Source organism: Vidua macroura, chromosome 12 (assembly GCF_024509145.1).
Source record: "Vidua macroura isolate BioBank_ID:100142 chromosome 12, ASM2450914v1, whole genome shotgun sequence".
In the NCBI taxonomy this organism is placed as follows: domain Eukaryota; kingdom Metazoa; phylum Chordata; class Aves; order Passeriformes; family Viduidae; genus Vidua; species Vidua macroura.
The window spans coordinates 16,777,844-16,922,022 of record NC_071582.1 but is presented as its reverse complement, the minus strand read 5'-3'; the positions used below and the strand labels follow the sequence as shown (position 1 = coordinate 16,922,022).

Below are 144,179 nucleotides of genomic sequence, written 5' to 3'. Positions count from 1 at the left end.
TGTCAGATTAAAACCTACATGGACTTTTTGAGTGGAATGTGAGCAGAAATCAGACAAGACCCAGACACCACAAAACAGACTTTGCACTTATTCTGGGACCACATCTGAGTGCCTGATCATTTTGCCTGATTTTTTCCATTTGATTTATAAAAAGAGAGCAGTGAAGTTGGGCTGGGATACATCAGACCGCAAATTACTCCGGACTTTGAGGTCTCACTGGTTGACTCTCCGGGGCTTATCTGAACTAAGTGCACATTGGGTTTGCTCAATGGAACCTTCTCCTAAATGTAGTTTCTCACCAGGTTCCTGATGTGTCCATACTGGTGTGAATAAGAGATACCTTCTGGTTCAGTGGAGATACAAGTGTGCCTGCAAAGTTACTCAGTCAACGTCTCCAGTGTTCACTTTCTGCTTTAAAGTGAACTAGAGGACTTTTTGGACTCGTTGTTTCCTGAAATCTGAGATCCTGAGTGACTCTGCCTAGAGATCAGCCCTTTAATATTAACTGAAAAACAGTTAATGTTAAAGCAAACTTTCATCCAGTGGGGACCAAAAGGGAAATTAGATTCACAACTCCAAACTAGAAATGTGAGTATACTGCCTTCCTTATTTAAGTCACAACAAATACCAAACTCTGTATATTCCATCTCCTTAAAAAAGGCTTTATGGCACTATTCCTTGTCACACAGGTGATGGTGTGCAGTGGGGTAACAGAGATCAGCCTGCCTTTCCTGTTTTGGATCCTCAGCTATCCCAGATCACCAGCTAGGTGACAGGTACCTGCCCTTAGCATCTCTCATTGTGTTACCTGTTAAAAGCAAAAGTCCAGCAGCAGCAGCAGCTTTAAAATTTTTTGAAAAGACACCTTATGGTTGTTCTTATCAAAACAGATCCAGAATCTTAACCTGTAGCTTTTACCACTTTACACAGCTGAGGCATTTGTTTCCTTACTGCTCTGACCATCTCTTTGGGCAAAAGCAGATAGTCCAAAGCCTTCAACTAATGACAAACACTACAGAGAATAAAACAGTGCCAGCACAGACCATTTCAAAGAAAACCAATGCAAACTTAAAATATTGGGATATGGCATATGGGAACTCAGCACTTTACTCACTTTCCTTAAAGAAATACTAATAGCAATAAAAACCCCAAACTATCAAGAGATCCAGAAAAAAAAAAAAAAAAAAAAAAAAATCACCAAAAAATAAACCTATATCCTTAAAACATTAGAGATCCTGGCTGATGCAGCTTAGCTCCCCCTTGGATCTGTGTCTGATTAGTAGATGTGCACATCCTGAACTCTGAAACCTCTCCTGCACCCTAATTGTGTGTGCTCCATGCTCCATCCCAGTTCTGCTGCTGTGGGTTTCAGTGGCACTGGCACAAGCTGCTGGCAGTCCCTGTACCTGCAAGCTGAGCCCATGCTGAGCCATGCACCAGTAAGCTGTGCAGCTTACCAGTGTGTTACTGCAAGCAAAACCCTGTAATGTAGCAGCTTGGCAAGGGAATAGTTTCCCTTTTATCTCTTATTAAAGGGGATCAGGTGTTTGCCCATGAGAACTGCACTCTAAGCGACATGATTCTTTTTTTTTTTTTCCCTGGAATATGCCCATAAACTAGATATGTGTCTGTTTAAATAAGCATAAAATTATGAGTATCCTGCAGCAAAAATGAGACAGCAGCGTTCAGGAGTAATGTGGATAAAAAAGCTCATTCTTTTCCCCTTCCATGACTTTGGGGGTGAACTTTGAGCCTGTGGAGAATTTTCAAGGACAAAGAGGAAGGGTCCCTTCAGCTGACAGAGCCTTTTTCAAATAAGCTTTTCAATGTATTTGATTGAGAAGAAGCAGTATAAAAGCTGTGATCTGTATTTATGTGCACAGATAATCCTCAGTATGCTGGCAGCTTTCTGTGTTGAGGAGCAGCATCTCCCTCAGGTTTGCCATACACCCTCCACTTCTCCAGACAACGGAGAGGACTTTACTGCTCTCTGAGTTGAGACCAAAGAGCTTTATTAGTTGCACTGAACTGCAGGATTCTCATGTTCTTGAGCCTTCTTATTTTAAAGCCTTTCATTTCCCAAGACAGCTGCAAGGTGTCCCTTCAAGGATTTTGCTTTTTTGATTTATACTTTTATACACTCAAATCTCAGTCGAGATATCCCAGGCTCATTCCACTCCTGACCTCACGCTATCAAACTGGACTGACCCTCCATCTCTCAGGCCTGGGCTGGATTCCAGCCCAGGTTATGGAAGCACTGGGGCAGACCTGCCCAGCAACCCATCAACTGAATCCCAGGGAGACACTTCACCCAGAGCCACTGCTGGCCACGTGAGCCTGCTCAACTCTCCACCCTCTGAACTCCTGACTCCAGCCTTGTTTTTAACCAAGGGTTCGTCCTGGGTTCACTTTGTTTTTCTGAGAAAATCCTGACCGAGCTGAGCATGGTGATCCCACAGATGGCATGGAAGTGGATGACATGGGGCTGAGAACTGCAGACAATAACATGAATTTTTCTTTTTTCTTTTTTTTATTTTCAAAAAAGCAGCAATTTCAGCTAGGAGTGAGCTTGTTGGCAGTGAGTTGGAGTTCCTGAGAGCCAAGGCACCTGCTTCTGGTCATTGTTCTCCATCTACCACACCTGTAAGTGTGAGGATATCCAGGTATTCGATAAGCCCCAACCTCAGCCAAGAAGATTCAGCCTGCAGACAGGCTACACCCAGGGGCTGACAATTTTGTGTCACAAATCTGCAAGTGAAACACACCCAAATGAAATAAATACCTCCACATTACATCATCATGCTTTTTTTAACTTTAAAAGAAAGGGAAAAAAAAGGAGATGCTTTACTGGAATAACCTTACTGTCAGTATCAGACTGGAAAAATGCAGCTGCTGAGTAAACCTCTTGCTGAAAATCCTTTCACTGTCAGAAAGCCCCTGTTCTGCACAATATATTTCTCTTAAATTAGCACTTTTAAAAAAAAATCAGTAGAAGTAAGAGAAAAGCAGCTCTTATTCAGGAGAAACTGAGGCAATTCGAGCCAGTATAGGCTGGATTAGCTTCCAGCATGGAAGCCATTTAAATAAACCTCTAAACAGTCCTTAGTACTTGCTTAAATAATAAAGGGGGGGGAAATAGAGGTTTTAAAGCTGGAGGTCTATAAAATCTCTATTCCTGCCCTATTCAAGAGCCACCCTTAGCTGCTGCTGATGAGAGCAAAATTGGGAGCAAATAATACTACCATCCTGCTTCCTCAATAATGCCTTTAAAACATATAAGTGCCAGTTGAATTAGCCTATTTATAAGACTTCTTTTTTCCCCCGACTGTAAACTCCTAATGACTCTCCGTTACACAATGCAATTCAATATGACTCAAGCTTCCAGGGGTCTTGATCCCCTCTAGATAGTGTACCACAAAAGTGATTTATAAACTACAGTCTGAGAAAGTCACAGAGACTGAAGTGATTTGAGAAAATAGTTCAGGCTTGTAAGTGAATACAAGTGCTATGAATTCCAATGACAGAATAATACCCCCTCCCCAAATCTTTTTTTAGCTCATTTCATACAACAGAGAGAAAGGTAGTGTTGAAGGAAAGAGAGGAAAGGAATAAAAAGCTCAAAGGGGATAAAAAAAATTGAGAGCTGTATGGTGAGGGCTAATCAGGCACACACGAAAGTAAGATTTTTTTTATTTTTTTTTTTTTAGTATGAAGAAGTGTAATGAGAGCCTGTTTGCATTGCAGATCATATCTCTGAAACCAAGCAATTTTGAATGGAGCACTCTGGCTGGAGGAGGCAGGGAAAGAGCTAATGAAAGCAGAGACCACTGATAAGCTGAACTCAGACATCAGGTGTATCATTGGAGGAGCAAAATACATATTTCTCATCCTTCCTTTCCCCCAGACAAGTGGGCAGCAAACCTAGGTTCTTGTATTTTACTTCTCAAGAAGGACTCTGTATCTCAAAAGTTATTTTGGCTTGAGCCAGGGCTGGGGGGAAACAGAAAGAATCCCAGAGCACACAGATCCTTCTCACAACACAGATTTTCCTTCCCGAATTTCAAAAGGGGCTGTTATTTTGGAGTCTGTTCCCTTCCCCCTCCCCTTATTGCCTCTCCCAGTCTTTCATATTGAGGCGTTTGGTCTAAAGACAACCAGGGAGCTAAATATATATTAATTAGAACTCTTGAGGCTGCCATCAATGAGATACAATTATCCCAAACTGTTGCTATTACAGGCTCTGATAGCTTCATTTAAATTCCTGAATAAAACATGAAATATCTTTAATGAGAAATGAATATAGTTGTCAGGAGGGAGTAGTTGTGATATTGTTACTAGTTGAGATATAGAAGATGAAGACATAATATGAATACCTCCAAATTTATATAAAAATGATGGCTGTTAGCAAAAGACAGATACTCCTTCAGAGACTTCATTTGGGCTGCATATCAAAAAACATGGAAAATAGCAACATATCTCTTGCAAGGAAACTCTGCTCTCCAAAAGGCAGCTGGGACTGCTGTCATGCTGCAAACCATATCAGCTACAAGGTGTAAAACTGGTCTAAAAAAATCTTTACCATTAAGGGAAATGTAAACAAATCTGTGAAGCCCAGTGAGATTTTCCTTTTGTCTTGTTACTCACTGGCTGACCAGGGGGTTCAATGTGGAAAACTCCCACACACAACCACACACTCAGTTGTTTTTCTTACTTTTTTTGTCTTTTTTTATTTTTAAGACAAATGCCAGTGAGGGAGCAGAGACACGGTTCTCTCCCTTTCAAGGCAACTGAAAGGCACAAGGGCAGGCTAGCAAAGAGCAGCTCTTTAAATCACACTGTCAGGGAGAGAGGAGCTGCAGCACCTCTTCATTCCTCCACAGCTGCTTGATGGACTGCACCAGATGTACTAAAAATTCACCCCTAAGCTGCAGCCGAGGTTTCCTCATCTGCTGTTACTTTACTGCAGTTAATGACTCTCTCCTCCTTTCCACAATCGTGTATTTGTCCCTTTTTTCCTTAAAGTGAGATCTCCTGCACATTTTAGACTTTTCATGCAGGAGAATTTCTGAAATAGCTCACAGAGAAGGGGCAGCTCTGACTCCACCACTGGAGTCCCTCACTTTCCTTGGTTGCACCAGATGACAAAGCTCTCCCACTCTGGCATCACTCCTGGAAAACAGTGGCTCCTGGGGTGGAGCACAGCAGCTATTTAACATCATGTACCATCACTTACACTTCAGTGTAGGTCGCAAACTGGAGATGATTACCATACTAATTGAAAGGGCATGGGAAACATTAAGGAAGCAGAACATAATTATCCAAACTGGAAATTGCCAGGTCGTTCCCATTCTTGAAGGATCCTCTAGTGACCACAGAGAATGGTCAGGACCTCAATTTAAAGTCTCAGCACAAGTTTGCATCAAGCTTTTTTTACATTAAATCAATTAATATGCATGTCCTAACTATTATTTTTGAGATACTTGTCGTGGAGTGTCTCTGTTTCTTCTTCAAGCATTGGTGTTGCCTATATTCTCTAGACACAGAGACAGAAAATTATCTCAGGGATACAATTCAACTTCTCTTAATCAACACCTCTTTGCTTCATCGAGTAAAGCATGCTTAATCCATTTAGAGTTAGTTGTCAAGGAACACACACTCTAATTAATATTTTCCTGAAGATGTTCATACATGACAGTATAATAAATTAAACAAAGAAAGTGAAGGATTGAAGAGGTCTTAAGTGCCTCTTTCAGACTGGACCAGAAGGGAGACCTCCATGGATTCTGTTTTTCTTCCACGCAAGATAAGACCTCATAAGAAGTAAAGGGAATTCATATAACTAATATATCTTCTATTCTTGGAAGCCCTCAGGGCTAAGTATGCTGCAGTTATGGCAATGAATTGCTGTGCCTCAAAACTTGCCCTTCCAGAAAGGGATCAACAATTACTGGCAGATTCCTGGGATGAGAGAAGAGCTTCCCAATCTATTGCAAAGCTTATTCTGTCCTTACACTTGCCATATTTGTGATTTTGAAGGCTCACAAGCCGACATGTATGTATTCACGCCCCACAATAAGAAAATGGTTATAATTCAACACTCCAAACCTGGCCACAAAGTACCTTGGAAGCAGTCACAGGACCAAGAGTACAACACAACCTCAACTGCAACACAACCAAGAGTAAAATACAAATGCCTGAATGTCAACCTGAATATTTATGCCACGTTCACATGAGTTAGATTGATATGAATAACAACCATTAATGGATCAAAAGCCAGCTCTAAGGTGAAATATTACAACCCAAAAGCAAATAGGTTGTATTAACAAGCGAGTTCTTTTCCTTTATAGCAAATTTGGGATCCCCTTGAGATAGTCAAACCTGCTGAAGCAAACACTCACCCCTGACTGCATAAGTCATCCTTAAGGAACAGAATTAAGGGCCTCAGAGACTGATACCGTGAACATCAAGTGCAATTTACAGCCCTAAAATCAATGGTACCAGAGCGATATCCAATTATACTCATTTTATTTATGTAGTTTGTTTCCTTCAAAAATTAATTTTATGTTCCAAAAAATTGCTGGATTAATAGCCCTAGTAACTGAGGCCATCCATCAATACCAAATATACAAGGCAAACAGTGACTCTGCAGATTTTACCTTTCATTTAAAGCAGGACTTGGTCAGAGCACATTTGGAGAGTGACAAGAACATCCAGAGACCTGTTCAATATTTTTACCCTTTTCTGAGATGACATCTGTGGTGTCAGCCAGCTATGACCAGCTGCAGTGGTGTTATTTCTGATGGGAACAGGCATTTTTTCCAGGAGGCAGCTGACAGCAATGACTTTTTGACTGGCCCCTTCCAGTTGCTCAAATCTTAAGCTGTGGTTAAATGGCAAAAAACAAGGAAGAAAAAAGATTAGTGTTACCCAAAAGATGGATGCTTACTTCAAAACCACAAGTTGTTTTCTCCCTACACTAGATTTAACCCAAACTCCCCTTTTTTTTCCTCATCCCAGAACTGCTCTGTTTAGGTCCTGGCAGCTTTTGTCCATATTTCTGCTATGTCCTGGGCAAGGCAGGGAAGTTTTCTGGGAGAAAGAAACATGAACATGAGAAAGAAAAGAGAAGCCAGGCTGTGGCACTGTGATCTCAAGGGTGCTGACAGATATAAAAGCTAAGATACATAAGCTGTATGCACAGCAGCAAATCTGAGAGTTTACAGCTGGGTATGGTGACAATAATTTGTTTATGTTATTTGTACCAAAATCTTGGCTTCAGAGCTCCTCCAAACTCAGATTTCACCTTCCACACCCATTGCAACCTCTCCCAGATTCAGCCCTTGTCCCTGGGGCTCACTGGCACCAGTGGGAGGGGGCAGAGTGCTCAGATAAGACACCCACCTTTGGCCCCATCTCAGAAAGATGTTGGTTTTCCCCTCTTTTCTTCCATTGTTCTCTTAATTCTTAAAATAAAATCCCTTCTGACTGAAGGTATGTATCAGTTTGTTCCTATATCCTGAGAAGCCTAACAACAAAGCACTTGGAATTACTTATTGTTATGGCTTGGGGACAAGATTACATCTCTAAGTTTATAAAGCAGCGGCTACATTTGCCACTAAATACAAATGATTTTAATAATCAGCATTATATTTGCTTCCTTCAGCAGGGTGCCTTGTCATTACTTTAACGATAATAATACTCGCTTTTCATTTGCTAAGTGTTATTATGATTATTATTCAGAAGCTTTACTATAATTAACTAACTGAGCCTCACAACACCCCTGTGAGTCAGGTAAAGAATTATGACTCCTTGCTTTTTTACCTGGAATTGCTGCAACAGGGAAGCTGAAGACTGGAACAGAGAGGAGGATTAAAACCAGCAGTTCTTACCTCAAAATCCCATACACAACCCACACCCTGAATTCCCTGCCTTCAGTTCACCACCTAGTGATGTTGTCAATTCAAATTCTCCAAGATGACATTTTGGAGAGGCAATAAAAAGAGAAGAAGAAGGAAGAAGAGATGTGGCAATCCCTAACAACGCTGAGACACTTTGCTCTCTGCAGCTTTAACAACCTCCTCTGGCAGCTCCCGCTCCCGGCTGGTGTCAGTTCCCAAATCCTGAGCACTCATGTTCAGTGCATGCATTACACACATCTGTATCTATACAGGCGACAGCTTCTGTCTATAATAGCCACCTGTGAGACCAGGGGAGGGGCATTAAAAATTAAAGAACTGCAGAGTAGATTGGAAGCCAATCTTGGGTTTTATAGACAGGGAAGTGTTTGACAGGTGGTCCCTGCAAAAGAAGTGGCCTTAGAGACACATTTCTCTTGATTTTATTTTTTAATTAACTTTTATTCTCAGTATTATCATACCCTCCCCACACACACACACATCCTTCCTTCCTCTTTTTCAGCCTGAAATGCTGATTAACTCACCAGACTCTCACCACAGTGCAATTATAGGTACCTTCAGTGTTAAAATCCAGCAGGAACGTTTTAAATATCTTTTCATCTATCTACATCCTGATGCCATCCATCTACCCAACAATCCCAAAGACCTTGACAACCACACATAGTCAAACTGCAGTGCTTATCATCAAATTAAGGCAAGTGGCTTATCCTGTAACTCTCTGTAGTGACTGTCCAGCAAAGCCTGTAATTACAGGGCTGCTCAGTGATGAGCAATCCAAGCCCTGGGTCAAGCATGTGCCTGTTAAGCTCTTCCACATGTGCCATTCAGACCCTTCCTGTTTGGGTTTCATGTAGTGGTTCTGTGCCTCTCCCTCACATAAAACCAGATGACCTCAGAGACCAGAAGGGCCATCTCCATCACTGTCTGTGGGGTAGACTTCACCTCCTGCCATAAAAACGCTTCCTCACCTTCCCTCCTGCTCAGCCCTCGCATTCCCGCTTTCAAGTTAATTGGAATAACACATCTGCAGCCCAACAACAGAACCCAGTGCATCCCCTCCAGGCCCCCCCTGCCCTCTCCACCCCCCCAGTCCCGCTTTGCTTCATTGACTCCTCCAAACCCACCGCATTTCGACAGGAGCACTTAACCTTCTGCAGAATATCTTTATGCTCCATTTTCCTTTCCATTAGGAAGGAGATGAAAGCAAGCAGAGGATGCTTTTGTACAGCTGCTGCTGCTGCCAGCAGATGTGCTCTCCCAAGCCTGTATGTGTTTGAATACTTTGGGGTGTGAGGGGTTTTGGTGTGGAAGGGATGTTAGAAGAAAGCTTAAACAATGCTGAGTTTAAGCCAAATGCAATGACTTACACCCAAATCAGAGTAATTTGTATTCATGCTGTCCTCCACGTTCTTACCAGAGCTAACCAGAACTGCTGCACTTGCTGTACTTTGAGTTCGATTTTCCAATTTCTAAATGTATAAACTCAAGACTCAAACTGAGACTAACCATAGGCCTTTACCACCTGAGGAAAAGATCTGTTATGAACCTGCTAAGCTTTATTGTTGTATTCACTTCTTTACTTCCAATTTAAAAATCACTTCTGAGGTTTTCTTCATAAAAATTAATTCATGGCAACAATAGAAATACATCCATGTGTATATACACATATATATATATATATATATACATATATATATATATATATATATATATATATATATATATATATAAACCCACTTTCTAAGTAACTTTTAGAAAGATAAAAACAAGCCTTAGGATCTTCTACACTAAGAGAAAAATATTCTGCTCAAGTGACTGATGAGCACCAGTAACTTTTTGTTCATGTGTGCTCCTGAAAGACCCTGTTGCATCCCAGGGACAACCAGTTCTGAGTTAAAGCTTGGGAAGCTCCAAGTGCAGGAAAACTGGCTCTAAAAAAACTGTCCAGATTGTGTCCTCCCAGGAGTCATTTCACCCACCAAAGATGCAAGCACATCTGGGGTAGGCAGCAGCTGAGCATAAATATAATATAGAGGGAAATGATGCGTCTTTTTTGCACCTGAACTGCTGAATGCATTTCAGGAAGATTCTGTTTGGAAGTTCTTCAGTCCCATGTCTACTCTTGCTTGTTTGCCGTGCTTTAAAGCATGCCTGGATGCGACCTCTCTTTTTCATCTCAGGTTGGGGGAAAGAGAATGGTGTGGGGATGGGCAGGGCTTAGCTCAGGACCTAAGTTTCCCCAGCTCAGTCCTTTGCTCTGTACAGCCTTTGTGGATGTCTTGGGGCAAGTCAGTTAAACTCAATTTCCCATCTCTAAACTCACAGTATTATTACAAATGCAAACACTGCTGGACCAGGGAGGAACGGAAAGGAGCCAAGTCACCAGAGCAACAGCAAACACCACTGTGATAATGGACTGTAAGGAAAGTGTCCCTCATTCCCTGATACCAACCCGAGCCAGCTTGAGGTGGTGTTAATGAAGCTGTAGCATACCCAGGCTTTGGGAAGGGCATGCTCTGGTTATAGATTTCAGGCAGAAGCTGTCCTGCAGCGGGGCATGGGGGGACTGTAGCAAGCAGGGCAGTCAAAGACCCCTCAAAAACCACTTTGGTGTCTTGGCCAGCTCCAACAACAACAATCACTCCTCCCTCCTTAGTGCCATCAGGACCAAATCAAATCTACATGAATCTCTGTCAATCTGTCCTTTCCCTTATTGAACCAGAGGCTCAGAGAGCCTGGCTCTGCCTTACCAGTCTCATTGTATTAGTTTGATAAACCACCCGTTTACCTATAATTCAACAGACTGTAAAAATCCTTGTGGCTATTGCACAATAAGGAAAATAAATAATAATATGCCTTAACAAGCATCAGTCGAAATAACCAGGATTTGATGGACCCGGCGATAAACAGCAGATTTACTTTCCCGGGAATGCAGACAAACTAATCAGATTTAGTTGGCAGCTATGAAAACACAACTGATGGGAGGCTCAGCACCAGCTCACAGAATCCCCTCCGTCCCTGCGAACGCAGAGGGGCATGAAAGGAACAGACATTAAAAAGATATCGTATCCTCATGTCCCTGTGCTGGATGCAATGCCCTGGCACGCTGACAGCTGGCTGGCAGCTTTCCATCCCTGGGAAGGGGGATACTGGTCTGCACAGCCCAGACAGCAGTTTAACCCCAGGGTCAGAGGCCAGTCAGGCGTTATCTACCGACTGGGCGCATTTCCTCCGCATCTGTGGCTTCAATATTCCCGAAAAAGACACTGACAGGAGGATGAAAGCTAATGGGAGCTCCTCTGGTATTAGGAATTTAAAGGCCTACATTCATTTTTAATGACCTTGGAAACTCAAAAATAAATAAATAAATAAATACCTAAAAACAAACAAACAAATAGTCAAAAGCAATTTATGTTTTGTGAGAGGAAGGAAATTACTCCCAGCCTGCCTTGCCTACCTATTTTTTCAGGACTTCTAGCTGTTGGATGAGAGGAGAATTGCTGTGTGCTTTGTTAACTAAAACCTAATTTTCAGGATAACATTCAGACTACGTGATGAATTGTACAGCTGTGCCTCGCATGTACACCATTAAGCTTTTACTGCACAGGATGAAAATAATTCCTACCTTAGCAAGGTAAAAACCATCATTATCTCCTCCCTGTTCTTCTGCACAGGTAAGATTTTGACAGACCCTTGTCAGTCTGCATGAGGCACAGGGCCAGTTTTTGAGCTAAGCTCTTATTTGGTACATCTCTGTGATGCTTTAAAGCCACGCTTGCTTTCCAGCTGTCTTGGAGGTGCCAGTGGTGTATAAATTGGAGCAGCCCCTAAATGCGATCACATTTATGGTGCCCGCAAAAGCAACAGGGAGCTGCTCCAATACCTCATTGCCAGGCAGGCAGACGGGGTCCTTGATTGTGTCCCATCTGCCAGGCACCAGGGTGGAGAGGGCAGAGATGTCCCCAGAGCCCTCCTGCTCTGCCAGGGACATTCTGCTGGGGGGTGTCCCAGGTACCAGCCCTCCCACCAGGGTGGCAGCTTTGTGGCAGCAAGAGCCACCAAGCAGCTGCTGATGCTGCCACAGACCACAGGGCCAAGGTGTGTCAAGAGGGATAAAATAAAGCCCTTTCCCATTACCCAGGTGGAGTTGAGCTCCTTTTATTGATTATGCTACAGCATTAGTTCTAGAGGAATGCAGCTTTGGATGGAGACAAGACGACTGTCTCTAGTGGATGACGCCCCAATGTTTTTGGGTATACTGCAATTTAATCTTTTTTCTTTTGTTATCTTTTATGATGACAAAATCCAAACACTACCTGATTGGGCACTATTAATGGACCAAATAGCTTTTCCCATGTGCTTGATTATTATATAGACCTCACCACAAAAATAGTGACCAAAAGACAGGTCAGAAGGACTTTTTTTGCCAATTCTTATGAGTCACTGATATTTACTGTCTCCTTCCCAGCCGTATCACAAAACCATCTCTACAGTTAATATCTTTACTGGCATCCTCTGTGGAGTGGTAGCCAACACCAACATAGCGTCTGCATTTTAAAGGTGACAGAGATGGATGAGGTCATTTTCCCATCCCTCATGTCATTTCCCTCTCTGTCTACAAGGGTGCTCCTTGGGAGAATATCCTAATGGAGGGTTTGTCTAGACTAGCCTTTAATTGACTCTAGCAACAGGACTTCCTCCATTTCTCCAGGGAGATCATTCCACCACCCGACAGACCTCACTGCCAGGAAATGCTTCCTGATATTCACCCCACCAACTCCTTCCTCAGTGTTATCCCTGGAGCTGTGCTCAGATAATGTTACGTACAACGAGAGCTGTAGATCCCACCCATCTCACCAGGGTATTCTCAATTGGACCACACTTCCAACAGGCCTGATAACTTTCTGCTTGTCAACTTTTTTCCTTTCAAAGCCCTAGATCAACATAATTATTTCAGTTTTCTCCCTTGGCTGCACATTAATTTGATTAGTTTATGGAAAAGGGTTTTGATAGCAGTGACAGAGGAAACAGCACTTTTTGGGTAGCCATTATAAACAGTCAAATGTTTTTAATTTCCTACAGGGACAAAAAGGTGCTTATGTGTATTCTTCAACAAATTCCAAATTCAGTGTGCAGAAGAATGACTTTTCCAAATGATTGTTTAAAAAGAAATCAGTTTAGATTAATTTATTGCCAGAGCAATCACATAAATAGTGAACACATTAATAAGGCAGTAATAGATATATTAATACTGAGTAAATCGATTGTTATGGGCGGTTCAATACTGTGCTTATTAGCCAGGTTTATATTCATCTACACTACTAGAACTGATGAGCTTTAAATAATCTATAACATGTTATTCATGACTTGGGCATTCTTCTCTATTAATAATTTACTAACAGTTTATAAACTATTCATAATTGCATTCTTCATCTCAAAATATGATCTTTGATCTAAAAGTGAATTATGACTTAGGACAGTCTCCACTGGTCTGACCTTATCACACACAGGGGAATCACCCTGGAGCTGCTGGAGCACCACCTGAGCAATTCCCACAGTCCCCACCACTTGCTTCAACTCGTGTTGTGGCTCTTAGGAAACCAGATAGCCAACACAAGTTTGATTTGTAATTTTGCAAAACTCAGTAGCAAAAGATGCTTAGAGCATAGCTAACACTCTCATTGCATTTGCAAATCCCTTTTCACCTGCTGGTTTGGAAACATATGAGGAAGAAAGGCTAAGAGGGGCTCACCTAGACTACCATGTAGGTATTATTACTATTATCATTATTATTATTATCATCGTGGTCATGGAATTTGTATTCATCTTACCAGTTCTGTAGAGGTACAGAAACAAGCCCTGCTCTTCTTGGAGCACAAGTTGTGCAGAAAATGGCTGAAGAGATGCCAAGAAGAAACGGAGTTTTGAGATTTCGCCAACAAGTGAAGGTCAACAACCAAAATTCTGGCTTCCTCAAACTGGAATTTTCACACCTGTACTCTTCCAAAGATTCATCAAGTCCTGGAAAGACAGATGCCAAGTCCTTGGAAAAAAGTACTCCAGGGAAATCCAAAGGAAAGAAAGGATCTGGTTTATTGGTCATTCAGGGAATGGCTAGCCTGTGTTAGGAGAGGTGTTTTTGATCTAAAGCTATCAATGCTCAAAGCTTTGATAAAATCTTGTGGAAATATTCCATCTAGTTCTGGTATTTAAGAACAGACACCTTACTGGGACAAGTGCAGAGTAGGGTATAAATATGTGATAGGCTCCCTCATGGAGAGGTTAAGGGACTTTGTCTTATTTAAACACCTAAAGATTGAAAAAATCTTACGATGATTCTTCTTCAATGCATTCAGGATTCAGGATGGTGAGACCAGGGGAACAGTAAAGAAAGATTATGTAATTTGGAGGACACCATTTGAACTAGATCAGTTAATTATAGATCAACCAGGAATAATATCACCATGAAAATAAAACAACACAAGTATTTATTATTTGAGTATTGAAACTCTCCTATCATTTTCTAAAATTAAACAGAAGGGAATTGGAACTGAAATTTGATAAGCCTTTGAAAGAGGCTGTATTGCCAAGGAGACATGAATCCTGCATGTCAGTGTAACCCCAAAGGGCTGAAAGGAGACTGGATTCTTTATTTGCATTGTATGTATCTTATCCATCAGGTTTCTGTGGTTACTTCTGGAGACCAAAAAGGATTTATCCCCTCCTCACCCTTTTTGTCTTCTGACAGGCCTGTGGGATTTGTCTGGGTCCAGTTTGTGCATTTCTTTGAGCCCAAATTGCTGATCAGCCATCATAATGAACAGGATGTAGAAGGATGCAATGATGATATACTTACAGATCCACATGTCCCCAGCTTAGATGGAGGCTGAAACTGATGGATGAACTCTTGAGAGAGGAATAAAGTTTGCTGAATATACCTAGATGACATAAACATGCTTTATTTCTTTAGATAACTCAATAGTACAATATATGAGTGATGGGGCAAAATAGAAAATGGAAAGAAAATTCTTCAGGGTATTTGTAGTACCTAGATTTGATTTTGAACTCAATCCCCACATGCTTGCTAGATGGTCTGTCTTAGTTTGTGTCTGAATGACCTTTGAAGGCTTGAATATCCTGGACCCCTCAGAATCAAGTTTGGGGTTGCAATCCTCCCTCTCTGGAGGAAAAATAATTTCAGAAAGAGATGGAACAGAAGAAAGATTTGTTATGGCTTGTAGATTGGGTGATTTATCCAGTTTGGAAACAGCGACAAAAGCACTATCTCCTGTTTCCCCAGAATAAGTCTGAATGGTGGAGAAAATTAGCCACCTTTTTTCAATTTTTTTTCCCCTTAATTATTATTATTGCCAGCTCAGCCCCATCATTCGACTACACTTAGGAGCTTTTTTTTTTTTTTTTTTTTTTTTTTTACCCTGCAAAGTACTTTCTAACAATACTTATTAATTTTGCCGGAGGAGTGGCCCAAGTAACTGGAGTATTCTCCTGTTCTGTCCTCCCACACACAACTCAATCTTCCCCTGTGCTCGTGGAGGAACAGCAGCCTCCTCTTTCATGCGTCTGTGCTAAAAGTGGAAAGAGAATTTGACTTAAAGGCACGCTGACAACTGGTTTAAAATCTTGAGTTAATTTAGTGTCAAAGTAATTTTTTTAATAAAACTTGGAGGTTTCGTTAGAGTGACGAGAGAGTGAGAGATTTGTTAAATTAAAAGAGAATTCATTATTCCCAGCCATTACTGAAAATACAAACACAGCCTGGTTGCGTTAGAGCAAATGAAATTGATTTTAAACAAAACTGAACCTGACCATTTGTGTTTCACCGCCTGCTCTGTAGCACTGACAGCCACCCTTCTCCAAGGTGGGCTGGCCTCTCCAAACTTCACTTCTTTGACAGAATTAAGTATTAATCTGGCCACTTTTAGAGAAAGCCGAATGATAACCCTTTTGCTCAGACTGTCTCAGCTGATTAAGTCTTGGTTCCAAAGTGATTGGGAAGACAGATGAGGGTGACAAGCTTTTGTCTTGCTGAGATCTTCATGTTCAAAGTCTGCAAATTCTCATCTCTCTCTTACCACTCCTGTTTCTCCATTTAAGCAGACACAAACCTAAACAACAAACCTGAAATTTAGGAACTGAACAGAAAGCTCTAGTTTTTCTCTTCCCCAAAGCCTTTCTAAATATTTCTGGCATGTTTTTCTTAATCTGCCACTTGACGCTATTCCTTTCCTGCTAAAAGATATTAAGATACAGGTTTTGTTGTTGTTTGTTTTTCATGAAAAACATACTATTAGATCTATTTGCATAGAAAACCAACACAGAAGTAAAGGCAGAGTGGGGGGTTGCTAAATGCTGATGAGAGCTGAGGCATATTAACCAGGTATGAATATGCTGCTCTATTCTCTGGCTTTGAAATCATTGCTAACAGGCTTCAAACCTGCTCTCTCACGGCCTATAACACAGACAGAGAGGTGCAGAGGAATGTAATTAACTCCTCATTGGCTCTTCCTTGCCTCTGTAGCTGCATAAGGAAGGATGGTGTGAGACTGATTCAGTTATTCCATTAAAAACAAAAAGAGATGGTGAAATGAAACCTTTCCTGGCAGGTGTTTCCAGGCCCAGAGTGCCCCTTCAGACCACACAGGGACATGAGCCCTGCTCAGGGGGTGCTGTGAGGCAGCAGTGGGGCAAGTGGAGAGGCAGCAGCACTGTGGGGCATGTGGGACATGCAGGACAAACCTCTGGCTTGGTAACCCTACCAGCACCTTTTCCATCTCTTCTCAGCCTCCTCCTGCACAAAAAGAGAGAGATGGTCGAGAGATGGTCAAGAGATGTTATCCAAGGCCATGAAAAGAGCAGCCAGAGGAATTTAGAGGAACTTTGACATGGCTTAGTTTGAGCTCTTGGCACTCTGCTGGCATAACAAATTCAGTGGCCATTGCATCAAAAGAGCTCCAAGGCATCTTGAAACCTTCATCAAGGCCAGGCTTGCCCCTGACAGAAGTGAGAGCTATGCTCCCCACCTGTGACACTTCTCACAAGCAGATACAATCACTCCTGACAGGGAATTTCACAAAATATTTTCTGTCGGGCACCAGCACCTTTTTAAATATTAACTGGTGAGATCTGCTGGCTGCCTCTCTGGAATCACCATCTCTGGTACTGGTGATCCCAGCGTGGCAGCAGAACTCAGCAGCCAAACCCTGCCTCTCAGCCAGCGGCTTGCAGATGTGGATTTTAATTAAAAATATTTAATTTTCAGCTCTGAGTTCCATTTGCTCTACCTGGCATTACATTTGTGGTGCTCATCACACAGACTGCTGCAGTGTTGCTACGGGGAAAGCTCAAGCCTATGGCAGCTTCACCAAATGGCCCTGCTGAGCCCTATTTTGTGTTCAGCCATAACAACCAAAATAGACCTGAAAAAATGAAAATCATTTGTGCCTCAGAACCTACCTTATACTGGAACAATTCCCTCAGAGATCAGCAATATGGAAAAAGCACCTTTCTAGTCTCACCAAGACACATCCCTGTAGAATCTCTTTATTGTTTTTCATCTGCAGGAGGCTGAAAACTCTAGGCATTGCTCACTTCTAGGGGAAAAAAGTTAAATTTAAATTGGCACCTCAGGCTTGTATCACATTCCCATCTCCAAAGCTCACCTCATCCTGTGGCCATTCTTTCTTGAGATGAGATGCTGCATTCCCAGAGCTCCTGCATTTTCCCAGGGTGGACCTCACATGGTCCAGTGGGACCTTCCATAGCTCCTTCATTGTCCTATTTTCCTTGTAAAAAAAAGTTTAGACAGTTGTTCAGTGAAAAGTTGCTGTTTCACTTTTTATTACTCATTACTTAATTTACCTCTTTTCAAGTTATTTAGTGAGTAGCTTTAATTTGTAAATATTTCCACTAGTAAGTTTCTACATCTACAGACATGTAATCCTTAACTGAACATTGTATAACAGGATTTAGTGCAGGTCCTACTCATAAAAAAATGTTCTACCTTTGTCCTCTGATTGCCCCCTGCAAACAACATACAGAGCATTCTTCCATAGATAAACACTTCTTCAGAATTCAGCAGGGAATTTTCAGCATTTTGAAAATTCTACATTATGGTCAATAAATAACTGAAAACCTATTTTGAGTTTACTGTTTAGGTCCCAGGTTTTTAGGGAAGCACGTGGAAAAAAAGAAAGCAAGAAAACAACTCCAGGGCAAATAAGCTTCCCTATGTTAAATATCCAAATATAAATACACTTTGAGGATTTTGATGTATTTCTAATTATTATGAATTTTGATTATGGGAAATATTTTGAAATATTATTGCACTTTTAATGTCCTGTTTTACCTCCAGTTAGGAGGTTTATGAGAGAAATAAGGAGTCTTACACCCTCTAAAGAAACTCCTGTTACAGGGCATGTCCAAGTCAGTGACTGCAGAGCCAGGGAGAGCTCATCCCCAGAGAAAGACTTTGTGAACTGTTTGTGGGAAGGACAGTACATGGTCGTATGGCACCTGATGCAAGGGAGGCATGACATATGACCCTTACTGCAAATGGAAAAATAAACATCAACAAGACAGATTGAAGAACACATCAGAAACAGTAAAAATAAAGTTAAAAATAATCTCTGATAACATTTAGCCTGGAGTGCTTTTCGCTTTGTTATTCTATATTGACAATCCCACCTACAAACGGGTCTCTAAGACTTTTTGACTTGTAGACAGCCTGGTTTGCTCTGCAGACCCCAATGTATCCATTGTCACCCATGGGAGGGCCCCAGGGCCTTTACTATGCTGCATCTTTGGGGACGGATCAAATGGCTCCCAGACGAGAACAGAACCAGACATTTTCTAACCAAATACCTCTCAGGTCACTGAGCAATGCTCTGGTGGCTCTGCCTCGCCAGCAAATGCCCACGCTGAGGCACGTCAGTGAGCAGCTTTGCCTGAGGAACCTTCCTGCCTCCTCCAGGCTTTCTGTGCTGATGGCAGGAGGGACGTGTGCCCTGCTTTGGCCAGTGCCAGCACGGGCCAGCGAGCCCATGAGAAACCTCTGACACAGGCTGAGATCCCCATCTGTGAACTGGGGCACTGGCAGCACACACTGAGGTTTTGACCCACCAGAACCACTGCTGAGGTGGTGAGGAAGTGAGTGGAACTTCCACTATATGAGGAAATTAGAGAAGGTGCAGCTGGTTGGGGGAGAGCAAAGGAGGAGCAGAAAAGCTCCCCTAATTGCCACAGCTCCACAGTCACTGCTGGTGAGCACTACCAGCCATGGCAGGGCACAAACACAAGACTGAAGGAGTTTCAAACTGGGCTTGGGGATGAATTGCACCAGCCTGTTGCTGCTCTGAAGTCCCAGACACCAGAGCCCCTGTGCCAAATGTTGTAAAGCCTAAACAAAGCCCAGTCCCTGATTACAACAACTTACAGCCTTGGGACATGCAATTATTCATTCAGATGAAGCTTTGTGTCAAGAGCTACCAGTTTACAAGACAATTGGGTATTGCTGCAGATGACTGCCACAGCAAGGACATTTAGGAAATCTCTCAAAATCACCCTGTGAGTGCTGCCATAGGATCCAGAGCACAGCTGCTTCATCATTCCGTTCCAGGCTGTCATGTCGAAGGATAGCAGAATAATGTCAGGTAGTTTCTGCTCCATGGAAATGAGCTGAGTTACCTCCACAGGGGGACAAATCTCTTCTATAGCTGAACCAGCCAGGTTTTGCAGGACTCCAAACCCTCATCCCCAACCATCTCACGTGACAGACTGGACATTGGAAGTTACACGTCCCGTGCTCCACACTACAGGATGCCACAAAGACCCTCTGACAACCACTGCTAGCGTTTCTTTCTTTGTATCTTGAAGAGTCCACCAAAAGTGATGGACTGTGAGGGCAAAGCTTGTCAAAGGACACTTTGGATGTCAGACACTTTCCTATCCCTTCAAAGTAGCTCCAGAACATGAGCAAAGATGAACTGCCCAAGTCCCTCTACATGAAAGTCTCCAGGCTGATTGCCAAAGATCCTTGAAGCGGTCAAAGAGAAGTATATCAATGTGTCAGATGTAGAAAAACATGTCAGAGTAAGAACATTCCCCTTCCCCTTCACCTCTTGCCTGCCTTATCACAGCCAGTGGTTGCAGCATCTCTTCTTCTTCCTCACCACCCATGGCATGAGGAACAGACCATGTACCCAGCAAACCCAGGAAAGGGCAGCTCCTGTCCAAATCCAAGCAGTTTCTCTTACCCCAGTCAGAAATGGCATGAGTTTATGGTAATGGTGTTCTGCATGAACTTGTTCTCCAAACAAGGATCAGCTTGTCATCAGACAGAAATGGAAAAGGGTCAACCTTTCCTGCCCTTTCTGCACATAACAATTCTTCCTTTCAAGGGGGAATGACTTGAAAGCTCCAGTTATTGAAGCCTGTTCTCCACAGAGTGACACCTCCAGATCCAGACTCCTCCTCTCCCTTTTTTAGGCTGTGAACTGTCCTTGGTGTTTTGGCCAGGCCACTTCTCTAATGCAGCTTCTGTCTTTAGGAAAAGAAAAAAAAAAAAAAGGCGGGGGGAGGGGGATTAAAAAAAGAAAAATCTGCGCTTTTTTGGGGAAAGTTCTGCAAATATTGAATGCCTCCTCTTTCTTTTTTCTTTCTATTTTTTATATTTTTTCCCCTTCTTACATTCACACAAGCAGAACAACAAGAGGGTCCTCTGATGAATGTGGCAGATCGCCATGGTTACGGTTCAGAGATGCAGCAAAAAGCAATTATGGTGGGACAGAGTAGAGAAAAAAAGGAACAAAAAAAAAAATAAGAGAGAAATGCACCTCTTTGTCAGAATTTCAGAACAGCTGTAATAATACTTCTGCACCCCAACCACTGCAAAGTAACTGAAATATTGTGGCATGCTAAATGCCAACGCATTAAATACCAGGATTTCAATGTCACATTATTTAAAAAGACAGGAAGCATTAATTTCCAGCTGCACTTTCAGCTTGTTAAGTCATCTAGGGGGAATAGGGAAAAAGGAGCAAGTCCATGGCACAGGGCCTCACATTTTGAGGTGTGAAATAAAACACTGTTCAGCAAGGCAGTGGAATGCACTTGTAACAGATTTAATCTGACAGCAGCTGCGGTTTCCTATTTAAGCTTTGTGTGATTTATTTTTCCCCTTGGTGTTGGAGCTCCTGGAAGAGACAGCAATGCTCTCCTGACCTTTCCCAGTCGGAGGATCTCAGAACTCTTCACCCCCATGCACTCAGTGTTGCTTGCCTGTGATGGGCAGGGGAGCTGGGCTCTCCCTGTCCTCACAGAGTGGGTGAGACTTGCTCAGGTCTGCCCTACCAAGGGCCACAGGTGGTTTGTCTTGGTTTGGGCTTCTGCAGTGACTGGAAGAAGAAGGAAATTCTCCTTTTACATGCTGTTGTTTTAATATTATATTGGAAATAAAAGCTGCATGTCACAGGTTGGGATTATGTGTCCCTAACATTTATTTCTCTGCAGCTAATAAAAGAGTAAGATTCACCTATACTCTCTCTCTCACTTGCACTTAATCTTGATGGTTTCCATCATTGGCCTTACAGATCTATTTTTGGTGATAACAGCAGCATAAAATATTTCCCTTCCTTTTCATACCTGTTGCATACTGCAGCCTCCAGCTGTGTTCTTGTCTTCCTGGCTATGAATCACACCAGAGATGAGATCCTGCTGGATTTTACACCATGGAAAGAGGCATAAGGTGAGAAATTACTAAAATGGATCTATCTCTCATCCTGTTCACCAAGATGTTCTGCAAATTGTAGTGCCAAAGGGTAGAGGGAATCATGAAAGGGACAAATGGTGCTGTGTTTGGAACACTTTGGGAGCAACAAAAACAAAGGATGGACAGAGTAATACAACGATGAATAGACAAAACAGCCCAAACAGGACAAAAACTAAACACTTCACAGGTTATTTACCTCTTTTCTGAATGTTTCCTTCCAGATTTGTTTCCTGTCTCTTCACAGAGAAGAGCTCTCAGGTTAAACATCCCAATTCCAGCTTTCTTCCATCTGACCACAAGAGCAAGCTCCTCCATCCAGCCAACATTGACTCAGTCAAAGGACTGAGACAAAAATTAGGTTTCCCCATCATGGCAGAGGTCCACTGTTCCTCTCTTCTTCTTTCTGTTATATTATGCCCAGCAATATTGAAACTCCAGACTTGCTTCCTCACAAAAGAAATCCGAGAAAACCTGTGCATAAGAAGAAGACACTAAATTTGAAGGAAAATGAAGTATTGCCAAGTCTTGTGGTTATATATCACAAGTCTATTGATATTTTGACTTTTTAAATTGCTTTTTATAGCACTGTCTTCTAAAATCAAAAATCATCATGAACCTCTTACGAGAACAGCGGAGAAATCATGAATAATAGAAAGAAGGGACTGCTAAAGGTTTAGTAGTGAGAAGGAGCCTAAAAAAACCCAGAGCTTGAAATCCTCTTGCTTTTTAAAAGAAATTAATGATTTAGACAAACCTGTTGCAACTTCTCAGCACGTATACATCCTGTTAGATAATGTATTTAGGAAGGACTGGGGTTTCACAAAAAATTTGTCATAGGAGAAAAGCTCTGTGGAGTGAATTTGAGAACTAATATTGCAGGCCATGCCTTTTCTGACTTCTGCAAGAGCAGAAGTCTCAAGGGCTAAACGAAGCTCCAAAATGAATGCTCCTCTAAATGCAGCATTTGGATGCACAGGGAAGCTGTGGTGCCTCAGAGAATTCCCCTGCTAATGCATCCTCAAGGCTTTTTTTCTCTCAGCACTGGAAATGTAAATCTGAAAACAAACAGTAAAATTTACCTCCAGTTTAATTTTGCATTGAAAAAAAAAATTAACAAATAGCCTCAGTTTCCCTAGGCAACTCAAAAAAATGGGGTGTTTAAACCCATCAAAACATTTTCCTATACATAAAATTGAAAAAGAAAACAAAAGGCCATTGGAAACTCTTTTCAAATTAAATTCAATTTTGATCCAGAATCACTTCAATTTTTAAACTCTCAGAGGAATTTTCAGCAACCCATACTCCAGGAAGGTGGGATTGACCTTTCCCTTGACAATTCACACCTTTGGAGATTTGGTTTCCAATTAATTTTCTCCTTTATCAGAGCAGTTCCAAAATCAGAGGTACCCTGCCTAAGCAGTGGGGCAGGTTGGATGTCTCAGCCAGCCTGGGGCTTCAAGAGTGTGGTACATGGGCAGCAAACATCAGAGCCAAAGCCAGTGATGAGGTACCAAGCAGGAAGGGTGGCAAGACAGGTGAAACAAGTTCAGTTTCTATTTGAGACTTCAGGTGAAAGCCGAGACTGTTTGCAAAAATGTGTCAAATTATGAGAAAAAAATAAGGTCTGAAAAAAAAAAGGCTGGAAGAATAAACTGGTTTAGGAGTTTCAAAATCCACTTCTCTTTCCAAAAGAGGTTAGAGCGCAAAGCCTGGAAACCTGAAAAGTGAGTCATGTAGGAAGCTCTGGTTTTGAACATGCTGATGTTTCTTCCCAGCCCCTGAACCAACCATGGGGAGCTCCAAGAGGGAAGGATCATTAAAGTGAATGAATGCCAAGCTGCAGATGCAGACCCAACCCTGCAAGGGGCTGAATTACCCCAAAGCAGCAGGATCTACAAGCACATGGAGCCATTTCTATCAAACACCCTGTGCCCAAATGGGGAACTCCCTAGAGATGGAAAGCAGATCAGAACAGCCAAAAGTGCCCCAACCCTCTGCAGCAGCGAGTGAGTGCCATTGCCAAGGCATCTTTTGTGCACTCGACATTTGTATGAGAGAAGATAAAAGAAGGAAATTTAAAACAAAGGTTTCATTGCAGATTGCTACTTTCTCATTGCTTTATTATTTGTTATTTGCACATGTCAGCTAACTGGACTTGCAAATAGCCTTAATTAGAAATGCAGATTTCACTGGGCCAGAACACAGTGGACACTTTCACTCCAGCAATCCTGCTGGGAAAACACATGACCAGTTTGCTAAGAAACAGACTGAAAGTCAAAGTTAGCTTCATTTTTAGGCTGTGTCCTGCTCATAATCCAGCAGCTGTGAATAATTCTTCATTCTTAAAGAATTTAATTGAAGAACTATGTTTCCAGGAGAAACTCCCACTAAGGGAGATCTGCAGCTCCTTGTAGGGGTTGTATGCGTTGAGGTAGAATCAGACATGACCAATCCTGAACTTGAGAGCTGCAACCAGAAAACCAGTGTGCTGTCTCAGACCTGACAACAGGCTTCAATAATTGAGAGCTTGTGTCCCTGCCCACAACTGAGATTAGCATGTCAAAAAAAAATGTATTAACTTTCCTCACGTCCCTTGGCTTACTTGTTACTAACACTCCTCCTAAGAGTGAGACTTCTCCCTCTGAACTTGATGATACATCTAAGCATGATTACACAAAAGCTACCAGTTACTGGAATAAATGGCCATTTAAAATCCTTCTGGCCATTTGATGTTTTGCAGGTGATTTCTTTGAGATTGGCCCATTGCTTCTTTTGATTTTAGCAATGCATAAAATCCTCCATGTATTACTCAAGTTGTGACTTTTTCCAGCTGCTCCTTTGCAATCATTACCAAGTTCAGAAGCAAGCAAAAATGGAAAAAAATAAGGGATGAAAATAAGATGTTTCATGTCATCACACACACTTCATTATAAAAGGACACTCACCATCAGGATGAAAGCTCCAGTCCACCACCGGCTTCCAGGCAGAAGATCTTGTCTGTTCTAGTCCTGGGCATCAGGTGACAGAGCTGCAAGATGGGTCCACAACACAGTGAAGTCCACCTGAAGACCAAATCTGGAAAATTAGCGCTAATAAAGAGGCTGTAGAAATATATGTCTTTAAAAACAAAAAAAGTTTGCTTGGAATGACTGGCTTTGGATGTGCATATGGGGGATATTTTTGCTTTTTTTAAAGTGTTTATTAATCGTTGTGACTTTGTCCAGTGTTCACTGAAGAAATGTAAATATTTCACTAAAGACAAGGATAAAAAATATGCAAAAGGTTTCAAATAAACCAATAAACACATGGACATGAGAGGAAATATGGATATGCATCCAAAAAAATCTGGTGTGAAGATCAAGCCCATTCTCACAAACTCACAATTATACAGAAATCATCATCTCCACTGGCAATGTTCTATGGGTTTGTGAGTGGCAAAAAAAAAAATTAAAAAAAAAAAACTAAAAAAAAAAATCAGCAATCAGCTCAAAAGGATGCTATCATGGTTACAGAAGGCCACAACTTGATCCCTAAACATGTCACAGCTGTCTTGTGTGACCTGGGCAATCTGGTCAGATCCATTTCAGGAGGATTAACCCTGCTGCATCTCCAGCTCCTCAGACAGATATTGCAGCCCACACTGAGTTCCCACAGCAGAGGTGTAGACAATGTTTTGATGGTCTCAAGTAAAACTAAAATTCAGGTGAGAACTGGTATCCTGAGTTTATCTAATTTGCACTTGAGTTGATATAATTTTGCAGTCATGAATCAGAGTTTTAAATGTAATGGACTGAATTTCAGACCTGAACCTGGTCAATCACACATTGTAAATGTGTCATTTAATGCAACAACTGTGAGAAGAGTTGGCAGGTGGACAGAGGGTGAGAAGAGAATTAGCAAATCTTCTAAAAAAAGAAAAGGTACAAGACTTTCAGCACAGAAAAGAGAGCTGTGAGAGAAAGCTCAAGGATCCAGAGTGGCCTTCATGCTCCAAAATACATCCCCTTCCACAAGGCTTTGAAGGAAATTTCTGACTTTGAAACTCTCCCCACTTATTTATTACCTACATTTGTCAGTCCAGGGAGGTCTGTTGAGAGGATGTGCTTGCTCCAGAACTTGGAAAGGAAAGAACAGAGCAGGAGAAGGGAGTGCAGCGAGCACTGGAAATGCACAGACACGTCAGTGAAATCCTGACCTTCCTGACAGCTCCCGGCTGCCCGGCGGAGCCGTGTCAGGGCCAGGACTTGCACGTTTCAGCCTCTGCATCGCCTGCAGCACAGCAGCAACTTCTTATAATCACTGGATTCTGTCTTTTCACTGCATCACAATGGCACCTGGGCAGATATTTTTAGAGGTAGAGAAAGGGAACCTCAGCTGTGGAGCTGCTCAGTTCAGGTTAAATGGAAATTGTTTTGTTTATTATAACTCAGCTTCAATCCAAAATCCACCAACAACTCAACTACTCCTCTCTGCTAATGCAAAAAGTAAGGGGTTAAACATTTCTTCCCTTCAAGTCAATGAAAAAACTCTTTTTGCCTATGGTGGGAGTAAAATGCCATTAAAGTTTTCTAATACTGCTTCTAAGAAAAGGTTTGGGTGGGAAGGATAATTGTTGAGAATTTTTTTTCTGTGATATCTTACATTGACTTACTGTCAGAACTATTGCACTGTTACAAAATATTTTCCAAAGTCTTGCAATAAAATGTAGCTGGGGATGTAAATAAAACATATAACTAAGTTTGTGACTTTCCAATTTAGAAATGGCAAGGAGGCCTCAGCATTTCAGAGAAATGTATAAATTTGTATCACAGTACTTATTATCAGGTTATGAACTGATTTTATCTTTATAAGTATCTCCAATGTATATACTCCACTAAATTTCAGAAAGTATCAGGTCTAGGTGAGGGTTTTAAACAATGTTTTTTAGATATTTCAATTCACTTAAATTGTTTCAGTGGTGCTGATGCATCTTGGGTGTTTTATAGGGTCAATTTTACAGGGAGAGAATTTTATGTGAAATGAGGAAATTTTAGACACTGGAAAAATATGAGCAGCCACTAGTTAACATCAGTGGTAGAAACATGACTTCAAAAATGTACTCAAGAAACCAAAAATCTCCACAAGAGACCAGTGGATATTACATGAAATGCAAGTGGAACTGGCTATGAACAGCTGAAGAACTTCTTTACCTCAGAGTCCAGGACCATGACATTTCAGGTTGCTCATGAAAATCCATCAGGTCAAGGCCTCCATGGGACATCATTTAGCATTTTCAAATGTTCATTTGACAAAGTTCTGAAAAATACTGTCCAAGCTTAATCAACTGAATGTGTAAAGGAAAAATCTAAATTACACTCTAAAAACTATTAATTTCTATGGAATGTGCCAGCAAACCTGCAGAGTTCTCTCTTTGAACAGGACTATGAGCTCTGCCCTGGCTGGTGAACAGTAATTCTCTTTTCCCCCTGTCTGGGAGCATCCAGACCCATTTCTTTTCCAGGAGCTGTTGCAGATCTCTGAAGTCTCCTCTGCCACCATCCCCTGCTCCCAACATGACCCTGCAAATGAGCCCCAGCAAACATCCAAGTACACAACTCAGGCAGGCAGACAACACCAACATGTGGAGAAACTCTAATTTCAAGGGAATGTTGAATTTCTCCCAACAGGAGATGCAAAGCTCTTCTCTCAGCTACCAGACACATTAATTCTATCACACTAGAAAATCCTCCATTAGATTCATAAATAAGAATTAGCCAACAATAAACTATCATATCCATGTGTGTTAATATCTTTAAAATTCACATGATTTTGGCTATCTTCCTGTCTCTAACCTTACATTTACTTCTGTGATTTCAGTGCTTCAATATTTCACAAGGAAACCCAAAGTAAATCTGAGGTTTCAAACAAACTATGTTATTGCATTAATGACGTCTGTAAAAGTTTCTTTTCAGCAAGACAAAAAACCAAGCATTCTTTCCCTTAGGTCTCCTCAGTGAAGCAGGAAGGAAAGTTTACAATAATGAAGCATTTCTGCTTCAGTGTGGCTTTTCCAAAACCCCAACACCTGATATAAGGCACCTGGCCATGGATTGCCCAAGGCCTCAAGGTTTTACTTCTAAAAATGAACATTAAATGTCAAAGCCACGTGATCATGCAGCTTTTTCAAATTTCCAGTTTAATCTAAAACTCTGTCATTAAGGTGGCATACTTGCATAAATTTGGTCCCTAGATATTAGAACCATAACAGGTATCCAACTCTTTTTTCAGAAAGGTGACCACACTTGGACAAATTTTCAAAGTGTACTTTTCAAGCTTGTAATTCAGATATTAATGGACTTGATCTAGTGGTTGGAGTAGGTGAAATAACCCTTAAACAGTAAAGGACAGTGCAAAAAACCAAAACAAATTAAAATCCAAAGACACAAGATTCAAACAACAGGTTCTGTTACCAAGTAGAAAATATTTTTTCTCCCCATTTCACGCAAAGCCAGATGTGAATGTGTTAGGGATCTTGAGAAAGGGGTATTGGGTGACAACCATCCTTAACTACACTGGACTTGAAAAACTGGAGCAGAAAAATGGATTTAATCTAATTTTTGGCAGCCCTATTGGACTGTGTCTCCCTAAAGTTTTCTGTCCCCAGCCCTGACCTTGTCAGAGGTTTCCATCCATTTGGAAAGTATGGATAAAGCAGTGCTCAGCTCTGTAGTTTGCAGCACTGAACATTAGTGATGTTTCAGTTCACCAGGCTGCCCTTTGGTGGCTGTGGTGGTTGGGGAGGGAACCACTGAAGCCCTCCAAAGGTGAGTCCCCCTCAGCTCCAAAGGATATAAATTCATTTCTCAGCAGCATTGCTTGAGAGAAAGTTTTGCCCCATGAAGTCAGTTGTTGGATTTTCAGACAGCAGGCTTCCCACCTGGGAGGGCAGCTGCTCTCAGCACTGGTATTTTGCTCTCAGCACTGGTATTTTAACTTGTGGAGGATGGAAAACATGCTAGCAGAGAGTTTGTTTTGGCCCCACAATACAGGGATGGCTGAGCTCTGCATCCAGCAGAAGCTTGTTGTTCCAACAATGGAAAGCGGAAGGGGGGAAAGAGATGAACTCAGAGCAGGCAGCACAGCAAAGCCAAAACACACATTGCAGACATTTCTGCTGTGGTGGGATGCACAGGTTAAGCCAAGTCAATGCTCTGCAAGTCTAAAAACTCACACTCCAACAAGCATCTGCCCTCGGTAGACCTGGGCAGAGCAAAGGTTTTTACTCTGGCGAAGCGACCAGTTGAGGCAAAGTGCGAGGTTTTTAATAAGTTGCTCCTAAGAAGATTTAATATCATATTTCCTCCTCTGCTGCATTCCCCTCTCACAGCCTACCCCTCCCAGGAGGCTGTGCAGAGTTCACTCATTTGGCTGAGAGACAAAGGAAGAGGAGGGTAAAGAGCAACTGAGGGACCAGAAGATGAGAGAGGTGGGAAGGCAGTGGGGGCAAAGGAAAATGCTCTACGAGGGATGCAAGGGAGCTACTGAGGGCAAAGATGACAGAGAGATCACACAGGAGAAACCACTGGCATTAGCAGGTTGTCCTCCCCCAACTCCACACCACTGTCACAACATGAGGATGTCTGGAGCAAGTCCCTCTGGAAAACGCAGGCACTCACCCGTGGCAAAACCAGAGAGCTGCTTGGTTGTGGCTCACCTGGCTCTGTCAGTGGGAGCAAATCCAGGTGTGTGCAGCCCTGACAGATTGCAGGGGGTGTAAATGGCCAGGGGCTGTGTCCAGCTGCTGGCTTAGCTGCAGGCAGGGGGAGGATTGTCAAAGCAGCCCCATCGAGCAGGTCAGCACACCTGAGCATGTGCCTGCCCCATTCCCCTGTGGAAGCACAGAACCAGCAGTGCCCTTGGACCAGGCTATCCCAACCTTTCCCTTCCCTACCTGAAGCTCAAGAGAGATAATTAAAACAGAACAGTGGTTTTTTTTTTTTTTCCTTCTTCCTCCTCTTAACAAAGAGTGTGAGTTGAGCCTTAGAAATATAAATTTATTCACCCCAAACACAGAGGACAGGACTGTGTGCATTAGCACTGCACATACTCTGGATTTTATACCTCACTTCCTTCTTTCCCTTTGCTCCCTCTCTCTCTCCTTCCATCCTTTCCACTGAAATCAACCCTCCTTCTCCCTCATCCTCTCTCAGAACCTTCACTTTGTCCTCCATGCTGTTACCAAACCTGATCCAACATCCCAGCATAAGCTGAGTTCAAGCTAAAGCACTCAAATATACTACTGTGAATTGGATGCAAACTCAAGCCTGGGAATTCTGCACATCCTCCATGTATTTAGCTTGTACAAACAGCAGTAGATATTTCTGTCCCTTCTACACAAGCACACACATGTTCCTGCTGCTCCCAACCCTACAGGCATTCCCCAAAAGCCATCTAAAATTACTGCAAATGCAACACCACATTATGGCTTTTAAAAAATTAAAAAAAAAAAAAAAGGAGTAAATAAAATAAAACACTAAAAATAAAATAAAATAAAATAAAATAAAATAAAATAATAAAATAAAATAAAATAAAATAAAATAAAATAAATAAAATAAAAATAAAATAAAATAAAATAATAAAATAGTCAAGCCCTGGTGTACCTCCAGAGAGGAAAGCATCAGATCTCAGCTGGTAAATAAGATGTTACTGTGAAGCTTGTAAAGCCAACGTTATTTCTTCTTTGTAAAGGCTCTACCTGCATAACATGAAGGGGGCTCAGTGACAGACACATTAAAACACCATTAAACTGTGAAATAGAACACAGTGTGAAAATAGATTTAACCTTCACAGCATATTGATCTCTACCCCGCGCCGTGCCTAAGTTCTTGGACAACTGTTTTATAATAGGTTTTACTTATTTTCCTGTTGCTATTCTGACTTCCTCAGAGGAGGGTGTTATTTCTAAAAGCTCCTGACAGCTAAGGGAAAAGTGGGCTTGTTTCTTAGTCATCGCTCAGTGCTCAAGCCTTGCTGCTGCCAGCTGCTCCATAAACAGAAATCAGTTTTGTGCAAGTGAAGGATGGGTCTGGGCAGCAGTGATTGCAGTGGGATGGGAGGAGGAGGAAGGGGAAGCGGAAAGGGAAGAGGAGACGGGCTGTGTGCAAGGACTCTGCTGAACAAAACTCTGCAGGATGCAGGCAACCAGGCTGAACCCAAAATGCCTCCTGGAAAGGACAGTGCCAAGATTTATTTAAGCCTGCAGGGACACGGACTCTGTTTGTTAAGATAGGTAAAATAATTGTGCACACATCTGCATATTCAGACGGGAAATCCTTCTGATGAATTGGCTGCCACAGATCACGCTGCTGCCAGCCAGTCCTTAGACTTTCACTGGGAGACAGGGATTTCTCACAGTGATGAGTTATGCCACAGGACCTCTGACCTGCCCGTCACCTCCCTCTGACCATTCATCCATCTCCCAGAGCCTTATGCTAAGAGTTCAAACCCTTTCAAATGGCCAGGTATTTTTCTCTTTCACATCAGTTCAACAAAAATGTTCCACCCGCCTCTCCACTAGGATTTCCTTTCTGACCACCCCAAAATAAACCCAGCCGGAACACAGGACAGATAATGTCCAGCCACTTCCTGTAGCCCTGAACAAGGGTTTTGTAACATCCATGCACAAAGTAGATAAATTTTTGGAAGTGTTGGAGGGGTTGTATTTACGGAAATATTTCTGATGCCTTCCCCACTGTGGTCATCTGGCAAATTCTGGCTTGGCTGGAGATCTCTAAACACATGTGAAAGGGAGGCTGAGCCCATCCATCAGATATCCCTGACATGCTGCACAGAAATCAAACCTCTACCCTGGCTGCTGGGCACGGCTGAAGCACCCCTGGAGCAGAGTGTTGGATCCGTGTACCCAGACCTTGCCAGTAAATTAGCACCATACCAGACACGTTTGCACACACGGTTCATGGGCAATTTGCAAATTATCTGTGAGGCGACCGTGCAACTGCCACAGAGGTCACCACTCAGCAAGGGTGTCCCGGGCTAATTTCAGAAAAACAGCATTGACTCCAGCAGGACTGGCATGGTGCTCACTGAATTTAAGGCAAATGCCCACTGAAAATCTCAGTATACTTCCCCCTCTGGTTAAGTCATCCAGTTTTCCATGACGTCGAGCATTTGGGTGTAGCATGGATGCCGACCATTCCCCAGAAAATCTGCAGTCAACCAAAATGTATGACAATGTTAAATTTATCTCATACACCTGAACTCTAATAATAAGGGTAAAAAATGGACAAACTCACCTTATAATCTGGCAATAGGAAGAATTGTTTCTCATAAAAATTTCTGAGGTTTTTACAGGAATGTCCTGTTTTGAATTACCTTAATCCAAGTCACACTGTGATGATGGAAATGACTGAACATGTGAGAAAACAGAAAATAATTTTGGAAAGAGATTCCCTGCAAAGAAGCCTAACACTCTGCATGTGCAATAGGAAAGTTGCCAAAATCCCACTCCACAGACCCCTCACTTTCTGAGCACGTTCATACCTTGCACCCCTGGGCCCTGCCTCTGGTGGGCAGCAGCCCTGCAGAGCTTCAGAGGACAAAATCCCCCAGAACCCCTTCCCTCTGGGGAAGGAAGGAGCTGGCAAGTGGAAAAGGGGTAAGACTGAATTTTCTGTTGCATGGGGTAAGCCAGGAACAAGTGCTGGAATCATCCAGGCTCTGCTGGTACAAGCAGAACGATGGTGCCCTTTCTTCTACTACTATGCTCAGTGCTGCAGTGGAGGACAGAACAAGCCACTGCTGCAGAATGTGACCTGTGCAGGAGCTTTCTCCTGACTGATTCTATGAAAAGAGGTTCATTCAGAGTGTTCTCAGCAAGCTTTTAACTTAGAAATTTTCAGAAGCTTCTGTGCTGCCCCATGCCAGCCCTGGGCAGATCGGTTTCGGCTGCCTGACAGGAGCTGCATCACATCGTGCTTTGGGCACAGGCACCTTCGGCTGGTTTGTGATGCAGTAAACTCATGTAGTTTGGGTCTTAATGGGTCTAAATTAAAGTATTTCCTCTCTCCTCTAGTGGATCTGGGCATGGGGTCTCCTAATCCTAACACTAGCAGAATCATTTCCATGGAACACTGTGTTACTGTGAGGAATCCTCTTTCAGGGCATCACCATCCTCTCAGCATTAGGGGCACCTAGTTTATCAGCAGCAAATTTGGCCACTGTTTATCCCTTTCACAGAGTTTTGAAGACTGATCCAAAACCTTTGAGCTCCACAGGCATTTGATTTCAGTGCACTTCAGGTGCAGCTCAAGAAGAACACCACTTTAGTACAGCATTGCAAGTGTAAAACCTCAACTGCTCATTGCTTTTTCATGCAGGGAAGTGGTTATATTTACCTACAGGAATCCTGACACTGTTTCTATTCCACTAAAGGAATCTACTTTCCCCCTGTGATTTAGAGAGGGCAAACACACTCTCACCAGCACAGCAGAAGAAGTTGCTTCCATTTTTGATGATGCTGGGTCAGAAGGACAAGCCACTCAGCTGTTTGACTTAAGGGGAGGGGAAAAGAAGACTTTCACCTTTCCCTATGCCTCATCCATTCATGGACATTGCTACTCTGCTTACAGAAATTCTCCAGAAGCTTCTGTCTCACCAAACAGTGCCTTACACAGCCCACTGCTCCTATGGATCACAGGAGGGTGGTACAACCAGTTTACCCCACAAGCGGGACAAAATGTAAAAACAGTGCAAATGGAAGTGGAGAGCTGAGACTGGGAAAGCCTGAATCAAAGTAATCCAGGCTGCTTTTTCTGCCACATACTTGCTCTGTGACCATGGGCAAATGCTCCTTCAGGAAATGGCTCAAGTTTCTCCACTTGCCTTCCAATCAAAATATCAAAATCTTCAGGGTAGCACCTGAAGGTTAGTCATTGTGTTTGGATCTCAAAGTTTAATAAATTAATAAACCCATTTAACTGCAATCTCAATTGCAAAGCCTGAGATGCAAACACCTCATTCAAAACCATATTTTGAAGTAACAGTCACACATGGCTATGGAAAGATGATGATAATTGTGACTGCTTACATCAAATGGTATTGCCCAAATCGGTATCATATCCTATTCAAAAGGTCTGAACAGAAATGTCTGGGCCATCACGGTAGAGTTAAAAACAAGCCCATCGAAAATGGATAAACAATTAAAAATGTATTGAAAGAAAAAAGAAAAAGAGAAATCATTCCTAATTAATTCTAGTGCCCTGTACAACCCCAGACTATTTGTAATCCTACAGGGAACATCTTTATTGATCTGGGGGACGCTGCAGCAGACTTCTGATGCTTATCTCAGCATAAAAATAGGCTCTTGTGATGAGCAGTGATTTAATTACATGACAATCACTGCTAACAATGCATGGCGAATACCAAAAATATGCAGAGCAAGAGTGGCAGTGATAAATGCAAGGGAATGGCATTGACTTTCAGTAAAGTCGTCTACTGCCAGAGCTGGAGGGAGACTTCACCCCCCTCCCAGCCCTTCTTCTCAGGTTGTAGCTGCTGTGTGGTTTCAGATACTCACTCTGGAACAAGCCGACCATGGGTAGACAGAAGATGGAGGGAGAAAGCAGACAGCCATGATCAAAGCAAAATTTAGCACACAAGTCACTGAATCTAACAGGCTTTTTTTGTCTGTAGGAACATATGCTCTTTCCACTGTGCATCTCCTCTTGAAAATGAGGATGAGAGATATTCTTTACTTTGAGAGGTGGCAGTACTGAGCAAGTGAAAAATACGTGCTTTAGCTGTGTACAGATTCAGGCCCATAAAATCAACTGACCTATCCCCATATATGAAAACCCACACCTTACTATCCCCTTATATGGAACCCAGACCCACACACCAAAGCAGCACAAAATTGAAAAAAGAGAAAAAAAATAGAAATCTAAACCCCAAGGTATCATGATAGTGAGAGACCAGTTAAATCCCATGTTCCACATACAGCAGCTAGGATAGAAGTAGCAGCATTTGCTCAAGAAACAGAAATAACTTGGTTTGTTTCTTTTCATGTGATCTCATTGAAAAAAAATACCCAGGATAGAAATAAAGAGTAGTGTCACTAAGACACTCCCCCTTATATTCGCTTCTTACTTACTGAGTGTGAAATTGAAGTATTCACCAGCATCTCTGAAGGCACTGTAACATTACTTGTGAGCAGACTTTGCACTGTCCTGAAGGCTTTAGGATCCTTTGGGACTGAAGGAGAATCAAGGCTGATCATGCATTTGGAAGTGGCAGGCCCAAGTCCTTAGGTTTTATCACCTTCAGTTTGTAGAAGACAGTTCAACATTTAATGTTTTATCCCACCATAAAAGTAACTTACCAAAATGCAGAGATCGAGAGCAAAAAACTTCATTCTTTGATCTGCTGAAAGTCTGATCACATCAAATCCAGCACAGAGGAGAGATCCCCAGCAAAGCAGTCCCTAGGTTCCCTGGGGAAGCATTCCTTAGCACAGGCTCCTTTCCCAAACCCATCCATCTATGCCCCAAACCACTGAGGGCCAGGGTTTTCTGCTTCCTTCTTGGACTGAAAGCCACTCTTTAAATGTGCTGGCTGAGCCATCCTAGCAGACAATAATTAAGAGTGAGAGGCAAGATCTGTTGACCATCTAAACATGACCCTGTAAGACTGAGAACCAAATGTATGTGCCCTGTCCATGAGACTGCCCCACCTTCCTTCTGCAAGAAGTCTTCAAAAGTTTAGATGGCTGGTTGCACTAGGACATCAGCACAAATTTTACACAGACAAGTCTTCCAGCTCTTTCTTTCTTCCCCTGCAAGAGGCACACCACCATGCTCAGCCAAGAGGGAATTTGCAGGTGTTCAATCCAACACGCAGGAACCCACTGGCAACGTTCATTCACGTAAAATTTAACAAGAATCACCAGCCCTCAGGTTAAAGCCACGCTGAGAATTTGAACTCGTGCCTGCCCAGGTGCTGGTGCTGTTGCAAACACTGAGACCTGGATGCCATCTCCTGCTTCCCCATGCTCAGCTTCATGATTTATGTCAGATGAGCACATCGTTCATGCAAAACAAAATGACCCTCTAAATTCCCTTGAAATGCTGTGTTGTTTGTTCTTAGAAAAGTAGACTGAAAATGCTACAATGTTGATTTTTTTTTCACTCCAACGCTATTTCTAAATGCTGGTGAATATTTAAATTAATCATAAATGTATCCTTTGCTCACATGTTCCTTGAGTTACTTAATTACTGCTGAGGGTCTTCCCTTCTGATAAATTTGTCCCAAAATCCTATTTCACCTGACTTAATTTACCCAAATTCGAGAATGATTAAAGCACTCTATCTGCAACAAATCAACAAGAATTTGGAGTATCTCAGCTTCCTTCTGAGCTGGTAACTCTTAGGATGCAGAGGAGCAGATACTCTTATCAAGCCTCTGTGAGAGTTACAGGGATAGATGCACCATGTTCCTGACACAGATAAAACAACACACAATATTAAAATCAGAACAGGATCCACTACTAACACATGCCATAGTCTCTAAAGCCAAAGCTAACGTTTCCAAAACAGTCTAACAGCTTAGTTAAAGGATAGAAAATCTAAAGGTTAAGGTTTGGTTAGAATGTATTTTGTCAATTTTTCAATTAAGGTATCAGAGAAGCCAAACTCCTTCCTGGTGTGAACCTACTGGTCTGATGGGAAAATAACTCCAGTTCCACTTATGGTAACGCCTGCAGAATGTAGAGCACAGGAAATCAAATGGCAAGCCTCTGTTTTCTAGTGGGACAGCCCAATTCAGGGAGTTGTAGTACTCTTACCCCAGGTAGGGAATTAGCAGCAGCCAGTTTAATTTCTAGGGGACAAACAGCTTCCCCTTCCTGTGCACAGGGATGCTGGTCTGGTGGGCAGAGCTCTCCAATGAGATCCCTGGGCAGCAGGACAAAGCCTGGGCTCTCCTCTGCTTTGTGGGTGGCTGAGGAGGTGACTGAGGGAGAAGCAGAGCTGTGGCTGAAGGTTAAAATTTGAGATTTCCAAGCAGAGAAAAAGGAAAGGTGTGTGGCATTTCCAGCTCTGCTTTACTCAGTTATTTGCTTGCTTCCCACAAGGTGTGTTTCAGTGATTGACTTTTACTAACAATGATCCATAGGGAAGCCAAGTCTTCAGTCCTATTCATGAATATTCCAAAAAAACCAAACCTTCAGCAGCACCTCATGTTTGGGCAAATGTGAGTAAATATTGCACTTGCATATACATGTCAAACCCAGTTATCCATACACTGCCTAGTTAATGGACATGCTTTGCATTCCCTTATCTCCACAATTCTACAATCCAAAAGACCCAAAGTTAGACTGGAACTTCTGAATGGCTTCTGCTCTTAGAGACTTTAGACTGCAAATACCCTAAAACAAGTACCTTGAAGTAAAAATGTAATTTTTTAATTTCTATGCTATACATTAAATAGATTAAAAATGTAAAACCTGATAATTTGCATGGGGAAATGGACACAGAGAGATAGTCTTGCTTCAAGAATCTAACCACAAATCTGAATATCAGAGTTTCATAAGTGGAATGTGCAGTAAGAATACATAACCCTCCTTTTCTTGACATAGAGTCTAGGAAATCCCACTGAAGAGTTGTAGGCAGGTGAGATGAGGCTTTACCTCATTTCCTGCTGCAACAGGAGATGCACTTACACTCCTTACTCCAAGCAAACTCCAGTGTGAATTGTTACACTGCACTGCCAAGGGATGTCCTTGCTTACCTAGTCAGATACTAAATGTTATAGCACAGCATTTTGCAAAGAATGTGAAACATATCTCCTAATCCAGACAAATTAAAAGCATCAGCTTAACCTCAAATGTTTATTGCATTTAAAACAGCATTTATCAAAACAAAGAGCTCATCACAACATATATAGGTACTGGGCCATCCAAATCCCTTCATTTGGTATGTCTCCAGCAAAACAATTAACACAAATTATTCTGAAACCCAACATATCTACACCAAAAAAAAAAAAAAAAAGAAAAGAAGAAAAAGAAAGAAAAAGAAAAAGAAAAAGAAAAAGAAAAAGAAAAAGAAAAAGAAAAAGAAAAAGAAAAAGAAAAAGAAAAAGAAAAAGAAAAAGAAAAAGAAAAAGAAAAAGAAAAAGAAAAAGAAAAAGAAAAAGAAAAAGAAAAAGAAAAAGAAAAAGATATCACCCTGTCTCCTGAACAGAAATCAGTTCCACGTGGAAAAACCTAAAGAAAAAACCCCCAAACTACTAAAGTATCAATCTGAATTTCTGAATAAATAAACAGTTTTTCCTGCAGTTGAATGTTTTCACTCAAATCAGCGATCAGATCCCACACGCCTGCTCAAATATGCCTGACTTTGGTCCTTACAAAATGACAAGATTACAGTATGATAAACCAGATGATAGTTTGAAGCGAGACAATGAGGCATTGTTTACAGAGAAGATTGAGAAACTGGTTTAACAAAAGGGTTCCGTGGACATCTATTGTATGTACAAGAAGGAGATTTACTGGAGATTTTGTAATTTCTACAAGGCTCTTTCCAACCAGCTTCATTAAGTTGAAGTAAATCAAATCATGCAGAGATCTGGCTCAGCCAGAGAGACATGCCGGGAAAGATACAAAATGAAGAAGAACAGACGCGAGATGATAAGCTTTAGAATCTTTGGCATTTTTCATAAACATTTTCAAGGTTTTTAAATCTGTATATTCACCCATTTTCCCCCACACACTCGCCTATAAATACATTATACATGTACTCTTTATACACAACTCTGTATATGCATGGGTACACAAGCACACGTGCAAACAAAAAGGCATTTTTGTGGCTTTTTAAACCAGGATAATCTTTCCTCAATCCTTCCATTTGCAGCTACACACAGCTTTGCATAAGCAAAATACATTCTTTAGCCAATCAAGTATATGAAAATGTGCCTGTCCTTATTCAAAGGCACAGTGGGACTTCAAAAAATAAACTTATGAAAAACTACTGAATCTGGCTAATAACCCAGTGGAAGATAGTCTGCTGTTAGTTTTCCTTCTTCAAATTCCTGGAACAAGCCCACAAGATTGTGCTATGGAACCACACACAACTCCATCTAGATCACCAATCCATAAGCAAAGTTTTAACCATTTTACCTTTTATTAGATGACTAGATGACTTTCAAAGCCTTTTTTTTTTTTTTTTTTTTTTGCAAAAAAGAATCCTATCTCTCAGGTTTCTGTATTTCTTTGTACTGTGCTACTAATGTCTTGTGGTGACAAATCATTCCCAAAATGTCCCACAGCACCTAAAGGACCGAGGGCTCTAGTATCACCAAAATTAAGCAAGTTTTACACATGATTCTGTGTTTTAGTTTCCCCAGTCAAACAACCTGACTAATGCTGGTTTTCTGAAATACATAAAGCAAATGCACAATTGCTAAAAGATTGGTAAGCAAGCATAAAATCACATTCTCCACAGAACACAAAATGGGGTCCTTTCTTCTGTCCTTCCATTGCTGTTTCCACTTGACTTCACTTTTGGGTCCTCTCCTTGTGAACCACCAGGAAAGACTGCAAGAAGACATCAGTGGCAGACCAAAGCCTGCACACTATTGCACAACCACTTCTTTGGGCACGTGTTCTCTTTCTGCACAAGCACTTGTCTCTTTAAAGCTATAAAGTGTTGTTTGATTTTTTTTTTTTCTTCTTGGATCTGTAGTGTTGACCCCTCTGGATTTAGACAGGAAAACAACAGCTATGCTGAAAATATCTGATGAGATGGAATTATAAAAGGCAAGCCAACAGAGTCTTTTCAGGTCACTGAGTTAGCCTTTTCTCTTAATCCTTTCATGGCATAAGGTTTTCATGCATCCATTGCCAGCAATGGATCTCCGATGATTCCAGTATACAAAGAGTTAATCACAGGCTGGGCTTAAAAAAAAAAAAAAAAAAAAAGAAGAAAAAGGAAAAAAAAAAAAAAAAAGGAAAAAGGAAAACCCACAAGTGCTGGATGAAATATTGAGATACTGTTGGAGCTCCTAGCTCTTTCTGCTAATTATGATAAAAAACTTTTTAAAATGTACACTGCTTGAACAGAAGATGGGTATCAAAGACTCGTTAATTCAGAGCTTAAACCTTTCTAGGCACAGTGATTTAACTCAGAAAAGAATAGCTTTCATATCTTAATGTAAATCTGTTGGATATGTTAAAAACTGGTTCAGAGCATCTCCTCACATCAGCTCAGCTGATCTGCTACACTAAGCAGAATTATCTCTTCCTACATAACACAGGGAGTGCTGCCACATCCAGCCTTGTCTCTGCAATCAAAGGGGGAAAAAAAAAAGAAAAAGAAAAGGTGCCGTTGCACCATCCTCTCCCATTCTCCTCCCCATCCCACAAAATAATTCACGCTTCACCTTGCTCTTTTTTGGGATTCCGTGCCAAAAAGACAACCCAGAAAAGAAACCCAAGATAGGTGTTTATCAAAAACCACATCTTCCAAGAAAGAGAAAGTCCGTGGCAGTGACTCTAGTGTTGATCTGGAGCAAGAAGGAGGGGAGGGGTGCAGTGTGTGCACACGTGTGCAGGGAGGGAGGTGCTGCATTCCCAAACCCCGCTGCATCCTAGAGCGCGCTCCGCTTCTTCCTGACGGGGCTGGAGCTGCTGGATGGTTTCAATTCAGCCTGCTGCACCTGTAAAAACAAACAGGCATGACGTTTGCACTTAGGTAACTCTAGCTCACTGCAGTGTGTGTTAATGGCTCCCCCAGGACAAGCCCAGGGAAACTAAGGAAGGTTCAAAAGTAATGAATCATTTTCTAAACACAGGAACATGGGGGATTAATTGCAGGAAGGATTTGAGAAGTCATGCATCATTTCTTGAAACAAAAATATTAAAAGCAGATTTTTCTAATGAGATACATGGGGTTCTACCTGATTTCAGCAATCTTTTGGGTTTGTTTTGGTTTGGGAGTTGTTTTTCTTATCTTTCTGGCATTAACCTATTAGTTTAATAAACTTCTCTCAGGAGTCTCAATTCAAGTGGATCCCAATAGACAGTAAGATGACAGTTGTCAAAACCATACACAGACCCTGGGATGCTGAAATACTTAATAATTTCAAAAAAGGAAAGTATTCTCCCAAACAGAACCTGGACAAAGCTACCTCCACCTTTCAAAACAAATTCATACACAATATAATGATTAAAACGTGTGGTGAACTGTCAAGGATGGTGTAATCTCCAAATTGTCTGTTGTGCGAGACAAAAGTATTCCCACTGAAATCATGGGGAAAATTTGGCTGAAAATGCCATCTTTTTCACTCCTCCTCTGTCTTTTGTCCAACACATGTGGTTGTAAATGGGTACTGTACAGACAGCAGTAATTTCTAACTCACTGCAGCACCCCAGTGAAATGCTGATGCATTGATAGCACGTAAAACAAAGCAGACAGAACGGCTTTGGAGCTTCCATGTATGACTTGTCCCTCAAGTGTATGGCTGTCACTATTTTCAGCACAGGTGGAAAACTCCAAGGTTTGTCCCATCCAGGGAACTTTTATCATTCCTCCCATAGAAAATGGTGATCATTTTCCTTGGAGAGCTCAAAGGATCCCAATATGATAGAAACCACTCAAGGAAATGTTTTAAGTGTAAATATTAAATAAAGCATAAATAGAAAAGCAGCTTATCTTTAAACATAAACACTTAAAGGGCATATGCAAACCATCACAGCAAATCCAGTGGCCTCTACAAGAGCAGTGACAACAAATAAAAATACACTGAAGCTTAATGGCTCTATGATTACTCCTGCTTAGTGTTTTTCCTCCCACCAGCCCATGGTGAATTTCTTTCCAGTTATTAGTGCTGCCACCGACCAGTCTGGTGGCCTCTTGAGATAAATGTCACCAGAAGCTTTTTCCAACCCTGCTTCGACCAGATGTCTCAACACAACACATGAGCAATTCAGCTTCTGTCTCCAAGAGCATAAAGTCACTACAGGTGAGACTGTGATCCCCTTATTCCCAGTGAGCAGCACCTCACAGGGAAAGTGCCACGATTCACAGAGAAAGGTACAATGTCAGAGGGATCCTGGGCATCAGGATCAGGGCCTGGGGACACAGATTCCAGTTAGTGAGAACAAAAGAAAGAATCCTTTATATTGTGTGGCTTCATTACCCAGCAAGACTGTTTTCCCTCCTCCAAGAGAAATAAACAGATCTTGACATTCGAAAGGATTTATTGTTCAAATAATTTCCAGGAAGATAGGCGAGATTTTTGAAGACAATGCTGTTGTTTCAAAGAAATGGGAGAAGAGACAAGACTTGACTGAAACTGAGGGAGGACAGATTCTGGTTAGATTAAAACTTCTAATTCCATAATGGTAGAAGATTGATCTGATCAACTGTAGAGTATTTTAAACACATGTCAGGGTTTTCTTTAAAGAAAAAGATGAGCAGGGCATTGTCCAAAGGAGGCCTGGAGCTCAAGCACAATGTCACAGAAATAATTCCCCCCATTCCTCCCCCTATCTTGAGAAAAAGGAGAATTCAGCAAATCCTTTTGGATGGTTATCTCTATCAAAGAGACTATTTTTCTCCTCCCTCTGTACAAATACCGGAGCAGAAAGGTGACGAAAACCATAGCTCAGTAACCACGCTGAGTGATTTTCCAGATCATTTTTAAGTAGGTCTTTTCAGGATAATTTTTCCACAATCATTTTATCCTTCTGACAAAGGATTTTGGCTCCCCTCTCTTCTAACACTCTCTCCCCCTCCCTTTGTGGATTTCCCCCAGATTCCTTATCTCTGTTATTCAAAAGCCTTTGGCATTGTATTCCCAAACGGAGCACCCAGCTGCTCTCAGTGTCACTCCTTGCCTCTGTTGGCTGTGGCCATTCATTACTTACCTTTTGAACATCAGATGGTACCCTGGAGAGGAAATCTAGTAGCTCATTATTGTCGATGGCATAGGGATTTCTAAACTTCTTAGTAAATTTATTTATGCCTAGGATAAAAAAAAAAAAAAAAAAAAAATAAAGGCAAACAAAATAATACAAGCCTTTTCTACTCTCTCCCTCTAAATTTGTTCAGGCAAGGTGAAAAAGGGAAAGGGAATTCGCAAGTAAAAATTAGTGTGAAAACAGTGCCTCAGACTTAAAGCCACACACATGTTCCCTGTCACGTGGAATCACTCACAAGTGCTTCCTGGAGGAAGTAGAGGACATTATGGATAAAGGTATTTTTCTACTTTGGGGATCATGTGCTGCCAACAATGTGGTGAAAAGCAATTGCAGCAAGAATTCATTCTGGGGGCCACTACAGGGAGAATACACACATTGAAAACCAAGCGTGCTGTTAAATCTGCTACCCTACGTGACCAACTGGAAGGCTACAAAAGTAATTGGGAAAAAGACTTTTTTCTTTCTATCTCTACAGAAAATTAAAGCTTCCCTTCCCCATCCCTCACGGCTTATCCCCTTTTTGCAGAGCCACACTGGCCAAACTGCCCATATTATGATGCTGTGGGACAATGTAAAACCTTATCACAAGGTTTACTTTAGTTTGATCTTTGTGTGAATAATTAGGCTTATTAACTGCAGAAACAGCAGTCCATCTCCACGGACTCAGCTGGCAGAGGTGGTCCCTAGTCTGGACAGAAGATCTATGGGACTGTAATGTTCACATTATTGTGAAGTTCATAAAGTCTTCTCTTGCCTCTCTTAAGGTCTTCTAGGTGAAGAAAATCAGCTGACCCATTTTAAAGAATAGCAAAAAAATTCAAATGTTGCTTGCCTCTGAGGATCATAATATAGCATTCAATTCCATCATGCCTCTGTCCAAAATCTCATAGTGCTTTCCCTGAAAGTGATTTCAAATGTGCTGGCTGCTCCAGCCTTCTCCTCTCCCTGAAATGTACCTGCTTCACATCTGAGATTCAGCTTTTAAGCCATATACTTGTAGCAAAATGACAACACAATTTTCTGTGTACCTGATTTTTAAAAAACAGAAAATACCATAAGGTCTTTTGAGGCCTTGCCACAGGGTAGTTGTTTAACATGTATCATATTTGAAGGCCCTGTCACTCCAGATGATGTTGAACGGATGTATAGTTTTCATGTACTCACCATGTCTTCCATACAAGAACAACAATATTTTGTTACTGAACTTTTTACTCCCAGCAATTTCTCCCCTTTCTTTTTGCCCTTTCTTTTGTTTGATTTAATCCTTTATTTCTTTGTTGCTGTTGCCCAAGAATGGCTTTTTTTTTAATGCCACCTTCTCATTCCCTCCCTTTTCTACACCCAAGACAGCAGCTGATGGCTCAGCCCCAGGGGTGACAGGGGGTCCCTATAAGGGTCCCTACAACTCAGAGCCACATCAGGGCTGAGCTTCTGCAGGTCAGTGAGGATTTACCTGCCCTATGTTCTCCACACCTTTCTACCTCAAGGCTGAGATAAAAGTTAGCACCCTAAATAAGACAGGAGGCTATTAGGAGATGTAGAAAGTGTTCAGCACCTGGAATCATAGAATGGTTTGGAGGGCATCTTAAAAACCATCTCGATCTAGCCCCCTGCCACAGGCAGGACACCTTCCACTAGACCAGGCTGTTCCAAGCCTTGGACACTTCCAAGGATGGGGCAGCCACAGCTTCTCTGTGCACCCTATGCCAGAGCCTCACCACCCTCACAAGAAAGGATTTCATCCTCATATCTAATCTAAACCTGCCCTCTTTGTGTTTAAAGCCAGTCCCCTTAGTCCTATGCCCTTGAATGCCATCTCCTTCTGTGAAAGATGATCTCACATTTCTTCATAACGCCACCAGGAAAGCTTTACTTTTTAAAAGCTCCTCTTTTAGTTCATTATGTGTCTTCATACAAACACTTTCTGACCCATGACAAAAGGAGATGCTCAGTGTTTCCCACTGGGCACAGCCTGTCCTGACTGCCAGGATACTCAGACCCAAAAGGCTCCCAGGGTCCAAATCTACTTGGTCCAGCTCTGCAAACACATCTTGTCCACTTCCTACCATTTCCCAGCTGGAGGGCTCCAGCACCAGGAAGCTAATTACTTTCCTGCAGAAGAATAATAACACTGAAAGTAGTTTATCTAGGCTAATGTTCTTCTTGTGGTGCTGTTGGAAACTTATAAAGAACCCTAAGAAAAGCAAATTATCAGATAACCCAGGGGGGAGAAATGGTAATTTTAAGAAGTTCATAACATCTTTATTCACCTCTAAGCAACAGCACTTGTTTGTCTGTGTAACAGGTCGTTTAAAGCTTGTTTGATTTCACTCTGTAGACGTATATTGTATTTATCTCATAGAAATGAGACACAGTGGAGTACTTACCCCAGATTAAAACAATGTACCTCAGTGGTATAAAATACAAAATAACTGTTGCTGCTGCCAGGACCAAGCAGGCCAGGACAGAGAGGAAAGGCACCGTCCAGTTGAATGTGCTGAAAGGAAAAAACACAATCCCTCTCAACATTTCTGTTCTTGGACACTGTCTGTGCTCTGCTACCCAATAATAATTTAATGACCCCTTTGCAGTGCTCAGTGCAGTCAGATATGCTGTAAATTGCAGGCCCTTTGGATAAGTAGATTCCTACATCTGGATTAGGAAGATACCTGAGAGGCAGATATAACAATAAGGAAAGAGAAGAGGAGCCCAGGGGAGCTCAGTGAAGTTGTCAGGCATGTAAGTGAGTTGTTTTTGTTTCTTCTTCTATGTGTGGCACTTGTTACACATGTCTGCTGGCCAGTCAGCTCTCCATTATTCATGAGCAGATTATCTGATCTGGAGACAGGGCCGAGCCAGCTCCACTGGGTCACAGTGGAGGTGACACGAGGTGTGTGCCCAGTGCACGACCCAGGTGTAGCAGGTAGCCAGAGTCAAACCCAGCAAATAACTTGCATTGGATTAATTAGGATGCCAAACTGTGAAAGAGCAGTTTGAGTAATTTCTCTGTATAACATTAGGGCCATAATATTCTATAAAAGTCTGTCTACATATATATACATTTTGTCCTATATCTTTACATTTTCAGCAATTCTTTACTACACTGAGTATAGGAGGCTGGCTTGGATAAGCTGTAATAAGCTAGCAGCAGCCCAAGGTTCTGCATTCCAACAATTTACATCGGATTTTTCCCGAGAGGAGCACTCTTGAAAGGCTCAGTTACTACAGCAGTTTAGACTTTGGCCGCACTATAGTGAAAAACTGTATTTTATTTCACTAAGACCTCTCTCATCTGCAAGCCAATGATAGACTGAAGGTGAGAAGCCACTGCTACCACATCTTTGAAATTACTTTGTCCCCCTGTGTCGTTGTAAGACATAACCCTATGCCCTGCACCAAATGCTGAGGTACCTGGACTACAAGGATGCCCGTTAGTCCAAAGGTGGATATATGGATCTGGGCATCTCTGTTTCACATAATCTGCCTGCTAACTTCATCATATCACAATGATGGGGAGCAGGAATAAAGAGAATGAATCTGGACCACTTATCAGGCTATAAAATAAGACAAACTTCCCTTGACAGATAAAATTAATAGGACGCTTCAAGAATTACATTTAAGCTTCAATAGACATATTAAATATTAAGTAAAAATAGGTGGGAGAGGACCCATCATTATCAATCAATGTAGCTTAAGTTGAAGCAAAAAAAAAAAAAAAAAAAGCAAAACAGCTCAATTGAGTTAAACTATGAAAACTCCCTATGATTGTGTAACTGGAGTGACAGACGGAAACTGTAGCACAATTCAGTCTGTCACTTACAAAAAAAAACTTTGATAGCAATTTTTTAATGGCACATCACTGCTGAGCTACAACAGAATCCTTCTGAAATTACATCGGGCGTCCACATTAATACCCAACGTGTTCTTTAAGACCATTGTTACCAAAATGAATACAAGAATTAATAGTGTTTAAGTGCTTTGAGTCTTCCTGCCATGCAGCTGGGCAGAACAGTGCCCTGTTCATGGACTGGAATACATCTTTGGGCCACTTCCACCCCAGCTGGGGTGTCCAGCGTGGCACCACAGCACATGTGGTTGCTGTATTTTTAGCTTGAACCCAGCTCCTCATTCAAGTGAGGCTCGGTCACAAACCATCACTTTGTGTTCAAAACAGACAACAATATGGATCAATTAAGCTCCAATAAAGACCGAGTTATAAAAGGTCTATGTGTGTTTGTATGTGGATTTTTTTATTTTTTTTTCTTAGGCTCTTCACCTCCCTCCTTTGTAAGGTCAGGAATACCCTCTGTGTCTCCCCCCCGCCATGAGACCCTGAAAATGCCCTTTGGGCTTCCTCGTGGCAGCAGCAGGAAGCAGACAGCTCAAAATGGCAAAGATAGAAGAAGATCAATGTGGTGGCCAGGGACACAAGTGACTGGTAACCCCAACAGCCAGGTCAGGATGGAGAGGGCGTGGGAAAGGCAGCACTGACCATCAGTGCCCACTTTCTGTGATGGGACTGCAAAGAAATGCCTGATGCTTCTGTGACCACCTCTTCAGGCAGTATCTGTGGCATCCATGACTCCCCACCCCACCACAAACAAGCAAGATCAGAAATTCAGGCAAACATGAAAGCTACATTAGTAAGGAACACTGCTTCTCCTCTTCTCTGTGCTCTGCAAAGGTTTTCTGGAATAAAAGATTGTAAGAGAAGAAGCAGTGGTGGGACTGGCCAGCTTATCCTGCTGCACCTTGCAGCCATTTTTGGAGCAAGACAATTATTCCACCTTGATCCTCCTGGTTCTGCTTCATTTCAAATCATGGTCAAGGAAGAAAAAATTATTACTTACTTTTTAATCCTCTCTCCAAACGATGCTATTTCTTCCAGGATGCTTTGAACAGCTATGATGATCTCCTGGACCATGTGGATTCTCTCAATTAGCCCCTTTTTCTCAGATTCCTAATCAAAAGAAACCAGAAAATCAAAACTTTTAGTAATTTGCTAGGGTGTTCACAGACACATGATGAAACCACGATTTCCAGCACTGCTGATCCATCCATGACCTCAAGTATTTCACTGAAGGAAGGACAGAACAAAGACCCTGGGTTTATCACACAGAACCAACATTATTTGTACAGATCCCTGCATTTTCTTCCTTTTCCTCAACACATGGGCAGAGGTTTCTTCATCTTCTAACACAACTTGACTGCAGGATCTCAACCAGGATTTCACACAATTGGATGCCACAGCACAAGAGATGCTGAGCACCCCTGGTGCAGAGTGCTGGCTGCTCAGTGCTCCTCAAGAACAAAAAATATTCTTGTGCAGAACTTCTAAATCTCACATTTCTGATCTTTGCAGGCCCCCCACAGCCATGCTGGTTTGTGTATATAAATTAGCAGCAAGATAGTGAATGCAGTATTTTTGAGCATTCTGTATACAGAGACTTATTCTTTTACTGGGAAAAAAAAAAAGGATCAAAGGAAAAAAAATGTCATTTTCCCTTTGCAGCGGCCATCTCAATTTCATTTCTTACTGCTTATTTTAGGCAACAACATTACAGGACATTACTACACATGTGCAGAAATAAAAAGGAAGCACAGAATGAATTAAAAATCAAAATTACTTAAATCAGGCTTGAAAACCAGTATACAATTATCAGCATTCAGCATTTCTTTGCCAGCAATCTCACACACATAGAGGCATGCAAATTGGCGTGGTTGCAGATATTCTCACAAGAAATCAGCAAAACATTCACTTATTACAAAATGCAGAGCCCTGGACACTGATTTTACATCACATTTAGACACTTAAAAATCAGTCCAATTTAGAAAAAAAAAATATAAAACAACAAAAAGAAAACCAACAAAACATTTTAAGCTGTGTTTTAACCAATCTGTTCCCAGAGAAGGGAGATGATGGTAAAGAGCATTTTGTATCCCTGTTCTCTATGGCCCACACCAGTCAAGGTAGAGGAAAGGGTGGGTGGGAATGAGCAAGGGCCAGAGATTTTGCATCAACATTGCTGCAATTCTGCCTCTGTGTTGTCATCCACATTCCTCCTCCATGCAGGACAGGACTAGAGGCTATTTAAAGTCACACAGGGCCACAGAGGTGAGGGCTCTTGCTCCAGCCTTTTGGCACTACCATGCTGGGAGAGGGTCTCTATGGGGCTGAGACAGGGCACCACTCTGCAGAGGGTGCTGGAATAACCTGTGACCCATCCTTGGATGCTGAGAGGCAGGCACAGGAATGCAGCCCTTACACCACTTTGAATTACTTGCTGCCCATTTCTCTTCCCAGCAATTTTTGAGTTTAAAAAGCCAGCCAAAACCACCATGGAGTTATCAAGCTCCAGACATTTGAATATTTGCCTTTAGGTTGCAAGTCAGTGCACAATGAATAGAAGCAGCATTTTAAATAATCACACATTTGGGTGTGAAAATGAGTATTTTTACATTAATAAAACAACCAACAAAAATGAAACCCTTGGGGTGTGAAATAACCCCAGAACAAAATAAATAAATAAATAGTCAGTTTATGTGAAAATAGCACCAAAAAGTCATTTTCACACAGCTCCAGTTATAATCTCGTTAGGCTCAAATGTAAATGACACATTGAAATTATATTTAACTATTTCCTCACTGGAATGGCACAACGGTCCTTTAGCCATAGCTGGCTTTTTTCCCACCAAACTTGCAAGCAGAAGTTGGGGAGCAGCTCATGGAAAACCAGACAGTGGGAATTTCATCCTGTCCAAATTCAGGCAGAGGGGTAAAGAAACCACTTAAATGAAGTGATATTGCAGGGCAAGCCTACTCTTGCTGCCCAGAGCTGCAAGGCAGATCATCTGCCAGCTCTGCCTGCATCATGCTGACTTCATTTACACGTCCTCGATGGAGCTCAGAGATGTGGTGATAACACAGTTTAACCAACACAACACAACACAACTCCTGCTGCAGCCACGAAGCAGAGCCAGAAATTAAAGCAGAAACTGCCAGTCCCTAAGTTATGATAACTGCATGCCCATGCTCACCTGGCTGCATGCTAAAATCACCCCTGGGCAACAGTGCTTTTAATTTCTGATACAAAATATGGCCAAGCAATGCAAAGGCAGAGAAAAACTAGGATTAGAAAACCTTGTAAATAAAATCAGTTATTCAAGAGAAAAATAGGCTGCAACTGTGTGTATGCACAATGGGCATAATTGTTTGAAAGTCCTGGGAATTTTTCAGCGTAGTTTCTTGGTTATTGTTGTTTGGTTCTGGAAACTACAGTCTAAACACATGGACAGGATTATTAGATCACTGGTTAAGCAACAGAGAAGCAGACAAATGAAGTACAACAAATGGGATTTTCCAAATTATTTAGGTTTTGGAGTGTTGTTTATGCTTTGTGAAGGCAGCACCTCAGAAAACACTGTCAGAAGCAGTAAGAGTCCATCAGGATGACAGCCTGGGCCCTATTTATTAGGAAATGGGCAACTGTCATAGAGAGAGCTATATCTGAACACTACCATGTGTGGTAGTGTTTTTCTTTACATGGAAAATGTAAAGAAAGAATCCAAAATACAAATACAAATACAAATCTTCCACTAAACACACTTCCTCATTTGTGCCAGGTCCCACCACCCAGACAATTCTTCTCTGTCCTCTCCAGGTGTCATCCCTTTCTGATTTCTTTTTGACTCCATGTATTATGCTTGAAAACTGGATTTGGACACTGATAGCTTAAGATCACAGCTCAGAAGCTTTTGCACGAATTGAAAACAAAATATCCTGCCTGTTTCTGGCATTATTTCCCTAAAACCAATTGTGATAACTTCCATTAATTCAAGGCCTTTGTCTCCTTTAATTCTTAGCTGATTACAGCACTGTGGGTGGACCAAAACTAGTCTTCAGCCTCTGGGAAAGAATAAACTCCACCAAAACGAATTTACAACTGAGAATTAATTATATAATCAGAGTGTTACTTCAACTCTTCCTTGCATATCCTAATTTAAGAATCCTTCATTTCTACATTAATTGCCTGAACAAAATCACAAAAGGGGGTTTACAAAAGATTAAGCATGTCAGGGGAGGGAAAAAAAAACCCACAACACCAAGCAAGACCCAGCAATTTCAGAAATTAAGTCTTTTGTCTCCAGCTAACATACATCAACTTGAACTCAGAAATGAAGACACCAAATCTCTGCTGTACTGGAAGATGCTCCTAGATTTTTCTATTTCTCAACTATGTAACAGTTAAATAGGACATATAAACACACTTAAAAAGCTACCACAGCTCTGGGATCTCCCTTCCCCAGAAGGAACTTATGCTGCTCTGAGACATTTAGGGTCAGTTGCAAAAGAAACCTTCACACAACCACAGCATGGAGGGGCTTCCAACGCTGAAGACTTTAAAGGAGGGGGAATATGGGGCAGACCAGGACAGGATGTCCCCAGCACTCACACAGCAATTCACAACGGGTGAGCTACAGCAGTCAGAGCTGGTCTTGCGAGGGAAAATCCTAAGAGTTATGGGGGAAGACACTGAAGGCAAAATTCTTCACTCATCTGCTCTGGAACAAAGGCCAAATGCCACCCATTAGTGCTTCTTCTCTAGCCAAGCATCCATTACTGAATTCAAAGCTTGGATGGTGGAGATCCCCTAACTTCTTTTGATCATTTGTTTCAATGATTAATAGCTTTCATCTTTACAGAAAGCTGTTTCCTATTTTTTAAATCTATCCTTCAAATATTTTTCCTCTGGATACATCCAAACCAGCAAGCAATGCTCCAAATGCACAGACAATTTTTGCTGTTGTTCTCTAAGTGTATTTCTGATGTATACTGCAAGTATCAAATGCTCACAAAGTTAGGAAAAGTTAGGCTTGAAGCCATGGGTAAGTTCTATATAATACTTGATCACTTGGATTTCATAGAAAACACTTGCAGGGAAAAATCTTGCATGCAACTTTCAAACAAATGGTATTCATCAGCAGATTTCTGGCATGCCAAGGGAAACTCAATATATAAAGCTGAGGAACACTTGGGGGCAAAGATGAGGAAAAGGGGAGGAGAAAACATAAATATGGATTAATGAAAAGGAGGAAGAAAACAGGATACAGGCAGCTCAGTCAGGAATGAAAATCCTGAATCTCTTCAGGGACTGAAAGAATTAGTCAGCCTAGCCCTGGGCTGGCCTAACTTTCAGGATTAGCTTTCTTACAGTAGCTGTCTCATTATGCTACTGCAAGCACATTAGGGTGATGTTTTACCAGGATTTATCTAATGTACCAGTTATTAATTCTTCAGTGTATTAGCAACAAACAAGATTGATGGAAAGGGAAAAGAAAGGAAAATAGCTCAGGCATGCATTCCTTTTTGCTCCACTATTATTCTGCTTTAAAAAAAAACCCAACAAAACATGCTGTAGTTATTTAGAGAAAAGCAGAGTTAGGCAAAGTTGGATTTAATTTGCAACTTGCTCTCTGCTGGACTACAAAACTCAGACCTTACCGGTGTCCAGCAAAAGCTGTGCCAAAAACCATCTTAGGGCCAAAATACTCATCCATGAAGAACTTCTGAAACCAAAAGGATTTTATTGGGTATGAACAGCAGACCCCTGGCCTCTCTTGTCAGCAGGGAACCCTTCACTAACGCTCCAGTCTAGCAGCAGAAAGAAGCTCCTGTGGGAGGTGGCAGCCATGGAGTGACAGACAGTCTCTTGGTAGCTAAAATGAATTCCAGGCAGAGCTTTGCAAACAGTCACCACAGCAACCTTGAACTGGCTCCTGCCTTCGGTGGGAGCCAAAGGCTGCTGAGAGGAGCCCAGCAATCTGCCTTGCTGAGTCACTGCCCTGCCCTGAGCTGCAAAGTCTGCTGCGTGTGGAGGAGAGCTCCTCGGCACTTCCAGGAGGACGGGCACGCGGAGGGGACGGCTGCCAAACTCTGAGCAACTGCCTCGTGCAGTCCTGAAACTGTGCATCACAGGATCTTTTTGTTTATTAACACCATGCTGCAAATGTGCCTGCCTGTGGAAATTTAGCGAATCTGAGTGTACTTGAAATAATTACCAAATAGAGGAAATGCAACACATACAGGTCAATTTATGCTCTCAGCTAAAAAGGTGTGAAATCTGGAATAATTCCACCAGAGCCAATAGAATCACTTCAGACTGGTATGAAGGAGAGCAGCATCGGTCTTAAAAGGACACATTTGGAAAGCAATAGCACATCATCCCACAGCTCAGGCTGGAGAACACTCCCTAAAGGGCAGAAGATGACCACTCCATGCCTTGTCCAGCACTTTCTCTGCCTGCATTAGACGAATTTCATCTGTGCCCAGGGGACTCTCCTGGCTCTCCTAAGCCAAGCCCAAGAAAAATCTTATGTGAAAAACCCTAGGTCATAATTCAGTTCCTTTCTCTATGCACAGGCATGAAATGCAGGGGGCTTAAGAAGCATTTCCTGTACAAGCTCACGTTTTCATAGACGTGTAAAGTAACCCAAAGTCCACTGGCGTTGCCACAAGTCTTCAAAGCAGTATCAGCAGTCACAACAGAATAAAACACAATTCGGGTGAGGAACACATGCTTAAGAAGCAACAAGAATCAATCCTGAATGGAGATAAAAAGTCATCAGTCATCTTTGATTTAAAAACCAGAAAGGGAAAGAAAATTAATTTTGTCAAAATAAGTGCTTTCTCCTGGAAACACATGAGACTTAAGAACAATCACATGTTTATTAGACTTAAAACTACTGGATCATCATCTATAATCTAGGTAATGATCTTCAGCAATTTGGGGTACAGGAGAAGGAGGTATCTATTCATATATCTAGTCAATCTAAAATAAAATTTAACAATTTAAATAGTTGGAATTTTTAAGGGAGGAGAACTCCCCAAGGCTCATCTGATAGGTCCAGTGACCTGCCTAGTGCTACTTAATATTTCTCCAGAGATTTAGAGAAATTGCAGTGTTGGCTTTTACCTACATTTAGGTAGGTAATTCTCTTTAAGAGGGAGAATTCTGGAGTGCCATAGGGCTGCTAAGGTTTCTTTGTGAGGATATCTAAAACTCCTCTGCAAGAACCTCCTTTCAACTCCTCTCCCCCACCACCTATAAACCTATGAATGGGTGGCTCATGGCACTGATATAAGAACTGTGCCAATTTATGGGATGCCTACAGATAAGACCAGCCCTAGACAATGCTGCTGTGCAAGTAAGATTTAACAAGAGACCATTTAACTTCCAGTTTCTTGTATAAAGAAAGCTCCCAGGAAAAGAGCACAGCAAAACCAAAGCAACCCCTGCACTGGGTCTTCCTGCCCATAGTTTTGTGGAGGATGTGGATGCTCCTTGTCAGTCTGAACATATCCTGTGCATCATGGGGCATTTTCAAGTCCTTACCATCATTCCTCTTCAGCAATCTTAATGGGGGATGTTGAAATATTATATTGCAATTGTTGTATTGAAGAGAAAAAGAAAAAAAACTAATGAAATTATTTATACTTCCAGGGAAGAAAACAATGAGATGATATTGTCTTGAATGACCTTTCCTAAGTATGGGGATATAGCATCTTACACAATAGACTCTTGGTTCATGTTTCAATTACTGACCTTTACTGCGGAGAAAATTAATGCAATTTTCATCGTAATCCACCCGTACAAATAAGATCCATACGGAAGGTTTCCACATGCTGAATCTAACTCAAATGGAAAATGTCAGCTCTGCTACTGGATGAATTTGACTTTAATTTGTTCGGCTGGAGTCTTTTTGAATTGTGTTCATAAAACTTTGTATATCTTCGGTACCTATTTTTGACAGAGAATTTCCTACATTAAAGGCATTTAATTTTTATTCTTTGGTGATTTTTTTCCACTTCTGCTTTTTTTTTTTTTTTTCCCAATACATGAGATACTAAACATTTCTTAGAAGTTGCCAAATAACTTGGCTTAAAGCCACAGTATCATTTGATTCTTCCCTGTTACACTGCACGAGCCAAGCAGGACTACAGTGCCTCACCACGAGGCAAAAACTCTTTAAAAAAACCCCAAAAGACCAACAAAAACCCTACACAGGAATTGTTGTTGATTTAGTTTTGTTTCTGATTCTCTTTTGAATCAGTTACCAGACCTGAAAATAGTAGTAAATTAAGCTTTGTCTGTGGTGGAGGTGTAAACTTTTATTCAGGCAATGGCTCTTTTCAGTCAGATTGTGCTATGACACAATCATTCACAGGGTAACTCTGCTCTTGAAACTCTACAGTCATTATCAGAAACAGGAAAAAAAATTAAAATAAATAGAACTGGTCAACAATCAGACAAACTGAGTTGCATGCAGCTTGTCTATACCTTCTTATTGGCAGACCAAAGATGCTGCAGTGATGTAATTTTAAAACAATCCTTACTCAGCCTGACAGAGCCCAGAGCTGACAGGACACAGCCTGAACTCTGTGTCCAAGATGGCACAAATCCGAGAAGGCATTTATCCATGGAAGAGCTGGTGCCAAAGGGACAGAGCACTGCTATCTTTTACAGCCCTCCGTGCTGGTATGTGGGGAGGGCAGAGGGGGAAAGGATGGGGGAGTCAGCAATTAAGCCCTGTCATTTAAGACAGATAGTCTAGGTGGAGGGAGTTAATCTGCTCTTGGGTTTTTGAACTAAGTGTCTGTGTATTTATAATTTGTAAACAGTTCATCTCTTCGAGGGTGTGTTACAATTCCCAGAAGCACGGTCTGTTATGTCTAACAGGCAGCAGAACCCAGAAGGGCTCTGTGTGCAAGTATTTTGATACAGCAGGATGACAGGAAACAGAAACAGTGACCTCGTACACCACAACCCAACTCGCAGATTTCAACTTTGGGAACTCTTGTATTAGGGAGGAAAAAAAAATACACAGACTTCTTTTTAAAGTAGACTTGTCTGTTTAAATGTTGACATTGCCATGAGATAGTGTCATGAAATTACATTTTTCTTACACTCCCCAGAGAGCATTGGCCACCCTCAGACTTGGAAAAGTGTCTTAAAATGTACTTAATGTAATTAAAGATGTACCTAATGTACTTAAAGATGCAAGTCAAGGGAGTGCAAGCGTGGCTCATCACTGCTGCACTGGGGTACACACAAGGCACAGTAAAGACATTAAGGCAATTCTGCACAGCACTGGCCATGGGACAAATGTAGGGGCTGGCAATTGTCTCTTCTGGCAACTCTGTGCCAGAATTCCATCCATAACAACTGTAATGTTGGGATGTAAAGTGTTATCTTCATGAGAAAGCCTGATGGGGGTATCTGCTGTGAGAGGCTTTAACCAGTGCTACCAGCTCTCTGTGTCAGAGAGTCCTGGAGTGTGTGTGGAATGGAGAGAGAGGCAGCTCCCATTACAAAATGGTAGGGCCAAACCATCAACAGCTCAACACTGACTCCAGGAGTTTTACCAAACCTGCACACTTTGTTAAAATAAAACAAGAAAGGGAATGACAGTGAAGCTGTTTGGGGGGAGGCAAAAACCCAAAGTCATTAAATCCATATTGAAGTGACCCAGTTGTATTTGTACAGAGAGAAGCAAAGTCACTGGAGTTAAATGTAGGGTAAATGTAACCTAGAAGCAGCAGCAATGAATCTATTGCACACCACAGGAAACAGAGGATTTGATACCTATTCAATACTTTCTTACTTCCCTTTTCCCACCTCAGCACTTGCAAGGGAAAAAACAGGAGTATTAAAATAGAAAAAAGTAAATGAGATTGTTCCAGTGAATAAGTTACACCTTTAGGCATCACACAAATATTATTTGCAAGTGTCTAGAACCAAGTGCCCACTAAATAGAAATTATTGACTTCTACAGATACACAGTATTCGTCTGAAAAACATGAAACTTTCATTTAGCAACTTCTGATGAGTTTCAGATATTGGTCCATTCGGTTGACGAATTTTATGATGCAAAGAATAAATTATAAATGAGAACATTTAAACAACTACTGTGTGTTGCAAGAAACCTGTAATTCAGCTGGATTGCCTCAACTTCACTTTATAACTTTGACAGATTTCGGGTTGCTCATTAAAATATAAGCACAGCAGAAGAGTAAGTTAAATTTAAATAATTATTCCCATCAATTAGTCTGCTGAGCTTCAATCCTAGGGTCTGTGACTGAGAAGAGTTAAGGTGCACTTGCTAGCTGCATTATTGATTTGCTTCTTAATGATCAACAATTTCACTGTAGCATTTTTAAAACATAGAATATTCAAGAAGAGTCTTATTAACTTAGTATGCAATTTGAAAGTTTCACATCCCCTCATGAACATTTTCTTCCTAACAGCTAATGTTCCTTTGCATGCTGTTGCTCGTTAAATAATTCCTCACCTTTTAGCTTTAAAGTATTTATAGATTATCAGATCCTCCTTCACTTACTTATGTTTTTTCAAGCTGTATACATTAAGTTCTCTTAATCTTTCTTCATATGTCATGCCCTCTAATCCTTTTATCATTTGTCACTGTGGTTTGATAAACTTGGAAAAAAATCCAATGAATTTTTCACAGTGAGAAGAATGAGTAAGTATGTTCCAATAAAATAAAAAACAGGCTTTGCCAATTCCAATTCTTTCCACATTTCAGCTGCTGAACTAAAACTTTTTTTTCCCAGGCTCTGAAAGAAATGTTGAGAAAATTCTAACCAGCCCTCCACAAATCACACCAATTCTGGCCTACTGAAGTGGAAATGCCAAATTGTCTGGGGAAAGCCATTAGTAGGGAATGTCAACCAGCAGCGAGGGGGGGTTGCACATCCTTGTGTACATGTTTGCACCTCCTCCACCACACACACCCCTGAGGAGCACATTCATGAGTGTGTGCCCACTGCAAGGCCAGGCACAACCCGGGGCTGCTCAGAGTCAGTTCTCGTTCAGGTCTCGCACAGGTACCGCTGCTCTGGGATGTTACACGAACCAACCCCTTCCTACTTTCAAATTTGCCAAGCAGCAAACTGCTGACAACTGTTTTCCCAGTTAATACAGACAATAACTGAAGATTTATGGAGAGATTATTTGTTTGTGTTCTCCCACCTTCCCTCTGATTCTAGCCAACACAACTGTGAGATATGCTCACCTTATCATCTTCATCCTCATCTTCATCCAAGCCCATAAGCTCCTGCAGAAGCAGATGTCCGTATTACAAAACACAACACTTATTTTTTTAGTGACAGGCAATGTTCAAAAAGCTTATGATACTCCCACAAAGTTTCACTATACAATTTTCTCCCACTTCTATTGAAAGTCATTTAAAAAACCCACCACTTTCTCCTTTCCAAAACAATGTTTTATATTCAAGGACTTTTCTTTTTTGTGGTATTCTGAACAAAGCATGCAATACCCTATACAAATTTTAAGTCTAAATAAAGCATTAGTGGCTGTGTCCAGTAATCTGAAGGCAACAGCCTTTCAAACACATTGCCAACTTTTACTATCTGTAAACAGCTTTGTTCTCAGTCTTGCAAATGAACCAACTGGTATGTCAAGGCTGAGGACTCTATACTCAACTTGTTCCATCTCCACTGCCACAATGACTGCTCCCTCCCTTTAGGGCCATTACTGAAACATTAGACCTTAGAAAACACATTAGTATGAACATAATCAATCTCACATAGAATCCCAGTCAGATTTCTATGCAGCATTATTTCCTCCCTTTAACTTCTGTGCTGACAGGTAGGACAGAAAACAAAAGACTTGGCGAAGGCTTGGAATTAGGAGCACTTGGCTTTCAATTCAGGTATTTAATAAACTGAGCTTTTAACAGGGTCCTCCAGTTTTTTTCTTGGTTATTTAATAGCTACATTTGAATCTGTGTACTACAAGTTTAAATACAGCAAACATGCAAAGAATGTGAAGAATCACAATAAAAAGATGTTTTGAATTTAGGATTTCTTAGGGGGTTGGGTGTTTCTCTTTTGGGGTTTTTTAATTTCTTTTTTTCCCCCTGAATAGCAGTTTCATCTCGGATGTAAAAGGTACTGGGAGTTCAGATAGCCAGATTTATTCTTTGGCTCTTTGGAATACCCTGAGCAGCTGAATTAACACTGATCATGGTTTAAATTTCTATAGATGCTCCCCATCTGTAAATCATAAAACATTTTACCAATATTCACAAATTTAGCCTCCTGGCAAGTGGATCAGGAGTACAAGGTTAATACTGTTATTCACATTTTATAGCACAGAAATCAGAGAGAATTTGAGGTTCACTTTTGCAAAGACTCTTGCTTGCATTCCTCTGTATACACAAAATGTGTGTGCTGGCACACAAAAACCAAAGGCAGTGAATATCCAGCCAAGGCCTGAAGAAGCAAAAAACAAATAAATGACTGTGTAAAAAGCATTGGTATTTTGAAGAAAACCTTTTCTCATCTGCAGGACAGATGTGACTGGGGCTAGCACCTGATTGTCTATTTTTGACCTACAGATGGTTAGAATCATAGACACACATAAAAAAGAAATCAGGTAATATTAAAGGCACTTTGACTACTTGTTCCATATGATCCCAATCCTGCAAAGCACTTTGGCAGACGTGTGATTTTGCTTATGCAAAATGCACCCCTGAATTTCATGGCATGGCACTGCTTACAGAATGTGTGACAGGAAAAGAGCCAAATTCCTGATGGACCTTTCTTTAGTTTTATCACAATTAGCTGTATTTTTAGAAATAGCCTTTTTGCAGTGTTCATCTAAATGATGCTCTGCTCAATTTTTCTGTCTCATGTGAGGCTCTCCTCACCTGAACATGCAACAAACTCGCCACAGGATGAGGGAAGGGACTGGAAGGCACTCTCTGTGTATTTTTTTTTTCTGGGTAGGTTATTATTGTTATTTTTTACTGCCCTTTGTATTAAAAACAAAAACATCTGTTTGCCTGGGATTCTCCCACATGGGAAGTTCTGTTTTTCTTGATGAAATCAAGTAGTCACTGAAGACACACTGTATCTTTCTGCATTATTCTGGACTTGGCTGAAACTGAAGAAAGGCATTTCTTTTACTGTGTTTTCAAATTAAGCCTCCCCTGGTCTGGATAATGCAACTTCTCCTGTTTTCTAAGAATCTTTCCAGTTGGGAGTGGATGAAAAATAAACCAGGAGCAAATTTTCACGCTGAAACTAAGAAACCAGGCATTGAATTCTTTAATTCTAGGATATTATGCCTTTGTGTAAAATCTACTTGACTCATTCAGGTAAAGGTATTCTTCATGGTTACCAATATCAATCATCTTTTAATCAAAAGTTAGAAGGAAGCTTTCCTTTGACTTCCATTTCATTACTGTATTTATTTCACTTTTAAAACAGAATATTATGGATATTCATGAATTTACTCTCTTTCTAGCTCTATTCACCATTGTTAAAGACAGTGGTCAATATCAAAGAATCATTTCATACCCCAACAGTAGCACTTTGTCACACTTGGTGATTATTTCTGTGTTTAAACCTTTCTTTCTCCCAAGTTAAAAACCAAAGCCTACATTTCTAGGGTAAAAAAACCCCATTTGTCTTTTAAGAGCTGAAAATGGGAAAGAGGAATAAAAGCTTCTTAAGACCTCAGATCACAGGACAAGGTTTAAAAGAACTACATTCTCTCTTGGATTCTATTGACTTTCCTCTTCTGTGAAACGTGAATCATTAGTGTGTTGCAGAGTGCAATGGCAGGAAGGGAATGGCTTTTAGGAACTTGCTGCTTTGCAAACCTTTTTTAATTCAACTTAAAAACACTTGTAGTTATTTTGTAAGTGAAATCCACCTCCTACACACTCTCATCTTCTTCTCCTACCACTCTGAGTGGTTTATTGCTTTAATTGAATAATGAAAATGGAGAGGGTTGAGGTTTCTTTTCAGTAACTTTGAAACAAAAGTGTTGTTTAGCTACACAACCAACTTAATGCCGTTAGAACGCGTGACACTTCGCTTGGGGCAAACCAGGGCTGCCAGAGATGTTACTCTACTTGCCACTCTACTTGCCTGGGCATCCTGAGCATTATTGACCTTCCCTGTTGTGACGAGGGAGAAGTTGTACGCAAAGAGCACCAGCAAAGCCAAGGGTACCATGTACAGCTCCACGGTCCAGACGGTGACCACAAATACCTGGGAGAACACAGACAAGTGTGGAAAGAGACAGACATGTAAGAAAGGCTGTCAGTCTTGACCACTCTGCACATTCATCCTTGAATCTCTGCTAACCCCACTCAGATTATTAGTTTGGCAAAGAAATCCACTCCTTCTGTTCTCTGTGAGCTCATTAGGCTGCTGCTCGTTGGCTTCTCCTCCTCTGTACCTGGGGAAGGAGAAGCCATGAACATGAGGTCAGCCCAGGGCTTCTCCGCTCCGTCCTGGGATCCCTCCAGCCTGAAAGCCTTTTGTCCTTAGTGCTGGTGCACAACAGATGCACTGAGAGAGGTAAACCTGCACCACTCATCAGACTCTAACTGCCAGGGGGTCTTTCCCAGGCTAGGGAAGAGCATTTTCCTCTTGTGCAACAGGAGCCATGGAGCTCCCTTGTCATTCCACAGGGGATGATCAGCAAATGCATCTTCACCATTAATCCACCTATCTTCTTGGCACAGCAGCACAGAGAAAGGACTGTCACCTTGCAGGAGGCAAGGCCTTAGGCTGCACATGATTCATTGTTTTGGAAAGGGATCCAGTCAGCCTAGTCTCCATTCTCATACTCTTGCCATTTTTCAGCACAGTATATTCTGATTTCACTGGTTCTTTGGAGTCTCTTTTCCTAAAAACCAGTATGAGTCTGTGTGTTTGGACTGGTATCTGACAAAACCCACTAGAAGCAAAACCAGAAGCCAAACTGGAACTACAAAACACACAAGTAACATAATGGGGATCTAAAAAGCACGTAGGATTTTTCAAAAAAAATTGTATCAAGCCAAACTGCAATCCTATCTTACAAGTACCAAAAACACCTGAACAGACTGCAGACTTGGAGGGGTTGGCAATGCAAAGTTAATAAACTAAATCCAGAACTGCCATAAAATGTATGCTGTGATCCCATTTCCTTTTCTACTCATACACAGTGTTTCCAGAAGAACTGCCTAATGCTGGTAGCAACCTGAAGCTATTTTAGGCAATCTCCTTCAAAGACAAGGCACAAACATATTTTTCTGATTTTTCTTTCCCCAAAAGAAACTGGCTTGATCAGAAACAACCATCACATTTTTAGAATAATACAGGTAAATGGAATTGAGTCAGATCCAGTAGAAACAACAACAACAAAGGGAAAACCCTATGGATGATGATGAAATTAAATCTCTACCTCCCCTCATCCTTGGCCTGCCAAATACTACATATAAAGACAATGCTGGCAGTTGTAGAATGGGATATTTATGGCAATGTATTTTGTGTTATGGACCTGAAAGTGTAACCACACTGTACCAAAGAAACATTTCCCATTGCATTCAGCAGTGTGAGAATTTACACCCCCACAAGACAGCAGCTGTTTTAACTTTTTAAACAAAAAGACTTGTCTGACATCACACAAATGGCCAGTTAATACCTACCATGGGCCAAACATAAACTAAGAAACAATGCCTGTATCCATAACCTTGCCCAAACAGCACTTGCATTTTCTGGAGTGCACCTGATTTCATGTTAGCTGTTGCTATGCAAGGAATTAGACTGTCATCCTGTTCTTGGCATTTGTTGGTCTGTAAAGCAATCTTCAAGATATATTAATTTATAAAATGGGCTGACATCCAGGAAGTATATCCCCATGCTATTGATTTGCAGCACAGGAATGTGGAAGATGATTTGGTTTTGTTTTTTTTTTTTCCCCTTTTTTGATCCTTTTGTTCAACATACTAAAAAATTAGAAGTGATAATGATTCACACAGCCACATTTCATATGTAAGCAAGGCAACAGAAACACATGAATCCAGGCCAAGAACTGGTACTTGATTTGTCTTATAGGAGTCTTGCATAACTTTAGCTAATAAAACCTTCAATAATTTTGATATTCACAGTTAAAACATCCCCCATAAATGAAAAGTTGTAACCTGAAAAAGTTCATCTGAAGTTATTCCAACTCCCTTGGATGAATATATGCTTGAATATATATGAATATATAAGACACAGTGAAGGTGATAACAGCTTCTGTCCTACCCTAAATTTTACTTCAAAGAACAAGGACCTGTCATTGCACATATCTCCACAGGTATCTTTCTCAGGCACACATAGATTAAAAAAAAAAGACATACATATAAACATACATCCAATCCTTCTATAAATTCCTTTCACAGAAATTCCTACTTCCAGATATTCATTCAAAACATTTGCTTCAGCCCATGGGAGTGGGTTGCAGCTGCACCACCTCCTTGGGGTATGAGCAAACTCAGCCTTCTCTTGATGCAGCAAAAAGACCTCACCAGCAGCCAGCCAGGCAAAGTCCTACAAGGACTCAATGAAGCTCTTGAAGAACCTCTCTTCATTCACTCAATTGCAGGACTTGACCCAATTTTAGTGCATCTGTCACCATCCCATGTGAACATCACCCTGCTCAGCTGCAAGCGCAACACAACCTTGCAATCACAGGTCATTCAGGCAAGCTACAAAGTCAAGACCTTGGTGATTTTAGATCTTACAGTACATTCTGTGTATTATTAAGTTTCAGACCTCAAATAAAACTTCATTACAAAATCTCACTGTAGGCTCAATGGGTAGCTGAGGCATGCTGTCTCCTCCTTTCTAATGCTGACTAGTTAATCAGCTGCTGAGTTATAACTCAGACAGTGAAGCTTTGATAGAGCTCCCACATCTCCTAACAAGAGCTGCTTTGCAGCTATTGCCACAGTACAGGGAACTTTCATTACTGTGACACGACACAGACACAAGACAAATTGATTTAGCTATTCAGAAATTATTTAGCCTCGGAGGTATGGGAAATGATTGCTGTGAACATACAGTACATAATAAAAGTTCAGAGTGTGTTTATAGAGCGAATAGAAATATTTCTGCTCTTCTAACAGCCTTTTGAGTAGTTCTGCAGCATCAGTTTTCAAAGCAGATCCCAAGCAGGCCCATGTCCTGTTTTATCAACTTTTAGGCAGCTCCCTGACACTGACCACAGCACCAGCAGCCCTGTGACACAGATACCCACTCCCCAGATGACAAAGTCCTCAATCATGCATGCTTTTACTCTCTCCTCAGTGATACTTTATGCCTGGGCAAAGGAGTTGAACTCTGCTCCCTTAATTATTTTCTTATCAGTATTTTTATGCCAAAACTCAAGAATGCTTCAGCTGCTGATGCAAATAACGGCTAATGCAAGGAAGAGTATCTTGATTTTTTGCCACCCCAGTCTGTTTTTGCCTAATCCATAAACTAGAAAGACAATGCATTAACAGGTTCAGATCACTTTCCCAGTACCACAGAAGTCAGGGACACAAACCATGGCCCTGCTTCAAATGATCCAGTTTCAACAAACCATTCCTTTTTTCAATGTTTCTTGTTGTTAGACCAAGTTCTGTAAGACACAATCCATTACATTAATTGATACTTTTCCTGCTGGGCTTCACAGTGTTCATGGGAGAAGTTAAAAGCACAGCAGCCAATTTCTAAACTAAGAGTTAAAGTAGTAGAAGCGAGTTTTCTACACTACTCCTTTTAATGCAGTTTGAGAGTATAAAAGCCTATTATAGAAGTGAGCACTTTAATTCACAGCATTCTAAAACAATGATCAAAATAGAAACAGGAATGGGATAGAGCTATCTTGAGGGAAAGAAAAAAAAACAGAGCTCTTGAAACTAATATTTAGACTAGAGCTCTACCTAAAATACAACAGCAATATCACAGCCTTGGAGAAAGGACCACTTGATTTCAGCTGATTAATGTGTTGCTATTTCAAAGGGCCTAATAACTACAAGTTAAAGCTCTGGAGGTTTGGGAGCCGTTTCATCTAAAAATCATTGAAGAGGGGTCCAACTGTTCCTGTCAAGAAGCATGGAGTTTGAACAACCATGAGAGTGGCCCTTTTGACAGCAGTACAAAAGATGAGAGAAGGCAGTCTCAACTGAAAGTAAAAACAAACCCTTAGAAACACGTTTCAAATCTGGTTTTTCTGCCGCTCTGGTTCCAATTTAGCATCTGACTATTAAGACCAGATTTTAGACGGGTGTCTACTAAAATATGCCCATAAAACATTTGTCACCAGCAAACCCACAGTCATGGGATAGAACAGTTTTAAGAGGCTTAGAAACCTAGCATAAGATAGGATTTTCTGCGTGATTTTTCTACACAATAATTACAATTTTTCTAACTGTAAGATTAACAGGCTCTTTTTGACCTGGCAAGCCTTTGTGGTGCAGTGAGGGATGCTGTTTTGTGTGACAGAATAACTCTTGGATAACACCAGTGATGGGAGGAGAGTGATACATTCCATCAGATGGAAGAAATAAAAGTGAAAAGAGATTAAATGCATGCGAGAAAGTTATTTTCTTGGTCAGTGTAGGCTCCAATGCTAATGAAATGCCTCATCAGCAGAGTTGTGAAAAATATTGTTTGAAACGCCAAGTTTCAAAACCCACAATTTAACTGAACTCTAAACTTCTAACAGTTTCATCAAAAGTTTCCTCGCGATTTACAAACATGTTCTGTTGTAACTTGTGAAGGCAGGAGAAAAACTTGGGCTGATACTGCTGTGAACGTCCAATTTTGTTTTGAACTAAACGACACTAAACCAGATCAGTGAATTTGATTTGAAACAGGAAGACGTGCTCCCCCTTATTTACAGGGGAGAGGAATTCTTTATTTTTAAATTATTTCTGGGCTACACACTTTCAAGTTGCCATGTACACACAAATTAACTCCATAAAAAATGAGAAATTTTTGAGAATAAATATTCAGGGACTAATTCTCTATTTTTGGGTGTTTCTAAGCTTTCAGTCCCTCTGCTCTAAACAAAATACAGGATATTAGCCAATAGCATAAGATACTGGCTCCCCAAAAGGGCACTCGAATCCCTTGGAGGCAATAAGCCTGTCAACAACAAATTATTTCTGACAGATACTTATTCCTGCCCTTAGACAGGGAGAGCACAAGAACAGAGGAGAGAATGAACACACTCACAGAGAGCAGTAGATTTGTGCATATGTGCATATATAGCTGTGCATATGGAGACATCTCTTCCAGATATGGGCAATATGGATGGAGGAACACAGCAGTGCTGAGCCTCCACTGACAAAAATCAGGTTGCCTGGTGAGGGCCCAGCCTGATTGGAGTGCAGCAATAAGGTTTGTGCTCTTGGGCTGGCTTTGCATGGAATAGTAATAGTATTAAAAAAAAAGATGTTATTAAAAAGAATGGAAATTATCTTAATACAGCCCCATCTCAAGGCACAGCAAAAAAAGGTTGAGGAAACCAAGTAGCACGTACTTCCCACTAAAGATCCTCCACTAAATATGCATTCCAGAGTCATTGTGACTGAAACTCTCCTTCCCACATCTACCTGATGCTCCCTCACCTCACAGTGTGCTCTTACTGCACTTCACAGCCACGAAACTGGAGCTCAAGGAGGGTCAGCTCTGAGCAGAGTCACTTCCTCATTGCAATGCAGTACTGGAGAACGTGGCAGGAAGAGAAATTACACTTAAATAAACCAGCACTGGCAGAAGAAACCTATTTACTTTAGATTCAATTTGTTTTTTGTGTCCCTGGCAGAAGAACGGGGAGCATCTCAACGGCAGCGTGGAACGTGCGCTGTATTGAACGGCAACGACCAAAATCAAAAATGACCTGAAGGAACAGAGGGCTTTAAATATTTATGCCACATTACAAATCATCTCTGTATTGCTCCACACACCAGCACACAACTTACTAATTTTTTTAAGGGTGTACCACAAGGCAAAAAGCTCTTTGAAGCAAGTGTGAGCACAACCGGAATCTAAAAACAAAGACACAAAAAATCCACTTAAACATCCCAAAAGCCAAACCAAAGAATCAAACTGTGCCCCAAAAAATCTCAGTCTGCCTAACGTGTGACTGCACAGAAGCAAGAGGTAGAAATAAAGGATACGTTAGCACAATTTGTTACCATGTGCGTGAACCGAATGGGTTTTTTCCTCAGGTAATGCTTTGGATAACAAACAAGCCATGGTTGTCTGCACAGGCTAAATGACACAAAGCAATGTTCTGCTGCCATATCCACATCCCAGCTCTTCTTTTCCCAACTGCATCTTGCTGAGTGAATGGCCCAGGATGAGCTCAAGGAGGAAAAGGGGGGGTCCAACTTGCTGGAAAGTACCCAACTGGTGCTTGACAATTTATATCACGTGTGAGGGTTCAACAAGAAAAAGGAGCAAAAGAATAAAGCCTGTGGAGGAGGATGGGAACTCTGGTCAGCATGGTCACAATTTTACCAAGTATTTAAAAGCTAAAGAAAAAAAAAAAAATGTTCCCCAGTCCCAAAAAAAAAAAAAAAAAAAGAGAGAGAAATGCAAAACCAACAAAAATAGTCCCAAAAACATGCAAAAAAACTCATACTGTTTAAGTCAATATGTGTTAGGGCCTTTTTTGTCATTGCCTGATTTAGACTCTTCAGGGGGATCTCATTTTCTCTGCTGCTGGTAGGAAGTAGAGACTCATTTGTGTTTTAAATGAAAGCTGTGATTCATGTGCAATCACAGGACTCTTAAGAAATAGTGCTTTAAGAAGAAGCATGTTCTGCAAAAGTCGCAGAGAAATCAGAAGAGCTGACAATATTGCAATCTGTTCTCCACCATCCTCTTGGGACACTGCCGTCGGAAACTCCATCAGGGAAGGTTGGGATGCTACACTCAAGACTGCAAACACTTACAAAATGTCCCCACTCTGAGCCTGAATTACTGTTGTCATTAACACGTTCAATGGATTTATCCCCTACTCATAACAATGCCTGGAATCAGAAAGAGATAACAACAAAACAAAAACTAAGCTAATTAAAAAGCGACGCTTTTCTTTTATTCTGATTATTTTCATTACGTTAATGAGGTTACCCAGCTGAGAAAAGTGGAACCAAGATCCGTGGATATATTTCTGTAATGAGGAGGTCAGGGAAGAGGCACTCAGTCTAAATTTATTTCACTGAACTTACCACTTGTAAAGTCTGTGTGTAAGTTAAGATTTCTATATTGCATTCCAGCTATTTGACAATTACCTGGCACATTGGTCAGTGTGGATGATAATTTCCAACACAAAGGGGTGCATGCCTGGGGGTGTCACCTCTGTCCTCTAAAATATGTGCATTTAACCCTCAAAGCCAACACCCATGAGTCCAGTGGGTGTCCCTGTCCAATTTTCTTGTGGCTCCTACTTTATCTCTAATCCCTATAAGAGGTTAAACCAAAGTCAGCTCCAACACGAGTTTTTGGTTCTATATTTATGTATGTACAACAGTTTTAGAGTAAAAGATTTCAAATCCTTTTAGGCGGCAGACACTGAAGAAATAGCTGTTTGCCAACATGCTGACTGGTCTAATTTTTCCCTCATGCTTTTATCTAACGTATTTTACATTTCCTGTGCCAAGGAAAATACAGTTAAGACCCTCAAGCAATAAAGCTTAAAATCAGAAAGAAAAGAAAAAAAAAAGTATTACAACAATTTTCTATGTTTTGGGGTAGTCCTCTGGGGATAGGCCAGGAGAATAAATCTGCATGCTATTTCTAAATGGGGTTACTATCACAGACTAAGGTGACTGGAGAAGATCCCAAAACAAAGAAGGGGTGGCATGCAAGTTAAAAAAAAAATTCTGTGGTTTTATATCATGGATAAATTAAATAGTCATTTTTAATCCTAATGTTTTGGTTTGTTTATCAGCAGGGTCATAGCTCTAGAATTATTCTCATACACAAAGTTATAATCTATTTGCAGGGAAGACAGGCACTATGCAAGTTAAAAGCCTGATCTTATAGTAAATAATTCTTCCAAAAAGCATCAGAAAAAAATATTTGGGCTATTTAAAAGAAGGCAAAAAATGTAGGCAAATTTTATTTATTCTGGATAAGGTGAACACCTTAAAAAGGTCATGAAAAAGAATTATCATTAGCTGAGCTGATAAATGTCCACTTATTTGGAGATGTATTTGTTAACATTTTGAGAAACATTAGCAGCAAGGGACAGATGGTGACGTAATTGCTCAGCAGTGGAAGGAGTGGTGGTAGAAGTGCTCTTAAATTTGGGCTCTCAACTGGGTTCCAATTGGTAACAAATGGGAGTCTTAAATGATATGTTTAAACTACTTTAATGACTCTCCCTTCACGTTCATAATGTAAATTAGAGCTGAATGGGTAAAGGAAAAAGGGCTCTCTAATAAAGCAAACATGTTAAATTAGACTGTGTTCAGTGAGAATCACACATAAGGTTACTTCCCTGGCATCTCTGGTACAAGGGAAAAAAGAAAAAAATCAAAACCCAGGTTTGTAGAACCTGGCAGTAAACCCAGTCAAATGAGGAATAGATGATTAAAGCGCCATTGGTGCAAAATTGCCTGGTATCCGCTTTTCCAAAACCTCCAACCCAAAAAAAAACATTTCCAGAAACAGAGCAAAGGAACAAAACAATAATTTTTAAAAATCCCAGACCAGTAAACCAAGACCACAAACCCAGAAATCTAAAAACACTTCTCAAGTACATACATTACATCCTTTCAGGCAAAGAATTCCAGATTATTTATCCTCTGTCCTTAAGCTGTACCTGGGATTCTCCAACATAACCCCATGCCAGAGCCCAGAAAGTCTCTTTATCTGCCTGGGATAGATTTCCCACAGTGAAGAGGAGAAATGCAGTTCACAATTGAATCCCAGCCCTCCCCACACCTGACACACACCCAGGACACCAGGAAGAGTGTGATTACACAACACTTAAACAATTCCAGCAGGTTCATAATCTGCAGTGTGACAAAATTGCTGCATTACGGAACAAATGCATGGAGCTGACTGAGGCTCACTGTAATTATACCCTGGATATGTTACCATTGTAAGCTAACAGCAGTGACACACAAAAACACCCCCTGTATATTGACAGCATGACTATGTAATAGAGATTTTCCACCAGCAGACCTGTAGCATCTTCCTTTCCGAAACACAGAATAATCTTGAAAAAAAAAAAAAAAATTGCAAGACTCACGCAATTTCAGGCAGCTGTTCAGGTAAAACTAAAGCCAGAAGATTGTTTATTTTAATAAAGCTATTATAGGTGCAACTCCAAATTAGGAATGGCAGGAGACTGGGGGATGCCTAAACCATCACCACCTGTTTGCCCTGAAAATCAATTAAAGTCACACTATCACAGCAATCCCTTCCTAGCTAATAAAAGTTATACAGCCTCAACATGCAGCTTTAGGTGCTTTGAGGGAATGTGCCTGAAATCTAAATCCTGAGTCTCACATTACTTCAACACTAAACACAACTCTGAACCACTGTAAAACTTACTTTTTTGGGGTTAGAGAAGGTGTTAGGAGAAAAGAGATCCCGAAATGCTGTTTTGATGCAGTGGATTGAACTAATAATCGGTAAATTCTAACGATTCAGCCAAGAACAGTATATAGAGTTTGAAGTAGGAGAAAACTGAAGTCCTTTATGACACATGCCTGTTCAACATATTCTGTGCTGCAGAACAGATCCAACTTTACAAGTTGAAAGCAAGGGCAGTAGAGACATCCCAAGTGTTTTAGTAATTAAACGAATATGCATAATGAACCATATGCCCAAAGGGCCTGTTCTTCATGTGGGCCAGATTTTTGTTTGAATTTTTAATTTTTATATACAGATGAAACATTTCATGTAATATAGCAACAGTGCAAAGGAACATGCTATGCAGGAAGGGAAGGAGGAACTACCCATCTGAGAACGATCAGAATACACTTGATGAATTCTGCTCCTCAATTTCCGATTCAGAGCCAAGAGGGCTTTAAAAAAAAAAAAAAAGGAAAGAAAGAAAAAATCTTTTTCTCCTTTGAACAGCTGTATTACTCATCTGCTCAGAGTCTAGAAAAGAGGCATTGAATATATGTATATTTATATAGGTCATATTTATACATTTATGTGTGAAATGGATTCGATGCACCAACACATTTAGATGCTGCAAGACTAGCAAAACACAGACACTATCAAATTGAAATGCTTCTGATCCACCATAAAAGAAAAAATAACTACAGGATGGCTCTCTGGTCGGCAGGACCTGTCACATTGTGTGAGCTGCAGTGAAACAGGACACACTCACATCTGTCTGTGAAACAGGAACGGGCATTTTGAAAAAGATGGGTCAAATTCCACTCTTGTTACAGTAATGCTACCCTACTGTGAACGTGAGGATACCACGGCCTTGTTGCAGAAATATTAAATCTCCCAAGTTCTCCTGGGGTGGAGCCATGCTTCTCCTTTGTCAGTAACATTTACCTTTTCTTTCCATCCCTTGGCCTTAAAGTACTTTCCAAGCAAAAGCAGCATCCTTTGCAAATGAAAGCTATTTCAAATATCTAGACTGGTTCTAGATATAGTTCAAATATCTCTATTTCAAATATTTATATTTCAAATAATAAACTGGTTCTGATCCACTGGGCAAATTTCTCTTTTGCTTCAAAAAACCAGTGACACTGCTTTTTTACCACACCTACAGGTACTTCTCAGTATGGACATTCTGGTTCAGAAGCAGAAAAACTTTCCTGCCTTGAGCTTTGCCAGCTTTCTGAGTGCATTTTTGTTTCAGTTTTATGGACCAAGAGAACTCCAATGCTAACCAGACTTACTGAGGGAGAGGAAAATTTTGGGAGTAAATAGCAGAGGGTCTCACAGCAGCTGAGGTGTGGCACTGCCCTGGGATAAACAAGTTGTGGCTGTGAGTGCCTGACTCGGTCCCACAGAGATGTACTGGGGAAGCACCAGCCCAGCAAGAAGGGATGGAGACCATAACATGAGCATTTCCCAGCTAAAAGGGTGACTTTTCACCAAATTCAGCAGTTAAACTTTTAATGGGACTTCAGGAACTCCTATAATCAAAAGTAAGTGGCATGGCAATGTAGGAGCAACCCTGGTCTCAGGACTTATTTAAAAGCTGAAATAGTTGTAAATAGCAGCATTCACTGCTCTCAGTCCTAATGTGGGGTCTGTGCTTTTGCCACTGCTGGGTTTTTGCATGATCTAGTGGTCTCCCTGGAAAGACAGATAAACTTCAACAGCTGTCAGAAGACAAAAATTGACAAGGAGCATCACCTTCCCTGACTGTTTAAATCCTTTAAGGAAGTGTTGCAGCAATTAGAGAGGGAGTTTAATCTTTGCAGAGTGCATTAACACTCTCCGACCTCCCAGACAATAGATCAGACCTCAGACACATAATGCTTCCCTAAGGCTTTTTAACCAGAGCATTTGATCTCATCCCACTCTGTGTCTTACCATAGGTATCCATGAGTGAGAGGATTCATTGGGCACTAAAGGACCACTGGCTCTGCCAGTATTCATATAACTTTAAAAAAAAAAAAGCAGGAATTGCTTTCATAGCAATGCATGCTGCTGCAGAAGTACTACTTCCCAGAAGAAGGAGGAAAAAAAAAAAGAAAGAAAAAGAAACAAAACAAGATTAAAGCCATCCAGAGTAGCTCTGCAAAATGTCTTCATTTTTATTAATCTCGTATTTCCTTTCTACTGCCACTGTTTATTTCCCAGCTTTGGAATATAAATCTATTTTTTGGGAAAAAAAAAGAAAAAAGCTTAGATTATTCTTTTATTCATAGAAACAGTTATCTGATAATAATTTCAAAATACTTCATTTCTTAACCCCTGCAGAGGGACTTAAGGGAAAGGGAATTAGGAAGACAGGTCTAGTTTATTAAGGAAATTGAAATATATCATTGCAACTAATTTTCCCAAATGTGTACATCGAAGTATCTGGGGAAGTTTTCTTAACTGCTAGAACAAGTCATCATCTCATTCCTGATGGGCATGTTCAGTTAAAAAAAAAAGCTAATATCACTGTATCAATTATGCATTTCCCATTTAATATTCTAAACATTTTAAGAAAATTTGCTTAGTGCAAAATTTTTAATGGAATTAGACTGTCTTGCCATCATGTTCTGACAGAAGCCACATCTCCTATGGCCAATACATAATGGGAGGGTAAAATCAGCTCACTGGATTCCCACCCACTGCTAAAAAATGGGTGCTGCAATCTCCCTAAGCACTGGGGGCTCTCCCCCCCATGCAATGCATTGAGGTACCCTTATGGCTAAAAATATTTAGATGAGGCTATTAATGTTTTTCATTAGCAGCAGGATTTTGTTTTACTTTTCTAGACCTACAAAAAGTGCTTTTTTGTGGAGTACCTGCATTATAAAAAGGTTTGGCTGCTGTTGAAATGGGTATCTCAAATTTGCCAAGCCAAGTGCATCACAAATGACAAAAAGGTCACATATACCCAGTATATTTAAAAACAAGCAAGCCTTCAAAGTCAAAGTGTAATGCAGTTATTTCTAATCTGAACAAACAATAGAATGCATCTAATGAAAGCTGACAATTGGCTTTGATACAGAGATGTGCTGCTCTTCTCTTCCATTAAAAGATGAAAGCTGAAGGGAAGTACAGAAGACAGCGACTTCTCCCAAAACAAAAGTAGAAAGTTCTGAACCTGAGCTAGCAAAGTAGTTAAAGGCTGTTTTAGTGAAGCCTTTTGCTCACCTTTGGCACTCATCTCTCAGTAAACATGCTGACTTTATACACGGGTAATGCTAAAGGTAAAATAAATCAGCATATTAGACTGGTACAAAACACTACATGTTTTACATATTTATTAACACTTCTCAAAATCACAGCACTACCTTTAAAAAAGAAAAAAGAAAACACACAGAAAAAAACACCAAAAGAAACCAGCTAAGCTTGACTACAATTAAGAATAACAGATTTAATTATCATGGAGTTGTGGGGGAAGAGATCAAAACTCTATTGATGTTATTGGTAGCAGTGCAAACCTTTACTGGGGAAGCAGTCAAATTTATACATAATTAATAGTAAAGATTTTTTTTTTAAATCAGATTTCTGGGATTTTGCAGTCATCCCACTACTCCACATTTATTTCCAACTGAATAATTAAAAAAAAGTAAGGGACACACCCTGATTTAAGGTATTTTTACTATTACTGCTATCCTGAAACAACCCAAGAACTTTCTGGTTACTTAAGAATTACCTCTACGTTAAAGCACATCTTAGTTGCTAATAAAGTATAGTTAAATGAGACCAGGCTTTTTAAAAAAGTGTATTTGCTCTGCAGCTTCTCTACTAATCTCTTTTTATTTCAGAACTTGTAAAGGATCCAACTATTTCTTATTTAAAAGAAAAAAAAGGAAAAAAAAAAAGCCTGACAAGCAAACGCCTTAAGAGAAATCCCTCAAGGTGTATCTGTCTCCCTCATAAAACCAAATGTTGCATTACCTTCAAATAGGAAATTTCTTCCAGTTGTCACGATTTCTGCAACTAGTGTTACATTAGCACTGAGAGAAAGGGTGAATTAAATTAAAAATAAAATAGTTCAAGCAAGAGAAAGAAAACCTGCCAGAAAAATCTGACAAAAGCCTGAATGCCAGAGCTGGCTCATTCCTGAGGGTCCATCGCCATCTACAGGCTTTTCCTCCTCTCAGAAAACCTGATCATTCTATTCACACAGGATTTTTGCCCAAAACGAGGATGTAGATTTTTAACTGATATTAAAGAACACGTTTGCTGAAGCTAATGGAGTTACAGTGATTTAATCCACCTACAGATGTGCCTCTACTCATTGCCCCATTTTGGAAGAATAAAAACTTCCTCTATGCTTCAGGGGAATGCAGTGTTGCTCTAAGACTACATTTGCATTAAAAAAAAAAAAAAGAAAGAAAAAAAACCTACCTTTTTAAAATTAAAAGAAAAAAAAGCCCACACTGATAGGGGTGTTCCACAAATGACATGGGGGATAATAGTCAATGTCTACAATTTTCCTGCAAAACTGAGTGCTTTAAAGTACTTTCTAAGAGGTGTCAGGTCAAAGTAATGTGAATAATGAAACAAACCCAAGCAGATGCTGACTGAAAGAAAATCAATACACCTGTGGCTCTGGTGGGGAAAAAAGGAGCACACTAAGTATAAGAATTTTTAATTTTAATGCAATTTTTTCTTCCTTATATATACCTTTTTTATCCTACATGGGTTTCCTGCATTTTTTGTTTGTTTGTTTGGGCTGAGCCGTATGTTTTTCCCATACAGCTTGCAGAGTCTAAATCCATGCCAACTTTGGGAATTTTACAAATAAGCTTCTCAAATTCTGGTATTTCCAATAGTGGTGGGTAAGTAGCTTCTGTCTCACACTCCTGTTTAATGAGTCTCACGCAGATGCAACATTCATTCAACTCAGAATACTAATTTCATCTTTGTTTATGCAATTTCTAGTCTATGAATAAAGTGAACTTTCAGAAAAAGCACCAGGCAAATTGGGAAAATGAAAATTACTGAATCCTGACATGGAAAACCATCTCTTTAGGATCAGATAAGATAGCAAACTATTGCAGATAAATTTCTCTTGGTTTTCAACTTGCCACTCAATTCAGAAGAATTACAAGTCAGAATCTTGTGATAAGAATCAAAAATTCAGAAGATGCCCATGAGTTTTAATCTCAAGTTCCTCTAAAGAATTTAAGACTGCAAAAAGAAATACAGCACAAGAGAAAAAACAGCTTTCAGGCAGTGGGCATGTCAGCCTTGTCCAGATTTTTTTGTGGCAAACTCCTAAAATCAGAATAGAGGTTTGTAAGGTAACCATGAAAATCATGAGCTAAATTCACCTTTGACATAATCCAAGTTTTGCAATTTTGTTAGCAGTAATGTAACCAGTGCTGCCTTGCTGGAGAGAGAATTTCACCTTTTCTAAAACAGTTAAATAATAGCCAAAGGTAAAGAAATAAATAAATAATTAAATGCTAATGTGTGATTACTCTCACAGTTGGGAAAACACATAATATCTGCTAGTGAGGCGTTAGATACAGGAGTTCAGCAGTGTTAAATATACAAATAAACCCAGCAACAGGCAAGAGTATTATTTTACTGTGCTGAGCAAAGCAAAATAAATACAAGGCATGCAAAAATAAACAGGAAAAGTACAAAATAGCACAAGATCAACAACAATCTTTTGCAAAACTTCAGGACTTGGAAAGACACAAGATGTTATATATAAAAGAAAGTAAAAAATAAAATTTAAAAAAAAAATTAAAAGGCTCCACAAGTCAAACGGTGGAAGTACAACACAATATAGCAAACTCCAGCCAGACCACAAAGAGGGTTTGCTCTTCATAAACATCAGATCAGGCAGCTAAAATTATTACCAAAGCTCTCTTGTAACTGTCACCTGTGGTGGGTATAATTACAGGCTACTGCTGCAAGCACGCCCACGTCATATGGCAATAAAAGGACCTACAGCTTGCCAAGACCAGGCAGACAATGGAGAACACACACCACCTGACGAGAGCCCAAAAAGATCAGCCAGGGAGACTAATAAAAATGACAGCTTCGAAACAAATGACAAAGCTTCAACAACCAAAAAAAAAAAAAAAAAAGGCGATATCAAATTAGCTGGAAATGCAAGCACTGAGCAGAGTTTCCCAACAGGTTGCAACTTGAGCACAAAGGGAGGAAGAAGAATTTGTGGATGCCTTTAGTTCAGGTTTTAGCTAGAAAGAGCCCTTTTTCATTTGCCTTTTTATTTTTTTTTAATTAGATAAAACGTTCCCACATTTGATGTTGGCTTTGTGGGCTGTCATTAAATAGCCAAAGAGATGAAAACTACATGACAATCTGGTTTGGGAGACTGACAGACACACGTATCTATTCAGCTGTCTTAGCACCAACACCTTCTAGGGATAAATCCACATTCTATAACAAAGCTGAATTTCTTTCTCCTTGCCTTAATTCTCGACTGGATGCCTGCATACACATTCCTGCTGACCAGCTGCACAGAGGCTTATCCTGCATCAGGACTGTTCTTTTACCCAAATACTTGGACCACAGAGTTGAACACACACAGCCAAGGTATTAAAAGGCTTTATCATCAATTAAACCCAACAAAATGCAATTAAAGAGTGAGAGGCAGTGATTTCGGTCTCTCTCATTACCAGGGCTGAGGGAATCATTTCCGTGTGATGCATTCAAGTTTTGAGTACATGACACAGAAAGCCTCAAAAATATCAGCACAGCGTAATTTAAGAGGAAAATCCCCAGCCCCAAAATCAAGGGAATTCCTATATAGGTAAATGTCTTGTTAAGCACACACAGAGGAAATGACTCCTCAGATGCAAAACATAGTTTTGCTTTTATTTTTATTTTGGAACATTCCACTGGTAAGAAGCAAATCCCCAAAACTCCTGAGCTGGAAACATAAGGCCATCCATCTTTTTCAGAGTTAAAAGGGATATTTGTACTGGTCTCTGCTCAGCTCCATCTCACCCTGACTCCAAAGCTTCAAACTCTGCTTTTTAAATCTTGTTTATTGTGTTGTCAAAGCTCAAAGTGGTTATTTCCCTATTAACTTTGTCCTTGTTTGTTCTTGCATTTTTGAAAGAGCTGGAAATAACATGTGTTTACTTTGCTGTGTGTCTCTCAGCATCGTCAACATCACTGTTGCCATTCCAGGAATTTTAACTGCTGCAGCAAAGCAAAGTCTGGGATCTCAAGCTTAAATTGTATTTCCCCTCAACCACAGAAGAATAATAGTGGAAACGTAAAAATTGCAGGGGGAAAGGGTGAAACCATCCCCTTTAATTGTCTGGAGAAGCCTGTTTCTCATCTGAGCAGCCACTTGTGTCAGGTAACGTGCTCCTGACAGCTTTGCTCCAGAACTGGTGCCTTTGCACAGGCACTGCCACGAGCAGCCAGGGGGAAGCAGGATATAAACGTTTCCTCCTTCATTAGGAAAATACTTCTATTGGGATGTAACAGCCTGAAATAAAAACACACCTCTCCACTCCAGCCTTTTCACCGGAGTTCGAGACAACGATTTTAAAGATGTGCCTTTGCCAGGGATTTGCAGAGGGGAAAAGGGGAAGAAATGTTGGGGGCTCTGAAGAATTACTTACTAGGTGTAATTCCTGAAACCTGCCTCTTGCTGCTCCTTCAGCACCAGCTCTAGCCTGAACATGAAGGAATTTCTGTAGCAGGGATATTTTACAGCTCCCCTATTTAAATAGAAACTGCCTTCCTTACTTTGCCGACGGCTTCTTTAAAACTGCAGCAAAACACAAGCTGCAAATGGGCTGAGAACAGCCCTTAGCAAAAGCTCTACAGTAAAGCGGATGTAAAGAGCATCTCTTTTGCATTAATACTTTTTTCCTTCTTCTTTTTTTAAAGTTTTTTTCTTCTTCCAAGTTCCCTATTCAGTGTTTGAAGAATACTCATTCTTCTCTCTTTAGGATTACATCTATTCATTTTATTTAGTTTTTTAATGTGGAGACATTTTAATCTACCATTACTTTAATGCTGTTCCCGAACAGTTTGGGAACAATGATTTATATTTCATCTTCAGCTGTGAGGATTAAAAAACGGGGGGGGGGGGGGGGGGGGGGTGGACAGGGGGAGAAAAAAGACTATACCCTTTCATCAGTTACACTGCCAGTCATGGCAGGGTGGTTTGTGTTTTGTATCAGGGAACTGCTTGTTCAAAATTAGCAGACAATCCATAGGGAAAATAAGAAATATTTAATAAGAATAAGAAATAAGAAAGCTCATGTGAGCACATCTTGCTTCCCCACCCTATAGAAGAATGAGTTATTACCACCTACTAGTAAATACTCAGTCAAATTAAACCTCTCTCCTCTGCTTGGCTGGCCAGAGGTGCAAGAGAGGTTCAGTGACTCAGTCTCTATCTTATTGCATAGCTGCTACTGGTCTCTCTTCTCCATAGATTTCACATGCTCCCTGTGAAACTTTCATCCCAAGAATTTCCTCTTATTGATCTATAACTCCCCTCCCATCAAGGGAAAAATACAATAAAGTAAATCACTGTGTTGCAAAACAATGCAGGAGTTAAATTGGATGTTTTACCCGTATATTGTTGTCATGTCCAGGGTTGAATTATGCTCAGTACAAACTGGGCTGGAACATTTTGTGCTTTGCTCAGGAAAGCCAAACCATAACATGCAGGACACACTCGTCCACATACAGAATGAGAGATTTACCCCAAGTAAACTCCAGAAGGCTCAGATTTTGAGTTAACAAATACCATTCCTGAGGGGATTAAGAACATTTCCCTCTTACTGATAGGCAATTAGCAATTTTAGAGGACACTGTCAACAAGCCAATGGCCTTTTGCCCGTAGTTCATCACTATAAATATAGCCCAGCTCAACAGGGATCAAAAATTGTTCATGTCTAATAAGATGATTGGTATCTTCTCTCTGAGATGAGTTTAGCTGGGCTCAGATCCAGCTCCTGTATCAGGAGCTGAAGTGGCAGAGTGCTCCATCACACACTCAGCAGAGATGCCCAGAAGTTCACAGGCTGCAGGCTCTGTCCTCTCTCTCTGCTACTGCCCCAGGTCAGACCTGAAGCAAACTGGCAGAGCAGTGCACATCCCTGCAGCCTCACCCAGCCAGCCCTGGGGCCCCTCAGCCTTCCAAGCTCCCACAGCCCAACAAGGCAGTGCCCAAAACCAGGCATCCTCGAGCTCCCTCTGGGATTAAAGAGCTTTGGAGATCTCAATGGAGAAGAGTGACAAAATCCCACCTCTGCAGCAAGGAGCACAAAAGTTTATATTTGGGCTGTGCTGCTGGCATCCACAACCCCAAGGGCTTCCTCAATCTTCCATCAGCCAGCTTCCTGGGAAGCCCAAAGCACTCCAAAATGACCCCATGCCTGTCATTTTCCCAGCTGCCCACATTAAATAGCTGCAGGGAGTTTGACCAGAAGCCCCACATTTCCAACACATTATGCTGCATCACCACACACTCCTCCCCTTCCTCCCAGTACGAAGCCACCATAAAATAATTAGTAGACACAGTGCAATGTCACTGCAAAATAAATAAATACTGCCTGTGCCTGCTGCATTCCTTGTCTGGCTGGCCCCTGCTGCCAGCAAGGGATGAGCTGGAAAAATCACTCCCACCTGTCCCCACCCTGGCAGCAGCCTGGATCAGCAAGAAGCCTGAACTTGATAGAGTGGGAAATGCTGCCAGTGAAAATGAAGTATTCTGGCATGGGTGAGTGTGCAGGGACCCTGAAGGAATCCAGCAGCAGCACTGCCAGCCACACCAGAGGTGCTCTGGTGGCTGGTTTCCCATCGTTTGCCTCATCCTGTCAACGTCTCTTGCAACTATCATACAAACTGTAAAAAAATATATATATGATAGTAAAAATTCCAGTCAATATATCCTTTTAATTTGCACCAGCTTATCTTTTTTAATGCAATTACTGTAATTTCATTAAATGGCATAATTACCATTAATGCAGAGAAAACTGTCAATAGAAGGTGTAATTATGTTGTATAAAATCACAAGCACAATGTGCAATGATGCATAATTCCTCATGAAAATCATTGTGACTAAAATTAACTTTTAAATATTTTAAAAATACATATAATACAGTAAGAATGATTTGGTTATTACAGACCTCACTCCCACAACCAGCAAAGGGGGAGCAGAGCAGGCAGGGAGTGTTTGCATACAGAAGGAAGGTTCAAAAATTTTGTTTAAATGTGCAACAAGAAGGTAAGAAGACAAGTTTTTGTATGCATGAGTGGGAAAAACAAACAGGTTATAATCAGACATAAAAGCTGAGTTGTGAGCAGAACATTCCCCCAGGCACATTGCAGGACACAACTCCAGCTTTTGGACACCAGTAATGCTGTGTGGAAGTGATGTCTCAATGGAGGAAAGTGTGACAAGGAACGAGTGAAGAGAACCAGGCTAAAACTACAACATCAAGACTGCAAAATGGTAGAAAATTGTCCAAGGTAGGATATGGAGCGTGTCAGGCACGAGAAGGACCATACAGGGATGTACTGGACTATGTGTCCAGGTATCTTCAAAATAAAGACCTTTTTGTGATGTATGTTTCAATCAAAACACAACATACTGGGTTGAACACAGAGATAACTGTGCCAGGATTAAACAGAAAGGGATGTTTGAAGGTCTTTTTGGTCTTAAAAATCTACAAATCCCCCCAAACCCTGAACTGATGAAGAAGAATACATAAAGTGCTTAAAGGTATCTCTTGGTATATGAACACTGTCAACTCTACAGGCAACATTCTTCACATGGGGGAATATTCCTGATATTCCCAGGCAGACACAACCATGTGTGATCACACCAGATCAGTGAAGAGAGGTAAACCATGAAGAAGCCAGAAATCCTGTGTGACCCTTTCCTCTGACCCAGGATGTTTTCTCTAGTTGTGTAACACCATTTCCACTAAACCCTTTATGCACAGGGCAAACATCACCAGAAGTGAAAATTTGCTCTTCATCTCACCTCCCTTTCAACCCTCTTTCCTAAACCTCTAAACTTGACAAAAGCCTGATTTTACATGTGCTTCAGCAGAGCCCAGTGTCCTCTGTGCCTATACAATTAACTCAGATGAAAAATCATCAGATTAAAAGCACAGAACACTGATGAAAAATGTGATTACATTTTTAAAGCACAAAAAAATTCATCTACTCTACTCACATGTTCTTGGGACTGTCTCCTCTCACCATTACATCCTAAAAAAGAAATTTAGCCTGGGATGATGAATCTTATAAATGAGGAAACGGAGTGAGAGCATTTTTCTCATTCACTCGTGTCCTGCCTGTGCTGTTCTCTGTTTCCTCCCTCTTTACCTGTCCCTCTTTTTCTCTTACACCCCCAAAAGCAGCTGGTGTCCTTGTCACACACACGAGCTGTCGCACTAAGGGGAGAGAACACTGAAACAGGAAGGTGAAAGATTCCATGTCCTTGGCTATTGCTGTCCTCTGACAACCTCACAAACATTTTATCTGTCTGGCAGTGGGTTTTGTCTGACTGTTGAAAAAAACAAGGCTCTCATGATTACACTGCCTGCTTGTCTCCCTCCTCCTCCCTCACTTCATTCCCCCTTGGAAGAAGGGGCATGGGTTACCTGTAGAGGGAAACCAAGGGAAATACCAGATCAAAATGGTAATTGCCAGGGGCCTGAGGGACATCATCTGTAAGGCAAAATGATTTTTAAAAAACACATTTTCTAGTTTGAGGGCCTAACTGGCATCGAACCCAATAAAGGGTTTCATGAACACAGCTGAAAAATGGGTAAAGAAGCTTGGTGCATCCTCCTCACCTCTTTTAATCAGCACATGAGGAGTGGATTTTCCACACAGACTGGGCAGGGAGGGATGCTGCACCTACCATGCTGTGTGCGTATTTTCAATACTACGAACACTCGCTGGAAATAGTGAGAGAGAGATATATATAATTAGCATTTCATTTTTAGAGCCAGAGCTGAATTATCTCCATGTGAGAAAAATCAGATAGACTTAAATTTTGGGTTGTAGAAGAAGGCTGTGGTAATTATTCTTAGAGTTGAGTATTTTTATTCCTTTCCCATTACCCACTTCCTTTCAGGAAACCAGGAGTTTTATGGTATCCAGTAAAGATGCTATCAACCTGTAACTGGCAACCTGCTCATACTCCTTTTCACTGGGAATAAATTCCTTTTTCTATAGACCCATTTTCCCACCTTCTTACTTTTCTGCCTCTCCACCTCTTCCAGACTTTTCCTAGGTTTGGAAAACGGAACTTGACAGCTGTAACTTCACAAGCACTTTGGTGAAAAAGAGCAATCCTTTTAAATATGTGCTTGGATTCCTGCTGTACAATGATGGCAGCACATGGACACTGGGATTTTACCCTCTCTTTCCAGCCCCAGCATGAAGGGCCATCTGATTCCCATGAAGGGCCATCTGTGACACAATCACAGAACCCTTTTGCACGGCCAGTCTTACTTCGTGAGGTACCAACCACTCTGCTCTCCAGCCATTAACTATATATAATATATATAATATAATATCTTCTGAATGTACTTCAAGAAACAGGAAGACAAAAAATTAGAGAGAAAAGACCCTCTTCATCCTACCCATTCATCTGTGTGAGCCATCCCTCTAACCTACAGGGTGAAGACAGCTCCTCTGTCCTTGCTCTGAAGCTTCTTTCAATCAGGATTGGTCTACTTTACCCATCTGTGGCAAATACACTGAAGTGTTTTCCTTAAAAAATCCTTTAAGCATGTTACAATTCACAGACAGTAAATGCAGGAGAAAATCTTAGTGATGTGGGTGTTGTATTGCTTAATAAACACTCAACTCAAAAACTTTCTTTCTGCATGCTGCACCACCACAAAACGATTTTTGCAACCTTTAATGGCATGCCAAACATTTCAAGCATGAAGAAAATGTAACACCGCAGAATAAAGAGCAGGCAAAATCTTTTTGTGCTTGAGTGGATTATGAGAAAACTGCAAATGGGGTGTTTACTACCAAGAGGAAAAAGGAGAGAGATGGAAAGTGGGATAGGCAGGTGGAGAAGTTGGCTTTTGGTTTGCAGAGTGCAGTGACCAGCCTTCTCCTTTTTTTTTTTTCTTTCAAACAATGTATTATTACAGTCAGGAGAATAAATTTGCAACAGGCAATGCCAACACAGGCAGAGCAGGAATTGATAACCTGCAGTGAAGTGATGCCTCACTGCAATGGAAGATGGAAGGCACAAAACCCATCAGCTCACTGCACCACTGAGATCAAAAGCAACTCCCAACATCACCTTCTTGGCCGCCACCTCCTGCCTTTCCTATCCCCCAGCTGCCATGTTTCAAATTAAAAATAATTCAAAATTCCAGAGTCGCCACACATTTACAGCCTGCGCGTGGCGGCAACACCCACCATGGACATGGGCATCCCCAGAGCTCAGTGCAGGAGGTGAATACCTCTGCTCCAAGCCAGGAAAGGCTGCTCCTGAAGGTCTCATTCCCATCCCCACCAGGCCCAGTGTGGCCCAAGCTGCCCTGCAGCCACAAAACAGCAACAACAGCCAACGAGAAAGGGCTTCGCGCTGGTGGGGAGGAAGGCACAGGAACACTGATGGGGAGGAAGGCACGGGAACACTCCAGATCTTAGATCACTCAGCCCCAGGCAATAAAAGAAGAAATCCACTTACCACAAATGCTATCAGGCTCTTCACCGTGGACTCCCAGAGAAAGCAGCTCCAAAGGAATTGTATTGTATTCCATATTGCCATGGTGATTTTTTTCACGCGATCAACATTTCTTGATAAGATCTGATAAATATTGAGTGGGAGGAGGGGAGGAGAAGAGGGGTTTAATCAAACACACTAATATCCTACTATTGCTTCAGAAAAAGGGATAATTTAGGCTACAAATGCATGCCAGGGCACATGTCGCAAATAAAGCCTCTATTTCAGACACATTCGCCAGCTCCTGTCTGCTTTCTGATTACACCCAAACCTTCCAGATTTTCCTCATCTCTTACAAAAAAAAAAAAAAAAAGGCACAAACTGATGCCAAAACTAAATAAAACAGTTATACAAACCTACCTTTATCGTCATTTAATTCTTAAAATACATCAATGTCTCAGGGAAAGGGACAGAGAGAATGTAGTCTGCTCCTCTTTTCTACATGTTTTGGACTAGTCCATAGAAATAAATAGGGATTTTTAGATTTATTATAAGGCCTCTCTCTCAATTTTAGAAAGAATAATGGCCATTGTTCTTAAATCCTATGGACTTTTTACATAAGGAATTTAGCCTTCACAAAGAAGAGAATAAGGCTCTCATTGAGCTTTAAGTGCTGCGAAGTGTGCAAAATCCACAGCTATCATTTTCCCCACTCTGAAGCACAAAGCAGAACTACTGATGCAAGCCAGATCAGAAAGCAATTTCATGTTAACACAAACAAACCTTTTAATATATACAGAAATACACTGAATTTACATGTGTTCAGCATTTTATGCATAAATAGGTTTTGTTCTTGCAACCGTGCTACAGCAATTCAAATCTTTCAGAAACATATACAAAAGCTTAGCCCAGACCAAATTTTCACCTTTTTAGAAAATTTGCGGTTCTCCTCAGTAAAGCGCTTTTCTCGGGGCTTGAATGTTCTAATACTTGCTTTTATCTAGAAAGAAAAAAATTAATAAAAATGAGACCATGTAGTTTTAAAGGAGTTATTTCATCTTCATAGCACCAGAAGTGCTCAGGAAAATTAGGAAATTCAGTATCTCTCAATCTTCCCAGACTCTGTGTGACACAGGAGTTGCTTTTAATACATATTTGCTACAATGAGGATGGTGAGGCACTGGCACAGGTTGGCCAGAGAGGGTGGATGCCTCATCCCTGGAACCATTCAGGTGGACAGGATTCAGACCAACCTGGTGTAGGGGAAGGTGCCCCTTCCCATGGCAGGGCAGGGTGAATGAGATGAGCTTTAGGGTCCCTTGGACCAAACCATTCTATGATTCCACGCTAAGGAAAATGCAGACAACTTAACTTGGGCGAGGCTGGACTCACTTGAGCAGGAGCAGAGCTGTGGCACAGCCCATGATGCCCTTAATAAATAGGAGTTAAACTCAGTAAAAGACTGGAGGGCATAAAGGATTGAGACTGACTCAGCCACCTAAAAACTAACCACTGTGTCCACGCCTCATTAATTTTCCCGTCAACACCCTGGGAAGAGAACATCCCTGGTCAGCTTTTCAGGGGAGAACTAGGTATTAAAAGTAATGTATAATAAAATGAACCTGAAGCCCTTTTTTGGCTGTTGCAACTGAAGCCGTGGCTGCAGCAATCAGCACCTCCTTCCTAAGGTGGCTTTAGGTTATTTGTCCCTCCAGGAATGCTCCTTCTCTGTCCCATCCACCTGAAAGGGCCATAGCTCAGACAGCCCAAATCTTCTTCACTCACAACATCAAACATCCCTCCACCACCAGATGCAACGGGGACAAGACTTTTCTGGCTTGGCTCTTGGTTTTAAAAGCATCACCCCCACCCTCGTCCTTGCAGATTCACACTTTTCTTACACCAGTGATAAGCAAAAGGAAAATACTTCAACTTACAGGATTAAAAAGGACATCCAGCTCCAAGTAAATTACTCCTTTTGAAGCACGGTCCAAGTCTTTATTCTTCAGCGTGTAACAACTTTGTTTACCGTTTCTAATCTATAGTTTGGGGTGGGGAGGAGAGAAAAAGCATCAGTATTTTCCTGGCTGTTATCCTCAATATAATTTAAAGACACTGCAAACAAATAAATAAATAATTGTAACTCAAGCACAAACGAATAAAAAATAAAAACTTCTCCCAAACCCTGATAATATACTCGGCGCCTGAAATACAAAACAACTGTTGGATTAGAGACCTATAAAATCACAGATTAAATCTCTTGTGGTCCAACTTTAATTTTCAGACCTTGTACTTTATAGTAGAGCATTGCACGCAATAATCAGTCTGAAAATTCTGCCCTGGAAGCCAGTGAGTTGATGGGAAGTAATCAGCCTCTGTTATTACAAGTTTAAAATGGGATTTTTCTTCCAAAGTTTAGGAAAAGAGCCACAAACAACAACTTTACCTACCTATTGCACACTCCAGTACACGAAACCACTTCTTAATGCTTAGTTTATTGCAACGTTATCAAATTATTACCCAGCAAACAAATGCAATCCAAAGAAATGAATCGGCTGAAGCGGAGTGAATGCTAATGTAACAAATGTTCAAAATTAACAAATTCATGTAAAAGACTTCTCCCCCCACCTCACCCCTGAATTTCAATACCACTTCTCTGCTCTGATCAACCCATTGGCCCTATCTCATTAAGCATCTATTAAAAAAAAAACCAACCAGCCCAAAAACAAAATACCTTCCTTGCCATTTTGTAAACTATTTGGCTCAAAGCAAAAGCATTCTTTCTTCAAAAATGATGGCAGAAATGTATTTATTACACACAGTGGGATATGTATTGATTAAACATTTGGCTTTTTAGGAAGCAGACCAGTTAATTCTAAACAGCAGTAACATAAAAAAGTGCAGCTTACCAAAAAGCTATACTGAGGGACTGTAATGATCAAAGATTAAAGATAACGGAGGAAATTTGGGGGCATGAAATTGCAACCATATTTAAAATGGCTATTGCTGTTCTGGCATTTAAAAGAGGCACTCATATAAACCATGGTAGAAATGAGTAAGGAAAAAAAAAGGTGTAATAGGAACTAAGTGATTTCACAGGACAAGAGAAAGGTCACTTTCTTTCCCAATGTTGCTCCACCCTTTCTATACCAAAACAGCCTGTCAAAAGGTAGATGGGATTTCTGCCTAAGGACTGAAAAGGAAGAGGGATCTCACAAGGACCAACTTTGTAACCTCAGTGGTGTACAGCCAGGAATTCCAGCTATTTCCTATTTTCTCAAAGCTTTACCATTACAGAGACCTGTGTGGAACTCATTTAATACCAATAAATAAAAACAGTAACACTAAAGTGATCACAAAGCACCTCTGCTTTCACCACAAGAGAGCACACACAGTGCTGGGGCTGGCAGCAAAGGATGCTGCAGGAAAGGGGCAGGTAAAGAAACATTTTGCAGTCCTGCAGACTCAAAGCAGAAGAGATGCCAAAGTGATTAAACCCTTTTCTACGGCCAAGTGGACTGGCATCAGAAGGTCCTCGGGCCAACTGCCACATTCAGCATTGTCAAACCATCATAAAGGTTTCTGTTTTCTCACCAATTCACTTTTCCCCTTTTCAAAAAGAAAAAAAAATGCAAAAAAAAATTTACTGAATGAAAACAAAATTTTGTTCAGAAAATAGTGATTTTGTTAAATTTTACAAATTAAAGGATAAATGATTTTACTGATGGCAGGAATACTGAGACAGAAGGATTTGGTTTGAGGTCCTTGGTGGAAGCAGCAACAGGTTTAGCCTGAGCTTTGATTCATGGATTCTGCTGTGACAGGATAGAATGAACTTTATTCCCACTGTGTCTGCAGAGATGCAGATGTCCAGTATATATCACAATATCCTAATTTTTGATTCCCCACGGTTATTCATTTTGGAGCTGAATTTCCTTGTGTTTCAGGTATATATATTTCTCATCACATTTCAGCCAGTTACACCAGAAGCAACAGCTAGTGGGAAAGCCTCTTTATATTCTTTGGGATATATTTCTTTCTTACATCTTTCAAGAGCATAACCCACAAGGAAAAGAAATGTGACATACAGCTAAGTTGATAGAAAAAGGAAAAAAATGTTTCTGACTATTTGAGCCTGATACTGTGGTATTCTGCACTCAAAAAAATACATTGGAGAAAAACTCTTCATTTTAAGAGCTGGAGCTGAATCAAACATTTTGGGTGTGTCTGCAGGTGGTTTCAAACAGTAAGTTTTAAATCACCAACAAGTAATTTCCACCTCTGTATTTGTAAATAGGGGTTGCTTGGGAAACTTCTTGAATTGTGTCATTATTATTGTTGCTGCTATTCTTAAATTGAACAGGGCAGGAAGTAATGCAGTGCAAATAAAGTTTTAGAGTCAGATTTATTTGGCATATTTAATTCTAAGTGTTCAAACTATCTGGAAAGAGATGTGCAAGTATAACAAAGCCTAGGACTAAACATTCATACAGATATTTTAGCTTCAGACTTTCTTAGAGGGAAAAAAGCACAAGAGAAGAATGGCAGGCTATGAAATGGCCTGTCTCCACTGCATTTTCATTTGGATAAAAAGGAAAAAAACTGAAAAAAGAAGTCAAACAAAAGACTCCCTTACAGTTTTGGCACTGTGCTAGGGCAGCGTGGTTCAACAAAAGGTACGGGGTAATTCTAAGAACCATGACTGCATGGAGGTTACACTGGTGGCATGTCTCAACTGTGCCCACGTGCAAGAAAACATGCAAAAGAGCCTTGAATACTCCTCATTTTCATTGCATCTGTTATTGAGGCAGAGTTCAGATTCTGTTCAGCTTCTCCCCCAACTTGAGAGACAGACAGTTACAATCATTTCATTTTGCATCTATTTCTTTCTGCTGTCTGGGTACTTTCCCCCAGTCTCTGCTATTCCCAAAGACTGCTTAAATGCTCTCTCCAGCTGTGGAAAAGAGCGGCCAGGGCTGGGGTCATGGGATGAACCTCAATGTCAGAAAGATCAGGTTTCTTCTGTCACCCAGACATCTTTTGCTACAAACCTGATGATGTCACACGGATTTGTCAAAATGAGTAGTTCTGATATCTATGTGTAAAACAGCTTAACATCTACTTATGGGAAAAGGAAGGGAAAGGAATATTCAAATTAAATGTGAAAATATCTGCAGGTAAGCACCTTAAAGAGACATAATCAATATTTTTCCTTTATTGATGATGCTTTATTATCCTCACTGAATGCTAATGCCTGCATTCTCTGAAAGCTTCTTAATAGCTTATTGGGGCTCAACCACCAAGCAAGACTGCCATAACCCTGGGATTAACACGAGAACAGCAGTCCCTACCACACCCACATGCTGCATTTTGCAAGGTCACCATCAGAAAAATAGTCTGGATTTTCATCCCATAGGAATTTCTGATATTTGGGGAATTTCCCTCTTCTGAGTCAACACAGAAAGACAAAACCATATCCATATTTTCACAGAAAGAACTGTATATTCTGTATCAGATCCCTTCTCCATACGGGACCACAAAAAGGAAATTATCAGTTGGAAGAAAAGCTGAAATTCTTTTCTGCAATAAATATTTCAACCTACAGAGGCACTTGAGGCAAAACATTCCCTGAAGTTGCCTCTAACTGAAGGAAATGTTGAGGTACACGAGACCACCATCCAGTCAAGGTCCAAAGTGCACCAGGTTCCTCTCAAATGAATGAATATATTTGCTAAACTCTTTGCACAGATGTCCCCAGTAAAACAAATGTGACTAAACACAGTATTGATGTAGCCAGCCAATGCTAAATCTATTAAGCAACAACCTTCTGACCGCTTGGGAATTTTAATGAAATAGCAAAAGCCAAGATTGATATGACACAAAACACGGAGAAGACAGGACCCTTACGCAGCAAAGCGTGTTTTTTCATTGCTCTTGTCTTAAAGAAATATGGTTTAGAGGCTTTTTTTTTACATTGATTTTAAGAAAACTTCACTCTGTATCCAGCTTTGATGCAGATTCAATGTCATATATTGATGACCTGACAGAAGAACGCTGGGTTAAACCTCTGTACATCAACACCTGTGACGTGTGGAGAGGGTAATGGCTACTCTCCAAGGGTAATTCATCTAAAGCATTTGGGACCTCTGATATTCCTGCTTGAGCTCATTGCTGATGCACAATGTCATCCCATTTGCCCTGCATAACATAAAGCTGTCTTGTAATAGACACACACCTCCCCTTATCAAACAGTGTATTTCCCCAGGAAAAGATGAAAGCAAGCCACATATTTGATCCACCTGCACGTGAATAAAGAGGTTTTTGTTCCTCCCCAGTCTTGCCATATGCACTGAACCAATTTGTACAAAATGCCTGTTCCTTCACCCCAAAACTCTTTACCCCTTCACTTTGAATAACCTTCTGTGGGATCCAAAGTGGAATGGAGATTTGGGGTTTTGGCAGAGGAGTGCTATCCAAAGACCAAAGAGATATGGAACTGATGGACTGAAAGAAATCAGGCAGGGCTTTCATATGAGGGCTTCGAGCCAGTCTGAGGAGGAGCTGAAAACCCTGGGAGCACAAGGATCCTAGGTGATACTTGAGACAACATCCCTGTCGGTACTTTTTCAGTGAGCAGCGAGTGGTTGGGGGAGAATCTAATGTCAGCAACAAGATGTTGTTTTCCCTGGAAGAGAGGTGGGGGATTTTTCCCCATTCCAAAAATCCTGGTTCATGATCAGGATAAAAGTCAGAACAGACAGCACACTTCACAGCTGCCTCCATCGCATAAACACAGCAATTTCACTTTTCTCAAATGCTAAAACTTTCTCCTGGAAAGGACTGTGCACTTATGGTCAAGTGCTAAGTAAGTGCCATCGTCAGGTGTCTGCTCTCTGAATCCAGGCCATCCTTTAGATAATCAAGCTTGCCAAAGGCACACTCCTTGCTTTCAGTATATCATTGGCAACTGACCTTGCCTGGCATTTGAGAATATTTCATAGACCTCTTCCTGTTGGCTGGAAAAAAGGGGTGCAGCTGAGGACTACTCTGACCTGATAATCCAGCAGATAAAAAACATTCCATTCTGCGCTACAACTCCACACTCAAAAGGCCTTTCTACATGAGGATATTTGATATACTCTGCTTTCAAATTCATTGAAGCACACTATATGCTCCCATGTCTCTAATAACTTGCAGCCTTCTAGGAGATAGGAGTCTCTTGAAGCAGAAGAAAAAAGACAGACCCTCACAAAGACACACGGTTTCCTTTACTAAGATCTAGGACACAAAGGAACACAGAGACAGAAAGGACTTCTTTGATAATTAGTTCAAGTCCCCCAGAACCTACAAAACTTCTAAAACCTATCAAACTTCTTTCTTGAAGTAATAAAGTTTTTGCCCTACTTCTCCATTACCAGGTTCTTCTCCAGTTTTTGGCACAAAAGCTTGCTCTGTTCAGTGCTCATGGGCTTCCCTTTCACTCCCCACACCTCAAAATCTCCCTCCCAGCCCAAGGCTTGGCCAGGCCATACTCTATGGGTCACTTCTGGCAAGAGGGATCCATTTGCTGGATACTGTGGTAGCACTGATCTGTTTCTTTTCTAGTGTAAATTGTGAATGTGGCTGACCAGAGCAGTGCTTGAGATGAGGTCTCACACTTGCTTTAGAGGAGTAATTTGACAAAAGGAACAGGAGAAAAAAAGTACAACAGGTCGATCAACATGGAAAAGTTAAAGCTAAACTACAAACTTCTCTCCCTCTGTCCCCAAATTCAGTTTATTGCTAGCAAAATGTGCATTTATCCAATTCTCCTTTATCACATCTACCAGGACGTGAAGTTTGCAGCTTTATTCATCATTTGTCACCTTAAAACTCTTTTCATGCTGCCCGTCTTTTTATTTTTATTATTTGGTTCCTGCAATAACCCTAGATCACAGTCAAGGATGAACGGAAAGAATACGTAATTCCACCATCCCTGAATTTTGTGCCGTAAGGTTATTCTTGTGCTAATGTGATGATGAAGGTGTAGTCATATTTGCAAAATGCCAGCGTGGCACTACTGAACACATTTAACCCAAAATTCGGTGTCATATTAATTAAACATTTCATATCCCTCCAACACATACTTTATTCAAGGCAATTTTTCATTAAGAAAAGAATCTAGTCATCCATGAACAATTCCTGAAGTAAACTTACTTCATGTGCTGACAGCTCACAAGTCAAACTTGTGCATTTTTAACGGGAAAAAAGAATGGCAAAAGCACATCTACTTTCAAAAGACAATTCAATGCCAGGCAAATATTAGGTCTGATTACATACAGAAATTGAATCTACATGATTATGAGGCTTCCTTGAGTCTTTAACTTTTGTTCTCTTTTAGTATATTTATCTAAATGGTTCAAAGGATACATTCAAAGTTACAGTCAAAATGACAACATACATTGAAATTCCTATTTGAAGAAAAAGAGCTTAGAAAATTACAGTTCTCTGTCTGAGCAGACCAAGTTAATAGGTGCAAAATGTTTTTAATCAGAAGCAGAGATGAGTATATTTACACTAGATTTGACTGAAATAGGAGGCAGAGAAGTTTGGATGGGAAGGAAGAAGATCAGTTGGCAAGGGAAAGCATAAACAATTTTTATTTTATTTTTTTTGTCCCAAACCTTGGACACAGAAAAACCTACACTGAATAGTTTGGACATTACCACACACATGCACTCCCCTCCTCTGCCTTGTTACATGCTTCCTAAGGGATACTTGACAAATGCCTATAAAATCAACAGAAAATCCAAATCTAACATCTTCTCACTGTGAGCCCACACAGCCTGCTGCCGATCATGCAGGCCATTTGGCAAGCACTGGGTCTGCAGGAGAGCAGCTGCTCCAGCCACTCTCTTCCAGTAACATCAGAGATACGAGGATTTGGGGAGAAATTAACCAAGTGATCAAAAATGGAATAAAAGATGTTAAGAGGTTTTTTCCTCCCTGTAAACATCAAATAATCCTCCATGCCCAACTGACTCTAATATTATTCTAAAACAGAAGATATTGACAACTCAAGCTACGAAAATAGATGAACAATCCGAAATATCCCCAAAAAGATCACGTAGTCTGAGCCACGGAGGGAAAAACATTGTACAACAGCATGTGGGCCACTGAGAGCTCAGTATTTACTCCTCAGATCCTGTATCTTAGGCTCTTCATATCCCCAAATTGCTGGGGTTCCCCTGTTTCAGACACCAGTGAGAACAGTGCAGGGTGGATGAAAGCATATACGCTTTTGTGAAGAGATTCAGAAGCCACATTGGTTTTAATTCACATATACTAGAAATACTCTTATTTAGACAAAATCACAACAAAACTGGAGCACATAGACCTACTTCCTTACCATTGTAAAGCATTCTTTAGTTTGGGATCATAACCTCTAAGTCAGTTCAAGAGTCTTCCGGGCAGCTCATTATTTATTTGGAAATACCAAATGTTTCAGTCCCCCTCTCTGATCTTGACTGGTCCTTTACCTGAACTGCATTGATGCTGCGAGGCTTATATGGCCTGCCTTGATCAGATGGGACCTTTGCTTTCCCTCTAGAAATCTCCAGTTTCTCCAATCTCTGCTGGGACAGAGCCCCACAAATCCATCACTGCCTTTTCCTGCAGCAGCCAACCTCTAAAACTCAAAGACAAACTCTTGCCTTAACCCTGGAAGATGTGTGTCAGCCTTTCTGCAGAGGTGAATCTGCTTTCACAGGGATGTTTCAAAACAAGACTGCAATTTTGTACTCTGCAGTTTCAATCAGGATCCACCATCTGCCTATTTGAGAGTGCTATTACCCACAGCATCACACCAAAAGCATGTCACCACAGCCTGTGTTGCTGGAACTGGTTTATATATGGAAAGTATAAATGTCATCATAGAATATCCTGACTTGAAAGGGACTCACAAGGATCCTTGAGTCCAACTCCAGCACAGGACAACCCCGAGAATCACACCAGCATGTCTGTACAACAAATCATCACCCCGCACTCTTGCACAGGGCTCAACTGCACAAGTATCTGTCACAGCATCCCCTCAGCAGAGGGAAATCCTGCAGAGCATCACTGCCTCCCAACTCACAGCAAACCCCATGCTTACAGCTAAACGTGTTCACACAACTTGGCTAATATGGCACAAGAGTCCCATGATGTTTCAAGCCTCATCTACTAATTGATTTGATAAGTCACAGCCTAGAAAGTTCTTCCTACATGTTACTGTAAAAACTACTAGACTCTTCAGTGACACTGCACATAGACACGGAGTTGTTTACGTCCTCTTGATCTGGTTTGCTCGCTAATACTGCCAGTCTTGTTTCCAAATTAAATCAGTCTTACCAAACACAAAGCTGTTTTTCCCCATTCCTCTATAAAAGTCTTTTAATGATCCTTTCATGTTCCACTCTCTTTAGCTTGGCCTTTTTTGGCTGTTTCTGAAAAAGCTTCAACTCTCCTTAATCTCCAGAGCAACCGCTTTCCCCTGAGCTCGCTTTGTTTCCACTTTTGATTTTGCACTCCCATGGTAGCGCTCACTCCTCACGTATTTGTTTACAGAACAAAAGCCACCAGTCTTTAAAAGCACTATGGAGTGGAAAACACCCCTTTTAGGTAATTTCATTCAGCTGTGCCAATAACAACAGCTATCTCTAGTCAATCCTACTGTGATGTGCAATTACTTTCTTGGAGTAAAAAGAAGCAAGACAGAACAAGGACATGCTTAAAATGTTACCTTCAGAAGATGATGTGGAAACACACAGAACAACTCAATTATGTTCTCAGACCTACGTGGCACTGATGAAGTACAGACATTTCTGCAATTTGCTTTCCAATCAACCACATTTGTACTAAGATGGGTGGACAATGCTCGTTACACTAAGGAGAACCATAAACACTGTCAACTAAGGCATGTATAGATCACAAAACCTGTTTAAATCTGTGGGGTTTTGTGCTAAGGGGGGAAAAAAACACAACTTGTTCCCAGCCAACCATGATACATGTGGTAAAGGTAACTTACAGACAGCAAAGGGATGGCAACTTTTCCAAGGAAATCAGGAGGTTTGTCTCCATCTTCATCAAACACTGTCACTTCCAGAACATCATGAATATCTTTAATAGGACTGGAACAAAAAAGTGCAGACACATAAAAAATAATATTCAATACACATGCACACAGTCTCCTCCACAAAGACCTGAGACTACTGTTTTACTAATTAAGTTTGTATTACCTTGGGGTATATAAATTAGCATTTAATTAAATTCCCCCCCAAAATGAATAAAGTGATGGGCATTCCCCAAGCTTTCCCCTCATGTTTCAGTTGCATAACTAGGTGAAGAAACTACCAGACAGTGACTTTTTGGTATTTTTTTGTATTGGTGATGCTATCAATGTAAAACTCAGCTCTCCAACAGAGAACGCTGGCAACTGGGAGAGGTCAAGGGCTGAATTCAAACCCAAGTTTCAGTGCATTAAAACTGCACAGTGACACACACAGAAAAGTGTGCTGCAGAAAACCTGGATATAATGGGAAAGGCTTTCTAGTGGTATTGAAAGCTCCAGCTAAAATGGACTCATCCACCCAAAACAATCCACACTGCTTCAAAATAAATCTAAATCATCATTAATTTATAAGGGGCTTAATTATTTTTTTTTTTTATGGACAAAAATCTAAGGAGAGATGAGAGTACCTGACTGGTTCTGCAGATTTGGTGCTTGGACTAGCCAGGCAACATTAGTAAGAAAGTCAGAGAGAGTCCATAGCTGACATTTCTGAGACCCACAGGAAGTACAGACACAAACTTTCTTTTTAAATAAAATAAATTTGGATTGTTATTAGATTTATTTTTCTGGCTGAACATCCGACAAGACTCATCTGCTTGGCACAGTCTCAGAAAAAACAGGGATGAGTAGAAGCTCCTTGAGAACAAAGTATGAGAAAGGACTCCAAGAGACAAGCATTCAGCTGCACCCCTGAATTAAACAGAAATACAGCAAAGTATTTCTATTCAAGAAATCAGATAGTTTTTCTTGTGTTCTCATCCAGTCTAGTATTTATGAATGTTGCTTTAGCAAGAAGTTTATAATTTTCAAACTGTTCTTCAGTGGACAGATGCAAACGTCACAAATGTTTCATTGCCAGCCTTTGCACAGACTGCTGCAGTCTTGGGAGACATTTATTTCACTCACTTATTCACAAAAGCCTTTGTCAGCATAAAACAAGATTAAAAAATTGGGCTGACTAAAAGCAATATCTAAATTATAACTTTTATTATTAATAAAGTGACAAATAAAAGAATACCTTGATTTCCATAAAAATTTGCATCTAATTTGGAGCGTTTGACTAGTTTAAATTCAGAAGACAGACCAACACCAACATGAGCTTGAATTCTCTGCTTACTTCAAATTAAACAAGGATTCTACCAAGGTTCAATGAAACATATTTTATTTTAAGTTATGGAAAATGTAGGCGTGAGTATCTGGTCTCAACTTTCTGTTACATTATCTCTTGGATCAAACTATGACTCCATTATGTCTAGTCATGATTCTTCCTATAATTATCACAGTAATTTTTCTTTTAATGACTTCTATTAATAAACTCCATGCAAGAACTAGTAAAAGGCAAAAGGCTTTAATGAAGTTATATTTGAGATTTCTCCAACATCCTCTCTGACTATGAAAAAAATGACATATCTTAAACTTGACCTTTGCATTTCCCCAAAGTCGATAGCTTTCCTAGTTAAGCTGCTAAGTGGAGTTGTTGCAAGATTTCCAAAGCAATCCACTTACAATGTGAAAACTTTGTTCCACTCTGGGTTGAGGTTCTTGTAAACGGTGTGTGTTTGAAGCATGTCATTTCCCAGCTCCAAGACACAGAAAGGATCACTTTTACCTAGGGAAAGGAAAGAAAAATTAAGTGGACCAGTTATGGTATTTAGTAGGCAGACTCTTTCTTGCAGTAGGGCTGAGGAAGTGATTGGTTTAATAAAATTACATCCATTAAAGCAACTGCAAAGTGCCCCGTTCTGTGGGAATGATTTGCCAAAAAAAAAAAAAAAAAAAAAAAACCGCAACAACAAAACAGTATCTCTGATCATCCCCAGTTCTGGAAACTCCAACACTTACCTTACAGCTCACTCAAGGGGCTTCACTCTAACACCTGAAATCTGAGACCTTCAGTGAATCATCCCCCAGCCCTTACAGCAAGAAAGATCTGTTCATGGTGACAATTACTCAGCTGCCCTTAGGAAAGCAGCACCATTGCTCTGAGCCAGGGAAGGAGCAGTGCTGCAGTTACACTCCCTGTTTTATCCTCTGCTTAGAGCCTGTGGTCTTCTTCAGTGGATTACAGGATTAAGTATCCACATCATGAGAGAAGAAGCACAACACTGACTGAAATCAGAAGCATTTCTTCAATTAGTTCCATGTGAGCAAGTCCTTGAAGCTATGAAGGCTCTACACAGTGACACAGTTGAAACAAAACCCAACATCAACTGGAGAATCCATGCATGATCCAAGTATTGTACTTACAGCAAACAAACAGAGCAAACCCCCCACAACAAAACAAAACAAAGGCACAGAAAATTCCTCCTCTCTAAAGAAGGATGTCAACATGGACTCTATTAGGTGAACACATGTTCGCTAATGTATTTTTTGATCACTCACATTAAATGAATTTGTAGTTTTCCCAACTCATTGCAGCTCAGCAGTTTCCTTTGTGAGAAGAGTGGCCCCTTATCATCATGTCTGGCTCAGTAACTGATTTAATCTCATCTCCAATGCTCATGTACAACTCAGCCTAACTTCTATGTAGGCAAGTAAATATGTCAGTAATGCAGGGATTTAGATATCAGACAAACAAGCTATTTAAGCAAAAGCTGTCCTTTTCTTAATCCTTATTTTCTGTATTATTAATGCAGAGCTTTTAAGGGTCTTACTCTCAGAAGTTTATAAACTAAACAGAAATATTTTCAGTATGTAAACAGTGGGTATTAACTAGTCAATATTGGTGAAGTTTAAAGACCATGTATATTACTGGAATCTATTTGTCTTCTCCTTTTCAGCTTATATGCCAATTCCCTGATAAGTGTGGAAAATGCATGTAGCCTTTCAGAGAAACTGCTTGAAATGCAAACTGGTATATGCCAAAAACAATCCCACTGTATAATTTGGTATTCTGAATGCTATTTTTTGGTCAGTGAGCAAATGCAGTGTTTGAGAAGAACTCTCATGCGTACACAGAAAACATCCAACAAAGCAGAAAAAGTCATTTCCACATCAACAGAACTATTATCTAGGAATATAAAAGTATGGAAGGCTCAAACTGGGCTAGCTGTGGGTGAAGAGCTTCTACATATATGATACAGCTGTCTGGAAACCAGCCCAAAAATTTATGTCCAAGAGTAAAATATGGATTTCCAGAACACTCTTCGAAACCAAATCAGATAGTGTGTGTTTCCTGATCACTATTATTACAGCAGGCTAAAAACTTGCAATTAAAATCTATGATGACAACATACAGAATTCCCAATCACACCAAAATCCAATCTTTAGTGTGGGAATAAGGTATAAGGTGGCATTACACCCATCATACCCACCCATCTGCAGGACTGGGGGGATTTGAGACTCCTGGCTGCTATGGGAAGGGACAGGGAGGGGACACTACCTGCTCATACTGCTCCTCTATTAACCTCTGGAAATCTTTGTACCTCTGATTCCCTCTGTGATTTTCCCTTTATTAGATTTTTAGCTGGGACTTTGAATTTACTTTTATCAATAACAATAAATCTGAGCAGTCTCCTTGGCAATGCAGGAAATATGGCACTGCTCTAGGAGGGCTCTATTATGGAAGCCCATAATTGCTGCACTAATCATTTATGAATGGCTCAGAACAGATAATTAATCTTTATGTCTCTCATTTCATGATCAGAAATTATGCTATTTTTACCTAAAATGGCTGCATCCTTTTGCAATTTGGTGGGTCTATTACAGCATAATACTAGGATATTTTCAGCACTGCCATTGAAAAACAATTTGTCATTTGCTTCATGAATCAGGCTCAAAGCCTGGGTTATTTTGAATATAATGACAGACTGAGTAACCTTTTACTTAAGCAGAATTTCATTCTGTGCTATGCACAAGGAATGTGTATCACACACTCTGTATGAAAAGTCTTTGAATTGCGGAATCAAGAACCTGAGTGTCTCTTCCAATGTTCATTATCCACCCACATGCTCCTGTTTGAGTACTGAGGGAGAGGGGGCCAAATCCATCACTGATGCAACTGCTTCAGCATCAGCAAAGTTTTCCAGAGGGTAAATAACCTTCTGGGCTCAGCTCTTTCCACGGATTCTGTCTATATAAAACTCCTCATATTTCTAGATGGAACTTTTGGCACATGGCAAAGCTGGGGCTGTTCTGCTGTGCTACACTAATCAAATTAAATTAGTCAGCAAGGTGCAGTTACACTCCAAATTCCATCTGGACCTATATATTATGTCAATTTAGATATGGATTTCTTTACAAGTTACCTTTCGTTATTGACAAGTTGTGGTTTGTTTTTTGTTTTTTTTTTTTTTTTCAAATTAAGTTCTTCAGTTCCTTAAAGTACTGCTCTCTGCAGTAAACATTTTTTTCCAATTCAGGGTTAGCAGTGAATTGAAGATAGCCCTAAAATAGTACCATGATTAATCGTGGGCTTTCTCCTTTGCTCCTTTTTTTAGGAGCAGCAGTCTCTTATGTAACAATGCCTTCACAAAAACAAGGGAATGGGGCAAAAATGTTTTCCCTCTACCATCTTTCCTGCCTTTATCAACAAGTTATCTTAAAAAAAATTACTGTGTCAGCAAATACACAACACACAATACTGTGCCTGTGAATTATGAGCTGCTGTGAGATAGAGAGGGGAATTAAAAGGTCTCCAGAATCCTGGAGAAGATGATAATAAAAATAGTAACATCCAGGCAGTTGCTACAGAGAAGTATCAACCTCCTAGACTTCCCCCAGAGGTACAATAAAAAGTTGTGGTTTTAAAAGGTGTTAGTGTCCACTGCTGTCAGGACCAAGCACAACCTGAGGAACAGCTCAGTAGAAAATCCACACTTTTCATGGAGTAAGAGCACCAAAAAGGTCATCCCAAAGTGAAGCCTCAAATAAGCTCTAAGAGAAAGCATTGCACTCGCAGCCCCATTGCTGACAAGTTTTCTCTCTCAGGTGACAGCCTGCAGCATCACCCAAACCCCCACACCCAGCACCACATCAGACACCCCAACATCTTTCAGTCTTGCCCCAAACTCACAAGACACCTGATAGAAGATGGAGAGGCTTTGCTTTGCAGGTGCTTTGCAGGCACCATCACTGTGTATCAACTTTTGCTTTACGTATTCCTGATGGAAAAATCACTTAGCACGATGTGCTGTTTTAAAGTTCTCTGTCAGATTGCTCAGGTCTAATGGGAAATTAAGATCTCCATTCACTGGACCTTCCCACACACTTTTAGCAGTCAAATCCATTTGGTATCTCAGTTCCCTGAGGCAGGTTTCAGTGCTAGAGAGATGATGGGATGACTTACTTTTCCTTGATCCACTGATCATTTGCAATATATTACAGCATCACATGCTGCAAAACAGAAATAAAATACCTGAAAAATCTGCTGCCATCAGGTCCACTGCTTTTAAAACTTTGACTTGTAAGAAGCCAATGTCCTTTATGTCCCGAAAGGAATTCTTTATACACTGCAGGGAGAAAAGCATAGAGATGTATTTTGCTTGTAATTCAGTAAGAAACAGAGACTATTGGACCACTAAGTAACTTGTCACAGAATCAGTTAGGCTGGAAGCAACCTCTAAGATCATCAAGTTCAACAACTAACCCTGCACTGCCATGCCCACCACTAAACCATGTCCCTAAAAGCTACATCTACCCATCTTTTAAATACCTCCAGCACTGATGTCTCAGCCACTTCTCTGGGCAGCCTGTTCCAGTGCTGAAAACCCTTTGGCGATGAAATGCTCCCTAATATCCAATCTAAACCTCCCCAGGCACTGATTTGAAATACAGTTATTCCATCCTGACCAGCTTTTGAGGACGTGGAAGCCATCAAAAAGCTTTATCTTCCAACATTTAAAGTCAGAAAATAACCTTCCCAAAGGAGGGAATGAAGCTAGGTATATTATTATCTCTTCATGATATTCAGTGTCTCATTCCCCATGATAATCTCCTAATACAATTCAAGTTTGCAAAGAACAGCATTGTTTACAACAGTTTAAAACAACAGTTTAAAACTCAGCAAATACAAACAGCCAAACTGCTTGGGTCTATCTGCCCTGCCAATCTCCTTGTCATTTGACATGCAACTACTCCACTTAATAGTTTTCTTTGGTAAGGGACAGGTCATTACGACTGGAGAATTTTCTTTTTCTGCAATTTTGACTATTTCAAAACAAATTAAAGAAAAAAGAAACTCACATAACGCTGGGAAATCTGTTGCCGCTCATTGGGGTCTCCCAAGGGGCAGACACACAGATCAGAGATAGACACTCCTGTGCATGGGGCAACAGCAATCAGCATCAGCAGGGACCCTGGGTGTTTCTCCAGAGGCAGCTCCAAGCAGTTGGTCTGCTTTGCTCTCAGGGCAGTAATGTCAACGTGGCAACTGGAACGGCATTGCCAAGGGTTAATAAGGAAAAAGAGATGGTAAAAAAAAAATAATAAAGCAACATTATATTGATTTCAGCAGCAAGCAGGCACCAAAACTTTCTGCTTCTTCAGGATAGAAAGCGTGCAAAAAATATAAACATCCCAAAATTAAACACGGGAAACCAATTAGGCAGATCCTATTGTACTTACTGTCCGATTTTGCTTTCTGGTCTGTCTACTGGTAAGGGGAGGTAAAAGGTTTGGGCTGCAAGTACAGGAGGAAAACTTAACTCTGGCCTGCCTCACTTCCCCTCTAAAATCCCCCAGTGTTTTGTGATGGATTTGAAATACAATTCAATTTCACCTGGGGGAAAATAAAAGGGGCAAATGCAAAATTTAAAACATTAGCCTAAAATAGATTAGTTTCTTTAAAGTCACATACTCCATTTTATGCTACATTATACTGTATGCCCCAATCTCTTTTACAAGCCTTACTAGAGCTACATTTTCAGTGTACTGTTATATTTCCCAAAGGGAAGGATTGTCTTAAAAGTCCCCCCCCACCACCCACTCCTTGTATGTAATATGTATCATTAACCTGATGCTTCCCCCCAAAAAAAAAATAAAGAGGATAAAAGAGAAACATTCATAAAGAGACAACAATAAAATATGAGCATGGGCTAAAGCAGAGAGATCACCAGGCAGCCAGTTACACATGAAGGGAGTGGTTAAATGCAACAAAAAGTCTAATCACTTGGCTCAGCTAAATGCCTTCTATTTAGAAGTCCAGTAAATGGAGTGGAACTTTCTTGAACCTCCATGAAGCTTGGCTCGTAAGAAGAGGCTGAGCAAAAGTTACAGATGAAAAAGGGCAAAAACCAAAAGAAAACAAAACAAACAAAGAAACACACAAAAAATAAAAAAAATAAAAAAAAAAAAAAAGAAAAGGAAGGAGAAGGTTTGCTGCCACACTGCAAGAGAAGGAACATTCCTCAAAGGGATGGGCAGTGGCTGACTGAGAGCGAGGGGTTTTGCTTCACTTAATGCCTGCCGACAAGTTTTTATTTAAACTAAACTTGTTAAGGTGTTGTCTTAATAGGCTAAAATTCCACAGGGTTCCCCCAGGTGTGTTTCTTCTGGGTAAATGGTGCATATAGTGTTCCTGATTGATCCCATTCCAGTAGTAGAGCTGGAGCAGTTTATGCCCATCTGCTATAAATTGCATGCTTTCCACTTCTTAACAGCCTATTTTCTGTGAATGCTAAAGGGGGTGAAAAAAAAGAGAAAAAAAAAAATCTCACAACATTTCAGCCTGAGAACCCAAGAAACCGTGTTATGAAGTAAAAGCCACTGCTCTGATGAGTTTCTAAGCTGTCCAGTAGCTCTGTGTATTAAAACACAACTCCTTAAGCTTGTTCTGACCACAATCAGTGGGAATGGCTTTGTCTTCAAGTGTGCTCTTATTTCTCCACTGCTCTGGAGGTACAACAGGTTTCAAGTTTACTCTTATTAACTGCTTTCAAGTGCTTTGAAAGAGAAGGAAAATAAACCAGGCAGAGTACCAAGACTTCTCGGCACGTAGGCTGCCTCTCAACACCATTTCCAAGTGTGAGAGGTTGCATTTAAAGCTCATTGCTACGCCTAGACTCTTCAGAAAAATATGACAGGAAAAGTTACAGCAGGAAGGAAAACAAAACAACAACAAAGAGAGAGAAAAATATCTTATTTCTTTCCGAGAAAAAGCCCTTATCACTTCCACACTGGAGGTCAACATCACCTTGGCTGCATTAACACCACTGTGTCTCAGGCTGCAGCAATTTCAGTGATACTTTGGGTATCAGCACAAAAGGGGGGATGTATCTTTATCTTGGAGTTTAGTCTTTTGGTTTTGTTTTGTTTTTTTTTTTTCCTAGATGCAGAAACTGAAGGAAGGAGAGGGGAAATCTCAAGGTCACCCAGCTGCTCTGTGGTTCAGCTGGCAGCAGAGGCCATGTCTCCCACATCAGCATTTCATACACCACCCACTCAGTGCAGTCCACAACTGGGAAAAGCTGCAGTTGATTTTTATGTTTAAAACTTTCCATGGAGTAAGACAGAAAACACAACTTGTTCGGACAACAGCGTATCTCCCACCAATAGATAACCTCAAAGTCCATTGAATGTCAAAGGCAAAGTTAAATATAATTCTATCTTGTTTTGGCAACTTGGAATTGCTTCTCTTCTTAAAAGAATTTGATTTGCATAAGGTTAAAGAAAAGATGGAGTATAAGGGTGTGGGGGTCAGAGGGATGCACATGTGGAGGGGAAAACAGCAGGAGGTGGAGTGTAAATATTTCTTTCTCAAATCATGTCTGATTTCTGTGCAAACTAACTTTCCTTAAAACATCTGTGTTCACTCAAGGTATGCCTATATTTTCTTGTGAGGAGCTGAAAAGAAAATCCATATTTGCACTGGCAAAAGGCTTAAGAAAGAACAAAAAAAAAAAGACAATCTGTTTCATTTAGGTTATACAAGCAGACTGCAGAGAATGCAGCTTGGTAAAACAATTAGACATTCAATTTACTATATAAATTCAGCAATTTCCACACTAACACTTCTACACTATTAAAACGAGTCTAATGATTTCCAAACTACTTCCCTCATTCTCGTGAAACAGAAACGTTTCCTTTCCTTCTTTCTCAGCCTTCTATCTGCAAGATCTTACTACACATAATTATTTCACAGGAAAGTGGTGAGAGACTTGTGATGGGCACAGACTCAAACTAACAGAGGTAATCCACTTTTGTTTAAAAGTCGCCTGCTCTGACTGCAAAGGGCAAAACTCTCAGAACATTTGTATTTTAGGTGATACAAGTGATCTCCTGAGTTAAATTCTCTACAGTAATCCTGTCTTAGGATACAATAACTCTGCTTGTTGTCATCTTTTCCTGTATTACATATTAAATTCAGACATAATCTTTCACACAAGTGGCTACATGCACAGTCCATAGGGGTTGCAGTTCTGTAAGTTAAGAATGCATTGTGCACACAACTGTATCTCTTTCCTTTCTTTTAACCACAATTAATTAAATGCTTTCCTTCCTTCTCCTAATCATTATTAAGGTCTACACCTCTATATTAGCCTCTAGTCCTGTACAGCTTTAGTTTTCATTTAAGACTATTCTTCTGACTTAAAGCCCTCACCTGTAGCTTCCTTTTCCCCTGTTTTTTTTATTCATTTTGCAGAGAAATAGTACTTGAGAATAATACACAGTAAATATGGGATTAAAATATTTATTTATCAGGGCATCACATGTTAAAATTTCACTAAAAGGTGCTGAGGCTAGCTTCTTACTAGCCATGGAGTTGTATTACATTTTCCCAATCACAGTTAATCAAATTATGACAGGAATCTTTAAATATATATAAATACATACAAAAAAATCTGTACACAACAGTGCCAATTTGCCTCCTGCAGACTTCTTGAAAGCCCTTCACAAAAGAGATCAGAATCATCAGAGAGTACAGAAAGATGTATCTATGGTTAATACTTGAAATTTCAAATGCCACAGGTGTCAGGGAGACAATTAATAAGGTCTCATTATGACGTATTCAATGGACAAATTTTGTTTTTTCTGATTCATCCTACAGCCTGGTGAGATTTAAGTGAAGGTTTTGGTTGCATCCATAATGGGGATTTTACTGCTCCATCCCAACAGCACAGCCTTTAAAACACAGGTTGTTTCTTATTGCAAAGACAGTTTCCTGGAGGCATTCATCATAAAGATATTGGATGCACTCCAGTCTCAGAGCTCATGGTCTTAAGTTTAGCAATTTTTGTAAAATCTCTTTCTTGAGGTAAATATGTGAAGGAAAACCCTTCAACATTCTGTAGCATCTCTTTTTCCAGAACATATCCCCTAACACAGAAACACTCTCTAACAACCTGGCATAAACAATTTAACTCTGCCTGGGCAAATTCTGCACACGTTAACACCTTTGTTTATTCATATACATTAACATCATCTCCTGTTTATAGCATGCCTCTTCTCCCAAAGGACACAAAAAGCACTCAATAAACGTTACTAACAGTCCTCTGCAGACTAAATAGAAGGATTATTTCAGCCAGCACCAAAATGCAGCCAGCCCTCTGTGTCAGAGCCTGCAGCTGAACCACTCAAGGCTGTGGGATTTTAAGTGAGGAAGAGAAATTGGACCCAGCTGAAACTCTGAGGAGACTGCAGGTAGGCTGAATGTAATAATTTCACTTGTGATGTGCACTGACAGTGAGGGTTTGCTTTGTGATAGAAAGGTGACATGAAATGTTTCCTCACTAATTCAGAAGGAGACAAACACCCCAGGTGTTTGTGTTCAGCACCAGAGGTCCAAGGCATTCCTTATTCTACATGTTCCATGCTCTCCACAGACACTTCAGGTCCTATTTCAAGAACAATATTTTGCCTCGAAAACAAATTATGCCTGGGAGAAGAACCATATTCCAGAGTCTTAAGGCATCCATACTATCTGAAATCCTGGGTGTAAAGGAATTAACAGGAGTCTTTGCGCCACAAAAGTTTATCAGATTTGACTCCGCTGTGAGCACCTCCAACTTCATTTAAATATTAAAAACATGCATATATTTAAAGGTTTAACCAACGCAGTTGGAGGTTGAACAGGCTGGAAGGGACCATAATGAATTCTAACTCTATTCATAAACTGACCACAAGATTATTAAGTCAGATCCAGAAAATTTTGTTTTTTCCTTAAAGCCATGCAAATTATTTGAGGGCAGTTGGCTGCACTGCTGTGTGTAATGACCGAATATAACCCACAAACATTTTACTAAAGAATATTTCTTACAATGATGTTGTGAAATCCAGAAATCTCAAAACTCAACTTGGAAATCATGGAGACAATAAACATGGCACCTCATAATGCTGTTTTTCCAACAAAATCCTTCTCCAGATTAGACTGCATTTGAACCCTTCTTAAAATATTATTTATAGGGTGTCAAAAAGTTTCTACACTGTAAAAACAATACTTGTTATTATGCACTTGGTGTTTACCTATTCTTGCAATTGCTCTTCAAAACTAGTGTATTTTTTCCTGGTTTGATGCTACAGCCAATTTGCTGTGTTTAAGACAACAAAAGCAAAAGATTTTTTTCTCCACATAGACATCAAAAATAAATATAAGCATGGAATTATGGAATTGTTTGGGTTGGAAGGGATCTTAAAGATCATTTTGTTCCAACCCCTCTGCCATGGGCAGGGACACCTTCCACTAGACCAGGCTGCTCAGGGACCCATCCAACCTGGCCTTGAACACTTCCAGGGCTTTACCCTGGAAGATTTACCTTTACTTTAAGATAAATCACACAGACCTACCAGTGCTGAACAGAATAAGCATTTCACTGATCATTTTTGCCACACTAAACACCACTTGCCAGAAACCAGTAGGAAAAAAAGTCAGGGGAAGCTGAGGGAAAAATTAAAATAAAGGGGAAAAACCTCAGGAAGAATTGCTCCAGCATCAGAGACCGACCTGAGGCAAGCTGCAAACACTGCTTTATTTCTTAACTCTAAACAGAATATCAGAAGTAATGGAAGTAACTGTGAGAATGGAAGGAACAGATTCATCTTCAGCCACTTCTCCGTGTGATGAGCAACAGCACTCAGCCAGAAAGAATTTCCTGCTCTGCAAAACCACAAACATTTGTAGAGGCAAAGGGCATTGTTCTTCTCAGTGAATAGTCTCAAACTATTTGAATGCCTGAAGTAAGAGAATGTTCTTATGAGTTACTGTTATTTAGTCAGCACATTGTGAAACCCTGGCCAGGTGAGAGCAGCAAATAACTGCAGGCAGGGTTCCCACCCTCAGGAAATTGAGAGTTGTGGCAATGATCCTGCCAGCAGATGAGCATGGACAGACCAAAGAGAGTGTCCAGTAGAGTGAATGGTTCTTGGTGCTGCTGCATGTCCAGAACAGCACAGATGTTGTTTGGGGAGATGGGTCCACAGGGCAATGCTGAAAGCCAAAACAAGGAAGAGAGAGGTACTACTAAGAAAACAACACAGTACAAATTCAGACAGAGTGGAATGGAATTAAAGAATCTTAGAAGAACACAACACTGAAGTGCAAACAGAAAAAAAGGGACACCACTCTCAAAAGGAGCACAAAATCCCTGGGCTGGCAGCAGCACAGCATATAAAGATATGGAGCAATATCACCACAAGAATACAGAAAAGTCCTGCCTCTTGATGCCACTGAGCTCCCACAGTATCTCAGATTTTAGAGGTGGCTTGGGTGTCTCTGCATTCAGATTTTGGCTAATTGATTACCCACTAACAGTTTTAAGAAACATAATGTAAACATAACCTGGACATGACTGGAATAAGGACAGAAAAATACATTATGATGCTGGTAATGAAAACAAATTAATTTGTTTAAAACAATAATCAAAATAACTTTATTTTTTGTACTTATTTTGTACTTAACCCATTCTCCCCCCCACAAAAAAAATATAATCTAACTCAAACCCAACTTACGTTCCCAAAAGCTCCTCGTGCTTTTTGTTATCCTTTCTCCACACCTCAATGTCCAACATATCCTTCCTGTCAGAGAAGTAGTGAAAATCAAACTGTTCCCTCCACTGAGGATTTGCACTCTTACACAGTGTCTAGAAAACATGCAGTTATAATATTTACTTTTCTTAAACAGTACTTATTTTCACAGTATATCAAAAAGAAAAAAAAAAACAATTCTACAGAACAAGGTTGGATGTAAGAGCATCAAGTACTAATGTCGTTCCAACCAAAGCTCCCCAGCCCATCACATATAGTCTCATCTTCCTAAATACTCTTTCCTCCCTCTCAATAACAATAAATATAAAGTTGCCATCTGAACGAATGGCTGGAAAAATTCTGAAATACAAGGTAGACCCCCACCAGCTCCATCACACCCTGGAAGAAATCAGGAATACTCTTTTGAGGACAATCACCTGGAAACAGGTTTCAATGAATTAAAGAACACAAAGCAGTATTTTTTCACCCTTCTGTGTTAAGCAGACAGCTCAGTCCTGCATCTGCATCTGTGAATCTGCACATTCACAACACATCTATGGACCATTAAAAAGATACATAAAAAAGGGATTGTAATGGGAATAACGTCTATTTATTCTAAAGTAACTAAACCATTTGTTATTTTTCAAAACTACTTTCCTAAATAAAAAGCATATCATGACCTTGGTTTGAGGTCTGATGTGAGGGACAGAGTGCAGGTTTCAGATGCGCCTACATCCAAATGTTATGTTCTGTGAACTTGCTCTGTACATTTTGTACAGGAGGAGGTTTGTTTTCTCCTCCTCTGCACTTCCAGTTCATGACATGCAGAGCTCTTGCTCTCTCAAAAGAGTATTATTTTAATTATAGCCTTTCTTCTTATTAGAGTTTCCAGATGAAATGTGCATCTTTGGGAACCTCATTCACTTCTTAGAATCTTATATAACTGAACTGTATACAGATAAACACAGCCTAGAGGAATAAAAATTAGTATCAAAACCATGGAACATTTTATCAGTTTGGGGGGCAGGTTCTGCAATATGTAACATATTTTTCAAGAAAAGTACTTTAAAATAATTATAATTCCCCTGCACTGGAAACCATTTCAGGTCTGCTTTTCCAGCACTGCAAGCCCAGCTTCTGTATTGGCAGAGAACAAAACACATGTGTGATACATGTAGCTTTATTTCATTTCATATTAATGTCAAACATCCATCAACATGATGAGTATGTTAAATGCACAAAATACTGATAACACACAATATTCCTAACTTGCTCTTTCTCTACTGGCATCAAAACAGAGCAAAATGTTAATGCTTCTGGTCTGGTCTCCTGATTTTGAACTCACTAATCAAAAAGAGTATCAAGAATTGTTCCATCTGAGGTAGCAACACCAGTAAAAGAAACACCAAGCACCTTATTGACTTCAGACAACTCAAGGAGATCCTTAATACTTACCTTGCTCTTGTATCTTTGATCCCCCAGTTTGAGGAGAATAAAAATCTCTGCCAAGCCCCCTCTGGGCATGTTCTTCCCCTCCAAGAGGGTGATGGTGACCAGCCCGTTCCACAGCTGGTTCTTGCGCAGGGACTCCGAGAGCCGCAGGTTCCGTGTGAAACTCGACTGAAAAGCGAGGCACAACACGGAATGTTTCAAGTTCCAAACACATTTTCACGCTCACGTTAACTGTGCTATGAAAGCACACCAGGAGTGAGAGAGACACCATGCTTCCCTAAGGGTAAGCAGGCAATGGAAGGCAGTAGGATGCTATGGATTTTCTGCCCAACTGTACTAGGGGCCCTGTGAAGGGACGGTGCCCAGTGTCACAGCAAAATCAGCAGGGTTTGCTTAAACCACCAGAGAAGTCACCTGGCTGAGCTCTGGCAAGAGCAGACCTCGAGCATTGAGAGCAGTCTGGTACCTTGGCTCAGGAAAGGCATGGGAGAGCCGTGGGGAACAGAACGGGGAGAAACTAAAGTAAACTCTTAAAACCTCTCCAGCTACGTCCATAAAACGTGGGTCTGTCCTTTCTGGGGAGGCAGACCTGGATCATAAAGCCCACAGCCAGGTGAAAGGCTGAGCAGCATCTTCCACCTCCCTCCATCACTCAGCCGCCCGCCTTAGCTCTTTGCTAACTTTGCTGTTCCTGCTTCCAGAAACTGAGCCCACGAATCAAAAATACTGATGCCTGCTGAAAAAACACTGACACCACCAGGCTCTTTATCTGGAGTTATGGTTACCTGGTAGCCACATTTGTTACCTTCGCAGTTTCATCTTGTGCAGCACGGCTGCGCTAACAGTTTGCTAACTGGCAATATTTTATTGGACAGAGGATGATTAAATAGGCCTTTATTTGGGGGGAGTGAGCTGGAAACATTAAAACTCAAGGCTATACCCTTCTTCCTGCAGTAAAAATCCTGCCATATTTTATTCTCCTGAAGCAACTTTTAACTCGCCACACTTTGGAGCTTCAATCATGTCATGTACAGGTGGGAGCAAGACGGAGGAGAAGATTTCACAAGTCACTTTAAAACAGGACGTGTTAGCTTTAAAAGCAAGTAAGAAATGTTGTTGCTAAATAAAACTATTGCAAAAGCACCTGATGTCTGAAGATTACTTTTTATGGATCAATTACCCGGCAACAAAATTCTTAAATCATAGGTGGTGAACTCACAAATTTTTTACTTGCTTTTTACTGGTTAAAATACCGAATTCTGAATCCCACAAGCATATTAATATACTTCTATTTAAACACCCCGTTTGGCTTTCCTGGCGCAATGGGTAAAAATTCCTACCTTTAAAAAGAAAACGAGATTTTGATTCATAAATCCAGCTGCAATGTAATTTCTTTTCTCTTCTTTTTTTTTTTTTTAAAGTTAGTCTTTTGGGCCAAAAAGCTAAAGCATGACTGTTCCCATGGACATACTTCAAAGTCCCAGCAGATATACTCCTCCCTAAACACTGCAACTATTTCAAAATCCTTTTTATAAAAAAGGGAGTAATGTCCACAAGGGATCAAAGGGCATTCTACAGTCTGGCAATCGCCTTAGAAAAATGGCAGTGCTTCCATGAAATATGCCCTAAAATAATTTTGCAGCTTGGTATGTCCTAATTTCGAATTGGATGTTTATCTTGGAAAGGCTTCTATCTAACTTGTCCATAAAACAGCTCCACTTAGCTCTATGAGCCCTGTGAAAATGGAATCCAAAGCTGGCTATTAAGGGGGCCTGGAGATTGCTTCCATATGGCGTAACAGCATGGGAGTGGAGGGCTAAGGCCTACAGCAGGCGCTGCTTGGCTTGAGCTCCCCATCTATCCATGGACACTCATTGCATTACACCATAACATCTGGATTATTGCTTGTAATGTCCCTGGGAAATATCCACTTCCCATCAAAGCCTTTATCTATCTCGCTTGTACTTTGAACATTTTAGTATTTAACATAGTCATGTTTGATGTGATGTACTTGCTGCTTTAGGAGCAAGGATTTTCCCTCCCCCTCCTGCTCCTTCCTCGGAGGAGGAAGAGGTATTTGATGTTAGTTCACAAAAAAAAAAACTAAAAAAAAAAAAAAAACAAAAAAAAAACAGATGAAGTTTATTATCCACGTTACAATTTCTTTTAAAAGCAAAGGATCCAGCTCTCTTCAAAGCTTCCAGGCTGAACACAAAAGACAGTTGTTATCACTCAGTTTTCAAATCAAACTTGGATTCTTTTCTTTTTTTCATCCAGGCCAGTATTTCAGGAAGTCACTCAGCATTGGGGACCTTCCTACCCCAGCTCTACAGCACACATAACCCCACCCTTGTAGCTGCTGACTTGACAGTTCAAAGGACTGTTGGGAGGTACCCAAACCAGCCTGCATCCCACACAGCCCCTGGAAAAATCAGCACCTGCACTCAGGATTACTGGAACACATTGCAGTGCACCAACCTTGACCTCCCAAAACAGGTGGCCCCAAGCAAAGAGCCTCGTGCACCCCCTTCTCTGGCTCTGCAGCTGCTCTGTGCTCCTCTCAGAGGAGGGGTGTGCTGGTCTCCAGCTAACAGGACCTGCATGAGATCCAGCACCACTTGAGAGCATCCCACTGCAGAGTGGAGCCAAGATGTTTGCAACTGGTTCAGGGCACGGTGCTGACCTGCAGCAGCCCCACACAGGCTCCACAATTCCCACAGCTTCCCACCTCCCCCAGTCCAGCCCTGCCACTGGCACAGGGCTCTCTCCAAACTGAGCATGAGAAGGCTGCTTGACTTACAACCCTGCAAGACACAGCACATGAGGAATGCTTTGGATTTCCTGGACATGCCCAGGTCGCCCCCACAGAGTCTGCTCAGCAGGTCTGGCACATTTCCTGTGCCTCGTAGCACCAAAGAGCCCCTCTGTACTTGCTCTGTGGCCACCTCTCTAGCCTCCCCAGGTATTTGGCAGGCTGTTCCTCTGACCACCCTGATGGAAATCCCGGTGAAACAGGCAGTGTCTCAGGTTCCACTCACAGTTTCTGGAAGGAAGCACGTCTGGGGAAAATCAGATGTGTGGTAGACCCACAGACCCAGGCCTTCAATGAGTCAACTTTAGTGCTGCTTAGGGAAGTCTGCACTATGGAAAATGCCTCCCAGGTGACAAGAAAATGATATTGCCGTATTTATTTTAGACGTCTTACCTCCTCTCTGATACCCCACACCTACTCATTTCAAACTGATTTACACAGAGCTAATTGATTAAACTTCACAGCCTCCCTCTGAGTTGGCAAAACTACTGCAGAGCAGAGCACAGAGGAGCACAGCCTTTAGTCCAACAAAGTTACTCGGGCAAAACAGGCACTGAAAAAACCACCCCAAACACTCTTCCATGCCTCCAGCCAGCCTCCTAACCTGCCTTCACAACGAGACCAGAAAAGCCAAAGCCCTGGTCCATATTGGCCAGAAAATGAGGACACAACTGCTTGATCAGTGACAATTTTGAAGTGTTTTATCTATTCAGCTCTTCCTTTTGCTGCTGCCTCCCAGGTTACTGATGCCTCCACACTTGGGTACTGCAGCTCCTCCCCTGCTGAACCTGAGCCCTTTCCAGCTGGGCTCCCACACTGGATGCCAGGTCCTTCAGGCCTCTCCTGCTATATTTTCCTGTAAGCTCTCTGCTCACACTCTGGCTACATCCCAGACACAAGTAAAGGTGCCTTGCCGACGTACAGAAAATTTGGCTGAAGTTGGGACCAGGCTACAGGGCTGGAAATTAAGAAACACATGATTTATGACGGAAGCTGGCACATGTCCCAAGCACAAGGCATTGGATAAACTTGCTTATTCCTTCCCCTCATCGTTTCTGAAATCAAGGTAACTCTGAGACCAGAATTTGAGGGCTGTCTCTAGACAGAGCTCTGATTTTGGCTGGGCTATGTGTGCAAATAAGCAGTAACCCCATAAAGGTCACCTTTATGAGCAGTTCACTGCTGTAAAATTGATAAAAATTGGAAGTAAAGACATCTCTCAAGCCAGCCAGGATTTAAAAAAAAAAAAAAAAAAGGCAACAAAAAATCAGAAAATAAGTACAAAAATATCCAGAGATCTTTATTCCTTAAAACAAACTAGATGCCTTTTAAATCTAAGAACCCATATCCACTGCAGATTTTGGGATTGTAACTCATCAAATAAGTAAAGAGTAATCTCTGAAGCAAAACTATGGCCTGGTCATAGAGCACTCTGCCACAAAAGGACCAGAAGATGGTTCTTCTCCTAACTGCTTAGAAAGGACATTTGCCCAAAAAAGATTCCCCAGCTCTGAACAGAAAAATTAAAAATCAGTGCTCACATCACCACTCTCAAAATCTTGTTCCTGGTTTTAAAACAAATAGTAAAGTTTCTCACATCAACTTTCAATTTTTTATCGCTTTCTGGTTCTGGTTTAAAATGGAAGAATGAGCAGGTGGGCTATATTCTGCCTTCACAGAGCCAAATACAGGAGCTGAACAAGAATGACAGAGCTTTGGAGGGGAAAGAACCGGCTCATTGACCCAGCTTCACAAGATCCTTTAGGAGCTCCAGTCTCCCTGATAACTCCATTTGTCTATAATGTCCCTCTATAGGCACCCAGCAAATCCCCTCTGGTGCATCAGGGCTGCTTTCAAACCTGTCTCTTTTCCTGACACACACATACATGCCCCAAGTTCAAACTTGTTTTTGAAGCAATAAAGAGATGCAGAAAAATTGTACATTTAAATGACACGGCGAGGTGGCCAAGTGTGAAGTGAGCCCATCTCTCCCATCTTTCATTTAAAAGGATGAGACAGGACAACAGAAAGCCTGCTGCAATCCCTGTGAAGAGGTCAACGTCAAAACTGGGCCACGTAATTCGCCATTTGAGAAAACAACAACACGCAAATAGGAGGACTCTTCGGACCTCTCCTCATTAGGCAGAGAAACCATTTCAGCAGAGGCAGTTTCCCCTTGGGAAAGAGGAGAGGGCAGTGGGAAAGGCAAGTGAACCAACACGAGATTGGCACCACGATTGTGACCCTGTGGCGAGCGAGTCCCCGCGCTCTGCGCTGCCCACGGGGGATTGGGGGAGAGAGCCAAACACAATGAGGCAGACAAAAATGAAACCTAACAGCCCACACAGGAGCACAAAAAAAAAAAAAAGAAGAAAGGAGAGTGAGGGATTTTCCCCTGAGATGAGATGCTTGAGGAGCCCTTGGGTCCGGTCAGCCTTTCAGCCAATTTATTCAATCAGCTTAAGCTATCAAGGTGGCAATTCCGTCGCTTTTGTTTCAGGACTGAACTGCTGCAGGTCAGTCCACCCCAAGCAGACCTGCTTATCTGCCTCCTGGATGTTCAACACTTAAAGGTTATTCAGCTGTGCAAATGCTGGAAAGAGCGTGCAGGGCACTCAGGGTGAGACTCAAGCCACCCGGGATAAACAAGGGTACTGAGCATGCTGGGCTCCAGCAGAGAGCTACCAACTCCCTCTGTGCCCCAGAAAGGAAAGCAGAACAGAGGGGAGAGCATGTCAATATACAGACATGAGTGAATATATTAATGCTGCCTAACAGCATCCTCTTCCCTTTGCAGTGCCACCCTCCACGAGGAAAAGAAGAAAGCCACGCTCTTGAAAACAGCTCCCACTGAGGACAATGCTGTTCTCAGCTCCCATGAAAAATGAGGGATCTGAATGTGCTGCCCATGTCTGGGGAATCCACCCAAACATGCAATGATTTTCTTCCAGCAGCAGTGAAAAATATATACTCATAATAATCAAGAGACACCTAAATCATACAGTTCAACAGCTCTTGCTCCAAAATGATTTAAAAGACCATACTGAGTTGCTGGAATCCTTCCTGCATACTCCCTGTAATGACCATGAGGCTACTGGAGCTGGACTGGAGATCTTGTGCTGGCACTGTTTTTGCTGTTGTCTGAAATGCAGCTCTTCCTCCAAACAGCAAGGGAGCTCAGAGAACACACATGAAGAGAGCACAGTATCCACAACAGCCCACATGAGCCCTGCTGCCAGCCTGACATGGAGCTGCAACAGGTATCAATGCCATCAACATTTGGGGTAAATTTGGGAAGTCAGCAAGAATCCCGTGATTAATGTGAAAAGACTCATTTAGGACACTGATGTGCCAAATCTGCATTAAGACAACACAAAATGGTCAAATTAGAGGATAATCAGATTTCTTTCATGTAGGCAATACAGATTAAAAAACAGCTGTGAAAGTTATATTCATTTTGTCCATCCTTAAAATAAGTCATTTTCCCTGTATTTATAGAAGAGGAAAAGCTAAATATTACAATAGGGGTCAGCTGTAGTTCAGCACATTAAAAAAAAAAAAAAAAAAATCCCAGAAAAACTATTTCAAATAGAAAACTTTTATTTGCCTAAACCTGGAGGGAGGAATGTTGCTCAAATGGAAAGTATCCTATGTTTTCCTCCTGCAACACCCAACTAGAGTCAGCTCAGGAGCCAAAAAACAAACAAGCTTGTGTATCCATTACAGACTTCTCTCCATTTCCCCTGCACTCCTTATTCCTGTATCTTTATCTCGTCCAGCAACATTGTTTTCTACCCCATCATACTCTCTGGCTATTCTTCCATAACCTCTTGTGCCTTCCCTAGACACCTATATTCCCCATGCACACAATTTTTCTTCCCAGCCTTTATGTTCTGCCACAAACTGCTAGTACTGCTTCCACAGAGCAGAGTTTCCTAACTAAAGATGGTTATTGATGTACAGTACTAGTGTTTTAGTGCAGTAGCAGAATCAATAAACCAGGAAATACTGCTTTGTCAGATTTTTTCCGGCGCATGCTGGGAAATATTTTTTACTGCCTTTGGATGGTCACAGAGGTTTTCTTTAGAGATCACACTGGAGCATGAACTGTGTCTTCCCCGGGAAGAACTGAAGCTCTCCTACCCTCTAGTGACTGGAACAGAACAGAGCACAGGGTTGAAGCTTTTTTCCTTTTAAACAATACTTTCATGTCTCCTAAATCAGCAGCACGCTTCAGCATCTCTTAATTTTATTCTGAAAGGTGGTAAGGCACAAGACAGAGTCTAGAGAGCTGAAAGGCTGACAGCTAAAGGTCCAAAAACATGCACGTAAAAAATTTATACAAAATGCAATGAGATACAGCGTAAAAGCAAAAAGAAAAAACAAACAAAAACCTAAACAAATTTTAAAAAAAAAAAAACACCCCAAAACTTCCAGTAATAGCAACCAAAACAGAATTTTGGCTATTCTGAAGAAAAAGAACCTGAGTTTAAAAACCCAATTCTCTTTCCCAGGTCCCAAAGCCAACCAGCATCCAGAGACAGCTGTGTGAGAAAGATGGGGATCAAGCAACACTGACTGAGCCAGGGCACAGTAATTTCCAGAGTTTTAGTTAAAAACTGAAGTGATAAGCTCTTCAGTTATGCCATCACTGTCTATCATGTGGCATTCAGGCATTCCTGGCAGCTCTCTGCTCCAAGCACTGCAATATCCCTGCAATCAGGGCTCCAAAGGCTGTACTTTGCACTTCTTCTATTGACAAAAACATTCTTGCTGGCACAGTACCTGAGATGGTTGGCTCCTCTACACAGCACACCACAGTTGTAATGAATAAAACAAGAGGAGGTTAATGATTCAATTTATTTAGGCACAAACCGATAGTTACAGAGGGAAAATATCATGAGAACACACTCATCTTAAGAGCCAAATTTTGCTTTTCAGAGGCTGAGACTGTACAGCTCTCAAGCTGGGTAGTGTGGCTTGCAGTGTCTGTATCATTGTTATTTACTCAATAGCAAATTAAAGCTTTACAGAGCACATAAAAAGCCACAGTCTGTTTCCTGAACAAGTTAAAATCTAATGCAAAAATGGAAAAAAAAAAAAAGGAATATAAAAGTAATGGAAGCTTGCAGGAATCCTACAGGAGACCAAGGGAAGCAAGTTACACAGACATGTGGCAACACACAAATCTTGGAAATCCTGTTACAATGGAGGTAATGAAAACTCCCTGCTCAGCCTCCATCCCAAGAACAAAAGGAATTTCAAAACCCACAGGGGCAACCAGAAGAAATACTGCCTCACAGAATTCCACCCATGGTGAGGAGGCAGCCCCAGAGACAGACAGGGATCCAGGAGAGCCTCGTTCAGCTCCTGCACCAACCACTGTCCAGGTGTTCTGAAACAACTCAAACCCTCCACAGCTCTTCTCATTTTGGTTAAATTTACACCCCTTTCTTTTGTACAGGAAGCTTTTCTCTCTTTCTACAGTTCTTTGTGAATGGGGTCTTACATTCACTTGCCACTAGACACTGCCACAGCAGCTACAATTAGGAAACAACAGCAATTTCCCATCCTGATGAACAGAAAAATCAAAAAAGCAAAGGTTACCACAGCCATCACATTGTGACAGGTTACCACTTCTGAGTTTTCCTTTGTTTACCCTGTTTCAGAGGAGGGCACAGATTTTGGGAGGGGACCTTCATTTTCTTTAAGTTTAAAAAAAAAAAAAAAAAAAAAAAAAGTATTACCTTGGATGAAGTTCTTTTCTTTCGACTTGACCATCTCTGTTCATGAGTCCCCATTATTGTACCAAAGAGAATCCAGGGAAAGGAAACAGGTAAGGAGCAAAATGGGGAAAGTGTTTAGTGAAACAATTCAAACAGAAGCTTGTCAAATGAGTCAGAAAAGCCTATTACAAAATAGAGGGCTAAATCTACAACTACATCTCCATCTACCTTTCCTGCTTCATGGAACATAACAAACTCAAAATACCTGCATTGCACCAAAAAAAGAGGCAATAAAAAAAAAGTAATTGAGAATAAAAAGTGGAGGGACCCAGAGCCATTAGTAAGAAACATGGCTTATACTTTTGGTGCCATCTGGTTCTACAGTAAGCTAATTTAAAAAGGGGGAAAAAATCATCTTGCTGTTAAGTGCTAACGTGGACAGAGCTATTTCACTGTTCTGACTCCTTTGGAAATGGCTGAGCAATCTGTATTTGAAATATGAGGGCTTAAAACATTGTCTTTTAAAAAAATTACAGTGTGCACCAGCTCTTCTATCATCTACACTCTGAATGTTAACTAAGCACCCGAGAGTACTAAAAGCTGCTATTTAAACCAATAAGCTTTGTTTCACTGGCTAGGTCTACTTTAGCCCAGGCCTTAATAAAAATCTTAGAATTCCTGAGGTTCTTGTAACTAAACTGACTTTTTTGCTAAAGTAACTTTACATTTTTGCTTCACCCCTTCCTGCAATTCAGTAACACATGCCAACAATGCTGATTGTACAAGTTAGAGGGGAGGTCACACTCCAAAAAAAAAGCCATCTCATAATATAGACATAGAAATACACCATTATTTTAAATATTGTCATTAAGCTTTCAAATAATCACATAGTGAGGTAAAATTAACTAAATCTTTACCTTGTTATTAATCAAGGCTTTACAAATCTCAAAAAAGCATCTATTTTAAAAATAAATAATGAACAGCAGATATCCCACATTAGCTTCTTCTCATTTTGCTTTCCAACCCCTTGAAACATTTATGTTTCTATAAATAATCCCATTCAGGCTGGAATTCCACACCTATAATTCATTAATGTGCTGTAAACAGCAAGTTTCATACTCGACTTTGCAGAAAACTTGTAGAAATATTTTCTCTTAATATGTATTACACATATTTAAAACTAAGTCTGGTTTTTAAGACAGTCCAAGTAACTGCCTGATCTTGGGTATTCTCCACCCCTTTCTCGCCAGGAGCAGGATTAGTTCACCAATATTTGTGTGTGGTGCATGCTGTATAAAACACTAGGAGAAAGCTTTAAAAATAGAAACAAAAAAGCCACATGCAGGACCAGAAATTAAAAAAAACCCTATCAGCTTCAGTCATGGTGCTCCCAGTCTCTGCCCAGCTTCTCTGTGTTTCTAACATCACTAATCACCACATTTCTGCATCAGGGGCCAAGTTCAATTAACTCAGTGAAGAAACTATCAGTGGGAAGATCGGGGTTTTACAAGCAACCACCTCCTCTCAGCCTGGTGCTCCTCCACAGGACTGGGGCAGTTTAAGTCTTAACATCCAAGCTCAATTTTTAGATTTCACATGGATAAGTTTTTTCATTGTTGTTTAAAAAAGAAAAAAAGAAAAAAAAAAGAAAATATAACAGCTTTTCTTCAACCTGCCCATTGCAGTGCTGGACACATGCCCAGAGCACAGAGAACACTGCCACAGTGCACATCACAGTGACAAGACAGAAGCATCCAGCTACAAATGTCTACACAACTTTAACCCAGCTAAATACAAGGCTTTTTTTTTTTTTTAAAGTTATGCTCCATCTCGATTTCAATATCGAGTCTCAGAGGATGAAAATAAAGGTGGCATTTCCCAGTAAATCAGATTATGCCAGCTCTTCTTTTCTCCCCCCTACAAATTCCAGCTATAAATTTGATTTCCTAAGCCACTTACATTTCTCTTGAAGTCTCCTTGCTTGACTGCTAGACTCAAGTTTAATATAATCACTCCCATGTCATCTTCTAAACTGTTGGGATCTTCCAGTTTTAAAACCTGTTCAGTAGTTCTACAAGGCAGCAAAAAAAAAAAAAAGAAAAACAAAAAAGTTGTGCATTTATTGACTCCAGTTAACTCGAGTTGATTATTAAAGGTCAGGTTGAGCTGTGCAAATTTCAGCTTCTTGTCTGAAATTCCCAATATTGAGTTTAAATGTTAAAGTGGGAAATCTGGAGAGTTCTTTCTTGGTTCTGACAAAATACACCCCTCTTTTAATAATGCAGCACAGTGTTACTATAGCACTGCTCAGTACTCATAACTCTCCATATGCAGGTACACACTGAATTAAGTTACTACTACCTCCACTACACAGAAGAGTGACAGGGAAGCTCATCCAAGTGAATCTTCTAATATTAATGCTTTGTATTTGACTCCAGAGATATTTATTCTGCCTGCTTTTAATCCCGCTCCATGACTCTGTTCCCTTGCTGAAAACAGGAATGCTGGTATTTACCTGGTAGCACTATCTCATGGACAAATTAACATTTCTAGAAATTCAGATACAACAGCCACGGGAGCTACAACACCCCCCGCACTGGGAGAACTCATTTTCCCCCCAAAAAAAGTCATCGCACAGCAAGGGAGTATAAAAGAAACAACTAAAACTTGAATTCCTGGCTTCCAGCTCCACACTGAGCCCAAGCAGCAGCAGCAGACAAAAGGCACAGGGCTTGCCTCGGCACTAAATCAGGGCCAGATGCAGCTGCTGCAGGCAGGGATGGATGAGGGGGAGGCTGGAAAAGGGGCGCTGGCAGCAGCCGGGCAAAACGCTCCTCAGCCCCAGAGGAAGGCACCCCGTGGGGCTGAGGACAGGTCCCAAACCTTCTCCCCCTCTTCCTTCTTCCACCTCCATAAATTGTCCTGGTGCAGCTCTCCCTAAACAATGCTGCATACAGAAATTCTTAGTCCCAGAACTGGGCTCTGTCCAGGCTGGATTTGAATCCGGTGCATAACGCCGGATGAAAACGCATGCAGAAGATTTATCTCAAGTGACTTCTCTTGAAATCCCCGCTCTTCTATCAAAAATAAGTTTTCACAAATAGAAAAACTCCAAGCCAGAAAAAAAATCATTTCACCACTTCCCTCTGTTTCTCAATTAAGCTGTGTTAATAACCTTTAATTAAAGGAACTGTTACCTATTGAGTTCAAGTTCAGTGAGCGCCACAGATGCCGAACCCATGAAGTCTGAAGAGGTTAAATCACGATCGTACACCTGGTGGCAAAATAAGACAAATATTTCCAATTTTCACATCATAAGCCAGTTTTATCCCAGGCGATGAAAGAACAGATATTTTAAGCCCTTTCAGTTCAATTTTGTATTTGAAAGATCAAAGCTTAGATATAATTCAGGGATCACTTTCCATCTCCCCGCTTTAATTTGTATTTTTAGCTAAATATTTAACCAGCATTTTGAAAGTATCTCCTTAATATTATGTAAACAGAGACATGTGTGCTGCTATGGATTGTGCCTGCTCCTTTATACTCCACACGACAGCATAATGAAACGCTGCACAAAAATCAGGTACTTGTGCTTACAGATGTTTTAGCAATTAGTGCTCACAACTGGTAGCTTGTGGTTCTGGTAACTGTAACGTTACTTATAACCAGAAAAGGCTTTGCTACTTGTCACGGCTGTATCCCAGGTAATAATTCGGTGCAGCCCAGCCAAATTACACTCCTAAAACGTGCTTCTGAAACTGCCCTTGGTTTCCCTGAGTTTGTACAAGCATGGGGGGAGAGAGAGAGAGGGAGAGAGAGAGAGCAGAATTCAGCTCCACGGCTTTAAACAGATCCAGTCAAGGAGTTTTATTTCAAACTTGGGTTTTTGCAGACAGAAAGCAAAACATGCAAGTAAAATCTGGGAAAGACATATGTGCATTTTAATTTGAAATTGCTGAAGCTCTTAAACCGGATTGTGTTTTATGCCGTGCTGCTACAGCGAATAAAAATCAATATGTTTCTAAAGTTGAAAATCATTGCTTAAAAAAATATTGGCCAGTCTTTCAAAAAATTGAGACCAAAACTTACCTTGATCCAGAGGTTTTGATCGAGGGTCTGTATGGGCAGCACAACAGTTTCATCCCAAACTGGGTTGAGGTTCTTGTAGACTACCTTACTTTTGTAAAGGGTTTTGCCATTCAGTTTAAACTTCACGTACGGGTCACTTGTACCTGTGATAATTAATTAAAAAATAGATTAGCATCAGCACCGTATGCAACTCCAGAACCTTAAATTATGTTTTAATAAAATAATTAAAAACAGTTAATGGTAATTACCTATTTTACAGATACATGTATATACTTAATTTCCTATGTAAATTAAAATTTACATAGGATAAAAACTGCTCATTCATACAGGAAATCTACAGACAGACAGAACCAGAAAGTTGCCCGAAAGCAGGCAACAAAAATATCTTCACTGTTTGCTTGATCTCTGTTGTTTTATTCTTAAGAACATTAATTGCTGTTTAACTCTGTTAAAATTTTAATTTGGTAAAAGAGCAAATAGAAGCAGCACCGAAGCACTATTTACAGGCCAACTAATGACACAGTGGAAAAGAGAAAATGTGATCCTGCAACTAGGAATGTATTCAAAGGACCCAAACTCCAAAGCATCGTAACTGGGATAGGAGCTCCAAGGAAACCAGTAACAATAGCTAAAATACCCGTCAGGATTTCATCACTGGTGTCACTTTGCCAATTTACTTAAAACCCAATTTGAGGTTTCAGTGAAAAAACAGCAACGATATTCATCAGCTCAGGATAAAAGCCATGCAGAGAACAGACTCTGTAAAAACAAGCATCATCCAGGTAACATGTTTTTTAATCCAAGTGGCACAATTTGCCATGGCAATAATGTCCCCTGTTTTTATGGAGCAGATGTCCATGGACAGAGCGCGAGGCTCGTGCCACTCGGCAGCAATAGAAAGACTTGCATCTGTCAAAGGAAAACAGAAGAGGGAATCAACTTTTTATTATTGTTATTAAACTGATGGCATCTGCACTAGCACCAACCACCGTGCAGGACACCGGGTAAGAGGGGGAACAAGGCACAGGGAGGATTTAACTAGATGATGGTTGATTTAGTTATTCATACAGACTTTGCAAAAAAAAAAAAAAAATCCTCACAGGCTGAAAATAAAGGGGAAAAATCAAACTGAGATGTAGCAGGATCTACAATTAACTGAGCCTAGGTGCCATTCACCTGTCATACCCAGTATTTTCTGCATTGTACGTGATAGTTGGAATTATACTTCCCTCGTAACAGTTCAATTTCATTAGAAGGGTAACAGCTAAGGTGATGGTCCTGGCTGCCCCCCAGCCTGCAGCAAGGGGAAAGGAAAGGACAGATTTCTACAGCAGACTTCAGAGTCAGAAATAATCTGAACCTGGCCCGACAAAGACATGGCAATCCAGGATAACCCAGCCTAGCAGCAATACTCAGTCTTGCCAATGATTTGTACACCTGTGAGGATGTGAAAAATCCATATTTAAACATCCAAAGCTCTCATCAGTGTTATGTGAAGACAGACTTAAACTCAAGAAAAACAATTATGTGTAAGCAGCTATTTGGTAAGCACTGTAAAGAATTGTGCTCCTGGGAGACAGACATATTTCTAAGAATTATAGGAAGTTTTTATTCTGCTTTAATTTCAAAAGGGAAGAGTTGTAGAACCTAGTCCATTCTGCACATAAAGTGTGTTTCATTCACAGAAGGAAAATATCAGTTGGGTTTCAAATACTGTCTGCAGCTGATCCTTTTTCTGAATAATAATTGTTGAAAAAAATCACTTTTTTTGGTTGTTAAAAAAAAAAACTGCAGAGTTCTTAAATAGAATTTTCTTTTTCTTCTCCGCCAAGAGAGCCTAATACTAAGGGCCTGATTCAAAGCCAGGAAAGTCAGAGGGCAGCTTCTCATTGTTCCCAGTGGGTTAGGACTAGACCTTTCCCTAAAAATTTCTCAGAACTATGATTATACTCTTATACAAAGCATCCATCTTAAAACCAGCACAATGTCCAGGAGTGGGAACACACAGATAGATCACAGCCCCACAGTGTGGGGGGGCAGCAGTCCTCAGAAGATGCAGAATTAAGAAATAACAGCACTGAGCTCTTTGGTGTCACTTCAAAAAGATTTAAAAAGACCAAAAAAAAGGCAAAAAATGCCCTAACTTTTATTTACTGGGTGAGCTGGACAAAGCTGCATAATTAAAAGTAAGAATAATAATAATATCCACAATCTATCCTGTGCATGAAATAGCAACTGGCCAAGACAAGGAAAGCAAGTGATGAAATGAAAGCATGAAGAGACGATGGAGGCAGGTGGTTTATGGCCATAACTCATCTGCTTTTGGCACAGAAAACCCATGAAAAAGGACAAAACCTGAAAAGAGAGGAGAAAAATAGGAGATACAGAATAAAAGCAAACAGCCAGCAAGTTCTATACCAACAAGCAGAAAACTCCAAGCTCTTTCTCTGAGGATGGGAAGCAAGAAGACTATAGCTAAGTAAGCCTCCCAATTGCATTATTGCTCTGAAAAGCTTTCCAGGTTGTTATACAGTAAAGGAAAATAAAAGGGAAGGGGGAGGGAAGGGCTGCCCAGCACTGCTCATATGAGCCAGGCTTTAGCGATCATTCTTACATATTTATTTTTAATAAACTCTTCCTTTATATTTACACATATTTATATATAGAAACATATGTATAGAAAAGGAATACATGCAAAAAGAATACATATAAAAAGAATATATATATAATTAATATATATAATAGGAAAATATATTTTGTTTACGTAAAAGTATATATTGTACATTTAAAAAAAAAAAGTGGGGGAGGGGGGGGAAGCTACAATAAAAAGAGGCCTTTAATTAAATAAGATTGCCACTGTGGGATCAGGCCTTCATGCTTGTCAGCTTACTCTCAAAATAAACATCTCAAAGCGGGGCCTCAGTGGTGTCACTTACTCCAGCAAGGCAGCCTGGGTAATCCCTCGCTATCTTGACAGCTCCATAATGTTCCAGCAGCTTCACGGGTGAGCGGCGGCACCCGCGCCGCGGAAAATATTAATGCGGCGAATTAAGGGCGAGAGAGAGGGGGGACGGCGGCTTACAAAAGCCAAACAAGGGAAAGGTGTCAAGTTAGCACCGGTGTTAATTGTGAGGGAAAATAATTGTGGCGGGGCAGGGGGGCTCCTCCGGCGCTCGCCTGTCGGGCTGTCACGGGGGTGACATCTCAACTAGGCGGGCGAGGGACGGGGCGGCACACCAACGGCGGGATGGCAGCTCCGTGCCACCCTGCAGCTGGATTGTCACCTGGGTGGGGGGACACAGGGCACCTGGGGGTTGGTGGTGGTGACTGGGGTGAAGCTGGGTGGCTGGTGGAGGAAAGTCGGGATGGACGTGGCACCACGGCCCCCAGGGCCTGCCCCAGGTGGGTCCCAAGATGCTGACGTAGCTCTCTGCTCACTGTGGTCTGGTTCTGGTTTCCTGTAAGACACCCCAGATTGCATCCAGGTGACCAAAATAGTTGACAGGGAATGAGAAATAAGGCAGGTGGGCCAGCCTTTCCTGATGGGATGAACAGCACAGACTGCAAATTACTGACTGCATTTGAATTCAGGGCTTGAAGCCTTCTGGATTCAAGCTCAGAAAGACGTCTGGGTCTATTAAAAGCTATTTATAAGAGACAATCTACAATCTAGGCAGAAAAACATAACTTTTTTTGAAAAGAGCCTGGTGATGTTAGAGATGAACCAGTCTAAAAAAAGGTTTTTCTGTTTATAATCGTCTTTTAACTGTGACAGAAATGGATAATTTTCTGAAAAAGCCAGACCAATTAAAAAAAAAAAAAAAAGCAGGCTTTTTAGCATTCATTTCCTAGTAAAGGCAACTGAATCAACAACTTTTAAGCACATGCATGCAGGCTCTTCTGAAAGCAAGGTCTCACTCACATCAGCTGTAGCAGTATCAACAGGGGAATGGATTATTGTTAAAGCCAGTTGAGAACTTTGCCCCCAAAAAATATCTCTCTGGTGGGAAAAGCAAGGTGCTTTGAGGTTAATTTGTATATTGTGCAGTGAAACAAGCAGGTTCCCACACACTAAAATATACAGACAAAATATATATAAAACCCCAACATAATCTACTTCTCAGCCTAAAGCAAACCAAATAAAGAGTAAAAAGGAAAGTTGACCTCTAAAAAAAAAAAAATCATTCCATCAGCTAGGCCTCTTCCCCCATGAGAGAAAGAACATTCATCTTGACAGCAATGCTCCCTGGAATTCCTTTGCATAATACCAATTTCATTTCTATTTTCTTCCACTAACACTAAAAAGCAATGAATGCAGGCAGAGCAGACATCACCTAAAACCTGAGAAAGCTTCAGTAAGCAAAAAGTTGTTGGGACAGAGCAGCAGGAGAGGTTTTAGTAGCCCAAGAAACTAAACTGTTAAAGGTGTTTTTAAATGGATACTGCTGCCCTCTAGCAGCTACCGAGAGGTGGATCACACCCACTGCTTCAGAATGAGGGAAAAAATAACCTAACAAACCCAGAAGACCCAATATAATTTCAAGCCACACACTGTTTTATGGGAGCAAACTTACTGGAAATGTAGCATATGAAACAAGTCTCATTCCATAAATAAATAAATAAAAATGACCACCAAATTGCCTTAAAATCTTGAAAAAAATCAAAGAGCAGTGTGAAATATAACATAGACCATCTTAAGCTTTGGTCAAAAAACTAAATTTTAATCTGAAGAAGGAAATTAAGGATTTATTTTATAGGCATGTAAAGAATAAATATCTGAAAATCTTCCTAGAAATAGAATTACTGGAGTTATTTACGACAAGGAGTAAAAGACATTCTAAAATAGAACACACATTTTTCTTTTTAAGTGGAAAACCACTACATCCTTGCAGCAAAACAGCCGAGATCAAGGCTTAAAGGGGAAATCAGAAAAAAAAGTATTCTGCTGGCAGGAAATTCAGGTGATTTTGGAAAGTTTTGTCCCCAGCTAGTTTTACATGGCCAGATGGAAATGAAACATTGCTTGGAAACAAGCAGTCCCAATAGGTTCCAAGGGAAAATAAAACCAAACAAAAAGGAAAAAAATACACACAAACTTAAAAAAAAAACCACCACAAAAAACTCAATAAACCAAAAAGACCAGAGAAGTGTGAAGAAAGTGTGCAAACAGAAAAAATTGCCAGAACTTAGAATGAAAGATGCAGATATAGCACTTTCTATTCAAGACACTTCAGAAACAGAAAAAAAAAAAAAAGCAAAGGAACTGAGAAAAACCTACCAAAATGCCATGTGACATACATTAGGGACATGTGACATTGTCTTTGGTAAGAATGAGTCCAACTGAACACTGCTTTAAGCACTGGCAGAGGCTCCAAGATCTCCCTGGAGCTTTCTCTTCTGCATGCTAAACAACTCCAACTCAGCATTGTTTCTTGTATTCTGAGTCTTCACCCAAATAAAATCTTCTTACAAGGTCCCAGAAAGATGCAGTGTGAGCTGTTAATGTAGGCAGGTGCCCCCCAAGACTCAGCTCTGACAACTGATGGAGCTAGAACAGTTTAAGAAACCTGTTTTTTGAACTACAGTTCTGACAGAAGAAGAGTCACAGGGTGTTCTCTGGGCCCAAAAATTCTCTTCCAATGCTATCATTCCAACATTTCCTAACATTACCAGGATGGGAAGACATAGAAACTGCTTTTGTTTGAACTCCTCCAGACACATAAATTGCTTTTGTTTGAACTCCTCCTGTTTTTCTGAGGTTCCTGTCTCAGTGCATTCCTTTCCCACACCGGTGCAGGCAGGATGCTCACAGGGATCACTGTGCCCAAGGGCAAAGTTTCAGGCACACACTCTGCACTTCCAGAAACTGGGCTTGGCACAGACAGACTCTCTCAGCACAAGCCCTCGTTCACACAGCCACACAGCGTCCAGAAAACATCCAAACGAGGGCTCAGCACCATCCAAACTCTCAGCATTTGTAAATTAGCCATGATTACGCCTTTCAAAAAGAAGTGTGAGAAGTTGCCTAATACATGGCAATAATTAATAAATCTGAAAGCCTAATGATCTAATTGCAGATACCCTGAAAACAGAGAAAGTCTAAATTAATCAGCGTGTTTGCAGAGAGCAATTCAGCCTAATTGCTCTGAGCATTTGCTTTCCAAACAATTACTTGCTCTAAGCTGACAAATACCCAGCAGAGCACACACACATCCCTTCCTCTGGCACTGTGGTATCAGCACGGACCCAGGCAGGGAATCACAGAGTGATAAAATACCCTGAGTTGGCAAAACCCACGGGGATCAGCAAGGTCAAAACCCAGTTTCTGTTTATTCTTAGAGCAGCAGAGCTGGGTTTGCCACCTGAAGGAAGGCAGCCCTTCCTCACAGTTTTGTTCACTGCTCTGGAAGGGTGACCTGACCAGGAGCAACCTGCACAGCCACAGCACCCCAGAGCCAAAGGGGAGCAGGGAAAAGATTTTTTGACTTTGAGATTTCTTCAGGTTGACTCAAACAACCACAAGGCATCAGCCTGGCCTGTGAAGGTGAACCAGCAGGTGGAAATGGGCTCCAGCCTTTCCCAGGTCAAGGCACGAAGTTGGGCTTCACAAAACAAGGGTCAACAAGGCCCTAAAACCACTACGGGCGCCACAAGATGCCAACACTCAGAGCACCAGTGATTTTTTTTTAACACCAAGTGGGATACAGAATAATCATCTCTCTGTTCTGCCAAGCTGCTCCAGTGCTCCACAGATTTTTAATTAAAAGAAATATATATTTCTGCTTTCTTACTACCTACACTATTAAAACTACACAGATGCAAACGCCTTGCCATCAGTGAAACACATCTAGTAAGAATAATACCATAAAAAATACATTAAAAAATCCAACTTCTGGTGCAGTGTATGTACACACGTACATAACGTTACTTCAATGTTTGGCTCATCCTCTACAAGAAGAATAAATGTAGGACCCATGCACTGCCTGACATTGGCCCCAAAGGGGCACACAGGTAACATGCCAAATTTACCATCTGCTTAGTCAGTTTCTGCTGTGTGACTGAGTGAGACTGTAAGCAAGTAAATCAGACTCCAAGCAAGCTGATGACCAACAGGTAACACCTCTCTCAGGCTGCATCCCGAGACAGGACACTGATTTTAACCCAAGAAAGGAGTTTTTGGAGCTTCTCTACTTTCCACCAGAGCTAAGATCCTGCTCTAGCAGCGCTTGGATTCCTTGGCTGGGGCACAAATGTTGGGTGTTGCTGTACAGAGGCTGTTTCTTTCACTTACCCTTCAAAAAATAGATAAAAGAGGAGAAGAAAACACTGAAAGTCTGATTTATTTGTCTTTTCTACATTGTTGTGCAATTTAGAGGAAGCACATGCATCTCTGAACCAGTCTCCTGGGCTGAAGCACCCTCTCTAAAGACAGCAGTACAAGGAGAGGAGCTGCAGAAAGTCAGGGACTGGAGAGACACAAGAGACAGATAAAAAGCAATGCAAGAAGTAAAAAGTGAAGGAAAAATAGGAAAGAGCAGATGTTAACAGGATTAGTATTATGAAGAGGAAAAAAAATGTAATTAAAATCTGGTAAAGTGAAGGAGAAATTTCTATCACACCAAAGGGAACATATCCTGGAAAGAGCAGTACATAGTGAGGCAAAGAGTCAGAAAAAAACACTGGTAAAGTTGGAAAAAAAGGTGAAGTCTGCAGTGCTAAGTAGAACTCCTGCTCACCTTTACTTGGCCAAGCATAATTATTTCCTAATTAATAACTATTAAGCATAAAATGACTAAATTCAGGGAGAAACCTGTGAATTTAATGAGTAGTGCCAGGATGGTTTTAAGCAATAGCTGTTTCCAATGTCAGAAATATTTCTCCTTGGTCACACAGCTTAGATTTATTTTTACATGTACACACAGATAAATACTTCTTACACTGGGACAAAACAGAGGCAGAAACAGACTGAACATGAGCACAAGAGACTTTACTCAGCTGCCAGGAGAGGGCATCACCCACCCACACTGCAGCCCCTAAGCCTGAGCTATTTAAACTGTTGGAAAATAAAATTAAGGGGAAAAGTGCAAACATGAGAAGAAGGCAGGACATCACACTTAAATACCATTTTCTTTATGGAGATAAAGAAACTCCTTCAAAAAATGTAACCTGATGGGTTTGATGACTGCTTTGAGACCTTTTTTCCCAGATAAATCGCTGATTGCATAATAAATGAAAATTAAAATTGAGGAAAATTGCAAGACTTATGATAAACCTTATTTAGGCTAAAGATGCTGAGGCATAAACTCTCCACTCAGTCTGTGTGAATATTGTGCTAAATTCAAATTATTCAGAGAACACTGATACACCCCAGCACAGCAGCTCTAACCAGCACTAGGGTGGGGGGAGAGGAGGGAAATCTCACACTCTCATCCCACAAGTTATCTCTGGGGCTTTCTCACACTGAAGAGATGAGCAGAGCTGACAACCTCCCACTTTCAAAGGCACGTTGAGAAAGCCCAGTGGCTGTAGGTGAAGCCCCAGCATCACACAAAGATGTCACATAACCAGAGTGACAGCAGAGGCCTGTAACCATGGGCATCCACAGTGGGCTTTTTTTTTTTTTAAGGAGCCACCACTGCAGCAGTGTGGTGACTGATGAATAATCATTAAGGCACTGTTTCCTCCCCTCCTGCTGCCTGTGCAATAAAAAGCAGCAGTTTTACTGAAGGAAGCATCACCTCACATACTCAGTTTACTAGATGAGAGGTCATTTGCCACAAAGCAACAGAGACTCATCAAAAGGGATTTTTTCCCCCTTATGTTGTTTCACTGTGCTGTCCCCTGCTTCACTAAGACAAGCATTTGCTTTCTTACACAACAAAACACAGCCTAGAGCAAAGTATGCTCTGTCTTCTCTAGAAATACTACTTTGCTGGAATTGCTCATTTCTAGCACCTTTTTCATAGGAGCAGTTGGATGTGTCCTGGCTTGTGCAGTCTGCTAGTAAAATCTGATCAACTGCTACACTGTTAGGAAATACAGGCTTTTTATAACCAGTAAAGATCTTAATCTAAGTACTGCTTCACTCCTTCCAAAAACTGGTAAGGAAAACAACCAGAAGTTACTATTTTGTGAAGCCATGAAAAACCAGCATGGAAAAAGTTAATTGACATACCAGACAACAGAAATCCCAACAGCACCTCATGGGAGAACCTAAATCAGACAGGTCCCTCCAGGTGCAAACCTTCACAGGCCTTTAGGCTGTGCAAGCTTATTTTGTTTAAAACCAAATGAATAAACCCCATGGCTTCACCTCAAAAGAAGCTGCTCAGACGTTTTGCAAGACAAAACTACCAGAACTGTTTCCACATGCAGGGAAAAAATATGAAATCAAGACTGGACGTATGGAAGAGCTCTTTGACAGGTTCAGATCAAAGGTCCTGACACACCTGCTGCCTCAGAGTCCTACAGCCTGCACAGAGCCTCTGGCAGGACAGCTCTTCCCTCCACAGCAAGTGACTGGATGCTTATAAGCATTTCTCCCTCTTTCAACATCCTGAAGAAAAGCCAAGTTAAGGCATTTTCACACTTTTTTTACCCGGAATTCCCCAAATATTTACAATTTATTTGATACATCATCTGGGGGTGGGTTTTGGGTTTTTAGGATGCTGTCATTGTTCAGCCACATCCCAGGTTAGACAGGATTGCTGGCTTACAGCCCTGCTCAAGTTTCCCCCTTGTATTAACATCTTTGCAGATAATCCCAAAAGCACTCCTAAGAGCAGCTCCATCATTTAGTTAACCTCCAATTATTCTTTGTTTTTTTTTTTTTTTTAAGCTCAAATAGAATTCCTTGCAGTTCCTGAATGGGTACAGGTGCCAAGGGCAGCCAAGAAGGAGCTTTGCAGCTGCACAGGAGGAGCAGCAAGCAGAGGGCAGCTCCCTCCCCTGTGTATCCAGGGTGGATAAACCAACCCCTGAGAGCTCTGACCCACAGGAGAGACACAAGCCCGTGACTTGTTGCACTGCAGATAAGCAGCCAGCTTGCTGCCAAACTGAGATCAGTGATAAAGGAGTGAATAAAGTGATAAAGTGTGTGAATTTTGCAGGAAGGCAGAGGAAGGTGGGGCTCACCACAGCGATCCCTGATAACCAGGTTCCGGCCCTCCTTCAGGTGGATGGTCAGCAGGTAGGCAAAGGGGCTGGGCAGGTCACTCAGGCAGTCGTTGGCTTCCTCCAGAGCCTAAGGAGAGCAAAGGAATCAGTCACACACCTCTTGAAGCAGATCATAAATGAGGCAGGTGTGCTGCTGCAGAGACGAAGTTCTGCTCTTTCCCTAGGGCAATCTTTTACAGAAAGGAGAAAAAAAAAAAAAAAGAGGAAAAAGAAAAAAAATATTTCTTTCCCAGGCTTTACTTCACTATGCAAGTAGCTAAGTGTCAGCATCAAGTATGTTCAACAAAGCAAGGGTTTTACCTGAAAATGAATGGTGATATAGCAATCACAAATGCATCCACAGGTTTTCCAAATCCTATCAGCACATTTTTTTCTGAGCTGTTTCTTGTGCATTCATAGCATTTCTCAAGTTGGAAGAGACCCCGAAAGTCTTTTGTATCCACCTGATAACCTCAGGAGGAAGAACACATTTCACACAGCTGCTGAGAGGAGAGCACAGCATTTCTTTGTGCAGCTCCAAAAGAGGAAAGGCCAGTGGCAGGCAGTGCTGGTTGTGAGCTTTAGCAGAAGCAAACTCAAGAGGATTCTTGCTCGTCAGAGGTGCTGCCACAGCTCAGCATCATCCTCAAGCTGGAACACTCAGTAAAAACAGCTCTGGACAGCACTTCAGAGGTTATCAGAGGGCAAAGGTAGAGAAGTTCATCCACAAAGCAAACATGTTTTACATGAGACTAACATGTCGGAACTGCCAGTGCCTGTTCACACTGCCCTAAAACTGATTTTGCTTACAGCTGTGTTACTTGCTGTATTTACTTTAATCCAGTTTGTTCCTGCACTCTTATTTGAGTATTTATGCTGCTGCTCTCATCAGTTACCAGTACAATATAGATATTATAGAGTACTTCAAAAAATACAGAGTGTTTGGGTCTATTCAAAATAATAGCAACCACTTTGAACTACTAAAAACACAAACAACAAAAACACAAACCCACACTAAGTAAACAAATCCGCCACACATTGAAACACCCCCTGCAAAAAAAACAAAAAAAAAAACAAAAAAACAACAACACACTGGGCAAATCTCTAGATGGCTTCTTCACCTGATGAGGTTTTGAATTTGTAAGCAGGAAAGAACCTAAATCTAAAATAAATTGTGTTTCTGATCAAGCTTCAAAATGACAGGACTTACCATTTGGTCATCGAAGTTTTGAGATGATAGGGAAGAGTCAAAATCCATTTCTCCACAGGGGTACTACAAAACAAAAGATACAATGAATTAGACAACAATACAGGAAAGAAAATGCTCCTAGGATCAGTCAAGAAATTACTCATACATACATGTAATGAATGAAATGATCTTACACATAGATAATTTAAATATGATTTCTTTTTCCTGTTTTACAGTAACTGCTCTTAGTCTCTTGAGTTTAATCCAGAAAAAATAAGTGCCTGCTTCCACCTAGGAATAAATTTCTTTTTCTCCTCCCCAGCACTGGGTGCTGAAGGTTCTTATCACAAACTCTTCTGATGTCTGAAGGTTGTTGTGTCTGGCGGCCTCACTTGACCACAACTTCTCCTTCACCACCCAAAAAGCAAGTTCCATTTAAAGGTTTTTTTTAATAGTTTTTTAACTTGGTTTGGTGTTTGGGATTTTTTTCTGTTGTTTGTGTAGAGTTTTTTTTGTTTGGTTTGAGTTTAAAAAAAAAATCACTCAGGGGTAAAGTTAAAAAGAAATTGTCAAAGGGAAAGGTGTCCTTGCTTTGGATGAGTTAATTTTCCTCCTAGTAGCTGGCACAGTGTTGTGTTTTGGATTTAGGGTGAGAAGAATGCTGATAACACACTGATGTTTTCAGTTGTTGCTGGACAAGTACTGTCTCTCTGCTAAGGAACTGGCTGGATATCAGTCAGCAGGTGATAAACAATTGCACTGTGCTCACTTGTTTTGAATATTTTAACTGTTGTATCATTTCTATAAAAATATTAATTTTTTTAAATATTAGACAAAATATATAATTAATATAATTAATTGTTATACTTTTGTGTTATAATATCTCTACATTATAATACATGAAATATTATCAAAATAATTACCTCTTCCTTTTCTGTCCTTTCCTGTCTTTAGCTCAACCCATAAATTTTACCCTTTACCCCCAGTTCTCTCCTGCATATGATGGTTCCCGCTGAGCAAGGGGTAAGAGAGAAGTTGTGTCATATTTAGCTGCCTGGTGGGTTAAACCATGGCAAAAGAGAAAAAAAAATACAAGAAACATGTACTTCCCCCACCTTCCTGCAGTAACTGGAAGATCCAAAGGATTTTTAATCTACGGTAGAGGAAGTCAAACATTTCTTCCTAAACACTGACTCATCCAAAACCTTGAGGCTACAGTGGCCCAGCATCGAGTCTGTCTGAAGTGATTCATCAGCCAGGACACCTCTGATGCTCCCGTGGCTGCTCCAAGAGCCCATGACCATCATTTCAGCTGAAGAGGACCAACGTGCCTGGGAAACTCTTCAGGTCTGATGCAGGGCAATCTCAGCCCATTCAAACACAAAGATTTATGCTAAGGGTAAGCTCGGTCTGCAGAAATGCACACAAGGGGGAATTCGATCCTCATGTGAAAGCGTGGCAACATCCAAACCTCTCAGATGACAGCAGCATTGTGTGCAGCACTACAGAAACATTTAAAAGTCAACCAGCTCCTGCACCAAAGTACATAAATCTTAGCTGGGCCGACATGCTGAAATAAACATAAATACCTTTTGTGCAATTCTTTTCCTCCTCTTCCCGCAAATACATATATTATATATCAGGAAGTACAGTAATCCAGCATTGCAAGTAAGATTTCCCTTGCACGACAGACAAAATCTGACTTTATGGTTCCCACAGTAATCATAACTTGGCCACCTTGCAAAAACACATTAAAAGTGAGAAAATTATCATCATAAAGAGCAGCAGAAGAATTTTCTCACACAACAGAGCTGAGTTACAGCTGCTAGGGGAACCCTAACTTTGAATTTTCTGACTAGTATGCATAAAATCTCACTCATGTGCATTAAACTTAGTGTTTCTTGGAGTCTCCGGCTTCACAGGAATCTCCTTCAGGCACCATCATTGGCACTGGTAATGGTCTCTCTTTACAGCTTGTTTTATACGGCAAAACACGGGATCAAAGAACTGCATTGAAATTATAATAATTTTAAAAGTACTTTTTTGGCTAGCTTGATATCATTTATAAAAAAAAATTACCCTCAAAATTATGATTTTGTCTTTGTTTTTTGTTTACTTCCATTACATCCACAAATACTGAACAATTATAATTTTAAATAGAAAAACTTGGGGTTTTAATTTTAGCTCCACATAATATTAATTGCTGTTATTCTAGGTAGCTAACTGCAGTGAGATCACTGAATATAGATAAAAGTCTTGGTGAAAACATGCTCGTGAAACCTTGATTTTATCGAACTGCAGTGACCCTCTCAACTTTAAACAAAAGTGGCCACACCCGGGGGGGGGGGGGGTCACAGCCCCAAATATATTTGCATGAACGCAAATCAAGCAAGAGCAGATATATGAATATACATTAATTGAAAGTTCTTCTTGACAAGCGTTCCCACCTCTGCCTCCTCTTGTTTTCTGTAGAATTATTCAAAATACAAAACCACTGAGTGCATCTGCAACTGGACAAGGCTTTGGGTTGCCCAAATTTGTCCTAAACCAAGACAGTGACTCACTGCAAAGTGTTGGCAAGGAGATAAAGAGATATCAGAGCACTTCAGCAATGACACGTGGCCATGGGCAGAACCCAATGGCAAAAAAAAAAAAAAAAAAAGGCATTACAGGAACCTTTTACAACCTGAATCACGCAGGGATTCAACACAACTTCACTTGATTCTTCAGCCTTGCCTAGCTGGGTGCAATGGGGAACAGAGAGCAAACCTCTCAACAGCTGGAAAAATGGTGCCTGTGGGCAGAGCCTTGGTGAAGATGGGCTGTGCTGAGCACCCCCAGCTCTGCAGGGGAGTTCAGACAAGTGAGAAAACCACAAGCACACGCTGATCTCACCCGCGAGGCTCAGGAGGATCTCACGGTAGCGGGTGGCCAAAGTCAACCAGGAAATGAGTAGGTGGCATGTGACAAGCAATTCCGGGGGGAAAGAAGCTCAACCTACATTTCTGCTTTTCTTAGTTTGTTTTGTTCCAGGGATCTGCCTTCCTTCTGATTTACCTCCCTGGGCAGGGAGCGATGCTCACACAAGAACAATGCGAACTCTTTGTGCTCCTCAGAGGAACCCCACCCACCATTCAGGGACCAAAATCCTCTGTAACAAACTATTGCCATCCAAGGCACACACAGCACAAACCCCGTAGCTGTTCAATTAACTATATGCAAAGCTGAATATTGAAGTTGTCATAGAATCATAGAATATTGAGGCTTGGGCTGGAATGGAGCTTACACATCATTTAGTTCCACCCTCCCTGCCATGGCCACCTTCCAATATTGAATTTATTTTTCACCAGATTCAATATAATTAAATTTGCTCAGTACTCCTTATTCATTTCTACTTTCCTTTGCTTCACTCTCTCCTTTTATTCCTGAGGAAAAAGATCTTTGTAAATTGCACTGGAAGCAGATTACACTAAGGAAGCATATTCACACAGAGAGATGATTTGCCATACAAGTAAATACCAAATGATTTACACACACCAGCAAATACAGAAATACACATTTAGGGAAAGATGTAAGTGCTGCAGAAAATAAGCCAGACTCAGACTGTGCATCTGGATGAAACTTGACTTGAGCTATTTCATCACTATACAGGTACTTCATTCTCCTAGAACACTCAGTTCGCCTGAAATCAAAGCAGGACTTATTATTAACTTCGTTGTGCTGAGGTAGATTTTAAATTAGGGTTTCACGCATACAACAGCAGGAAAAAACTGCTGCTATCGTTAAAACAACCTGGAAAAACTTCCAAAATCACCAGAGCCCATATATTTACCATATACCGAGTGATGTGCTACAACTTGTGAGTAACGTTTGAGCAGAGAAACAAAGCACTATACTATTTCAGTCACTTTTCTTAAGTACCCCTCAAAATAATGAACACTCCAGCAAGATGAACCCAATTTGTGAACAATTTAGCAACCCTAAACCGCAAGTGATGGTCAGTAACTCCCAGTCTGACACTTCGCATCACAACAGACTGGGAGCCAACACCCATTTGGTGGGAATACACAGACCTCTGAGATGCAAAACAAGCAGTTTATATCAGAAAGGACCACTTTCCCCACATCAATGCTAATCATCCTTTTGAACACGCAGTTAAAAAACAGTTAACCTGTGAAATCCCCATTCCCAAGGGAGAACTTGAAACAAAAACGCCCAGTTCCCATTTTGGCATCTTGGATGACTATAGAGGCAGCTCACACAACTGCAACAATCAGGTAATGAGAAAAAGACCTCAGAAAGGTCAAAATGTAACCTTCCCAGAGAGAACTCAACAGGAGCAGACGTATTTCTACAAAATCTAACTAAAACAAATTTTGCCTGAAGTGTTTCCTGCAACCACAATCTTCACCTGCTGTCTATATAATGAAGTTATCATTGAGCTCCTCAGGATTCCCAATTTGCTCAAGCCAGGCAGGAATTCGTATCATGACAATATTGGTCTCTGATCCTCCTGGGACATTATGTCCACACAAAAATACTGACCACAGAGCAGAGGGAAGGAAAGGGGGACAAGGCAGTGCAGAGAAAACATTTTAGTTTTTCACCTCTTTAAATCACCACCACAAAAGCCAGTCCTGAGAAGATTGCTACATGTTCTGTTCCCCATCACGTGCTTGTTTCGGTTAATTCCAGGTACAGGCAGAGCTCACCTTGCTCACAGCCATTCTTTCACCTATTGCCTTCATCAGAGTCTTCAGTGGGTGGATGGCAAATTGATTGGGCTACATAGCAATCCTGGTAACTGTATTAACTCGAAAGCAAATGTATCAGCACCTCAATTCAGAGCTCAGAGAACTGCAACAACTTTGGACTTGAGCAAGCAATTCCAACAAATCTGAAGAATCTGAAGTATCATTACAAATAACAGAAGAATAATAAAAGAACCAAAAAATTAGAGCAGTGTTATTTGCAGCCCCAGACTGACAGGAAGGATAACTGAATTAGTCTTGAATAATGTGTATATCATGTAAAGTTTAGGCTTACTTGTATTGTTCATTCATTCCTTGAACAGAGCCCCCTTCTCAGAGAATGGTTCAGGTGGGAAAGGGTCTTAAATCTCACCTCATTCCAGCCCCCTGCCATGGGCAAGGACACCTCCCACTACACCAGCTCTGAGGGCTGCTCAGAGCCCTGTGCAACCTGGCCTTGGTTGGATCCTCCATCCCTTTATAAGCCAGAAAATTAAGGAGAAGCACAAGGAGCCCACAGGAGGTGGCGACTGAGCCTCACTGCTGCTCGAGCACCCACCTCTGTCCCCTCGTCGCTCAGCGCGGCGCTCAGCCGGGAGCTCTGCAGCAGGTCAAAGAGGTCCTCGCTGGATTTCCTCTTCCCCTCGGACATGGGGCTGCCCACAGCCTCAGCTCCTCGTGAGGGCACCAGGTGAACACCCACAGCTTGCGTGTCCGGGGGGGTGACTGTCACCTCCGTCCGTGTCCTCTGCTGCGACGTCCACAGCCAGTCCTCTCCCGCTGCCTTCACCGAAGCGTTCCTGCTCTTCAGGGACACCACAGACCTGGAAAAGCTCTTGGGGGAGCAGCTTGACAACACCTGAGCACTCGAGTAAGTCGTTTCTTCTTCTTCTTCTTCTTCCATAAGCGTCTCCACCTCCAGCATGTCAGGCACTGACACGCTGAGACAGCGGTCCAAGGAGTGGCCCTTCCTCTCCAGCATTTTGCCAGACCTCTTCTTCGTCTTCCTCACGCTCAGGTTTTGCAGGAACGGCCGGGTCTTCTGTTTCAGGGATCCCCACACGGATTGTTTGTCCAAGTCCATTGCTGCAAGGGGGAATCTCAGCGATGCCTCCTGCACAGAACAGCTTCAGCGATTCCCAGGGTGACTAAAAGGAACGTAGGAAGGAGGCAAGTCAATCACAAAAGTGAACAGCCGCTCAAGACTATGATTCATGTTGTCTCATCTTAAAACTTTCAGTCATTTCTCTGAACAGTTAAAACAGAGCATGTCACATTAGTAAGTGTTCCAAATACAATCTGGTGGGTAGGTTTGATTATTTAGGAGGAAAACAGCCAGAGCAAGTATTTATTCCTACACAAAAATGCAATGTCTGCCCACTACTTCATTATTTCTAAGAGAGGACATTATATTTCTTCTTCTGTTAAGCCCTGATTTGTGAAAACTTGAGATTTATCCAATTTGAAACTGTTTCTGTACAAAGCTTACTGACGGGAGTTAAATCCTGATAACTCAAGCACACAAAACACGCTGGCAAAGCTGGCACTGACATTTCTGCTGCCACTTTTCCAGGCCATGTAGGGCTTTGTTGGCTATTTCCAAGTCTACATGGATTCTTACAGGATGTGCTGTTGGCAGATATGTAAAACAGCTCCACAAACTAATTAGCTGAGGCTGAAGAGACAACACTGAACTTGAGGAATCCCAACTGGGACCCCAAAACACTCCCTTACATTAACCCACTGTCAGTGAAAACTGCAGGATTATTTTTTCTTGTAAAGCAGGCAATTGAGAGAAAAATCATACAAAAATTGATGGGTGGATCACTTTTGAAAACCTACTGGTGGACTCATCTTTGAGCTGATTCATAGTGAGCATTTACACAACTGGGAGGGTCAGGAATAAAAGAGCTAAAATAAAATCACTCACTGTGTGTGCATCGTAAGGGAACAGGGACAGCTCTGTGCAGAGGAATATCCTCACAGACAGACTCTTCTGTGGTTAACAGCTGAGCAATCATCCTTATTCTGTGAAAAGAGGTGGTCAAATCATCATTAAAACCCAATAAGGTAAAAGCTGGTGAGACCTGCAGAATTGCTGCTTTACAGTCACATGCACAGAGGTTACAGTACATACCCATGTCCTCAGAAATATACACCCATTAACTACATGAGGACTGTTCCTAAACTCAAGCACGTTTACCTTCTAACTATTGCATAATCAACAAAAAATTACTTCCTACTGTTTTCCTGATTACTAGGAAAAACACCAGGACAGGCAACAGAAACACAATTGTTAGATTAATCCACACAAAGCAATTACTGCCTGCTTTCAAAGAAATCTACTCTTGCATTCATTAATTTGAATGAGGCTGTATAACCAGTTACTTAATAACTTATTTAAATAACTTTATGACTAACCTCACCACACTTGCAGAGTGTTCAGGAATCTACAAAAAAATTCTCTATCTGCATTGCTGTCTAACTAAAGCTGTACAATCCTCCCCTCCTTCCCCCATTTATACTGGCAAATAAAGAATATCAGCATTATTATATTCAGCACAATAAATGAATTAGCTTAATGGCACTGCATGCATTCACAAGGCAATAACAGGATTTACCTAAACAGGAATTTGTGTTAGTATAGATGTATCAGCTTAACACAGCCACAATATCAAAGTGCACATGGACAAACTGAAATTGTTTGGTTTTTTTTTTCCTTTACAGCACCACTATGTAAAAACAGTTTTCTGATCCTCACAGAGGAAGATTTCACAGAGAAAGACCCACCATGCCTTTGTATTTCTCAGTGAACTCAGGCTGAAGCACAACAGATTTACAGAGGGAGGAGAAAAGCCATAAATGCCAGCCCAGTTTGATTGGGGATGGAGGGAGGGATGCCTGTGCTGGAGCAGCACCTGACGCCCTGCACAACCTCGCGAGACACGGCTGGATTTGCTCACACCAGCTGAGAGCTTTCACTGAGGCCCTTCCCTGTCTCCAGAAAATCTTGACAAGGCAGCCACAGCCTCCCTGGCAGCGTTACATCACGTGCCAGCAACAGAAGCTATTGGGCTAAACACGTTTGCACAAAACATTATGAAACACACTGTTGGGAGTCATTTAAACAACTCATCTTCTGCTACTGCTCTCTGCGTGGCTCGCCCACTTGTACTGAAACCTGCTGGAGCCAAGATGTTGCAAATAAAGGCAGAGCCCAGCTCAACATCCACTTCCCAAGGCACTTACTGCTTCCCATTCCCTTCCTGTAATTCTCCACCCCTCTCACTTTGAGGACCCACTGCCGTTGTTATTTTGTTTGCTTTGAGATTTTGTTACCAAGGAGCAGACTTGTTCCTGTAGGCTTTTCCAGTTGCTTTCCCCAAGTCAAATGTTCTTTTTCCCAGTTAGATTGCCTCAGTTGCTGATTGGAAATGCCCATTCTGAAAGGATGGTGCAGGGACCACACAGTGTCTCTGATATCTGCCTGCATTTAACCCAGAGTGGGCAGAGTCCTCCTCAAGCCCATCAGCAACACAGTGGAATCAAAATGTTAAAAAAAAAATTAAAAGGGGTTCTGTCAAGACAGCAGGGATGGCTCCACTGAGCTGCCACCTCACAGCTCCTACACTGGAGCAACACATCAGTGATATTTGCTGCACAGGAAGCAGCAGGTTGCCTGACTGAGGCCACAGAAGAAATAAGCCCATCCCTGGTCACTGGATTGCCTGGAAGTTTAACCATACTCTGCCTCTGAACCTTTACACCCACATTCCTGCTGCAGCTACAATTTCTCTCATAGAAGTGTTGTATTTACAAATAAATTAACCCGAATGACGGCTACGATACACAATTAACAACAAATACAGAATGTGTCCTCATCTGAGAAAGGGGTAAATACAGTCTGAAGGGCAAATGCACTCTGACATCAGCCATCCACTGACGGCCCTTTTTCATTTCCTCAGTTCAAGCAGACACACAGATCAGCACCATGACAAGAAATGGTCCCTAGGGAGATCACTGGAAGATTGGGATGGGGACCACCCTTCTCCCCAGTGCTGCTGGATTGCTCCCCAGGGGTGCCAGGATTGCTTGGGCCAGCCCATATTCACACATACAACTCTTCTTTCTTCCCACATGTATTTCCTCTGCTTTTCTCTTCCATACAGAAGAGCATCAATAGAAATACTTTATTTTAAAGAGAGACAAATTCTCCCTTGCATGTAGAAAGTGTGTCCTTGGTACCAACATGTTGTTCATGTAGTCCTTATCCTCCACAGGCCAGAAGTTTTCCCTCTTCCTTCCTCAGCCTCAGAAGTTCATGGCCAACTGTATCGCCAAATATTCCCTAAGCAACCACAGGGGAAAAAACATATTTTGCCAAATTCTTCGTCTAAGCTTGGCCTCTTTATTCTTCCCCTTTCAATGGCAGATTGTAGTAAAAATCTGCAAACAGAAAATATTCAAAGAGACGCACTTCCATTTATCAGTCCAACTATGTTGTTTTTGATTTAATTGAATGGCTCCTTGTTCTTAGGTAACAAGAAAAAGATAATGTCTTCAGTCTATTTCCTTCAGCTTTCTCTTTAATATTCTGCCAAATCTCAAATGCTCAGAAGAATCCATATACTTTAATCTCTTCCTTCAGAGAGACTGCTTTTGATTGCATCTGTCATTTTTATTATATCCTTTTATTTTGCCATCTCCTCTTTTGGGGGCAATAGGGACAGGACAGAAAAAATTAGTGACAAAAAAATTGGTCACAGCTCACTACAATTGGACAAATATTTCTAGCATTTTATCCTCCCTTAAGTATCTTCTAATTATGGTCCTCAGAATTTTTTTTAGTTTTTTTATGTGCTTTGGTTTCTTTCAGTAAAACACTCCATATGCACTCCCTTAAATTCATATAATATTTAGAGCTAAATGATTTTTTAGATGTTCTACCAGGTGGCTATAAGAGATATTTCAAATGCCACTGAAAGCCTAGAGAAATCATCCTGCAATTCTACTTCAGTTACTGACTTGACAGGAAGCCAGCAAAGCCACAAGTGAGAAACACTGCAAGACAGTCTGAAAATATAAAAGCGCCCAATATAACCAAGCAAATAAACTGAACAAATCCAAATTGATTTACACACTGGAAATTATAGAAGAAACTGTCTTTCTTCACTATGGAACCATTCCCTGCACACTCAGAAGTGCCCCAGGCACACTGAAGATGCTCTTGGTTAATATTTTTAAAATATCACCTTCAAAGTCAGCCAAGATGACAAAAACACACCTGAGCACCACGCCAGCACTATTACAGCTCTAGATTAATTACACCTATTAATCCTTGTACTCATTTGTTTATCCAATGAAGGTGAAAACTTTGGGTCAGTGTGCATGCCAGCCACCTCTAAACTTGAATTTGCTCAGTGTGTTTTCAGCTACAACTAAATGCTAATAAACACTTAAATCCACGGCAGCTGAAATTACCAACACATGCATCAAAAGCTGTCAGGAAGGTGCTCCTTACTTGAATGCAAATTAGCATAGGTTCAAATTGGAAGGAACTCCCTTAGTGTAAAACCTCTAATGATTCTGGCTGTCCTGGAATAGGATATTCACCCCAATCTCTGCCTGTCCGGCACATTCACTGACTTAAAACCTAATGCATGAGACATTGTACAAATTACAAGAAAAGATAATTACATTTCTCTTACGCAACATAATATTTGCCTATGGAAAGTTCTAATATGAGTTTATAACCTCCATTAGGTTTATAATGTCTGAATTCAGTGCACTGAGAAACAAGGCTGACAAGAAGGTGATAAGGGAGCAGGGAGAAAAGGGACTGAGGAGCTTTTTTCATATTCTTCTTTTATCTTTTTGCTATAAATTGAGTCTTCTGGCTCTGGGAGCCATAAATGAAACCATTCCTCACTGGGAGAGAAAGGAAAATATCAGGGAAATAGCTCTCTGCTGGCTGAACAACCACTGCATGTACTGGGTGG

At 41.0% G+C, this 144,179-nt stretch overlaps 1 protein-coding gene across 2 annotated transcripts; it reads right to left on the bottom strand.

The window, feature by feature from the left end:
• Window positions 1–40,338: 40,338 nt before the first annotated feature.
• On the bottom strand, window positions 40,339–139,279 carry MCTP2 (multiple C2 and transmembrane domain containing 2). Of its 2 annotated transcripts, XM_053988286.1 has the most exons (23): window positions 138,887–139,264; window positions 138,740–138,847; window positions 133,451–133,513; window positions 132,220–132,328; window positions 122,086–122,228; window positions 121,194–121,270; window positions 119,956–120,067; window positions 118,018–118,053; window positions 109,462–109,626; window positions 107,992–108,122; window positions 101,293–101,479; window positions 100,466–100,559; window positions 96,616–96,718; window positions 94,846–94,948; window positions 85,739–85,840; window positions 84,727–84,801; window positions 83,826–83,945; window positions 60,650–60,772; window positions 57,763–57,804; window positions 47,524–47,633; window positions 45,061–45,170; window positions 42,620–42,717; window positions 40,339–40,407 (listed from the first exon to the last, which is right to left on the bottom strand). In XM_053988286.1, exons 1-23 carry the CDS (start codon window positions 139,262–139,264, stop codon window positions 40,339–40,341), a joined length of 2,658 nt encoding a protein of 885 aa, XP_053844261.1. The 2 variants fall into 2 exon arrangements, with proteins under 2 accessions (XP_053844261.1, XP_053844260.1); XM_053988285.1 differs by having other exon boundaries at window positions 138,740–139,279.
• Between the last annotated feature and the right edge of the window lie 4,900 nt (window positions 139,280–144,179).

Coding starts and splice junctions, on each gene's coding strand:
- MCTP2 (XM_053988285.1), bottom strand. CDS start 139,264: ATGGACTTGGACAAACAATCCGTGTGGGGATCCCTGAAACAGAAGACC. Junction 118,054..119,955: donor AAGGAGACTTCAAGAGAAAT/GTAAGTGGCTTA, acceptor ACTCATGAACAG/AGATGGTCAAGTCGAAAGAA. Junction 100,560..101,292: donor AACAGATTTCCCAGCGTTAT/GTGAGTTTCTTT, acceptor TTCTCCCTGCAG/TGTATAAAGAATTCCTTTCG.